The sequence below is a fragment of the Falco cherrug genome, chromosome 6 (assembly GCF_023634085.1).
Source record: "Falco cherrug isolate bFalChe1 chromosome 6, bFalChe1.pri, whole genome shotgun sequence".
In the NCBI taxonomy this organism is placed as follows: Eukaryota; Metazoa; Chordata; class Aves; order Falconiformes; family Falconidae; genus Falco; species Falco cherrug.
The window spans coordinates 67,918,233-68,057,606 of NC_073702.1; the positions used below are offsets into that span (position 1 = coordinate 67,918,233).

The following is a 139,374-nucleotide window of genomic DNA, read 5'->3' on the forward strand; positions in this document are numbered from 1 at the left end:
GAGAAGCTGACACAGCAGGAGCAAATCAGCACATGGGTGTGGTAGAGGTGATCTCTGTCTTCTCAGAGCTGAGCTAGATCCCTCTCCGTGCTTGGGACGACCCCCTGAAGATGCACTTGTGGGGTGTGCTCGGACTGCTGCGGCGGCATTGTGTGTCTGTGGTGGCTGTCACCTGCGGGCTGGGGAGCGGTAAGTGATCCTGAGCACAGGGCAAACAGCCTGCATAGTCCCTGCAGCTTATACCTCTGCAGGGGTCTGTTCTCCTGAGAAATCAGGCCAGATATAGTCCTGTGTTCCAGCTGGTATTTCATCTTTGCAAGTGTAAGGAGGAATTGCAATGATACGGTTTTGTCTAAAATCAAAAGGTGCTTTGTGGTGAGGATGTGAAATCTGAGTTGCTCTTCTGCAAGCCCTATAGAGGAATGAAGCTCACACAAGCATTGTGGGGCTTGTCTGGCTACCTGCCTCTTTCCTGCTCCCTTCCCTCTTTCCTTCTTTGAACCAAATCTGGCAGTAGGGACAGTTACTGAAGGAAACTTTATGATGCTCTTTTGTAGACTTTTATATACTCACCACTAAACTGTATAATTAGCAACAGCAAAAAAATCTTGCATTGAAAGAAGTTATCGTTATCTTTGGAGCATCAACTGCCCTAACAGATCACTGCTTCTTTTGACTTAGAGTGTATTGAAGAGAAAATGTTTTTTACATGCACAGGGTGTGTAGTAAAATGCATTACAGAATGTGAAAGTTTAAAAACATATCCTTACTTAAATGTCAAAGGCAAAGTATCATTACTTAAACAGAAAAAAGTGGAGTTTGTTAAAAAGTTGGAGGGGTCCCCCCAGAAAGCCTCTCCTGGTATGTCAGACATCCTTTAATTGCATAAACCTAGTACTATGAACCCCTTTTTTTGAGTAGGGCAGGAGAAGTCAAAGACCAGGAAAAAGCATTTTTAGTGCGTGACTCCTGAAGAACTCGGGACTCTTCTCTAAACTCTGCAGTGAATGTCTGTTCCCTCTGCTACCTTGTCCTAGAAATGGGGGGTGGGGGATAAGGTGTCTGAGCCTTTGCAGGTGAAAAGGCAACAGACAAATGAAGACCCCTAAATAACCTTTTAAATCTGTAACAAGATGAGTGGGGTTTATTTTTACGTTATGTTTTAGTGGGCTGAGAACCCTGGTTTTCTTCACAAAACAGATGGCAGTTTGGGTTCAGCATGTTTTAGTTTCTGTCCTAAATGGCACATGAATAGCTAGGTGGTATGTATCCATGGGATATTACCATGGAATTTTTCTGTTAATTCATTTAAATCACTGGTTTGGAGCTAATTACAGTTTGTCTACAAGTTGCTTATATTACGTTCAGCTCAAACCAGTTTATTTTTACATTGGCTGTCTTGTCAGATGGAGACTGCTAAATTTTAAATCTTATCTCCACTCATCATAAGCATCTCGGAAGACTGATTGCTTTCTGAATGTTACCTTACCAGTAGAAGCCGTAAAGAGGACTGAACTGGTAACTCTCCTCTGCTGCAGGTGTCTTGTCAGGGTCAGGGCAGGTGGAGCTGGGAGGGCAGTGTTATGGCCAAGCCTGTTCCTAAACTGCTTCTGGACTGTACTCAGCCAGCACAAGTGTTTCGTCCAGTGCAGCCTGACAGCGTGACCGCAGCTACGCTCTGATTGACTGTCAGATGCTGTAACAAACAAGGTACGTGCTGTTTTGCTCAGCAGAGGAGAAATGTAAAAATTGCTGTGTTGGAAGACAAGAATGCAAACAGCAGCCTCTACTGGGGAGAAACCTCCCGTGTTTTAGGTAAATACCATTGATAGTGGGGAGGCCAAAACAACTCAGTTAATTGGAAAGATACTGATTTGGCAAAGAATGTGGAGGTGTACGCAACCTTCAGGCTTGGTGATGAGCCAGAGATGAGCTTAGAGTATGTCTTATGGTGTCCAAAGTAAGTGATGGAGGCAACATCTCTATAGTCTGGGGGGAATAAGTATAGTTATGATCATAAACTTTTTGGGGAAACTACTAAAATGAATAGATTTGTTTTGATAATTGGTAGATTTGTAAGCTGCCCCTGCACAACTTCATCAGGTAGCTGTTCTTATTAAAGCAGCACATAGCTACAACAGTGTACCACAGGCAACAGTGCAACTTCAATCTTACATCTCTCGTCCCAATCCCTGTCTTTCTCTTAGAGACGCTTTCTCCACCTCTCTGAGTTAGATGCAGTAGGTTCTACTGAAGAAAGACAAGGAAAAAATCAATTGTGCAGAGTAACTTAATCATGTCATGGAAAGAATGATTGCTAAGCTGTTTGTGTCTTGAAGCAGTTGATCTGAGTTCTGCTCTTGTCCAGCATCATATTTATCATGCTATACAATGCATTTAGAAGTACTAAAAAGTGCTGACTGCTGGAAGTAATGGAAATTCCCAACAGAGGCAATCTGAATAGAGGAGATGATATATGCAAACAGTATGGGAAATATTTTAATGGCTTCTGGAGTGGGGAAAAGATATTTTTTTTTCTTTTCCAGAGGGAAATGTTTCTGGAGAACTTCCACTGTCATCTGGTCCTTTCCAGCACTAAACTAAAGTTCAGCTTGGAAAATCAAACTCTTATGTGCTTTCTTACACTCTTTGTTTTCCTTACCAGCTCTGCTGACTGAATACTATGTATGTTAACTTTAATGCATTACTATCCAAGCCCAGCTCTGGCTTGTACTGTGAAGAGAAAAAGATAACATCTACTGAGCTGTTATTAAAGGAATTTTTGGCATTTGCAGTATGGCTCTTACAGAGTGAGTGTTGCCATCATGGCCAGGTAAATGGGATGTTTCTCATCAAAGCCTGCCTTGTTACGATTTTGGTACGTTGTGCAGCACAGCAGGGGAGCAGCAGATTATTTTTGGCAGCTAATTCTGTGGCAGTCCTAAGGTATTCAGGATCCCAGCTAGTTACTCTGCCTCTTCCCCAGCAGCCCCTATCCCTTCAGAATGGGGCAGGGAGAGGAAAGATGAAGCTGCTTTTTCTGGGCTTGTCTGTCCCAACCTGGGAAATCTCCGCCTCATGAAGTCAGATAGGTCGGTATTCAGTATTTGCCTGCTGCTCACCTGTTTGAAACTACTGCAAAAGGAAACTGCGCTCAGTGGGGTTTTTTCCCCCTCTCCTTTGGACTTGGAGAACAACTGTATGTTCGTCCCTTTGAGCCAGCCTTTCCTGTAAAAGGAAACTGCTAAAAAAGAGATAACATCTGCTTCTTTCAGCCTACCCTCGTAGCTGGCTTTTTTTGCATTTATTGCTTGTACCGGAAGCTGTCACCTTATGGTGTAGTACCTTCAGCTAGAAAAGTTGCTCCAGCTGGGTCCTTGACACATGCCAGAACAGAGTGAATTCCCTCGGATATTTGCTTATGTGGTATTTCAATGTGTAACTTCTCAAAAAACCAGACTTCTTTCAGTAACAGTTATATGTTGTTGATACACGTTTGGTAGCTGGCCCATTGCAGTTTTCCTTTTTTTTTTTTTTTTTTTTTTTTTTTTCTTCTGGGGCTACCAAATAATCTGCAGATACGCTGTGTCCTCTGGAAAGGTACTGCACACAGCTTGGCACTATTGAAATCATCCCTGCTAAATGTGTGTGTTCTTCCACTAACCCTATTGTCTGAAGTGCCTGCAGTCATCCCTTTTAGCATCATGCTGTCTGAGGACACTTTCCATCCCCCCCATTACTGCCGAGAGTGCCAAACAGAGCTGGACCCGTGGCTGGGGCTTTAGATTCCCTTTCCGAGGAGGAAGGTCACCAGTGTAACTACTGCAGGTGAGACTCAGTCCTATCAGGGCATTTTCACTGCTGAATGCAAACCCTGAGCTTCAGCTGAAGTGGAGAAGATTATCTAGGCATGGTTCAAGAAAGGAGCTATCTATGATAGTCTTGCAATATCAGTAATTATATGAAAACACGAGGGAAAACCAGCAATTTTCCTCTTTCATCTATTGCTGATTTCCAGCAAAGATAGGGCTGAGAGCACTGCAGAAAGAAGAGAAAAATAATAGTTGGCATGTAGGTAAACTGCGGGAGAAAAAAATAAGACCTTGTCCTGCAGGGCCATGAGCTACAACCCTGCAGTGCCCCAGCAAGTGCAGGGCTGAGAGCAGTGGCCGGGCACTTGCTCTGGCACCAGAGTACCGCAGTGTCAGCAGGGACAGCTGGCATCCTGCAAGGTGGATCAGATGAGTATCCAGAGGCGCACCTCTGGAATAAGCACCTTTGCACAGGGCAGCAAACAGCTTTTATATAGAATAAATTCAACGGAGCCTCACAAAATCCTGAGTGAGGTAAGTGTGTGCCAGGGGCTGGATAGTGTGACATTTTCCTCTTGCTTTGAGCTTAAACTATGAATAAAAAATATCTCCCTCAAGCAGATGGCCTCATGTTAGGACTTCAGCCTGTTCCTGTCTGAGCAAGAATCATGTCACTGCTTTCTTTGCCTATTTAATTTTCTATTTTTTTTTAACGGGAAAAAAAACAGGACATGAATACACACGGGCATTTCTGGTGCTTCAGTCATGTATGGTTCAAAGTAGTGCTTTAGTCATGTGGCCTTGCCCGTGACGTCCAGTAACATCACCTGGAGTTTTCTTTGTTTCAGCGAATTCTGGCTGAAGCCTTACAGCTAAAGGGCAATACATTATACTCGGAAACCCACATTGCTATCTTCTTTTGGTTAAGCAGAGACACACACCCCCCACTCCCCACACCCCCCGTATCTATCTGTGTGTATGCGAGGCAGTTTTTCTGATGATTTGTGTGAGATAACTTCAAGTGGGACCTTCTAATTCCATTACCTGTGAAACGACACCTGTGAGCACAGCAAAGCTGTGTGGTGCCTGTCCTGCAGGCAGTGGTCCCAGGGATGCTCAGCAGCTTTCAGTACTACTCTGAACACCCTGCACCTCTGCAGACAGGTCCTGGGTTTCCAAAACTAAAATCAGCAGGTGTGAAAACTGGTGCTTGGAAATAGCAAGGGTGGTGGCAGTAGAAGCAAGGACACCAAGGGAAAATTAGTTGCTACCAGCAGTTGGACTAGCTCTGTGAAGCCTAGGCTTACGGCTGCCACTTGAGCGCCCTCACTGCTGGCAGAGGGAAAGCAGAGGGAAAGCAGAGCATGTCCTGCCCGCATTGTGGTGTCCCGGGGGACAGCCATTGCCTTGAGGAAGGGACAAGATGCGTATTCAAAGAGCAAAGGTGGCTTAACAGTTTGATAAGCCTGTTCTGCTCTTGGTTTGCAGAAGCACTCCAGGTGACACTGGCCCACCAACTTGTTACCTGGAGGTGGTGATGAGCAGCCCTGATGCTGGCACTTCTCTCTGCCACAGCCCCCATCCCAGGCACCGGGAGAACCTCGCATTTCCCATAGTTTCTCATGTCACTTGAACAGCTGGGTTAACAGCTCTCAAGCTTTTGATTCCTGTGTCACTACTGTTATCTGTAGATCATTTGGTAGTGTGGTTGTGAGCGTGTCCAAACTTGTTGGCTACTGGCAAAATTTTGTTATACTTTCTGTGGCTAGTCTGGTTTTCATGGTTCTTCACAGTGGGTATCCAAACCTGGCGGCGGTGACTCAATGCAGGAATAATAAAACACGTTCTTGTTGGCTGTCTGGGCGTAATCTAGGGATTTGGCTTCTGGTGCAGTTACTACTACATATAAATTCAAGACCAAGTATTTTTATAATTGTTAAAGTTACTTATTTCAGGAAATCCTTTCTGTGTAAAAGACTTTAAGAAAACCACCGTGTATCGTGAGATGTTAAAGGAACTGTTAGACATGGGTACACACATGTCAAACACTAGCTCTAATATGAAATGTATAGGTAGGATCTTTTCCCAGACCTTAGAGGAAAAGTAAAATTGCCCCATGACCATTAATAACAACAGCAGCAAAATTATGCATTGAATTAAAAGTAGTTAAACACACAGAGGAGGCAGATGAGTAGATCTGAAAATTTGCAAGGCAAGTACCTTGCTAATTACCTGGAGGAATAAGGCAGTGCCCTGTGGGGTACATTGGTACGTTCACTGTCTTCCCGAGGCTCTGAACAAACCAAGCAATGTCCAGAGAGTGAAGCGCAGGAGCAGTGATTTCCAAGCCCCTGGTCTCCTTGCCGTGTCACTGCTGGTGCAGTTCACCAAGCCTGCTTTCTCAGAAGGGATAGGCACTTTCTGGAAGCTGCACTTAAGACATTTCAATCCTTTTCAGGGAAGCAGAGGCTTGTCCTCCATGCTGACCTGTGACCTGGCTGCTGGGGCCTTGCTGGGAGCCAGTGAATAGCAGACAGGGATGAGATGGAGTAATTAAGATGGGTGAATGGGGAAAATAAAGATGGACCTCTTTCTTCCTTTTATCTCAAACAGAGAAGCTAATTTAGGGAACCTTTCTGACAAAAGCTCACAGTGACCCAAATCCTTCCCCCTTTGACTCATTCGGGACAAAACCAGGCTCAGAAGCCCCTGGAAGAGGTTAGACGGACACTTGAGAGGCGCCGGGTGACGAGCGTGGCTGGGTCCTGGCAGTGCCGGCACGGGCCTGGGAAGCTCTGGTGCGGGCTCTGGGTGATGCCAGGAGCCCTGTGGCCCTCGGGACCTGCCAGCGTCTCTCTGCAGCTGAGGGAAACTAATTGAAAGAGACTCTTGACCTTCTTTATTCTCCCAGCAGCCCTTTCTTCTTGTATGCTGTCGCTTTGCTTTCCATCTTACGCTTTGTGGTGGTAATATTCCAGCAAATGGATGATTTTATTTTGAGTGAGTATAGCATATGCCTGTGTGACTCACAGGGGTGACAAGGTTTCTCTGGTAACTGCTTGTGGCTCTTAGCTGCAAGCTAATAAATACTTGGTGTTACTTAGGGACTCGAGATCTGTGTTGATCAGTGTAGTTTTTTCCATTACCTTCCCTGTTCCTGATGTGTGTCTCTGTCTACCTGTAGCTCCTTGTACCTGTGTATCCATGTAGAAAGAGGCAGGTAGGCTTTTTCCTCTGGAAAATTTCACCTGGAAATCAGTTCTAATCCCTGCTCTGTGGAAAGCACTGTCATGCGGCTGATTTGAGGAACTTCTGTGTTTGTAGAGAAAAATACGTGTCTAAGGCTCAGAAAGAGATCACCCTATTGTTATTTCCAGCCCCAAAAATTTAGCTCTTGCCAAAGTGCTCAGAAAATGTTCATCTTGCAGACAAATTGGGAAGAACCCTAGGCCCAGCTTTGCTACTTTGTCAAGCTGAACAGCAGGAAATGATGAGTGGACAAAATATGGAAAGTTTTACGTCATTACCTGTAGAGATGCTGCTGTCTGGTCTACCAGCTGCAGGTGGGAGCTGAAATTTCAGCTCCTTCCTTGCTGCTTTTTGGGATCTGTAGGAGGGTCTGTGGATCAGTGGAGGTTTCTAGGAATGGGTTTTTACCTTCCTGTTTGCAATGTTGTGGCCTTTATCCAGCTGGAATAGTGGTGAGCTCTGATGCAGAGCGCAGCATCCAGAGGAGGGGTGTTCTGGAGAGGTGGCTGTAGTACTGGCTCAAGGTGAAATATTCTTGGCCTCTCTTGACTGTGGGCAGTGTGGTAGGTTGATCCTGGCTGGATGCCACATGCCCACCAAAGCTGCTCTATCACTCCCCTTCTCAGCTGGTCAAGGGAGAGAAAATAAAACAAAAGGCTCATGGGTCAAGATAAGGACGGGGAGAGATCACTCACTGATGACTCTCATGGGCAACACAGACTTGACTTGGAGAAATAAGTTTATTAGCAATCAAATCAGAGTAGGATAATGAGAAATAAACCCAAATCTTAAAAAAGGAGCTTGCCCCCCACCCCTCCCTTCCTCCTGGGCTTAACATAATTCCTGATTTCTCTACCTCCTCCCCACAAGTGGTGCAGGGGAAGGGGGGCTGTGGTTAGTTCATCACATGTTTCTGCTGCTCCTTCCTCCTCACAGTCTGTCCCTGCTCAGTGTGGGGTCCCTCCCACAGGAGACAGTTCTCCATGAGCTTCTCCAACATGTGTCCTTTCCATGGGCTGCAGTTCTTCATGAACCACTCCAGCGTGGGTCCCTTCCACAGGGTGCTGTCCTTCAGGCACACACTGCTCCAGCGTGGGTCCCTTGCGGAGTCACAGCTCCTGCCAGCAAACCTGCTCCAGCCTGGGCTCCTCTCTCCCCACAGCTCCTGCCAGGGGCCTGCTCCAGCACAGGCTTCCTGCAGGGTCACAGCCTCCTTGGGGCATCCACCTGCTCTGGGGTCCTCCACAGGCTGCAGGTGGGTATCTGCTCCAGCGTTACCCTCCAGGGGCTGCAGGGGAATCCCTACTCCAGTGCCTGGAGCTCCTCCTCTCCCTCCTTCTTCACTGACCTCTGTGCCTGCAGAGTTGTTTCTCTCACACAGTCGCACTCCTCTCTCTGGCTGCAGTTGCTCTTGCACAGTTTTTTTTTCCCCCATCTTAAATACACCATCCCAGAGGCGCTACCACTGTCACTGCTGGGCTTGGCCTTGGCCAGTGGCAGGTCCATCTTGGAGCCAACTGGCATTGGCTCTGTCAGACATGGGGGAAGCTTCTAGCAGCTTCTCACAGAAGCCACCCCAGTAGCTCCCCCGCTACCAAAATGTTGCCATGCAAACCCAATACAGGCAAGGATGAGTTATATAAATCATTATCACACACATGATCGCTCATTTGGAAGCCACACACACTGGAGAAACTTTTGAAACAAAACCAGATGGTGCACAGAACCTACTTGCTGCTTTGATGCTAAAAGCTTGTGGGTTTTAAGCTGCTCGTCAGCTGCCTTATAGCCCTAAACAGGAATCTGACACAGCTGCTCTTACCAAAGCTGCATCTTACAGATACTCGTGTCTTTGGTGCTCTTACCACAGCCTGGATGAAGTCAGAGATGCTGATGGCTCCACTGGGCGGGGAGGGAGGGAGGCTTTCATGGGTTTAATGTTCTCATGACCATAGCAGAGCTTCACGGAGAAGAAAACACAGTCTGTTCTTTGTGCCAAGGTGGGTTAGTCTGGTCTGAGTTCAGTTACAGGTACTTTTCTCTCCTTGTAGGTAGTAATTGCACAGCTTTTCAGGGGAAAGTCTTGGCAATGTTGTTCCCTGGGTTGGGAGCCACCCTAGTTAATGGTCTGCAAACACAGCACAGAGGGGACACGCAGCAATGCATGTTCTCACGGTACAAGTGCAACGTGAAAGGTGCAAAATGAAACCTAGCCAAGGGAAGAGTTCAATGGAACAGCTATAGCACGTGCTGCATGGCAGCCGTGATGCGAAAAGCACTCGAGCACCCAAGGGAACAGTTAAACAGAATATAGGGAAGTGGAGGAAGAAACTGCATGTGGGCAAATGTGTGGTACCTAAATGTCTGCTGACAGGAGTGGTCCTCTTCGAGCTGAGCTGAGCTGGGCTGGGCTGCTAAAAGAAACAGCAGGATGTGTTCTGCTTCGTGTATGCTGTTGCCTGGCATGGGGTTGCCTGAACCACAGACCTGGCCCCAGTGAGGAAAAACATTTTTAGCCCTAAGTGCCTGTGTCTTGTCAGCACTGAGAACAGTGAGGTGACTTGTTCAATAATAACAGTGAGATTCAACCGGTAATGATGTAAAACTTCTGATGTAGTTTGTAGCTTGCTTTAACATCTGTATGCAATTTTCTTAATTGTGTGTCAAATTCTTCTTCAAATTTGTTACTCACTTCAGGATTTCTTTTCTGTTTCATCCAACAATGCAATGCTAAGAACTGCTAGCAAAAAAAAAAAAAAAAAAAAGGGCAACAGCTAAGCTGGTGGAAAGGAGAATAGCAGCCTTCCCCTTCCCACGTGTATTAGCCAAAACACTTGTGTCACTTGGGAAGCTCTGTCTGCCCACAGCAAAGTTCCCATAGTCTAACTGTCCTGTCCAGGGATTTCAGGAGACCAGGTGAAATGCTGCAGGGTGATGGTCTAAATACTCCTCCTAACACATGCTCTCTGTAGCGTATGAGTGTGTATATCGTCACTTCCAAATACGCTGATATGGTTAATGGCCCTGTCTGGTGTTGGCTGAGAATGACTAAGAGCCCAACTAAAATGACTTCAGGGGAACAAGGCTCTAGCTTTTAGTATAGGGGTCGGTTCAGGGCCATCACTTCTTCCCGAGTCATTGGGAAAAGCAGCCCCAAAGCCTTCTCTGGAAATGGAGCATTACTGCAATGGGTGGAAAGGGAGCTGAGCCTATTGCTGCTCCTTGAAACCCCCTCATAGGCTGTGTCTAAACTCCAGGAGCCGCCACTAATCCTATTTTTTCCCAGTTTCTTAGTTTGGAAAGGGCTAGAAAACTTTAGCTTCTTTTTTTCTTTTTTTTTTTTTTTTAAATCACCTGGTGCTGGAACCGTATGTCTTCTCCTGCAGTTCTTTTGCTTTTGCTAACACAGAAACACATCCTAGGGCTCAGGGAACACTGGGGTGGTACTGGCGCCTGCCCCCTTTACCCTCCCATGCTGCAGCTGCCAAGCAGAGGGTCTCCTCTCTGCGCAGCTTTGTGCGAGACAGCTGCTTTTCAGAAACTTTCAGGCTTGAAACTCCACAGAAGTTACGGTTCAGCAGGCTTGACTGTGACTTTTTGTCACAGCTGTCAGTGTAGGTCAAAGAGAGATGAAAGAAACAGGGGCTGGATGGAAAGGAGCTTGCTGTGCTTGGAGCCCCCGCCCTTGTGCCGCCTTGGGGGAGAAAGAGCATTTCTGCTTTCTTTCATAGGCAGCTTCCAAATTACTTCCAAATTTAACTTAAAGTTACTCCAGTAACTTTCAGCCAGTATTTCCCAAAACATCTAGTTAGTCTGATTGCCTCAAATATTTTGGATGCTCCGACTTGAGTTTGGTGTTTCATTTTATTTGGTTTGGTTTGGTTTTGGTGTGTGTGTGGGGGGTTAGCTAATTGCTTTAAAGAACTGGGGGCATGATAATTCAGCACATTTCTAAAAGGGAAAGAAGACAAAAGAACTAGTTTTCTAGAATATTGAAGACCAGAGTGTGGCAGTGCAACCACCTGCCATGTAAATCTGTGTTAATAACCCAGAATGACTGAGAAACTTGACTTGTGTGTAGTACTGTCAGTTACAGATTGACTCAGCAATGGCCAAGATGGATCCATCAATTCTTTTTCAGCTACAAACCATCTCTAGATGTTTACTCTTGAGGAAGTCAAAGGAAAGAAACTGCAGTCCAACTGGATCTGCCCCATGCCTTAGTGTGGGGGTGTGTGTGTGGTGTTCTGCCAGTTAATTATCATCTCCACTGCTGGAAATGAACACGTACTTCTGGTCCAGGCCCAGTGTTCAACTTCCACCAGTGGCCCTGTAAATGCCATATCACCATGACTAGTAGGACTGTGTTGTTTGGCTAGTGTCTGTTTTGGGTAATGCAGCCCTTGAGCCATAGTCTGCCTGACTAAAGGCAAGAGGCTGGTTTAAGAGCCAGAGCTGGATACACTATTCCAGCGTCAAAGTTGAAGGACTCTGGAGGAGGAGAGTAGCAGGTTTCTCAAAAGGATGATAAAGGAGGAGGCAACTTGTCTATAATTAATAACAACAACAAAAAAGGCTTTTGCATTTTCTTACTGGTGCACAAAGGGACTTTTTACTCTAGTGGACAAAGAGCTGGAAGCCGGGGCCAGAGGAAGTGGAAATGAGGCACTACTTGTTAGCAGCAGGTGATTAAAGCAAGCTGTCACAGAGCGGAGCATCTCTTTTTTCTCAAGAGCATTCAGGCCTGATCTGAAGCCCAAGTGGAAAATATGCTTTAAAGTAGCCAAGCAAACCAGGCTCCAGTTAAAGCTGAGTGCTAAAATTCAATACAACAGTAACTGCCCTCAATGCAACAGCCTGTGTCATGCAGCAGGTCAAACTAGATAAACGACTGATACTTTCTGGCCTTGAATTTTGGATTATTTGTAAAATTATTTGGTTGTGAGCATCTAAAGCTAGATGGATACCTAAGCTCAGTACTCATTACTCTCTCTGCCTAGTCCACCTCCTGGCTGGTAACGTGGGAGTAATGATGGCAGTTCATCTGCACTGGTTTAGGAACTGTTTGGCTGATCCAACCCTGAATATCTAGGCTGTGCTGTACTGCAAGTAGCGCCCAGGGCCAAATATTGAATGGCCAGGAAACAAAGATCGACCAGCTGCATGTTAACTGAGCATCAGCAGCCTGAAAAACGTGCCTGGGGCCCGATGGTAACTCCTCTGCAATCATGCAGTGGACAGCACTTGCAAAAAAAATAGATGGGTGCAGAATCACCCGCTCTTGAGAGGACTGGTTGTCCCGGAGGTCAACAGCATTGCAGGCACCAGATGCCGCTGGGCACAGCAGAGTGCTTTGCTGAAAAAGGTCTTTAAATTAATTAATCAGGCCATCACCTAAATGATACTAATAAACAGGAAGAGGACATCCACAGAACGAACTCCGTCCTCTCCACCACAGTTTCTTCCTGTGCAGTTAGCACAGGAAAGGAGATTAAGTATGAACTTTCAAGTTCATGAAATCATTTGCATCTGGGATATTTTTATTCACAGGGAAAAGATGACTGGTGTGGAGGGAAGGAGACAGGTATGGAGCCTTTTATGAATTAAGAATAATTTTGCAATTACAGGCTTGTGTAAACAGCTCCTGGTCCCAACAGACTACAGGAAAAATACGATTCTTTCAAAAAAGGCTAAATTTGTTTTGGCAATTAGGGTTACAGAAAGGCTGTAAATAGCTTGGAAGAATGCGTCCCAAGCACTACAGAACAGGGGAGCAAATGAACATGCTGCTTTTATTATAATTTCAAAGGGCTGCTGTGATTTTGATGTCACTCTGTTGACTAATTCGGAAGCTTCAACCCAGTAATTTCTTCTCCTTGGCATGAACGTCACATGGCAGTTACCTCACGCCTGCGAGGTTAGGCAGGGGGGACTCGGCTTGCTGCAGTGGATTTAGCTGCTCCTGCTCCTTGTGATCGGCCCACCCGGTGCGCAGCTTCCTGCCTTTAACACGGAGGTAATTCATAACTGCCTGGGGGAGCTGCTGAAAGGATAAGGACCACTGACTTCCAGAAGCGATGGAAGGGAGGCATGCATGTCTCAGACTAGTTGGGAAGAATTAGGTGTTGCTGCTCTTCCAGGCACTTTCAACCACTATTAAGCACTGCTGGAGGGGAGGTTTCTCCATTTTACTTGTTTCAAGTGGTTCTTAGGTCTATGCATGTCCAGAGCTGCTCACAGCTCCCTGAGGCGGCTTGTGCCTGCCTGTGTCATCTTGTGGGGTGGTGCAGAATGCAGACGGTGGCATGCCCAAGGTGTCCCCTGCCATTCTCCAAAACACCGGGGTCAAGCAGACCAGGAACACGTGTAACAACCTGGTACGAACTGTGTTCTTCAAAGAATATACTCGTAAGAGGTTTTAAAAGAAAGCCTTGCTCCTTGCCACTGACCCAAGTGGGACATGTGGGAGATCTTAGCCAAGGGGATTTGGTCACCTCCTCCCCTCTCCAGGAAAGTGATGACACCATTTGGCTGTGCGTTGCGAGTGGGGTGGGGACAGGACTGGATGTGATGGGATGTGTCTGGGACACATGTTCATAGCTCACTTTTTTTTTTTTTTTTTAAGGCCATGAATTGGGGCAGGGGGAAGTAAATTAAGTTTTCTGTGACTAGAAGAGTAGATGATAAGAGGAGCAGATGATGGAGTAAGTAGATGGTAATCCTTCACACAGCTGTTTGTACAAATAGAAAAAAACTTTTCTGCCTTGTATTCAGTAGATATTGTCAAATATTGCTATTAATCACCTATATGTAGAGCCCTGTATTGAAACAGAGGCACTGGAGCTAGCATATACGGCCCTCAAATATTTTAATACAGAATGATGAGCTAATGCTACCCAATTCACTAATACACTTAATGTAATTTAGGAATGGAATTTCCAGGTAATGGTAGCTGACAGCACTTTCATTTCTAAAAAAACCCCAACTCTTCAAACGATTTTAAATAAGCCTGTAATTGATACATACAAGATTACAGATTATGGAAGAAGTAATAAAGATGGGATGAGACTTCAATACTCAAAGCTTTTTATCCCAGAGAATAACCCAAATGCTCGGTAACTTTAATAACCAGTGTATTCTCAGAGAGAGCAAGTACCAAAAGCTATAATCTTGTAGTTTAATTTCGATAGCCGAGTAGGGCCTGGGTTGCAATTTCTGCATCATTGCTAGTACGATCCAAGTATGCATTAATAATTTATTTCTCCCTCCCCCCAACAACAGTTTATATACCTAAAATTATCTTTTCTGAATAAAATATCCTAAACCTAAGTGAATATATGTACATATATTCATACATACAGAGAAGTCTGCCCAGTGACTGCATAGTGCTTTTTTATCATGCAATAAAGAAAATCTCAAAGGCTCGCTGTAAATGCCAACGTTATATGTTTTATTTTTAATCAAGTAATTCTTTTAAACCTCACAATATCCATGACTGACAGGAAAAAAAGACATTAGGCATGAAATGAGAATATAAAATACATGATATGTAGAAAGGCAATCAGTGCTTTAGTCCCTCAAGACAGTAAACAGGTGAAATGACCTTCAAAACTTCAATTCACTGTCTTTTTCTTAAAACATAAAATTCAAGTGATTTTTCTTTTATTTCACCTTGTAAACAACATACAAGTCAAAATGGACAATGAGGTAATCTAGACTACAGAAGATAATTTAAAAACACTAGATAAGACACAGTATTAAAGACATATAGAAATCAGTGTTCACTTTGGTCTCTAGTATGGTTATTGTTATTATTACCACAAGCAACGCATACTAGTTTAAGCCAGTCTGGTCAGCCAGTTGTTGCTTAACTTAGTAGTAATCCAAGAGGTAGTCAAAACCATTATCCTTTGTAAAGATGGTTGCTCTTACACTTGATTCAATGACAATGGTAGCAAATACCTTGGTAGTTTTCAACATTCTCACAAAAACACTGCCAAAGCTGCTAATATACAGCTCCGGTTCGTATAAAGAAAGAAACGTGTTCATAGATCAACCTCTTGTTATCAGTCAACAGTTGTAACAGGGGTAACACAACCAACGGATCTTAAAGAAGAGGCTGTTGATATACTAAGCAAAGTAAGGTTGATGCATTTAACAAGGCTCTGCTTGTTTCTAAAACAATACTCAAATCTCGTTAAGACTTCTAGAAAATTAAAATCAGTGCATCTGCACATGTACATATCTTCCCAATTATTTTTATATCTAGCACAGGGGAATACATATATATTTTTTTATGATAAACATTTCTTACAGATAAATTAATTAAATTAAATTTAAGACTCGATGAGATTTCCCATGTTCTTTTATAATTCTTCTTACAAAGAATGTTACAAGATCTATAAACACTTTTTATGGGGCTCTATTCACACAACTAAGTATGACGAAGCAGGAACTCCAGGATAGCACTGGCGTAAAGTAAAACTGGGCTGAAGAAGGTGGCCTGCAAAGGGGAAAGGCAGGATCCGAATGTGGTGTTTAGCACTCCCTGAAAGGTGGCTACAAGCAAAATATTGCAAACGGTATTACAACACCAAATTTACCATCAACTGCAGCAAAAAGTTATTTGGCTCTTCCTCCAAAGAGGAGGAAGACAAGTCTTCCTCATAGCCTAGTTTTTGTAGCATGTACATAAATATCATGACCTCTCCTTGGGGGAGAGTGAAAAATACCTCACCATATCCCTTATGATTAAACGAAATTGAGTATCTGGGGGTGGGGGAATGGGAGAGAGAGATTCTTGCTCTAGGTTCGACATTACCTCTGCTATTGTTAGGAGAAAAATACATCTCTCTCAGCAGATAACTGAACTACCTGTACTCAAACAAGTTTTATTGTGAAGCATTCTGGCAAGGACAGGCTAGTAAATAGGGGAAATCTAGGCTGAGCCAATGCTGCAGAATATTAATTTTGCCCTTAGGCATGAAGGAAGAGACTCAAACTCAGTCTGTGCCTCCTCCTTTAAAGGGTTCTTTTGCTTATCTGGAGCAGCCTGTTGAAGGAGTAGAACTAATTTATTTCTACTGCAGCCCAGTGCAAAGTAGTTACCTGCCGCAGCTTGCACTGCTATGTATTTAGCTTTGGCATGTACGTTTTTGTCTCTTCTGGAGATGTATTTATTTTTGTGAACAGTGCCCGTAATCCTTCAGACAGAAAAAGAAAAACTTTCAAAGAAATGTTTGGAAAAGTCTTCTAATTTCAAATGGATGCTTCATCTTAAACAAGTATTTGCCATAATGTATGCAGTGGTGAACTATCAGTTACATATCTAGTACAGATAAAAAGTATGTACCATAGATCAACAGCCACCTTTAAGGCTAGAGCAGCACAAAGGTGTGTTTATGCAGTAAATATGAGGTAGCCTTTTGCTGTAAACAGAATAATAATTTTATTGTCACCTATGTAAACAAAGTGGGCTTGATGCTTTTGTGTTTTTATTCTTCCCCTCCACCCCCCGTCCCCCATCCCTCCCCTCCTAGAAAAGCTAAGCACCAGTAACTCCGACTGCAAGGCAGTGGGAGCTGTGGTTGCCCAGCATCTCTGAAAACTCAGACCCTGTGAATGTAAAGACACAAATGCTCACATAAGCAACCAGTATAGAATACCACTTTATCATTTCACAGGAACTTATAATACAAAATGCTGCGATCTGATTATCAGAAATTTAGGTCTATGTCAACTCAGAGGTAGTTACTAATATCAGTACATAATACTTATATAGAGATAAAAAGGTCTAAGACTATTTGGTTTGTTCTGAGTAAGCAGGTCTGTAGACTATTCTGTAAAGAAAAAACAACATTACATGGTATATTCCCTGAGCAAAGTTCTTTGTCCTGAGTATGTTATGTAATAGTGATAACATTCTAATATATAAAAATAAAACCTTAAGCTTTCAACAATAAGATAGGGTTTGGTATGTGCTCTTAGCAGTTCAGTCTGATTTTGGTGCGCACAGTGATTTCAAACAGCACCAATAAAAATCTGCATGTTGAAAATATTTCCTGATCTCAGCTCTGAACTTCTTACATATAAACAGGGAATGACCAGTTTTCAAATCCACAATGGCCTATTTCTATAAGGAACTTTGGTTTAAATTTTCAAAGTGACCTAAGTTTTGCATCTTTGCTGTTTAACCTGGTTTTTACACCGGCTAGAAGGTTAAGCAATGCCACTTTGATTTGTCTACATAATTTAAATAAGTTTATTATCCTTACGTAAGGCAAGGAAGTTCTTCTCTATAGATATATCACATTCAATATCGTCAAAGGTAAGCTTTGCATTAGCATACTGAGAACTTCAGTATAAACCATCGAGAATCTCGCAAACACTGGCAAGGAATTCACACAAAATAATTTTCTTGAAATTGTGCCCTTCACAGAGGCGTTTGATTAGTAACTGTTTACTGAAGCAGCAGCAGCAACAGTAAAAGTCTCATCTGGCAGGACAAGTGGGAAGGGGAAGGCCACGTAATGAGCCAGCTGCATACCTGTTGTAACTACCAGCTGCAAAAGAGTTACCACGGGTAGGACTTTGGCTCGCTGTAGCCTTTCATGCAGGCTGTTTCTTTAGTTTGATTATCCGAGCTTAAACCTACCCGACACTTTCAGGCTTTAATAGCCTGTGTTTATTGCCAATGTTAAGGATTATACAGGTTTCTCTAATTAACTTACATCCACAATGGGATTTGTCAAAGTACGTTATCTTACGTATGACTTGGTGATTCAGAAGTTACAAATGGAAAGCGACTTGAAGTTTTGATAGGCTCCAACTCCATTAACCCCGAGCAAGGGCTGCAGCCCAGGGAGTCTCACTCTGAGGCCACCAATCTTTCTGCTCTTTAATGCAGAAGTGTGTGGTCCCAGCGCATTCTGGACCAAGGCTGGTCAGCAACAGTCTCCAGTTCACAAGGAGCAGATGATGCCCAGGGCTTCTGGCAGATTTGCAGGTACCCTCACTTGGGTTTGCCTGCAGCAGACACCTGTCCTTCTTGACTGTACACATGCTGTATCATCAGCAAGGGAGGCTGGCTGAGCACCCCAAGTACCCATCTACCTTTATTCTTAAGAAATTATTTATCCCAGGATCTCATTAGCTTTGCATTTAATTTTCTTTAAAACCACAACAGACAACAACAGCAAAAATCCCTAGGGAGTTCTCTCCATGGTATTTCAACTGAAAACAAGGGGGAAGTCCCTTCAAATTGAGCGGCACTACTTGGGACTGAGAGAAGTTGCTGCTGCTGCTGCTACTACTGCCACCATGGTCCCCTAAATGTTCCCAGAATACAAAGGGTTAAACAGGATGGTATCCTGATACACTCAAAAAGGTCTGTTTGGTAACAACTTATACATTCTCCCCTACACAACAGTCATCTAAATTACAGTTACAACCATATTAATTTAACAAAATGTTTTGAGAAACCAACACAGAAACTACACATTCATTGTCTTTTCTGGAGCTTTAACACTCCTCACCAACAAAGGATGGTGGCAATGAGAGCCATGTTGAGTCATGACACTGCCCTGCACGGGCACGGGGAGGGGAAGGGTTTTGATGCTTTGCGGAGATGAGAATGAAAGAAATTCAAATTGATGGTATTGGGGATGTCTTAGTAAATTTAGTACCATATGGCAGCTTTAAAATATGACAGTATCCTTTGGTTCACAAGAGAAGTAACAGTCTTGATCTCAGTTCTGTGTGTGGTTTATCAGGTTTGGTTTGTTTCTGAGTGAGATTTCTTGGATTTTCTTGTTTGTTTTTTGAACACGTTTAGAAACAGGTTCTAGGAACGAGTCAGGAATGTTTGTGGATACTGTGCCTATTGCTTCACAGTAATGTCTTGTGGGAGCTGGAGAGTGGTCTGATGGAAAAAATATTTTTTTTATAGATATGTACACATACACACACGCACGTGCACACTCATACACACACATACAGAAGTTAAAACGTAATGCACCCTGCTCAAATGTATTTTGCTTGGAGTGATTTGTCTATTAAAGAAAAAAATTCACAGTTCCTCAACAGTAGTTAAAATTCCAGGTCAGCTACTGATAATGAAATTATTTCCCCTGTACTTGCATGAGGTAGACATCCCAAGAGGATAAAGAAAATGGAAAGTTATGACAAATGCTTTAAGTTTTTTTCCTTTTCTGAACAGAAGGCCCCTTTCTGCTTGGTTCTTCGGGTGACACAGACAACTTACTCGATGAAGCTTCCTGCGGCGACCTGCCTGAGCGGTCCGAGATCTCTGACCGGCCCTCCTGAGAGTACGATGGAGATGGGTAGCCGTGCATTCCTCCCCCTTCTCTCTGGAAGGCAGAAGTGGAAGGCTGCGGTTCAGCTTCATGTCTTCCCTGAGAACTAGTGGGCTGCTGCGAGACAGTTTTATGGGGGCAGTTAGCCACCATGTGCATGATGCTCTGACAGTAATGGCACTTCTTTGGCTGCGGAGGTAGACTACATTCTTTAGCATGGTGGTCAAGGCCGCCACAGTTGTAGCATCTAAAAACAAAGAGAGACTGCGAGTTATAAAACACAAACGGTTATAAAACAGTCAGACGGTAAGACTTGCTACATCAGGTAAAGCTCAGCGTCCGTGTGCACGGGGTCTGGGGGTGAAACAAGTCAGTGCTTCCGCACCGACATCCCTCTGCCGCGGGCCGAGGGACAGTTCGGGTTTGCTTTTGAAGCCACTCGGAAGATGCTGCTTTGTCGCACCGGTGCCAAAAAACGCCCCGTACTTGGGACCGGGCACCTCCTCCCGGCGTCCCTGCCCGGCTCCCTCACAGGGCCGCCGGCGGGCGCGGCCAGGCCTCCGGCGCAGAGCCCGTGCGGGCGGCCCCGCTAGGGGGCACCATGGTGCCGGGCATCCGCCGCCGCCCGGTACCGCCGCACCGCGCGGGGCCAGCACTCGTGTCTCTGCGCCTGACGGGGCGACCGCGGGGCGAGGAGAGGGGGCGCGGCGGGCAGCGGCGCCGGCCCTCGCCCTGAGGCGGCTTCGCTCCGCCTGCACCCGTCGCCGGGCCGGGGCGGGGGGAATAAAGAAACGTGCCGAGAGCAGACACCCGGCCTCGGACAGAGCCGTGTCCGAACGGCCGCGCGGCTGCCCGCCCGGGGGACCCTGCGGGGGAGGGGGCGCAGGGGGCACGGGTCTGCGCCCAGCTTCCGCGGTGCTTGTGGTGCAGAGGGTTTGTAATGGCATTCACGGTTTCGATTCAAAATAAACAAAGCCCCGGCAGGCGCCATAAAGCGGGGTTCGTTTGTTTTCTCTTGGAATCGCCGCGCCGCGAGCCGGGGTGCCATCTCCCCTGGGCCACGCTGGCACAGAGTGCCGCCTCCCCCGCGCCACGTCTGCTCCCCAGTCCTCAAAAACGGCTAAAATCCACAAATACCCTTCCATTAAGCTTGTTAGCCAGGGCAGTCCCGAAGAAATGTCCAGCAAATCCTTACTGAATCCTCTCACCTGGTAACACGTGCCGGGAATGCCAGTCCTTGCATTACGTTATTCTAACATGATACGAAGAACTAATTCTCCACCTTTGGCATGGTGATCCTATGCCCATCGTGTTCACCACTGACCTTTCTATTTTGGCTATTTTTCAACGGGTTCTGTTTGTTTCTTTTATAAAAACTTGCACTGAATGCATAGACATTTAATTTATTATAATCTAATGCTCCACTGGAAAGAACTAAACTAATAATTTGTTTTCTTTCCCTTAACCATCAACTAATTCAAAAAACAATTGCACAAATACTTAGGCTTGGTGGAGTCAACTCAAGGATTAAAAAAGACTAACTATAACTAACTAGATGTACAAAACAGCGCAACATGTTCTGGTTTGAGCCCACATCAAAATATTTTAATTTTTCACATTTGTGGAAAGTAACAAGGCACTGTTCCAACTAGTATTTAGTGGTCATTATAAGTCTATACAAAACCAGTAAGTTTAGTTCATGCAAAACTGTATGTATAGCTGGAGTCTCACCTACAGAATTTACCTTCCAAAGAAATATTGTTGATCAAACTCGCATGGTTTTTAAAAAGACTGCAAAATGGCCGTTAACATTTGCAAATCCATTCCAAGAAACAATCCCTCAGCACCTCCTCCTTCATATCTCTTCTTCACTATTAGCAAGATATTAACCATATCTTTATTGTAAGAGACAACTGAAAGAAAAGCTTAAGTTGCTGATGGCATGCTGTCATGCCCTACGAGACTGACCTATAATTTAGAGAAGTGATGAACAGAACTTCATTATCCTTTCAGAAAACATTGTAATTAAATTGTCGCATCTTCCCTAAAGATTAACAAGAAACAAAACCCCAAACCCATTATACTGAACTCTGCACTTCTATGACAACTGCAATAACATATTTTAGGTGAACTGGTTCTATTTTTATGTCACCACTGCACTGAAGTTTTATGCGATTTTTCAATGGAATCTGAAGACTATGCTTACCCTAGTCTGTCTGCATATACTACGGAGTAACCCATAAGAGGCACAGAATATAATGCTTCCCTTGAATCAAGAAGAAAACAACACATACAAGCCCCACTGTCATTTAGTACTGATTTCCCTAGCTTAGGTAGGGAAAGGACATACTAAATATGTTGTAAAATAGAAATATCCTGATATAAGACCAAAACACCAAGCTTTTTTTCCGTCATCATAAAAAAAATATTTGCAAGTTATTAAACGACATCCATCTGACTATTTTTTTCCAAATTACTGCAGATATTTTCAAAATAATGACCCCCACTTAACAGCAGCATCCAGTTTTCTTAACTGAAATTCAGCTGTGTTTCCCTGACAAGTTTTCTAAACACCTTCTGGATAAAACAGTAAGTAAAATATGCAGTTAGGGGAAAAAAAAAAAAAAGATCAGCAAGAACAAAAATGCTTCAGTGTTTTACTTTCTACCCCTCCAATAAATACATCCAAGAATTCACAAATGTGGTATTTAGGTTGTATTAAAGTATGATGTTGATTATTATCCTCTCATCGGTTTCTAGCAGTGTACTTGTTCCTGGGCTAAGTATAGTATAATAGAATATAACATGGGAGTGTGCAGACATTCTGGAAATCGTGCATTTTATCGTAATATAGAGTGCAGAATTTTATAGCTGTGAATGCATTTGCACTTGCTTCTTTCCCTTAATATCACATGTATTTAGAATGGTTAGAAAAGAAAAAGTTTGAAAATAGGTTTAAGGGCCTCGGTAGCAGGGTAGGCGGTAGCCATGGACAAATCAATTTAATCAGTCACTATGGTATGCACTGTGTTAGCCAATTCAGTGAAACATTTCACTTCACCAATTGACCAAGAACCTGCTGCCAGGGCCCCTGCTTCCAGTCGAGAGGCGTCCCTCACCTTTTGCATATATATTTATCAATACATCCTATTTGCAAAATATTGTAATTCCCTGCATTTATTCAAATCACTGCTAAAATGTCACCACGAAAGAAAACTCCATCAATGCATTTCTGATTAAACTATGATTTGGCTTTTCAGGAATGCTTTCTGTTACCAACTCAAGCATCTGGCTAAAGTGTCGCATTAGAATACATATGTGCCAGGCAGGGTGTGCCTGGACTTAAACAGGAGGGTGGTATTTATTCAGTTCTTTTAACTATTTATTCATTCCTTGTCAATCACTCTTAGCAGGAGAACAGATCACACCCCGCTCTGAAATGCCTTCCCTCTCAAGGGATTTACACCAAAAAGGAAATGGACAGCCACCTCAGAGCTCACAAATGATACCACATGGCATCATCCACATGCATTAAGATATGGTATTAACCCTTTTGTCCCAAACGCTTCAACTCTTTTCTCCTCTCTTCTGTACATACTTATGTTACAACATAACGATATGATATGCACACACAAACTTCTACATCCACATCCCTATGTACATATATAGAACAAGATGCAAGCCAGCTCATGCTAAGAAACTTAGCAAATTCTCATTCAAGTATGTTCTCAGGAACTCTAGATTAGTACAACCATAACAAGTATTTCTTCACTTCAGAAACACCATGGAAATAACCTATGTTAGCTTAAACAGAACATAAAAGTTTGAATATAAATTACATCATGAGACGAATAAACCACAAAAAGCCCTTAAAGTGCAATTATAGTGTAAGTAACCCTTACAAAAAAGCACCAGCAAGAAGGATTTGTTAAAACAGGACTGTCTTTCTTACAGTAGGCTCCCATGATTCACTAGGTAGCTTTAGGCTCAAAAAATAATGCAACACAGTAAATAAAGAGGTGGCAATTATCCTAACAGGGAATCCTTTCTTCACTACAGCACTGACAGGATGGTGAATCACTGTGATTTTCTGATATAAAAAGGATGAACACTGTAATAAAGGAACAACCTTGAGGAACTTGTCTAGCATTGTATTTCAATATTCTCAAGAATTGTGATTACACCGAACTATACATATTAAAGGAAACACACGAACAAGGAGAAAGTGTATAGGTTCCAACACAAACTATATTGTATGAGTTGTAATAAGCTGATGACTGAAATTCATAAGTGCTCAATTTCACAACCAAATGCGAATGCAAAATAAAATGCTCTCTAGTTTTCAGCTTTTTTCCTTGTCCCAGCAGTCAACTCCTACTTAGGAAGCATGCCCTAGCCCTATCCCTTTTAAAACAACAATGCCCCAGCTCAGCAGAGAGAAGCTGTAAGGAGGGCAAGCACAACTGCTTGCTTCTTCATGCTGCTTCATAATATGATTTAGATGATAATCCAATATATAGGACAAGTACAGAATCGTTTGTGTAGCTCCACACTAATCTGTTGAGAGAAAAAGCATTAAAATTACCCCAATGACTGACTTTTCCTTGGTGGTGGTGGTGTTTTTAATATCTAATAGTGATAGCAGAAGGAAGAAAGAGAGTATAGTCAGAGGAAGACTAAAATAAATCGCTGGGATATTCCCTACACCAACTCATCTTTTGTTTTTCCTTTTTGAATGCTGTAAGACAACAAAAACCTGCATCTTGGCTAACAGTGTTCCATCTAGCAACCTTAATGCTTTGAAAAATGGCAAAACTCTAACAGTATGAGCATGTTAAGACGTTTTTAGGACACAGTGAATGCCAACCAATCAGTTAAAGCCCAAAGGAAACATTTAAAATTGCACCTAAATGTGCTGTCTGTTTTAGTAATTACTTTCACAACACATCTAAAGAAAGGCCAGTTCTTTCAGACAGAACATGCAGCAGATCCCTTGAACTATCCTATTTTCCTGTAAAGGAAGGTTAAACTATCTATGATCTAACAGAAATATGGATCTTAGACAAAACTGAGATGTTTTACTCTTCAAGGGTTTCAGTGAACTGTCTTGAAAATCAGGCCATGGGGCAATGCAAGAGGACACTTCTTGCTGGTGGATGTAAACGCTCAAAATCTCGGGGAAGCATGTGCTTGCTCAGGCACCACCTGGGATGAGTGAGAAACACTTCCAACACCTCTGCAGGACTAAGACGTGGACTGTCAGGCATCTGGTAATTTCAAACTGTCTTTGAGATAAATATATTTTTAATGGATTACTTAAATAATCCAGTAGCAAAATCCTGGATATCAAATCTGTCACAGCTGCTCTCCAAAGACTGACTGGATGAGAGGTGATTGCTGCTGAATGGGCACCTCTTGCATGTTACTGTATTATATACTCTACATCTGTGTGTATGTATATATAAAAATACATATATGTACTATATATTTACTTAATACAGGTATAATACAAAATAATACAAAAATCGTTCTTGCTCAGAAGCCTAGACTTAAAAGTGAAAAACCACTCTGAGTATTTTTTGAAACAGGGCATTAGCCTTATGCCTTAAAACAGCACTTCATCCTTTCAGAGCTAGAAATGTTGGAACTAAATATGGGGGGGCTGTCACTCCAACTTAAAACCAGGCAAAATGGAATCCCTGGAAAATCCTTGGAAAATAAAAAAGTTTGGCTGGCTGCCAGGGCAACAAGCTGCAAGAGCAGGAGGAGCAGGGGAGGAGCAGGAGGTGGTGGGGACCCCGGGGAGCCCCACGCACAATGAGCAGCAGCCAGCACCTACTAGCAGCCCCATGCTGGTCACCAGCTCCTCTGGCATTTCACTCCTTCCTCCACTGCTTTTACTGGGGGATTCCCTTACAGGCACTGTTTTGGGACATTTCTCCCTCCCCCCAGAACCTTTTAAGCAGCATTAAATCCCAGGAGAAATAAAGACAGCCTGTGTTTTTTAAAAAAACACAGCCTTGTCACAGTGCATGGCTGCACTGCCAAGCCGTGCCCTGCAGCTGCCCTGCTCCCCGCACCCAGTGAGGAATTAAGACAGAGAAATGTGGCTCAGCTTTTTGTTTTTAAAGGATGAAAACTGCGAGCGAGTCAAGGAGACATACACAAGGGGCACTGAACGTACACACTCTGCCATTGCCCTCTGAAATAGCTGGAATGTTTCTGCTCGCATGCACATTGCTGGGTTTCATGCCATTTTGTTTATCAACCTTTAATTCTTAAGCTGTAGCTGAATGCAGGAGAGAATACAGGTAAACTTTGAAAACACTCTAATAAGATATTAGTATTCAAAATACCAAATACTGAAATAATACTGAGAAAGATACTTTAAGATTAAGAGAAATTATCTTGTTAATCTTGTTAAACTAAAGCATTCCGTTGCTGAATGGAGCATTTAGCATCTTCATCAGAACATTTATGGTGCGTCCAGCAAGCTGGGTCACACTAAGGCAGAGAACTTTACTAGCACCCTCATTTAGCAATCCATGAAAAAAAAAAATCAGTTTAATTTTAAAAGTGTAATTATTTTTAGCAAAGTATGTTGGAAAATAGTGTGTTATCAATTTGGAAAGTGGCACATCAGGGCCACATTTAGATTTGTACTTATCCTGTGAGTATTTGCTACCCTGAACCCCTCATTTACACAAAATGCTGTGCAGAAGTGACATGCTGGGAAAGTTAATTGCAGGCTGTTGTTCTTCAGTAAAATTCAGTTTGAAAATTTCCTGTGCTTTACTAGCTTTTTAAGATTAACAGAAATATCATTTTCTAAAATAAAAATAACCTTCTAAAGAAATAAAGATGAAATAAAATAAAAATGCTTATCTATCTGTTTTTCCTACAAATCCAACAACACATAATAACATACCAGAGATCGGAGACTTTCAATTTCGTGAGAAAAACAAGGTTCCTCCATTTTTTTAAGCTTGCCTTCTTTCATCTTAGAGATAGCCCCAGCACACTGACACAAACCCACTGTCTGCAAGGCTTCCAGTAACACAGGGTCGAATATTGATGATGTTTACTTTTGTTACAAATAAATAAATAAAAATGCTCCACCATAAACTCATCAGATCAACTAGTTTTCTGTGGTTAGTTCTAAATCAATCTGTTTTCCCCGGTGTATCACAGAAGTAATATCAATAGGTTACGGTCTTTTGTTGCTTGGGTTTCCCCTCCCCCTCCCCCCCCAAAACAAAGAAGCTGACAAACAACGTGGGCATTTGCCTGATAAATCTTGCCTGTCGAGATACAATTTAGCTCAAGTGTGTGAGGAAATACATTTGTTTAAAACCTACTAATACGATTTTACTGGAAGGTGGATTTTTTTTTTGTAGAACCAAGAACAACAATGAAACAGAAAGGTGGTTTAAAATGCACAAAACAGCTTTTTCTCCACAAAATTGGAAAGGCCTACATGGGCAGCAGCTCTTAAAAAATAACCTCAACAATGTCGTTTCCATTTTTTCTTCCTTTGCATGAAATCTTATCTCTGCTACCCACTCAGCCCTCTTTACAGACACGTAGGAAAATTATTTTTCACATAATTACATAAAAATCCTTATGAAATGCATCCTCACGGAGGAATGCTTTGGATATACTTTCATTTGTTACAACAAAAGGGTTTTTCTTTATATTGAGAGTTAAGAACTCCTGAAATAACAATTTACAAAGCGAGGTCTTTTTTCTAAATAACATGAAAGATGGTTTTGCTCCAGTAGTATCAATATACCATGCAAAGAATGTATATATTTTAATAGCTTTAACCTTCCAGATAAAGCAGATACAAGATCAGTGATGGTTTAAGTAAGTTATGCTTTAAACAATCGTATATCACGCATTTCAAACATGAAATGTTATACCATGATTTCAAATAAGTCTACCGCTGTTAATCTTTCTGCATTATGAAACCACACACACAAATACTCTCAATCACAAATTTCCCTTGTAAGCCTTAACTTCTGTGGGAACAATAAAAGAAAATGGATTTTAAATTAAAATAGTTCTGTATGCAGCTGTTTTAAAAACAAAAGTATTTTCCATAGTTCATGTTGGCGGACAGGCTGCCATACAGGTTTGTTCAGGGTATCACTGCAGCGTGTACCCACATTTGCAGCCTGCTGCTGAAGTTAGCTGGCGTGCAGCACTGGGCAGGCAGGGGGGTGGCCATAACTAAGCAGACCTTGGGTGCCTGTGTTTGAAAGCAGTCCTTGGTGCCCCTGTTTACAGCAGCATAGTTCAGTAACACCAGAAGTCTTCACAGAGGCGGCTTGAGCCTCCTGGCCATGTGGATAGGGATGCACGCTGCATAAAACCAGCTCAACTCTTTCTGGGTCAGTGAGGTGCCGTTCATGAGCTAAGAGGCATGCCTGACCTTATCGGCTTCACAGCAGAGCCGGTACCAGGGTTTCTACATGCACTGATCAGCTAATCCATAGATGAGATAAAAGGGTAGCAGGTAACTGGGAATCAGTTGTTAAAAACTGCCATTTCTGGTTTGTTCCTTATTTTATCACTAACCTTAGCAATAAATATAAGTAGCATCAACTCCTCCTAACAGCAGGAAACTGCAAACAGCTTCCTGGCAGTAGGCTGGAGCACTGAAGCAAAAAGTGGTAGAGGAAGAAGAGGAGGAAGAAGGCTGCTCTGGAAGTTCATAACCTATTCTTCTTCCCCAAATACCAATTTAGAGTTATATGACTTTCGGTATCCCTTACTTCTGAAACTTTGTGCATTTATGCCTAGCAAGAGGAGCACGGGCTTAGATCCTAGTCTTGACGTGGATTCTCCTGTTACATTCACTGAATTGGATGACTTACATAGGCTTCACAAGTGGTTTAAGGATTTCAGGATTTGAGCAGCAACTCACATCTTCATTGCATTCTTCAGAAGTAAAGACAGTTGCTGTCTGACACACTCACTATGAGAAGGCCATGCCAGCTCTATCTCTATATAGGGGTTCCTTCCAGAGCTCTTGGAATTGATAAAGTCCTGTCACATGAAATACAGGCAAGGCTTCCTTTCCCAACTGTGTAACAAAAGGACACTGAACATGGTGGTTGGTTTTCCTTGAAAGAGCACCTATAAGTTCACATGCTCAATACCCACAAGAACAATTAAGCCATCAAGATGCTCTTTAGACACATTTTACGGGTAAGGGAAATCTGTATCACACTGATGCACTGACTGAGAAAGCAAGCAGTCAGTTCCTAATTCACATTTCCAAACTCAAGATGTCTAAAATAAACTAGCTCCATATATTGACATTACTAAATGGCTGTGTTCAGCATTTTCTATGATACATTTTTAAAAGGCTTTCAACATCCTAAAGGAAAAAAGAATATTTTGAAACTTTTCACATAAAAATGCAGAAGCAATAGGAAAGCATGAAAAGAGGATTCAGGTTCAACAGGATAAAGCCTCATGTTCAAGCTTTTAATTCACACTTGAGGCAGGTATTTCTGTTGCCCCACACTGCCCGATCCATGAGAATCAAAAGAGAAATAATGCCATTTTTTACTATTCTGTCCTTTCTCACCACCAGGTTTATCTTTGTTGTGAATTCTCTCTATAACTATATACATAAAAAGAAAAAACACATCTGCACACATAAACCCAACAGTGTTAATTCAACATTTTGTGTTTCCTTTTTCTTAGTTTGCCCTCAGGATGGCAAATTTCACACACAGGTTTGAGTTTAATACTTCTTTCTCTGAATTCTGCTAATTCTGTGTACAATTCAAAATAATGAAACACAACTGAAATAATTTTACTACATGTGGTAAACTAGATCACTTTATCTCCCTTGGCTGTGATTACTTCGATTAATTGATACCACTCCAGTAAAATGATAACAATGAGGTGAAGAAAACTTTTTTAAAACATTGCATCTGCCTAGAAAAAGAGCATCTTAATGGTCTTAACTCTGCTGTCAGTGACATGGGTGTAAATCCAGAGCAATTCTGATGACTTCACTGAGCTTATTCTCTATTAACTTTAGTAGTGTGAAAGAGACAAGAATTTCCCACTGTGTATGAATACTGAAAAGTCACACCGCAGCAGCCAAGGCTGGTTGCAGAGGTCAGGCTGATACAAGCTGGGAGGCAGCGCAGCAATGCAGGCCGAAGCCCCTCAGTTCCACCTGTAAATCTGTGTTTGCTGGTTGATGTAACACTTGAAAGCATAATGCAGCATAAATCACAAAGTTGAAAAAAGAAAACCAAAGAACTATGGCCAAGGTAGAGGAGTGATATGTTTGATTCTTCTGCCCGTTTATGCTCAACCTTTCAAGTTAAGAAAGAATGAATGAACAGTTTCAAAAGTAAGGATGTTTATAGGCCAAGAATCAATTTTCCTGGCAAGACGGATGAACTTTCCATCAGGAGATTTAGATAAAACAGGAACCCTAGACTTAAAATGTTTGAAAGCAAAGAACAATTCAGATAAGGGCACCCCAGTCATGATCAGTGCAAGGGGACGCAGATTACACGTTGGACACTGAACGCACAGGCCAAAGAAAAATGCAATGGATACGCTCACTGGGCACAGCACAACCAGCTATCTGTAGTTTTGATCAGAAGTTCATACCCAGCCACAACTTGGGTTCAATTATGGAAGCCCTGAATTTACAATGCTGAAAGCAGTCACAAACCAGAAGAGTGATTAATGTCCTCACCCTGTCTGTGTCTGAACAATTCATCTATATATACTCTAAACCAAACAACCTTCCGGTTATACAGTAGCATTCACTGTGCTAGGGCAGGAAAACTACATTAAGACTGGAAGTGCACGAAGGCAGAAAAGGCAATGCATTTTTAATGCAAGCCCTGAGGTTGCTAGTGATGAATCAAACCTCTGGTTGGGGAGGAAGAAGACATGTCTCTGCAGCCACTTATGCAAAGTCTGCACAGACCAGCAAGGTACTGAATTTCTGCATGGGGGATGGTTACGAGTTCTCCTGTTTTGGAGGGCAAATCCCAACTTCTGGGAAAATAAAGGATTACTCAGTTATGCTGGTAGCCTGTCTGTTTTCCCCCAGTCCCAGGCTCTGGGAACAGGTTAGAAGACATGGGAAGGTGACTGGGACATACTGCAGTGGCTATGAATGGAACATGTAACGTGTCAAATCCACAGGAATCCATAGGATTTCATTAGCTCTGACCAAAACCCCGTTTCTTCCTGTTTTAGTAATTAATTGGCCGTACTGATACGAGGTTAGAGAGACAACTCTTAATATTCATTGAACAGTTAAGTTATTCCAGTGATAGATCTTCTGCAGGAAACACTGAGAGTATCCTTCTCCTACAAGACTTTACAATATTGCAGCTGAACCAGCTGGGGCAGTGGATTTGAACTCCCAGCTAGATACAGAATTGGATCTATTTATTTTTTCTGTTCTGGATAAATGCCCATTGCTGGGGAGAGGGAGCAGGCAGAGCAAGGGAGCCTGGCTGCTCGGTACCAGGCTGGAGCAGGGCCCCTACCACCCAGTCAGTGTCCTCCATCTGTGTGAACCCTTCCTCACTGCTACTCCTGACGGGTGGCACACATGTCACAACCCTCAGCTGGTGCAGTAACAAATTGTATTGGGCCTCGGCGTTAGGTATCTGTACTACTGCACCACTGTGAAAACCACACAATCATTCTTAAGAGCTGCCCTGTGCTTTGTAGCTGAACTCTCCTCTCTTCGCTGCCCAGAGCCTCCACCACTGCCCGCTCCCTCCAGGCACAGTCTCCACCCCACACCTTGTGGTGTTGCTTCCACCATGTCCTGGTTTTGGCTGGGATAGAGTTAGGTTTTTTCTTCTCAGTAGCTGGTACAATGCTGTGTTTTGGATTTAGTATGAGAATAATGTTGATAACACACTGATGTTTTCAGTTTGTTGCTAAGTGATGTTTATACCAAGCCAAGGACTTTTCAGTTTCTCAGGCCCTGCCAGCAAGAGGGCTGGAGGGGCACGGGAAGCTGGGAGGGGACACAGCCAGGACAGCTGACCTGAACTAACCAAAGGGATATTCCACACCATAGAATGTCATGCTTAGTATGTGAAGTGGGGCGAGCTGGCTGGGGCCTGCCGATCACTACTTGGGGACTGGCTGGGCATCAGTCAGCAGGTGGTGAGAAATCGTATTGTGCATCACTTCTTTCTTTCCTTTGGATTTTATTCCTCTCCCCTTCTCTCTCTCCTTTTTCTTCTTCTTACTATTATAATATTCCAGTTATTAAATTGTTCTTATCTCAGCCCTCGAGTTTTACCTTTTCCCCCAATTCTCCTCCCCATCCCGTGGTGTGTGTGGGGGGGGGGGGGGGGGGGCAGGCAGGAGGAGTGAGTGCGTGATGCTTAGTTGCTGGCTGGGGTTAAACCATGACACAGCACTAGGTCACTTCCTGCAGCTGGTGGTGTCAGCTCCACAGACAGTGAGACGAGAAACCCTTGTCTCTTACCTACAATCTATGAATCCTTCTTCAAAAAGGTGAACAACCACCATCTGGAGGTCACAGCAACCTCCTGACCGAGGGAAGACTTGCATCCAAACATGTCTTTCACAGAGTGAGGTATGTGGTGAACCCTTGGGGACCTTTTATGTAGGTTAACATGTGCTCACTTGTTTGGGCCATGCAGGTGAAGAGGAGGTCTCAGAAGCCAACGTGGTAATTTTGGGGGGCTTAGCTGTAAGCCACAGCACTGAGTTGCTGGCTGTCCAGTAGAAACCTCAAGTCATACAAGATACAGCAAGTAAATCCAGGTTTCAAGGCTTTTGGCAGCACCCAAATATTAAATCTAGGAACCTGATGCCTTTTGTGTGGTTGAGAATAGTAATACTTGAACAATTTTAGCCACAGAAGACAAGGGACCAGACCTTTATAAGATGATACTTCCTAGACTATTCCAAGATAACAAACCAATTGTTTATTAAACCAGCCTCACTTTTGAAAACCTGTAAGGCCAGAAAGCCTTCTTCCGCAGTCAAGATCCCTTTGGCTCTCCTCCTTACAAACCTTCTAATTCTAAACATCCAAAATACCTGGAAATAATCAATTCCAAATAACCACATAATGGATGGAGACTGTGGCCCTCACTCAGGACTCTGAAACTCAAGCACAGCCCAGAAATGTCCATCAGAAAAGTCTCATTATTCCTAGGCTCAGAAGCTGGTGATAGAGAGTGTGGCATTACCTTCTTTTCCTGACACAGGCAGCCTGTGTGACCCTGTTGTGTATAATGAAACGTTTACAGGGACTTAAATGCCTAAGTCCCACTGACTTCAGAGGCCAGAAAGATCCTCATAGCTTTGAGAATCTAAGTCTGTGCCCCTTGGGACTGTACCTGGTAAAGCAAGCAAAAAAACCAACTTATGGTACAACAGAGTACAACTGTATGGTGATCAGGCCACAAATTAATTGGCATTCACTGAACTACAGCAGGGATCAAGAACATCCTGGATGATGCATAAAATACCCGATTTTGAAACTGCCATCTTTGTTATGCCTATTTCACTACTGTCCAACTATTGGGATGAAAAGTCATAGACAAGTTGTGAAAAGTCATTTCATTTATGTCTACATTCCAAACATCGCAGAGAAAATGAGGCCTATCAAGAGCTTAACTGGACTTATCACAAATACAGAAAAACCCTCCACAGGTCTTTTTCATCCCCTGTTGGCAGGAAGCACAAAAATGAGAATCAGGTGCAGAAAACACACACTTTCTACATGGTGCAAAAGTCTGAACCAGAATGTCTTCAACAAACTGCTGTGCTTAGCTTTCATCCCAGTTTCCTGCAAAGCTTTGCTCAGCAAGTGCCACCGCTGCCTGCTGTCTTGGCAGCATCAGTGACAGCTCCTGGGGTGCGTGCCCTTCTGCTTTCACACTCCGCACTGTGAAACTAGCTAGCAACAGTATGCTGTGCCAGACAGAATGCAGGGAATTGCCAGGGATTGTGCCTGAATGCTGCAATCCATCCAGAGCCATAAGCAGTGACCAGGGCTCCAGCTCCACTACTTCGCGTTTCATTCATAGCTTTTCTTTGGTAATGTGAAAATAAGTGGAAGATAATCACTCAGTAAACAGCCCCCTTTTCAAGAAGAATAATTCCAAAGACATATGATCTGCTTTCAAAAACTCCTGAGGATGATCCATGCAGTAACTAAACCTGCTAGCCAATTCTCAACAGCAAAAGTTTTCAGTTAATGCATCAACTTTTTTCAGTTTGTAGTGTTTGTTTAGCTTGGTTCACATCACACCTCCAGTTTCAAGGCAGAATCATAAAACATTGCATTGACGTAACCGTGGGTGTGATAAAACACTGGCAGGAGGTAGGAGGGAATAGATTAAGCAGTGAGATTCCCATCATCCTCAAATGCTCTTACCAGAGGAACCGCAATGTGGAACTGCACCCTGTGTCTGGGACTTACTCCTGGTCACAGCACACACACAGCCTTCATACAAATCTATACTGGATTTCTACCTGGGTTCACAAATATGTCAGAGTGTTTAATTTATCTGATCTACACCTGCAGGAGTGTGTATGTGAAGGATGGATGAAAGAATCACAGGAAAAAAAATGCAGATGTTGAACTTGGTTTGGCTAAATTCCCTTTCAGCTAGAGACAATGAGCTGGAAAAGAACTTAATTGACAAAAAAGTAGCTGAGTTGGCTGCAAAATGTGCTTTGAGTTAAATACACACTAAATACAGCACACAGAGACGCATATTTTCCCTCCTCTAAGTATGTTTTTATACCATTCTTTTACATATTCCCCATAAATCAACCATACCTATTTCAGGTTAACTAATCCCTTTTTTGTGTGAACTCTCTCACTACTCACGCACAGCATAGCTGGGGCATTTCCCGTATTATGCTCATGCAAGTGCTACTTGCAGCTGGACAGTTTCCCTTCTACCTCCTTCACAGGTTCTGCCTAGCTGTGTTATTCTTCATTCTCCTTCCACTGCAATGCTTGGTGCGGAAGCATTGCACCTGCCAGGACTCAGCAAGAATAGCTCTCCAACTATTTTCTTTCTGAGGCTATTGTGAAGACAGGGCTTGACTCAAAAGCTGCTGCTCACAGACAGAGAGCAGTCTGGTAGCTGAAGAGGAAGAAGAGAAGGAACATCAATGGTTTGTGACCAATTAATCATAAGATGACATCTCAGCTCCATTTGCTTTGCCTATGGTATAGTTACCTCAAATGCAGCAGGCAGGGAGCCTTTCAGACAAGCTTCGCAACTTTGACATGCCTGTCGAATGGCACCTTACAATAATCACGGCTATGATTACAGGACTGCTGCATACAGTCAGAAACTAAAGCGTCTTTGTAAAGAGATATGAAAGGGCAGCATAGAGGGGCTGTGAGGGTAGGTCTGAGAGTTGGACAAGAGAGGAAGGAGAGGGATAAACAAGCATAGAGCCATTCATGCCAGGCCTTCTATTAATGGCACATAATGGAGGCCATCGTCAGTGACATTGGCTCACCTGCTGGCAAAGCCTGGAAGGTGCAACAGAACTCTGGGGCTGTTCAACACCGGTGAGGCCAGAGCCAATCTTTCAGCAGTACGCTTGAGAGGAAGCATGCCCCATCACAGTGGTACTGCACAGCTCACCAAGGAGGAAGCTCAGTGTGGAAGGATGCTTGCTCAGGGCCTTCCTATGAGAAACCTCTAACGTCACTGATAACTGTTAGTTAATAACATCTGCTGGTTTTATGGTATGCAATTTTATTTGTTGAACTTCAGGAGGAGTATGAAGTTCTGCACCGTTACTGAACTCATGATTTATAGTCCAAGGCAGCCAAGGTGGCTAGGTTTCCTGTAGTATTTGCCATCCAGTGCAACACTTGTCCTGCTCTGCGGAAAGCCCTGAACACCTCTGCAGCAGCAATAGATGTATTCTCTTTCTGGAAATTAGGTTAGGTGTTTACCACAGAGACAGCTGCTCAAATGTTTGTCTTAAAGATCATAAACCAGCTTCACAATTGAATTATCAACTTTGATACTCATTCAATAACAACTGAATTTTTATTCAAGAACAGGACAACGTATAGGACAGTTGGGTTCCCTTGAAGCATCTCAAAGCCGAGACAAAGAGCACTGTTTCTGCAAAATGTTGTGATAATTCCAATACTTTATTACACTCAATGGCATAGAAATTAACAAGCCAACATACCTTTGATGTACCACTGGTTCTCTACAGCTAAAATTTTTTAAAGGTCATTATCTGCCATGGTTAACTATGCTATTAGCTAAGTATTTTGGTGGCTCTGAAAGCAGAAGGCTTTACAACAGAATACATTTCAGTGTATCAGTATCCCTTTTAGCTTAAAAGTGGATTGGAGTTTTCAGGTTACCATACCAGAAGTGCTGGTGGTAACATTTCTTAGCCTCTAATAATTTCTGCTGTTATCTGAATCCAGCCGCTAATTAAAATGTCCCTAGAATATTTTGAGTAAACAGTATTTGACTGTAATTCCAATTTGAAGACAGGAAATATTTTTTTAAAATTATTTAGCCAAAAAATCTGCACTTTCCAAATAGTACTTAGGAATTATCTAAATGCTAATACTCTGTTATCTTTCAAAGAGCATCAATACCAAATACGGTTACCACACATATTAAGAGACCCTCGCCACGTGCGTTTAGAATGGTGCTCCCTCTGGTCCAGCTCCAAAGTTAAAGCATCTGAAGTGTAAATTGTGTGTGACACAGCCAAGGAAACCCACTTTACTTTAACCTTGTTAATGGTGAGCCAGATGGAACCGCTGAGGCCACCCATTGTTCGGGTTTGCATTTTTGTGTAATGCCATGGTGTAGGTCCATAGGGCCTCATGAATTCACCTCCTCTGAATATATACTGTGCTGTTAAAGGCACTGAAAGGATCAAGCTCTGCTCTGAGAGCAGCTGGCTTTGTATTTTTTTAATGGTTGTTAGCAGTAGCAGCAGGTCCATTCTACTCCCCCATTCTCCCCCTGCCCTTCTTAAAATCCTGATCTGTTGGTTCTTGAGTGAAACCAAACCCTGACTCTGTCCTATATAGCACATCATATGTTACCTCAAGTTCATTACCCCAAATATTCATGAAAAAGTCTCTGATTCTCCCTCTCTTGCAGCCTCAGACTTTGCCCCAGCGGTTCATAATCACATGAATTATCATCACCGACTTACCAACAGTCAGGTTGTAATTTCTCTCCTACCAAACCCAGGTAACCCGTGCCTGCATAATTTTTGTTACTGATCATCATCTTCTGAAAGTTTGGTCAAATTTCCCTGTCTTGACCTCTTTTGTGCCTTTAAGATAAAAATGGAAGCAAGAGAGTTTTGAGTAAAGATGGCCCACAGCAGACTCCTCAGTCTGAGAAATAAGGAGAAGCTTGTGAACTGTTACATGCCAAGACCCATCCGTACAGTGCTTGTGATGTACAAGATAACATCTCACACTGCCTACACCATGATGCAGCAACGTCAGAAATTTGCTGATGAAAAGCTGCAACACATGACATAACAGAGGTAGCGAAAACCCCACAAGACTACAGCTGGCTGCCTAGCAGGTTTCCGGCTGTGGTGCGAGATATCGTAAGGTTGGGAGAGAGGGGTACAGTTCTCCCTGTTTACTCCAGCTGTGGTGCATGTTGTTCTTAACAGGACGAGGGAAGTGCAAAGTCATCCCTCCAGCCCTTCCCCCCCAGTGGGTCTGCCATCAGAAAACCAGACTGCACCTCATGAAAAGGAGACAACTGAACTGCACCACTGAGCACCAAACAATGTGTCTGCCTGTTTGTGAGAGGACTTTTGACACACTGGCTCCTGAAGATCATACAGTTAGCATAACCTGTGAATGATATTACAGGGATGCTGCAAACAATTACCTGTTGTACAAAAACTACACAGAGGCTTCTGCAACACTGGGGATGACCAGGCTATTAAAAGGGATCAGAAACGACAATCAATACTTTAAAGCAAATTCCCTAACCTGTTCAAAGTGACTTGCTTTTGCACTACAGTGGCAGAGTAAGAAAGAAAATCCCACCACAGATCCCCAGACCAGTACCTAATTTGGTGTAGACACTACTCATTGAAACATATTATATCCCTGCTGTTCCCAGCTGGCCTATGTGCCTTTGGGAAAAGGAACCAGGAAGCACCTGAACCTCAGCAGCACTGAGCCTGCTCTAGTGTGGAGTAGGGAATCAAGGACTTGAGAAGTTTCTCTTGTCTTTCCCCGTTCTGCTGTAAGATGTTATTGGGAAGAACAGCTTCCCCCCTCTTACGTGCTCCTCAAAACCAGAAAAACGCCAGCCAGCCTCCTTCCTGGGGTTCCTATAAACTGACATAAAAGTTCTGGGTCAACCATGGCTGGCTGCCAAAGGGTAAGGTCAATGAACTGGGGAACCACAGGAAAGATACACTGGCAGGAAAGGCAGGACATGATAACCTCCACTTTATCCCCACAGCAAGAAGGTCAGTTTAAATTCTGTTCCTTGGCCCTTAAACAGTTACATAAATAGTAGGGTGCAACTTAGGAAAGTTATTTTTAATTTTAGTATTTCTTTAATATGGTTGTCCTTAAAAAACCCCAAACTTATCCTTCATTATGGTTGCCTAGATGCTACGAGGTGGCTCAGCGCAAGGCACAGCAGTTTTATACTATGTTGTCAAAAACATTTCTAATTCCAAGTCATAAATCACAGGGGAGCGTGGGAGGTTCAAAAGCAATTGAAGCTCTTGGGCTCAGTAAACTATTCTTTACCCATTTCAGAGTTCATGTGGTTTTGCCTTGCACACTGTAACAGATCCTTTTTGAAGGCCTGATTACCTTTAGTACATTTCCATGGTCTAAGAAAATAATATAGTTAACAAAACACAAATAACTAGGTAAGGTACAATAATAAAGGTAAGGCACGATTTGCAACTGGTAAGCTAACATTCACTTCACCCACTTTTTCTAATTTTTCCAAGTCTTCTCTAGTAGTAGGATGCAAGGCTGTCATACATATTTTGAGATTGAGCTGGTTTGATTGCCATTGCCTGCAGTTTTTAATGTCCCTCTTTCATGAGCACTCTTTAGCCTTAAGTCCATATCCCAAAGCAAAAGCTGTTAATAACCCTGAACTGATGTGACACTCTGTATTTTAGCACCCTAGGACAGAGATTATATGCCCTCCTTGACTCCAGCATGTTAAGCTTCCTTGAAGCTTTGTTTCTTTTAGAGGCAGCTGCCTGCCTTTCCATGCCTTATCCTGCCTCTTTCCACCAGAGTTAAAATCACGTATGTTTCAGTTAGAAAAAATAGCTGCAAAATTATTTTTCCTATGAACTCTTGTAGAATGCATTAGTTCAGCTGGTAACTTTCCTCTGATGATGATGATGATAAAACCTTAAGCTGTCTTATAGAAAGGGGAGTCATCGATAAATCAGGACTTGTTGCCAATATCACACCCTATGTACAGAAGGAACTCCGAATAACATTAATATCGCTGTAGAGCTTTATCATAAATTAAAAAAACTGGTTGTGTTTTGGGTTTTTTGTTGTTGTTGTATGGTTTTGGGTTTGTATGTTTATTTGGGGGTTTTGCTTGTTTGGTTTTTTTTTAAACTCTTTTAACTTTCCTGGTAACTGAGGGTAATTGAAAGATTTGCAATAAAACTAGTTTGCTATTTCAACATCGCAAAATAGCATTTCATAACATACTTTATCATTATCAATGAATGTTTTGAAAACTCATTGATTCCTAGCAAAAACTAGTAAAATATGCCTGTCTCAAAGTATCAGGGAATATATGTTTTCCTTTTTTGGAAGCCTGGAAAACACAACATTGAATGGATTATATACTGAATTTCACAAGGTTACTGACACTTATGTGTACTTTTCAGCATTACAGTACCACTAGCTTTAAGTGCTGATTTTATATAATCCTTTCTTTCCATTCAGTGAGAAAACTTCCTTTGAAGAACTGTCGTTAAGAAACCTGAAACATTAACTTCTTGTGTATTATACACAAACACTGTAATTGATGCATGTAGTAAAATCAGATGGAAAGAGTACGATTTCTGCTACTGCGTGTGAAATTTATTTTTTCCTTGTCACTAAGGAAGCAGGTTATAATTTTAGTACATTTAAGTTCCAAAGTAAAACTCCAAAACTGTAACACGCTTAATATAACAGATACAAAATAGCAGAACACTGCCATAAGAAATGCTAGTTTTAGTACCTATCTCTTGCCTTCACATCATTCACAGCAGTTCAAACTAATGGAACAGAAGCAGAAAAAAATTAAACAGATTGCTTAGAGGAAGCTGGTGGGGAAGGAAGAGCTGTGATTACACCACATGCTGCACTCTTCCACGCCTACTGCTTGCATTTTGCAAGTTTTGAGGAGCAGCTGCTGAAAGGCAGGGAGGGAACTGAAAAATGACCACTGCATACATGCTGCCATGCCATACTAAAACATCAAACCAGAAGTTAACAGTGAATTAAGCCTGACCGCTGCAGCTTTTGAAGGTTGCTCTTCAGCCCTACAGGGAAATTGGGCACAGAACTGAAGAATGCTGCCTACCTTCCCCATCACCAACTTCCTGGTACTGTAGAGTTTAACAGACAAGTTAAAGGTGTGGTGGCACCAAAGCATCTAAAAATAGGTAGCATTTGCTTTTCTCATCCTGTTTTCTTTCCCTGGCCAGGAAAAACACAAGCTGCAGCCCTGCTAAAAACACATACCATCATTCTTGTGGGGAACTGGTTTACAGTGGGATGTGCAGTGGGATCTGGTACTTCAGATCTGTGTGGCAGTCTCACAGGCAGAACCTGGAGAGAAAAGGTCTTGCCTGGGACACTCCCCAAGCCCTCCATATGGCCTTCCCAGTGCCTCTTTACACCTCTGGCCTTTTGGAGGCCAAACCCTACTCCCTCCTGGGTTTTGTGCTCCTGAAGCTTTCCTCCAGAGAACCCAGCTAGTCTTAAATCATCACCTGCCACCGATGAGGGCAGACCTCACATCACTCCCGCTACAGGGGCCAAAAGCCACCACCACGTTGTGGGGGGAACATCTCTGCCACACCAAGCAGAAAGCACAACAAATTTCATGCCAAGCTGCCCTGCAGGGTTTTGTACTCCAGATAAACCCACTGAACGTGGAGCTGTTACCAAGAGGCATGCCCTGTTCCACCACCCCACTATCAGTTTGCTCCTCAGTACTTTTTTTTCCCCGGGATTAGTTTCTCTCAGTTACGCTCCCTGAACTGACTCTCTGTGGAATTAGATCAGCACCACCAACCCTGCAGGGAGAGGACCACAACGCTGGCTGGGGGTGCAGGGGGGGCACAGCAGCCAGCTGGCCCCAGCAATGTGAAACTGCATCCTGGCAGAGAGCTGGCTTACAGAGCCAGAGGTGCATCCATGTCTTTTAAAGTTGCAGTTCCCCCACACGAAAAATAAAGGAATGGGGATTCAATCTGTTAATGCTGTCCTGCCTGGGAGATTTCAGTTTCTTCAGCTTATACGGCACAGTGCAGAAAAATCAACAACTAAAAAACCTCATATGCTTTATACTTAAAACTAGAATTGCTTTCTGGAATGTACAGTATTTTCAACTTAATCGTGCCTAACAGGGAAAAACACCCTAAAAGGCATCATAAAAAAAAAAATAAAATCAGTTGGATTGTGAAGCACAGCTGTCCAAGTCTTTGGCTGAAGAGTTTTGTGGTATTTGTTGAGGAGAATTTTGGCAAGCCTGGACCAGATAAAATTGAACACTAGCTATGTGTCCCCAGAGGAATTGTCCCAAGACCCAGTTATGTATTAATGGACATGATGTATTAATGGACATTAATGGCATGAGATACAGAACCAGCCACTGTAAGTTTATGCTCTTGGTATTCTGTATTATGATTTATAAGCACATACAAAATAAAAAAAAAACCCATACCTCAGGATGTTCAATGCCTATATCAACAATAACCTAAATGTACACGTTTACTGCACCATTACTGATGCAAGAAATTTTAAGTTAACCCCAAATCTGAAGGAATCTGGCCTGGGGTTGGGACAAGGCCACCTCTGTACCTTCATCTTTCTTCCAGAGAGGCTCTTTTCCTCTGTAGAAAGAAACTGCAGCACATGCAGAATTCAGTTATTGGCATGCTCTGCCAAACAGGTCTCTAGGGCTGCATCTATTACAGCATCCTCTGGAGAACTCTCCTGGCCACGTTGCTTGACTGACTCAGCAGTCTCAGCCGGTGTGTGCGTTTGGCAGTGTCACAAGTGCCGTCTGTCAGAAATACCAGGAGGGGAATTTTACAAGTGCCTGTCTCTTCGCAGTGAGCACTGTGCAGCCCATCCTGTCCCTGGAGGGGCCACTCTCGAACACCAGAGCAGTAGAACCCCTACCTTCAGGCCACACACTTGGCCTCCTACCTCTAATAGTTCACGCTCAGCCAGGAACACCAGTCCTCCCACGCCCCAGGGCTACACAGCATACCCTCACGCAGCCGGGCACTTGGCACCAAGCCATTCCCCCACCAGACTTCAGCACAACCACAGCTGCAGCACACACATCTTCATTCGCGCCGGCTTCCACAGATAACACGCACCCTGTGCACACACATGCAAGAGTGCCTGGGGCCCCTGGGCATCTACAACAGGATGAGCATCCAGGCAGTCCCTGCAGAGAGCTGTATCCCAGCCAGGCATAGCCCTGGCCAGCCACGTACCCTGGACCACAAGTGCAAAGCACAGCTACAACCTGTGCTGTTCTGTCTTCTGGTCAGGCTTGCAGCTGACATGTTTGGCACTCCACTTCCTCTGAATCATGTGAAATATGCATGTTAAAGAAGCTTCTCTAAATATTTCTCACCTTTTCCAGGGGGATAATAGGGGCAAAAGGAATGTGAGTACTACAGCCTGCCTGATTCGGGGCAGACAGAAGTATGCTGAAGACCTGTCTACAGGCACTGGATCTCATCAGTCCAGCCCTGTCTCCGTCTGCTGTGGAGAGGTGAGCACTGCCCACCCACCACTTCTCTTAAATCCAGTGTTCCAGTGTGCCCCAGTTCCACAAACTACTTACCTAGTTCACATCCAGCAATCCCTTTTACCACACATCCTCCCCATCTCCAGTTCTTCACACACCCACCTTCAGTTCTGTCCCCATTCTACTCCTAATCATCACATTTAGCTTTTACATGCATGCTGCTGATATGCGTGAACCACCTGAGGTCACAGCTGGCTACTTCAAGGAAATACGGATTTTTAAACTGACAAACTTGAACTACTGTTTAATAAAGCAGTGCCTTTTTTTTAAAAATAGATTTGTTTCAAGTCTTTACATATAAAATTGTTCCTGTGGAATCTTTTATTTTTTCTTTAACTAAATGAGAATTTGCTTTAAGAAAACAATTCCAAGTTAAATGAAAATGGATTTCTATGCCACACACACACTGTAGTCCTCTGCAGTGTAACAAACTATGAAAGCTTAAGCAAATTTACCACCTGCTACTATAGAAAGGGAATATGGTGGTATCCCATTCCCAATGCAGCATCTCATTATAACGGCCAGATGTTTCCGTTACAGTGATTAGCGTGCATACAGTGTCATGATTAATTTCCAGTGCTAATACCACCTTACAATTCATATACTTTTTCCACTTCCTTTTTCTCAACCATAACCTGCAATTCAAGAATTCTGCAGGTTTTTGAACACTCAAATGAGCTTCTTATGTGGGCAAGACCACAGATGCAAAAAGGGCATGTTGCGATATTGTTACTTCTGTTGTTACCTGGCCTAATGAGAGCAAGCTAACACAGCTAAATTGGTACAGCTTCATTTTGGCTAATACCTCACACTGCAAAAGGGGAATAATGTAGAACAATGCACTCCAGGATACAGGAGCAGAGACAACTGGGAGAAAGGAGCACGTGCTTGTGGCCACGCTGTCTACACAGGTATAGACTGGGGACTGTTGGCTGGTTAGAGGAGGATGTCCTACTAATGCAATACATGCAGCATCTTTTAGAAGCAGCCAGTCACACAGTGTCTTAGCTACCAGCAACTGTATTAAACTAAACTGGGTTACAAAGCCAAAATTTACCACGTTCCACAGCATCACTGTGTTACATGACCACCTGTATCAACCTCACCTGGTGGAAGTTTGAAATAGAAAGGGAGTATCACTGTCAGCATAAGAAGCACTAATTAATTCCCCTCAGTTCTACCATGCAATTACAAAAACAGCGGGGCTTGTTTTTTGTTTTTTTTTTTTTTAAATGACAAAGTCATCAACATGTACCATCTTGCTCTGAACTGATCTCTTATTAAGTCATCTTCCTTTTGATACTCACCTTCTTCAATGCAGCTAAGGCAACCTTTCATAAATCTATTGTGTATACATTTATGCATATACAACACATGTATACAACAGATTTAATAAATTCTTTTGGCTCTTCACAATTAAAGTCAACCTTCTATAAAATGCATCTTAACACTAGTGTAAAGACTATTATTATTCTGCCAAATTCAAAAGCTTTCAAATTTGACTCATTTATATTTTCTGCAATAATTAAGTGAGACATGAGGATCATTAAGAAAGATGAGCTATAACAGCTTAAATATATGAAGATATACTTCTAAAGATTTTATGGATAGCCATCACCTGAAGCTTCTCTCAGACACTCATTTCACCTGGTGGTTGGGAACAAATATAGCCAACTACTTACAAAGAAAACCAACATGCTTCTTTGCTGGCTTCTCATTCAAATTAGCAGCTAGAAACAGATGAACACAAAACCCAATAGCCCTTTCAACAAGAAAGGCCACCAATAATCCAGATTTCTGAAACCCTCTGAACTCGACTGCATTACTACAAAAGGAGTTTTCTGATGAGTTCTTACTTTGAAAAGGAGGGGGGCAGTGCAGGCTAAACCCTAGAAAGCAAAGCAAAAGAAATCATCTCTTTATGGCAGTTCGTGGCAAGGAAGTGACTCAGCTGAGGCACATTACAGAGCCTATCTGGAGACGCTGATGCCAAGAGCACAGAGGGCTGCAGTCAGAAATCTGGCACAGCTGCACTGCCAGAAATGTCAACCTTCGCAAGCACGTAAGCCTGAAAATACTACTTGCAGTAATTCTAATCAGTCTTGTCTAGCTCTGCAGAAATTTTCTGTAGTGGAAAGAATATGCTAGGGAACTGAGGATATATCTTCTACCTATTTCTCACATAGATCAAGCAAAAACAAAGGCTTTCATCATAAAAAGTCAAATATAATTTCTAAGTAATTCAGGAATTGTATTATAACTCTGAGTTTTTGATTACCTCTTCTTGCAAACTCAGCAAGCAGTCTACTCTGACCTACAAGCTACTGCACACCAAACTTGGAGGCAATTCTTTGTACATTTAGAACTGATGTAACAGTAACTAAGAGATGAAAAACTGCCAGCACCCTACTCTCCACAACAGCAGGTTTTGATCTGTAGATACACTACTTCTAAAGGGTGGGCAAGAGACAGTTAAAAGCAGGCTTGTGGACAGGATGTTTGAATCATCAAACATCATGAAACAAGAAAATACACATATCCAACAAAAAACCTGGGGAGCAGGTCTTCCAGATTAAAAAAAAAATGGGATTGGGTATCACTGCTCTCTAATAAATCAGATAGCCAAGAATCACAATTACTATTGTAATTAAAAACAGCACTGACTTTAAGTATTTTATGGACTAAGAAGGAAACCAGTTCTGTACTGGAGAGTCTACCATCTAAACAGACAGAACAGAGAAAAGGTATAGAATGGGCTTAGACAAACAAGAAAGTTATCTTAAGTCATGTCAGGCACATTATCTTTGTAGTTGCTTAACTTCTTTCCTTTGTTAATTAACAAGTCCCCTTCCTTTACAATGATTCATGTGTTCTCACAAGTGGGTCACCAAAGCCATTCTGTAAAACAGAATTACCTCTCCATCCATCAATCCTACTAATTTCTTTAACCACAGAGAGGGCTGACAAACACAAATCACAAAATGGCTGATCACAAGTTACCCCATTTTATTCCAAGAATTCCAATGGGGAATAGATCTCCAAGGTACAACAGCCTTCAGGGTTGGTCCTGCCCCTTCAAGACTGCGCCTGTTTCCTCTACGCCTGTGGTACTCCCAGGGATGCAGGGCACACCTGATCATGGCAGTACCACTGGGGATGCAGGGCACAGCCGGCCACAGCAGCACTTGCCACTTCTCCAGCTACTCCAGTGAAATGCCAGGAAGGAAACAAAACAGTGGCTGGTTCCATGGGAATGGTCCATGGGCTGCTGCCGTCCACAACAGCTCCTCCTGCTTTCCCTTCTTTTCCTTCCATGAAGGAGGAAGAAATGACGGCGATAATTTTGCTCAGTTTCCCCTCAGGTGCAAGTCAGGGCTAAGAGCTGCAAAAAGGTTTTAGCCTTAAGAGGAATAGTTTGGAAAACTGTAAGCTTGCAAAGGGGTTTAAATCTCATATCCTTCAGTACCAAAGGAACAGTAATAATTTGTGGAGGTTAGACTGGGGCACTCGAATTTAGCTGTATTTTATAGTACTTTAATTAGCAGCCATTCCTATAGGGTAAGTACCATAATCCATACAGTTAGTCTGAGTCTGAGCTGTGAGATATCCATAACTTCTTCTTTCCTGCTAGGTGGGTTTGCACCATGAAACACTACTCTGGCTTTTGCATGTGATACTGAAACCACTTTTATTTGCACTTTCAAGAAGCAAGACAAAAATGTGATTCCTTACACAAATCCTTGAACTTGCAAACTTTCACATGTGGAAAGGTGTCTTTTTCTAGATAATATCATCTTTGAAATCGATTGTGCAGATGAAAGATGAAGTCCTTATTCTTCTAAAAACATACACTAATGAATTTCTAACTATGACAGACAAGAACAAACAGATAGTGCTGTGTTTTCTTGTAAACCAATTTATAATCTATGAAAGAATGTTCCTTGGTGACAAGTTTGCATTGGAAAGGAGTTCACATTTGAAAAGCTGTAACAAAAAAAAAAAAAAAAAGAGATATGCTTAAAAATGTTTTTAAGCATCACAGTCAGGAAATTTTACTATGGGAATAATTTTTCCCATTTACTGCAAGCACCTGTATTCTCCAGTGACAGCAAGGGGTCTTCAGCTGACCACAAGCAAGATTTGGGTTCCACAACACTTACTATTGCTGTTTGCAAGAAATAAAGCTAATTAAATGCATACAGACTGTATGATCAGATCCTGAATTATCCTAAAAAGTGTTGCATGAAAGCATTCAGTATACAAAATACATAGTGTGTTTATACTGAACAGGCACTACGTTTCTGCAATAAAAAAATTCTTCAGTGTTAATGTCCTCAAATAATATAAATTGCTTGCATCAACAAACACAGTACAATTAGCTTGTTACCCTTAAACTGAGTTTAAAATAAGCAAATTGTTTGATGACTTTGATGTTTTCCACCCAAAATGTGCTGGCTAATTTTTCCATTCCAGTTCCCATTCCAATCTTTTAACTGCCTTAATCTCCTGCCCTCAGATGTTGACCTCCTAAGAACAAAGGTCATAGGTTAGCACAGACAGACCTCAAAAGATCTGGACTATCAATTCATGCCTGAAAGATTTCTCTTCCACAAAAGAACCACTAAAAAAGCAAATTCCAAAATCCAGCTCCACAGGCTGCATAAAATATAAACTTGTTGATATGTTGCATTTATTCTAAAAATTCTAAAAAGATGGGATCCAAACAGTATGAACTCTTTTCTGTAGGATACAAAAATAAATAAAACCAATGGCATTGACATGGAATAGTGACTGAGGTTCAGAGATAAAAAAGGAAAGCTCTAGAAAGGAGAGAATTAAGAATCAGCATATCTTTAACCACAGATATGTATGTTTTAAATGTTTCGAATCTCTACATTTGAAAGTAGCATTTTTCCACACCAAGTATTTTTAAATACCATTTGTTTTCTTGTAAGGGTGAAAATATGAGATTAGCTAACTCAGAAAATGAAACAGCATCAGTTTATACAATAACTTTGCTGATTATTAGTAAGACTACTAGCTCATTTTCTTGCCATAATCACCCATACAACAGATTCTTTGCTGCTTGGTCAATGAGCATACAGTTCTCATTAAAAAAAAAAAAAAAAAAAAAAAAAAAGCCAGATGTTTCTTTTCTACACATAAACGAAATTTATAGATTGTAAAGGAGAAAGATAACTTCATGAGGGTCCAGTGAATTAGAAATACAGAGATAACAAGATCAAGCCATTTGATAAAACTATTTCTGAGCTCCAAGTAAAATTTGTACTTTACACAATGGACGTAAAGACAAAAATGCTAAAAGTGAAGTGAGTACTGATACTCCCACATGTAATAACATAAAACCCCACTGAACTATTTAACAAAAAGTAAATTAAAACACTCTGTGGATTCTTTTTTGAATTAGGAAACTTAAGTGCTTAGCACATTTTAAGTAATCATTAAAAGGAGATGTAGGCACATACTCCTACCAATTATTATGTCAGCAGCTAGCCATGATTCTCCAAAAATATATCAAAGCACAAAAAATATGGAAAAATGAGTCTGATTAACAGGAAATTAAAGCTTTTTCATTTACTTACTAGAAAGAAGTGATTTACAACAATTAACTCAGGAAAAAGAATGTAAATAAAATTAAACCTTTAAAAAGTTAAATAAATAGGCTTACATCTGAGCTATAAACAATTTCTAAGCCTATGGCCAGCCACTGATGTTTCCCTCTCATTGATGGAAGAAGTAACTCTGTGTGATTTTATAGAACAACTCGTCTCATTATGCAGACTCACACACACACACACTCTATTGTTTTGTTTTACATTATTAGTTCAGCACAACAAAAAGGCAGAGCTACTAATCTTAAACGCTAGCAAATCTGAAGCTGACTTTGAAACACTGAACTATTTCAGTTTTTTATATTGGTCCAAAGATAACCATTTTGGTTATGAGGAAATTAAAGCATTCTGGTTAATTTTGATGCAAAGGCTGTTGCAACATTAATTGCAGACAATGAAATAAAAGCAGTCTGTAGTTTGCTATTGTTTTCAGAGCTGTCTGAAGTAAATTAAATGCTTAGCATTTAAACTGTCCAACAACTAAAAGAGTAAAACTCCAAGTGACTTCTAGACTAAAGAAAGCCATTCAGCACAAGACCAGAGTAATTTAAATCAATTTTCATACTTTCAGCCATTTGTTGTAAAAGGTCCAGTACCAGGAGACTCAACACCAATAAGATTATAAATGAATGGAGATCAAAGAAAAGAAATTGTTTAGCTCACTCCCATATGTCATAGTGACCCTTCACAACTCTTTCCTCCTTAACCATTCCACGGGTCTGTTACTGAGCAAACCCAGCTCCCTCTGCTTCATCAATAACGCTGGCTTCGGCTCACTATTCCTTCAGCTCGGCCAATGGCCACCTTTGTTCTCTCTTGCACATGTACATGCAGTTTCTTCCATGAAACAGTCTCTTCATCCTCAGCCTACAGTGTCACAGTACAGTTTCAGAGAAAAACCAGTACAAATCCTCAAGCCCAGCTGCTAGTCAGAAGAGCATTCAGGCTAATTTCTACCCATTACATACAAATTCACCATTCAAAAAAGAAGGAAACTATTAACAGCCCGTGGACCAACATGCAAGTTCTCCTACACAGCCTTTTCTCATTTGCTGCACAAAATATAAGACAGGTAGTGTACTACTTCTTTAGCCTGCTCAATTCAATGCTTGGACTCATCATTAAATCCAGCTAAAACTTGAACACAATACAGAAGTACTGACTTCAGGGCTCTCACTAAGATCTCTTCATGCATTACAAATATTACTTTGCAATGGCTCTATGAAATTGTGTGGTTTGATCAGTCTCAACAAAACGCACAGGATTCTGGAACACAAGAAAAAAAGCCAAAATATTTTTCCAGAGGAGCCTTATTCTAGGCGCCCAATTGAAATATCACAGCCCAGAGAGCACTTACTATTTTATAGCACCCAATACATTTAGGGCAAAGCTCAAACCAAACAACTGTTAACAGCTAGGAGTATTTGGTGGTTCTGCAAAACAAAATCCAGATGTGTCATGTTTGTCACCCAGTAAATGAGAAACATGCAATAAGGAGACATTTGCAAAAAGTCCCATTTCAGATCAATCCTCCCAGATCTGATGGAATCACTTCAGCCTTCGCTGGGCTGCAAAGCAGGAGCTTGCATCACACCTACACTTCAACTCCCTTGTTCATTAGCTCTTTACTTGCAACAATTTTTCAAAATAGGGGAGACTTTGATTCAATCTCTGTGCCTGGCTGCCTGCGCTCCCTAAAGAGTACCTGAACTACCAGCTTTGAGATGATAATTTGGAAACTGGGAAAATTCTGTGTTTCTCATATTGACACCATTTTCAGTTGTCTGCCCTCTGCTCCCCAAGCCCTTCTCTTCCCTCTCCTTCCTCATCTCCCGTGTTTGTGTTTTCATACTCCTGCTCCATCCTAATCTCTCCCCCTGTCCTTGAAATATCTTCCTGTCACCCTGCCTGAGGGATCATAGACACCACAGGAACATTTCTGTTTGAGCTCCACTGTCTTGTCTCTGAACAGCTTCACATTACCAGAAGAATCAACTGCAAAGTCCCACTCAGTTCTGCTACTTCTGGATGGAGGGTGCTGCACCGCTGTGAAAGAGTGACTTAAAACAGGGGGGGGGGGGCAGGGGTGTTTGGTTTTGGGGTGTGTGTATAGGGGTGTGTGTGTTTTGTTTCTTTTCCAAAAGTAAACCTACTTCTCCTGGTGTAAATATAGCCTTAAACCCATGATTTCTTTCAGGACGTAGCCTATGTCCTGAAAGGAGGGTGTAGTGAGGTGGGTATCAGTCTCTTCTCCCAAGTAACAAGTGATGGGAGAAGAGGAAATGGCTTCAAGTTGTTCATAAGGTGGTTTAGATTGGATATTAAGAAAAATTTCTTCCCCAAAAGGGTGGTCAAGCATTGGAACAGGCTGTCTGGGGTGATTGAGTCACCATCCCTGGAAGTATTTAAAAGACATGCAGATGTGGTGCTTAGGGACAGGGTTTAGTGGTGGACTTGGCAATGCAAGGTCAACAGTTGGACTTGATGAACTTAAAGGTCTTTTCCAATCCAAACAATCCTATGATTCAACCTCTTATTACCTGCTTGAGAAGTGCTCTAGCACATTGTAGGTGCACTTGGGGGGTGGGGGAGGTGCACAGTGGAAGTAGCAGTAGTGTGCCTGTAGCATCACTACAGAGATGACTACCTCCATGACACATTCCTCTTACATAATGAGCTGCTGAGCTTCTTGACAAAATAAGTTATTGAAGTAAATTCACATTTTTAAGTGATTCATGTTTAAGTAGGTTTGATATTTAAGTGTCAAGGACAGAAACATGAGGCCACAGCTAATAAAAGAAACAGCTGTAATGATCTGGAATTATATTACTGCACAGACTTCATTAAACTGAAGTTAAAGCGCATCAGAACTTTTATTACTTCTCAAGAGCTTCAGATTCATCAACAGCAGTAAATCAAAGGCAACATTTTGGGAATATCTGATTCAGCGGCCATGCTATAATTCAGTTTTCTCTAACTTTCAAGTTCTTGGTATCTTTTTCAACAGGCCAAGATCTATGGCAAATTTTTCCATCATCTGGAATCACCATTATAATCTGTCCTTAGTGTTATGTATTTACTGTGTGCTTTGACTGAGTTTGCTAGGTGATGCTGGAGTGCAACACATCAAGGAACACAAGGAAATACAACCGTTTTCCTAAAATAAGAGGGACTGAGGTTTAATTATTTACACTGAGTATTTCCATAAAATACAGCACAGACTGTGCATCTTTCAGAAAGACAGTTCATCCTGTGAACAGTTCTGTGAGCAGTTCATTGATAGCTATAGCACGTAACATGAGCAGAAAGCAGCACAGTCTATAGTCAGGGTCAACATCAACTCAAAAATTAATTTCCACCATTGGGGAAGTTTTTCAAATAGTGACCCTTTCCCTCGTACTTTAAAAGCAGAGGCTTAATTATTTACTGAGTTGGGCCCTGAAAATGTATGCATTTTTATGTTTATTCTTGTCTACTTGAAAGTAGTATATTAGTATAGTAGTAAGAAATTAAACAAGTGAGAAATTTGAATTAAGAAAGATGCCAGTTACATTGATTTTTAGAAACAGAAATGACGTTTTGAATTATTACTGAAGTACTTGTAGCATACACTACTGAAGTTATGCATAATCTCTGTTAACTTGAGTGAAGTTCTCAGTTCTTTCTTACTTCTCAATTCCTTCAGATATGAGGAATCATTACTACAGGTAAGACTCCAGTGTGATCATAAGGCATATCAGTACACCGTAGCAAAGGCATCAATGGTACTTTACTGTAAATGAGAGCTCATCCCTTGATGAAAGAGGGTAAAATACTCAGAAAACACAAGACCTGAGAAGACATCCAATTAAAGAAAAACACTCTGCATTCTGAAAAGAGCATATGTATTTAAGAAATCCATGTGCTGTGCAGGGATAGTTTTACTCTACATAAGGCTGCATAAAACCACCACCTTCCTACTCACTTCATCTGTTCCTTGTACATTTTCAGAATTTTATCTACTTACTTTAGCATCAAATTTGGATTTTTTATTATAAACACTATGGAAAATTTGGGGCCTCTCTCTTCTCAACTGTACATGCACACAAACAGATACCAAAGACAACTTTATTCAGGCTCTACTCTGTTCTTAATACAAGCTTGAATTAAGTAAATTAAGCTTGAATATCACTTAGTGGTACCACTGCCACCAGGTTCCCAGCTCTTGCTTTAGCACAGAAATTTGCCTTCACTTGAAGCATATAAAAAGTCCTATCAGAAGGCACATCTGATGGAAAGAAAGCACATATTTTTGTGTGTTTTGTGGATTTGTACACCTAAGTGCAAAGACCAATTCCCACCCACAACCGAGTGAGCAGGCTGAATCACCATATGGTCATGCAAGTTCACCAGCATGTGGGACCTGAAAAGAGCCCTTACTTTCAAGTTGCCCTGTGATGAATTTGGTAGTTCAATTGTTTGAAACCAGAAAACAGCCTTTCAGATGAACGAGGAATTGCCTGTATTACCATCCCAAAATAACTCTACCTGACCTTTGTCTCAGAAGCAGTGCAACTAGTAATGGATCAAAGCAAGCTTTGTAGCCTCTATCTAACTATGGCCACTTGGCTTTGTAAATTAAACAATGTTTGTTCTCTACATTTAAAATCTAGTATGGGATTTCCTCCATGTCTTCTGAAAGACAAAACCTTTTTTTCTAATATTATACATATTGTTATGCACAACTGTAACCATTTCTACACCTAGCCCCAATGTTCAAGTACTGATCTTTCAGCTCTGCATCCTGGCTCTTGACTGTTTTGAGCTACGGAAATAGGCAGGAAGAGAGATCCATTATCTTTTGAGGAAGGCAACACCCGATGCTGTGTGCTGGATCTGGGGGTAGAAGCTAGGCTAGCCATGGCTGCTCTCTTCTCAGAGGCAAGGCTTTCCTTCTTGTGTTCTCACTCTGAAGCACTTACTCTACCGTATCTCTACACCTGGCATTTCCAGAAGACTGAAGTTTAGCCACACCCTAGGCTGGAGATGAAATCATGCCAAACAGTCTAAGGTCCATAGCCACTGGGCACTATACGCAGCCAGCAGCAGATTTTTTTGTATTTCCTTGCTTAACCTTCCTTTCATCTTTTGGTGAAGAAAATACTCAGTCTTGGAGATCTGATTCTATTCTCATCAGGCTGGACGGACCAAGTCCTGGAAGCACACTGTGTGTTTGGTACGCAGGAAGACTGTGGCTGCTGAGCTCCCTTAAACACAGATGAGATGATGTAGATTTTAATAAGGGACATCTAATGAATACATGCAGTGACACTTTTCATAGGCTTGTAACAGACTTGGATGGGTCTGCACAAACACGAAGAGAAATTAACGCCCTGCCCTTGAGATCCATCTTCAAGCTAGCTTTCAAGGCTCCGAACCACAGCACCAAGTGGCAGCTATTTTTAAAAGTTGCCTATTCTTTAAACCTATTAATTTTTATCCCACTCTTGGAAAAACCTGAGCTGTTGCTAAGCCTTCCCAGAAATTGTCAGCCTGAAAAAAAAGAGCAAGCATGGAAAACTTTGTCTCTAATGATTGCGGTCCAGCAAAAATGTAACCTCCTTAAAGTACTGGAGTAGTACAAAGCACTCAGGCTTTTTGGGTTTTGCTGCTGCCTTTTTTTTTTTTTTTTTTTTTAGTCTGTCAGCATTCTGCCGTTTCTGTTACCAGCAGTTCATACTAGTTTAGTGGCTTATTATGGGACAGTCAGCAAATACCAGTAATAAGATCCTGTAAGGAAGCACATCTCAAACTGGTGTTTAGCCCCCTTTCTAGCCTATTGTCTAAGTGTGCAAATTATTAACTGTATAAAACTCTGCACAAATAATCTCAAATGCTGCTTGAGAATCCAAGAGGAAGTTGTGTCCAGCAACTCAGATACTAGTTGCCTTTTGCAGATTAGGCACTGATACTGAAGAAATGTCTAAACCACTAACTGCCAGAGATGGACAGCTATGCTTCCCTATTTCTTACAGTCTCTCCTTGAATACATGCTCCTGTTGGAAAGAGGATAGCAGGCCAGAGGGACCTCATTTCACAATGAGCTCCAAAAGCACAAGTGGTCTTTGTGGTCTGTATGCCTAAGAGGGGTCTCAGACATCACTGGAAAGAGGAACTAAACATCCAAAAGAAGCAGGGAAAAAGCAAACAACCAAGAAAATACCCTATGCTTGAAAAATGGGAAAAGCAGGAATGAAAAATGGAAAGAAACTATTCTTATAATCTAAAACCTGGTGAAAGAGAGTAAGGGAGGAGAAGGTGTCCACACTTTTAATTTCTGAAAGACCACCCGTGAGTAAGGTCCTTTTGTAAGGCAGTATTTTTAAGAAATCTGTATAAAAGCCACGCAACTACTGCATTATTTCTGTGTCACCTTACTCTTTAGAAAACAGTAGAACTCTGAAAGCGATCTACCTTGGAGAGCAGCAGGAAAATTCAACCTTTTGACAATGACATGCTGACACCATTTCAGGCCAAAGGCTACAACTCCCTGAACTTTTCTCATCTCTTTCTCTGGTTGGCCACATACTGTTGCATTGTCTGCTCCCTGTTTCGCCCCAGTGCTGTTCAGGATCTGCCCAAAGCAGGTCCCTGGGGCTGGCTGAGGGCAGGGACTGGACATGCCTCCTGCATCATAGCTGTATGCGGTGACCGGCAGCCTGGCCTTGCCTCCCAGCTCTCAGGCAAAGGGACTCTGATGACCTTTCTCCATCTCTGCCTGAGCCCCATCCATTAAGCACAGCTTTTATGAGCTTCTCCCATTTTGGTACTAGTAGTTCAGGGCTCTCCTGAGTGGCTTGTGCCACTCTCATTATTCATGTCTCCTTCAGAAAAGTCTGCTTGGCTCAAGCTGTAGGAGGCTTTTCTATGAAAATTAAATTTTACGCTTGAGCCCTGATTCAGTCAGTAGAGATGGAATTTATATAACCTCAAGTTTGAAGTGACTCTGTACCATGTAACTTTGCTGTCCTAAACTAGCTTTCCTAGCCCTTTAACTTCAATCCAAATGTCCCTCACAGCACTCCACCATACTGTCATCTTCGCCAAACTGTACCACAGCAGTTTAGTGGCTGTTATGTGCAGATCATGAGCTTTTAAAGATTACTTTTAAGATTTTCTTACTATGGTCCAGCTTCAGATCATCCACAGAATGTCTTCAGGTATTAAATCCAATTTCTGTCTGACTTGGACACAAATTAATTTTAAGTGACAGTTCATCAGGGACGTATTATATAATTTAATTACAGCCCCCCTTCCCTACGTGACTATTTCCACCCAATCAGTGGTTTAGAAATATGTTTTTCTTCATTTGAAAATTATGCTTTTGGTCATGTCCGAGAGTTACTGGCAAACACCATTTATTACATCTTAACACAAAAACACTTCTTCGCCAGTTGTCTCTCCTCTTAGATGTTTAAGTTGGAAAAATGTTTTTGAAGTGTTACATCAGTGCTGCAGTGCATGTCACTATTTAGCCAGCTGAGCTAGAAGTACACAGCTATTTCACTAGCCATATTCCTAGAACACAATTCAGCATCACTGTTTATCCAGTGGAATGCTTCATTAAGCTCCCCCATTTCCAGCAGCTTCCAACTCCCTCCCCTCAGAGTTTACTTGCAGGGCTGCACTATAAATCAAGTCAGTGAAATGTTTCATGTCAAACCCAAAATCTCACAACATACTGCTTATTTATTACATGTTCATATTCAAACCACTTACTGATACAGGTCATCCATGCTAGAAAGCTTCCCTGCCACAAGTGTGATGTTAGTGGAGGGCAGCATAGAACTGAAATGCCAAAATTTAGAACCGGGAGATAGAGCTATACCCTTAATTATTTGTTCCTTGTCCCTTCTTCCTTGCTTTATTTTATTGCTTCCATTTTGGTGTAAATACTTAATAAAAAAAAAAGAAAAAAAAGCTGTCATCCTATCCCCCTCCCCCAGCCAAAAACACTCCATGTGGAGCAAGTGCCAAGCTGAGCAGATGCAGCACTACAGACATTCTGCCGAAAAGGTATCAAACAGTGAGCTCCTACTAGGAATATTTACAGGTACTGGATAATACCTCTAGGTCCCAAAGGTAACTCTAGCTTCTAGTCCTGTGAGCATCATGCATCTTCTTTGTTAACATTGTGCCAAAGGTTTGTGGGTGAAATTTATTTAAATATACACTGCACTAAAGGGTATTTTACCAGCTATATAAATTTATAAAAATAAATAAAAAGTTACAACTGATAAAATGGTCTGTTACCCAGTTTCATTTTAGGTCACATACCAGTGCTGGGAGTGTTTGTTAAAAAAACCAAACAAAACGCCCAAACAAAAACCACCCACCCAATTTTTTTCCTTCCTCCCTTTTCCTCCTCCAGACTTTATTTTGAAGATGGTGGGCTAGGTTTTGATTTCATTTATTCTACTCTAAATCAAGATTTCACAGACTTGTCTGCAAGATACTAAACAGGTGATTAAGATGTGAATTCAGAGTACTTTATCTTTTCTGGATCTCCCTGTGGTCACTCCTAGAGAGCAGCACAGCAAGTTTTTGTGTCAGCTCACTGCCAAAGTTAAGCAAAACACACTGTGTTTGGCATGTGTTAAGAGTTCCTGCAAAGAGATCCACAACCCGCTGCAGTGTAATACATTACCTAAGTCAGAGATGAATTTGTAGAGACCAGCCCCTCCCCACTGTACATCTCTGACATAAAACACCACTTCTGAACCTAGCACTTGTCAGATGCAAATTCCAGCTGAGCCCTGTTTAGAAACCTCCCCCCTAGCCTAGATTACACTAGACCCTGTGAAAAAATTCTGAATGTAAGACACACGGATATTGCAATAGCTTAAAGTAAGGTCCGTGAACCTAAAGCCTGCAGGCTGCTTATAGTGACAGCTTCACTTCACATGGACCACAAAAGACTTTCCTCATACTGGCATGCGGAAGCATGCTTGCTGAGAAAGATGCCGAAGTGGCCAGTATCACTGTCAGCAATTACAAAGCCTTCCCACCTATGCTGTAAAAATAATGTGGCCCACAGTAATGCTGAAGGGGAAATATCATAGTACAGTCCTCACAGCAACAACAGTCTGCAGAGTACAGAGACTCCAGGTCTATTGTGGAAGCCCCACAAAAACTACCAACAAGCATCAATATTAGCAACCTCATTGTCTTGACTTCTTTTCTTCCCTCTCTGCACATGTTGCTGCTTTGTCCTTTCTCCCCCCCTTGCTATCTCTAACTCCTTCTCTCTGTCTTCCCTTCTGCCCTAATACACCATTATTATAGCTATGTGATCCATTCAAAAAGGATCAAAAAGGATCCATATAAAAAGATGCACCGAGGCTGGGCCCTCACACTGTTAAACTGATGAGCACAAGAAGTTGGAATTAGCTTTTTCATAAGTGGAGGCAGTTCTCACAGTACAACACCAATCTTCAAGAACTTTTCCATTACATATCAGAGATGCACCTTCTTTACTGGCCAGATGTTCAATCAAAACTAATTTTCTTTCAAGCAAAGATACTACTCCTCACCAAGTGATGTCAGTGCCACTTCAAACATTTCAAATTTTAGACTTTTTTGGTATCTAATGACTTAAGTGTAAGAATTTTGAAACAGAAGTGGGTAGATGGTTTTGCCCACGTTTTCATATTCAAACCAATTTAATATTTCTTTTCCTTCTTTAAAGGCAAGTGAACATTAAGGAGTACAGTGCTTCATAGATCATCTCTCTGCACTGTTTTTCAGGGTGTATCTGTTTGGTTTTTTATGTGCTTTAGCTATGAAAAAACATTACGGAAAGTAGGATTCATCTCATCTAACTTTAAAGACTTGTAAAAGTAGTATCTACAGCATGGGAGCTAGGCTCCCTTCGTAGTCCCTGAAAAGAAAAAGCCACAAGGCAAGATTCATCCACAGTATTTTAGATGCTTCCCTAGGATGAGATGAATTCAGAACTCTGAAAGCATTGGCTCCACTGTGCAGTACAGATACCTGCATTCGTTCAGACCCCTGTCCCCTTCAATACGTAGTTTTTGCTGTCTACTTACAACCTGTCCACTTAAAAGTCAAGGTTTTTGAAGCAAGGACTGTCTTTTCCTCATATACACATGCAACAAACAGGACAACAGTATCATGACTGCATGACTGTGGCCTTTATATGCTGCCATTGTATGAAACATCAGTAACAGAAGCAATGCTAATACCTTAAACAAATTAGTACTTACAGTCCATGGAAAACCAATGGTTTAAATAAGAACTATACTGGAAGCCTAGCTTGAGCAAAAAAAAAAAAAATAACAACTTCACAGCCATTGCATGCAGCATAACTTTGAAAGGCCAGATATGGTGAACAATCAAAAAGACAGCTTTGTCCAGCTTACAAAGTCTCTCCTTGTTGTGGTTATGGACTGTGATCTGTTACAGCAGCAATAAATTTTATTCATGGCTTTCAGCTTTTACAAAGAAGGTGAAAGAGACACAACTATCTTCTTGTCTCCAGTCCTTAATTAAGAAAAAAAAAAAAAAAAAAAAGAAAGAAGAAAAAAAAAAAGAAAGAAGAAAAAAAAAAAGCAGCCTTTTACAGAGGTGGGGACAAACTGAGTTCATCTCTAGCCTGCAAAGGCTTCTGATCCCCCATTTCTCAAGGCAGGGCTCTACTGCCTTTCCAGGTGACCCCCTCTTTCCCAAGCTACTCTTTGCTTCAGAATTTGCAATGGAAGAGAGCCTTCTCACAGTCATGCCATATATCAAATATCGCAGGCAAAACTTGGCTGTTTGGATGTTCTTACTAGGATCCTTCACAAACTATATATACCCCTTGATCTCAGCCATTACAGCTATGGGCTGGGCAATACCATGAGGAAAAAAGGGAGATTCACCTAAATACAAGCTTTGGGGCAAGAAGGCTTCCTCTGGGAACTAGATGCAGGTGGCTTTATAGTGAAGATGATTACGGAACTTCTTCAAGCCATCAGAGGCGGAAAGTAAAGTAAAACAGTGCAAGTCAGACTGCTGCACTTGTGTATAAAGAAGTGCAGCTCTCAAGACTAACCTGAAATTTGTAACATATTATTACATTTCTTCAGACCACCAGGCATTGAAAGCTTCAAAACCACTTGATACTCTTGCTCACTAAATAAAAGAAATAATTAATCAAATTATGTACACCTCAACCCTGATTGCACCACCTACCCTTTCTTCTGTACAAAACTACCGATGTGCTGCACCCAAGTCTCTTCAGCATGCAGAATTCTCACCTAAATATGACATTATTTCACCTGTATTCAGACAGACCTTTCTTATCAATCTAACGGCAATATTTTCAAAATAGTATTACATTCTTTTGCAGGCCTCCTCTAATTCAATAAAACCTTCTCAAGTAAAACCAATCAAGTGGGTGATTTATGTAGTTGTATATGTACATCTTACTAAGTTTAATCAGTGACTAGGCTACATGTAAAAGCCAAATTTACACAGAAGGGTTTCCTTTCACAAATGAGTAAATGCTGAAAACATATTTTCCAAGATAAACTTGCAAAGAACAAAAAAGGGGGGAGGGGGAATAGCAAAGTAAGGTAATTACCTATCTCCCTTTGGTTTTCTTTTTTGTACTGTCTTCCCTTTGGGTCGTCTTTCACTCCCTAAACAGGGGCTCCCACCAGGGCCTGTTACCCGTATTGATTCAAGGCCTTTGGAAGATTTCTTAAAAGTAAATTCCACTGGTTCTCCTTCTTTTAGGCTTCTAAATCCTTCCATGTAAAGCTTGCTCTGTAAACAGGAAAAATACTCTTGGTTACCATTGCCTTAAAAACAATATTTACATTCATAATCAACAGAACAAATTATCCTGTCTACTATCCTACAATACACACAAGTTGAACAACAGTTTCCTCTAGGTAGCTACAGCAGATGCTACTACAAATTATATTCCTTGACACACTGAAAACACTAAATAAGTAACAAGAACCTATTTTCAGTATCAGCAAAACTGAAATAATGTTTTCCTTTTCTGTGATGAATGCTATAGACCTAAGCAGCAGAGAAAACGCTGTATTCTTAAAACCACTAACAGGCATTTTTAACAAAATGGAAGAAGAATGAATGTTCACTTCAGAGATAATTCATTTATGATCAAAATTATCATAACCTGTATTCCTTATATCTGGGACATGGCTCTGCTGCTCTGAAAATGGATCAAAGATACCATGAGCACAAAAGGCAGGAGGAAGGCACTCTGAACAGTCCACTGAAACAGGCAATTTAAATATCCCTAGTGAGCTGCTAAAATTTCTGGTCACTACCCCCAAAATCTTATCTAGTTCGCATGATTCAGGTATGGGTTTGTATTTTCATTCACAGAAAAGGAAACTATTACCATCAGGGCAAGTGAAATAAATACTAATAAATCTGTTGATATTACACTGTAACAGCAAATCTTGGACAAGCTGAGCTCAACAGGAGCTCACCATGGATTTTGATGCAATGAAAATTTTCATCTCAATTCCTAATAAATTATATATAATAGTAAAGTCTACATCCCAGGACAAATCTGATGAATCAAACTCTTAAAATGATCAAGTTAGGCGAGACAAGGGTGGGGGGGAATAAAATGATAGGCACTGGTTGCACTAAATGTTTATTTAGAAATTACACATTACATCAATGAGATCAGTTGGACTCAGAGAATATTAAAAAAATCCATCAATTTCCAAACACTTGTAGTTTCTGCAAGACAGTTATGAAACATGTTTTCTTCCTTTGCTCATGAAACTCTTCATAGCAGAGAGAAAAATCTATCCCGACTGACTCTTAGTCAGCTCTGCAGCACTCACTTGGCTGAACCATGGAGTCAAGAAGGGAGTCTTCACTGCAGGGGGCATCCCACTCAGCCACGTCAAAAAGAGCCGACTGACACAACGAAATCACACCTACTACTCAACAAGTATAATTAGGGAATGCATTCAAATCATACAGCAATCCCTGACGTGGGCTGCCTGTAGTCATGTTATAGGAATGGGAGGTCTGCATCACCAAGACACTAGTTTAGCAGAGCACAAAACGGACACCTATAGAATTCATAGTTCACACACCAAGAGGGACCTGGTCTCTTCACAAAGATGCACAGAGAACAGGACAGGAGGCAACAGGGCTGAGCTGCTTTAGGAGAAACTCCATCCAGACATGAGGAGAAGATGCTTACTAAAAGAAGAATTAAACAGAGAAGCCTAGAGAAGTAGTCCAGTTCCCTCTGAAGACTCGGCTTAACTAACAAGGCACTGAATAACACAATCCAAGGCCCTACTTTCAGCAAAAGGCTGGAGCAGACGATCTCAAGAGGTCCCTTCCAATCTAGACTTTTCTGTGATTTATGCATCTCAATCCAGAGCTAAATCACACCCAGTGAGACTAGAAAACAGGATTCCGGTGCCTGGTTCTGCAGAAGTTACCTCAGGAGACCTGTGTCACTTAACTTCTCCCTGTCTTTCTAAAGAAGGACACCACTGCAAAGTCCATTTCCCACAGCACTAATAAAATTAGTTAAAAATTACAAGGTAATCAGAAATATTTATTTTAATGAAACCATGTGAAAGTACATGCACCTTTGCTTCCAAAAATCCCCAAGTGTTGGACCCAGCTGAGTTCTCAGAGTCTACCCAGCAGCAACCATTCATAGCAGAAGATACTGCCAATGCCAGTCTGGCTGAGGGACTCAGTTGTTTATAATTTTTCCAGCAGCCAAAAGTAAGCAACACCACAGCTCCACTGGCTGGGACAAAGGCTGTTTTTGCTTATCCAGTTATGCAGCTCTAGTAAACATGGCTTTTCCACCAAATGTAACAGCGTGAAGCATTAAGACAAATAGTTGACTTTCTGGGTGAGAGGTTGAGCACTATTTAAATGAGAGAAGAAATACAAAATATCTGTTCCCTGAACCATAAGCTTGGCTGTATTTTGAAATGAAAATATAAAGTATGGAAAAATAAATACGCAAATCTTCTCATTAATACAACTGGAAGCCAGTAATTCTATATAAACCAATGAAACAGAACACCCAGGAAGGCAATATTATTTAAAGCAAGCCCTCCACCTTGAAAAGTCTGTATAGCAATAAGGGGATTGTTGTCACCATGAAGAAACATCCAAGTTCAGAATATGCCAAAAGAAGACATCACCACTCATCAACTGAAACAACAGATTCTGCCTGTGGAGTGAATCCATCCCTGGGTCCATCCACACCCCTTCAGTCTTCAGCAGCCACCGGGGAGACCCTTGTTAAAAGGAAAGAATGTGTTTTGTCCCAAACTAAAACATACTGTTAAATGTTCCAAAACTAGACAATCATGACAACACAGATGGGTACTGATCACAAGGGGAACCTCAAGCAGGTAAACATAAGCCTGTATTTCTCAGTAATGCTGAACATGGCATGGATGCTTTTGTCTTTTTGTTTAATTACAACTTAATGAACATATAAGTTAAGTCTCAGCAAGACTTACACATTTTTCCTTTCTGAGTTGCACTGTTATAAAACAAATGCCAAAAGGTTGACATCTGATATGCACATAACATTATGTCTTCTACTTTACTTCAAAAGAAGTACTTCTTTAAACTGCAATCTAAACCAGGGCTTTGTTAGTACTCTAAAATGTTTGTATTCTTCTTATTTCATTTTTGCAACAGAACTTTTATTTCCAAAGAAAGCACTATATTTACAACAGAGATTTAACAATATATTTAAAAGCCAAAGTAATGGAACAATTATACTTTCATAAATCCTATGTTATACAACTGTACATTCTTTTGATGTTTGTTTTTTTCGAAGCACTTTTAACAACAGAAAATGTTGAAAAAAAACCACTCCGACTTACTTGCACAGTACTCTCCTTGAATACACCTCAACAGCTTTTCAATGTTATAGATGGATTTGGTGCTGTCTGACTTACTGTGTAAGTGTTTATTATACTACTATGCTGTCAGCCAGCTCACGGTGAGATTCTCTCAGGGTGTAATAACAATTCAAAGCCATTGTGAAAAAATGTCATTTGGAAACTAGAAAAACAAATCGAAAACCTGAATCCCTCTTAACTTGTCTGAAGGGTTGGACAAAAAATGCCTATAAAGTTGATATTTTAATGTTGAAAGACCTAGCTCACTATTTTCCTCATATTACTTAAACAAATAAAACCCACACAATTAAAAGCAGCCAGAGTTTCAAATCAGTGAACCATTTCTAGAGCTCTGAATGGGGTGTATGGGCACACCGCCAGTGAACAAAGGGAAAAACTTAAAAGCAACATGCTTTTCCTCCTTTCTCTTTCAGCTGTCACAGACTTTGCTGTTATTTTTACCAGCAGTCAATACAGTGATTTCAGACTAGAGCTTTTTTCTTTTTTAGCTTGACAGGGCCATTTCTGTGGGTTTTTTTATAGGTATCCTATTATTTCTTGGTATTTTAGCCTATGATTTAAAGTCTCACACACCTCTGTCACAAGTAACAGCTTGGTCCAAAATGCTGGCAATTTCATAAGAGTTTTAGCAACAATAAAAAATAGTAAGAGTGGAAAAATCCATGATCACAAGTTCTTGGAAAGCATTTCCTTCTACAAAACAAAAATCAAAACATAACAAATATAAATTATTAGCAAGATGTTTCCAAATAAAAATACCATTTCCTGGGCAGTGTCAGGGATTGCTTACAACTCTCACCAGGCTCTACAAAAGAAAGGAAGTTTGGAATTAAGGCTCATTACAGGGGCCTGATCGCCTCTAATACGTGTGCATTACTTTTATTGACAGTGTGGGGAAGGAAGGGAGAACAGGGCCCTCCCCAAGCACCTCCTCACAACAATTCTGCCATTTCTTATCAGGGCTGTGAACAACTGCCGTCGCAGGCATTAATTTATTGGGGGGGGGGGAGTGGGGGGGGTGGTGTGGATTTACTCTGTGGCATTCTGCTTAGATCATTTATTTTCTGTATCTCTCATTTCTGCCCCTTTTTATCTAGTGATTGATTGACTGCTCAGTACAATGACCAGATGCCAGCAGTATGCCAGGTTTCCCAAAGTAAGAAAGAGTTTTCCCTCCAAAATTATCTACAATTAAATCCAGACATGAAGGAAAGCATATCCTGAAGCCCAACTGCACTGAAGATCTTAAGAAAGTCTCTCCACAGCAACCCCATGTAGTTCCGTCAAGAGCCAGCAACCTTGAGTAAAGCTGGAGTACAGAGTAAGAGCACACAGAAGCAAAACAATTTACACTGGATCTATACTAGTGCTCTTATCTGCATTAGGTCAAAACGAGAATTTAACTGTTGCACACTGCAAATGTTAGGGGAAGTGCTGCAAAATACTATCAGTTGCCTGATTCAAGTCCTGCTGCAAGGACTTTTGCTATCCACCAAACGTTCATTTTAGGAGGTTTGTGAAGATCATGTATTTCTTGCAAAGCAGAATGCCAAAACAAACAAAATATCCACCACACTGAACAACAGCCCCTCCAAGAGCAACGCGTAGTTCTGCTGCGCTAACACAGAATTCAAAGGCTGGGCACCCACAAGCCAACTAGTCTGTTCCTCCTGCTGACCTCAAGGGCTTTTTCCTGCTCCCATGGGCTTATCTTGCACCAAATCTGGCACCTCTCTGTCCTCCCCATAAACCAATTTAACTCACTAATCTGACAGGAAATAAACTCAGTTTACGGGGGGTGGGGTGCAGGGCGTGGATAATAGGAAGAGGAAACAGAGATAGATTTTTGTTTTTCTGGTGATCAACATCTGTTCACAGAAAGGTTCAACAAGTTCCTGGGCACACACAGTGGAAATGGTAACTTTTGAGATGAGAATATTTTCCTGAATATTTTATGTAAAAAGAAAAATCTACAGTATTGCAAATATTTTTTAAGCTCACCATAATACAAATCAACTCTACTTTAAAAATAAAGCTATAAATGACTTTATGTCTCAAAGATTTGCACTTCAGCTCTTGGGCAATGATGAGCCACATTGCCTACTGTAAAGTTACTTGCAATAGCTCACCATATCTAATAAAAATATACATGTAGTGTAAGACCCAGTATGTAGGCACTCGTACACTGCAACTTTACATCCTTATTTACTTAGAATTTGTCTTGAATTTCCACCTCAACCATACTCATGTGCATAACGTTGTTTCTATTCATCATCCTGTTGCTGTCCCCATACTGTTGCTCTTCTGAGAAGCGTGCAAAGATATCCATTCAGCTTTTGAACAAAAGGCACTAATTCAAAACCAGCTTCCCTATACAACAAAAGGATGTCTTCTTTCTCAATTTACTTACAGATTTAAAGAAACTTTTACTAACTGCTTTAACTCTCAAGAACTTTAAATAAATTCTAAGTCAGCTTAATACTTTCTGTTCTTGTTCCACCACAACTTCCAAGAAGTGATTTCCTTTGATCATCTACTCCTCCTTCTTTCCCCATTACCTTTACTCTACCAGTCCCCCTCCCAGGAGAAGGTTCTCTGCTAGAAGGATTAAGTAACTTCCCAAAATTCTTCTTTTCCTTTACTTGGGACTGAAGTTGAACCTTTTCCCCATTTAAGCCTCCAGTACTTCAGCTCACTTACTTTCACTAACTAGTTCTCCTAATTTAACAAATGTTCACTTTTTATCATCCCATTAAACTTAAATCACATGAACCTAGTTCATGCTTTGTCTTCATTTTTTAAACAAACAGGTTTTCTTTAAGGTCAGCAACTCCTTCCAAGTCCAAAATAACACAACTTCTATTCTGAATTACTCTTTTGCTAAGAAAACTATTGACTGTCACGTACAGAAATAATCACATCATTACAATATCATTTGCACTTTAATCTAGATCTGGTCCACTACATAGCCTACAATGTTACTATTCCTATAGTATTACCTTCTCATAATATTGCTATTCCAGTGTCTGTATATAAATCCTAAGCTAGAGGTCTACAACACATCTTTCACAGTTCCTTCCCAAAGTGATTCTGACCAAACAGATTCTACTGTATCCATGCTACTGTTTGTTTCTTTGTATGGTGCCACTTCATGACACTTACTAATTTTCTGCATAACTTTCAGTGTTTGTGCTCAGGCCACGAATGCTATTTGGCCATGTTTCTGCTGCCTCTGTATCTAGTTACACATTCAGCACCAGCTGTTCTAGTTTTGTATACTAATGAAAAGAACCTGGATAATAAACATCTCGTTTGGTTTTCTTCCTTGACCTCACCCTCTTTTCTCACTATAGTATGTATTTTTGCTGGTGTAGCACCTACACAACTAGTCTTCTACTAATAGCTTTCACCCTTTCTGTGCTCCTTAGCGTAGACCACTTGTGTTATTGCACGTGCAATTCTCATTTACCCAGTTTTCCTCCTTCTGTGCTTTAATACCAAGCGTGAAAATCAAGCCAGCCACTTCTCCCATTTCTTCATTAAGTATTTTCTCATCTGTCATGCCAGGAACAAGGTAAAAATTTTAGGATTCAGTTCAGTCAATTCAAAGGGACAGTTCCTCTTGCTCCACCTCAGTCTCACACTGACCCAGAAGAAAACAGTTCACCTCTTCTTGGTAATGTCATGTTTTTCTGCTATGTTTCTGCTTCTTGAAACAGTTCTATGCAGAGCCGAAAAACTCACCAGCACACCACAAAAGACAACACATGAGTGTGCAGCCATGGCAGGTAAGGCTGTCCTGTGCAGCACCTTGACAACTCAGCACTTACACAGCCTCAGTGATCTCCTGAAACCACACTATTAATTCCAGACAGTTTTATAATAGCCTCTGAAATCCACCCATTGAAAAGCACTTTCTCCTCTTTACAGTCTCTCAATAGTCGGACACCTCCAAGCTTCCTTCTGAGAAGTGCTCCCTCGCTGCCAGCTGACCACACTGCCTTTGGGAGCCCCACAGATCCCCCAGGATGGAGGGCCTTCCCTTCCTCCGCTTGCCACTGAGCTGTTCCACCCTCAGGCAAGTGCAGTCACCTCACAAGACTGAAACCACCTCATTTTCTGTTCCAAATACTCATCTGCAGAAACCTGAAGCCTCTCTCTAGAAAAATCAGGAACAAACTAACACGACCTTTTATGCAACCAATCAACAGGGCAGATTATCCTCTTTCTATTTTCACTGGGACCAGGCACTTTTTTCTCCATTTTTTCTTCTTTCATAAGACAAGGGTCTGATGTCCAGATGAACAGGCTCTTCAAGGCACCCTGATACTCTGTTCATTTTAGCGAAGCATCAAGTCCAAAACTTCCTGGCAGGGGTGAAAACTAACACAACTGTGGGCATCATGGTCCCTCTTCCCCAACAACATGCTGTACACTGAAAAATTCATGACAACAGTGAGCTACGTATTTTTGTAGTGTTCACCTAGGCAGAGTATTTTTCAAGCCTCCTTTCTGTTAAAAAACCCAGACCTTCAAGGCAAATGTCTAACCAGGCCACTCTTGAAGCTCATCTTCAACTACCTGAAGAAAGGAGGTGCCACACAGAGTCCTAGACCTTTTTTTCCCCGCACTTCCCACAAAAAAAGAACAAATAAGAAAAACATGTGGGCTACCAGAAAACCAATGAATGCCAACAAGTCTGGTTTTCTCAGTTTTTCCACAAGGGATATAAATACACTGAAACCTCCATGATGGATGTGACTGAGCTGTCTCCTGCCTGTCATTGCTCCTACAAGTTTAACGGTAAGGATAGAACACAGTATGGCTACAGTTCTAACAGATTTCAATGTAAATCATCCCATAAACACAGGTGAAAGTGCAAAAGCACAGGAAGGCGTAATGTACAACCCACACAGTTTGCTGCGTTTTTCAAATACCGAAAACGTAATCCAGTAGAAAGTACAGGCTCAATGGTAGAGTTATTACACCTAAAAATAAACCACAACTTCCTCCAGATTTACTACACCTTTCTGGAGTCGTTAACCACATTATCAGAAACAACTGCAGCACCTCTATTTTCCATGCCTGCCCTACGATGTCTATAAGCTTACTTTCTGTGCTTCTCTGCACACCCTCCTGCTGCATGGTAATGACAATCCCCTATGCCAGGTGATGTTTTAGCTACGTAACGGTTTCCTATCCACCTCCCTTATCACCTCTTACCATCTCAAGAGACTGCATATAACCAAAAAGAAATTAGGCCCAGATTGTGCTCTGCTAATTTAAGTGTAGAATCAGAGAATCATAGAATCTTTAGGTTGAAAAAGACCTTTAAGATGTAGCAGAACCTCTCTCTGCACATGCACCTTTCCCTTCCCCTGCATGAAAGTGGCCTGAAAGAGAGTCATCTTTTCTTACTGCAGATGTTTAACATCATCTACAGGAGGCTGTCCATAACCTTTAAATTGGGTACCAGTAGCGAAAAACAGTACCAGGAAAATATTGAGAAAGTGGTACATCCACCTTTTTGCATCCCAACTTTACATGAGAAAAACTGAGCAGTTCACATCTCGCCAGTAAACGAAAGAATGGCTAACGCTTTGGGCAACTCAGAAGCCACAGGCTGACACTGAAAAAAGGTGTTTCATACAAATGATTCAGCAAGTCAGCTGTACAGAGGGAGTCCTGAACCTGTTAAGGAAGTTCAGCTCACCCTATTCTCATGGCAAAATACATCCCAGTTATAGTGACCTGTCTCTTTCTTCCTGAAGTGTAGTGTGACAAGTAGCGACTAACAACTCTGCAGCCCAACAGGGAAACAGCGGGCTGGGGAGAGGGTAGGTGGGTTGCATTGGTAGATACAGGCTAATACATACTCAGGACAGAAAGGATCATCTTACTTGTGAGCAGTAAGTTGAGGTAGGACTGTGGGGTGGGAAAAATGGAGGTATGAGGGAGGATGGTGGTTGGACTGTGCTGGAACTCAACAATTTGACTTTCTCAAGGGGCAGGGGACAGGGTGGTGGAAGGGCTGGGCCATGCTGAAAGGCCAGAAGTCCTTCGAAAGCAATGGGCTGGGACAATGGCCTGGCTGACAATCCAAGCTAAAACTGATCTGTGGAAAAGAAGTGGCTGACAGTTAGAGTGGCTGTAGGTTCTCAAAGTTGCAGAAGAGCCAACTCCCCTTTCTTCCCAGGCTGCAAAGGCAGAGGAGTGGCTCAAGCCCTGGAATCAGAACAATGGTTTACAGCCCAGTCCTGACTTGGACTGTGCTAGCAGTCCACCACTACCACTACCTCCCTTTCCTTCTCCTTCTCTCCTGGTTGGACACAGCTACCTATAGGCTAGAGCCTGAAGAACTGACCTCATACCACCACAGAAACAGAGGCCACCAGCACAGTGCCACAACTGGAACCTCACAGGTCCCCACCTCAGGTGAGGTGCTTTCCAAAAACTACCATCAGTTGCACTAGTACAAGGCCCCTCCATGCTTCAATGACTTCTAATTCATTGACATCTAATTCAAGCAGAAGGAAGCAGTCTGCTTGAAATCCGCTAAGCTGGGGAGCAAGGGAGTAAGTGATGACGGATGGTATTTCAGTCAACTGGGAATAACTATGCCCTAAACAATCCCAAGATAAAACCCCATTATCTCGTAAACAGGAACCTTTCTTGAACTATTCTCAAGCTTTTGGGCAAATTTTTTACTTTTATGGTACAGGTGTCCTTGATTCCCACCAAGGACTCATGTTGCACTGTGCAAGGTCCTGCACAAATGACACAAGGCACGGTTTCTCAACAGGCAAGGCACCAATGCTGCTAAATCATTTGGAGCTCAGAACCTACATTTACTATTTATTTTTTAATTCAATTTATTGAAATGCCAACATGCAAGTTAAACACAGAAATAAAATAGAATATTTGTTTACTAAAAACAAAGTCACCATGCACACAAAAATAAGACAAGAACATCTGACAAAACTGGTGGGGTTCAAATGTCATTGCTCATAAAGCAAAGAAGATAAATAGGCCTAAATTTTTATTGGGGCTGGTTTATTTTTAAGTTTTTGTTATTTTTACATTATATATACTGTAAAACCAAAACACTACTTCTTTACTATAAAAGCAAAAATTAGAAACATTTATACTGTATTAACAATTCCTGAATTATGATTCAAGTTCTCTAGTATTTCTATGCTTCATTAATCTTCCTTAGCTACTCTTGTACAGCAGATTATGCATTTACTAATTTTTCAATTTTTTAAATCTAATGTTAGATAATCTAATATCTCATCAGTTATACCAACTTAAAATTGTAGTCAGCTGTATCTTAATTAGACACAATTTTACCAGAATTACAAATATTGATTAGATACTCCGATATTTGAATGAATTAACACTTCTGTCTTGAAGGAAGAATGAGCACAAAGTTATACTTAAAACATTTGTCACTTTTTTTTTTTGGAGGGAGGGAGTGGCAGATCATTTAAATGACAGTTAAGGTACTAGAGACCAGTGAAACTAGTAATAAATCTTTAACACGGTTTGGACATAACAGGAAATGAATGGGTGACTTAAAATTAAATTATTTTTTTAGAAATACTCAGCAGTAGAAGACAGCAGTGTTCATGATTCAAAAAGTAACCTGAACTTGGCAGCACCTTTAAATTATTATTTGGGAGAGTATTTAATTTGTAACTTTACTATGAACTAGTTCTCAAAATAGCCGCATTTTAAAAGCTGACAGAAATGGTTGGTCCGGAGCCACTTCTGTTACCAAAGCATAAAGCTATATTCTGTTACAAAGGACACACCCAATCTTTCAGTGAAACACGTCTGAATTTACAGTGATACAAATGAGAGAACAGCATTTAAGGCAAAACCCTTCTAAAGTAAATGGAAGGCAGATTTTTATGGAAGTAACAAAACATTTTAACTATAAAGCAAACTACTCAAATTTATTAGCACAGGTATTGGGGCAGCAGTCAGAAATACCTGGATAACTATAGTAATAAGATACTATTTTAACAGTATAGTTATGATTGCATTTATTGAAGAAGTAATTGTGAAACTGGCGTATCATGCACACAACTGCATTAATCAAACGACAGTAACATTGGCTTCTGCTCGGATTACACAATGCAAGGCTACTTAAATATCATTTAAGACTCTGATATTGAATCTGTCATTTTTATGCCCTAATTTTAGCATGCTCTGCCAAAGAATGTCAATGTTTTCTGAGGCCTCCTGAAAGAGGGTCAGACCAGCAGCAGCAGGAAGACACAAAGGGGTTCCTTAAGGACAAGTCCTTCTTCTTAGAATCTGCTGACACAGCTCCCATCAGCACTCATGGGGGAGAGCAGACCCAAAAATAACAGCCTGTTAACTCTGAATTTGTTTGCTTTTGTGGGTTGGTTACACCTCAGACATGCCAGACACATCTCATTATGAAACGTAAGCAGGTGACTAGTTCTGATGCAGTTATATAAGGCAAACATTCCAAGGAGAAATCCTTCCCAGTACACATTGATGGTTTAGCTGCATCACCCAGTAATACCCCTTCAACATCACGATTTAAGCTGTAGACTCTGCCCTGTCCTTTCAATACTAAAAGCACACTGTTTCACAGGGCACCAGCAGCACGCATGGCATGCCCAGGTTCTCAATGCCTGTCGCTGACAAAGGGAGCACAAACAATGAGTATCTTCTCTTCCAAATACCTTTCCAGGTCAAGGTAGAGTAATACCAGCAATGCTGGCTTTGCAGTAGTTACATTTTCTTAACTTCTGAGAAGTTTATTTCTATTGTGCCCACGCGCAGTAAGATAAAACCAGTCCTCTAAAAAATTTTATTCCTCTCAGTTCTGGCCAAAGGCTTTTCCTCCTCACAACATTACACTCCATATGGGAGAAAAACCAGAACTGTATAAAAATGGAAGTCTTTTCACTAAAACATACTTATGTTTCCACTCAGACTTTTTCCTGCATTAATGCAATGGTTTGATCTCACGGACTGCCGAACATCAGTGAAAGCTGCCAACCCTCCCCACACCAACAGCTCTGTACCCCCAAAAACCTGAAAGCCATAATAAACAAAATACAGCCTGAAATCTCTCCTTTAGAGGCCCAATAAAAAGTTGCCTGCTCCCTAAGCTGTTTGCTTTTAATACCAGAAGTAAACAAACTCCAGGCTCTGTTTTTATTGGACTGTTTGAAAGAGAAAGCTCCAAAGGCTAAAACCAGAGGTAAATCGTATACTATGATTCAAGAAACACAGCTGAGTTGTGGGAAACAATACATTCTGTGTATTAGTTCTTTATTTAGACTCCTTTCAGTGACATATCTTATGACCATATCCACACCAACATCTATTTTCTAGCTACTCTGTAAGATGCAGCCATTTGTAGCTGAAAGCTCAACACATTATGTTGTGTGTGTATGTGTGGATGTTAGTAGGTGATCATAAAATCAAGTAAGTACAAATTGAAGAGAGAGGAATAAAAAGGGGTTAGACTCACAGCTGTATGTGCAACTTCAGCTTCAGTACTTCCCAAGTTGTCTTCCTCCTTGACTACACAAACTCGGTTTTCCCTTATCACAGTTTATATACATGTGTATGTGTACATGCACGCATGTGCAAACGCACATGTAATTTAAAGCCAACTTCATAACCTAGCTTGATCAAATAGATAAACAGAGGCCAAATTAAACACTAGGCCACACAAGGTGCCCATTACAAAATACAATAAAAGGTTAGCTAGAAAGCTCTCACTAGCAGAAAAAAATTACTTGCCAGTAACTGCAAATGCCTCTTGTACATATTGTGCTATGGGGAAACAGCTATGTTACAGTATTTAACCACAAAGGCTTTTTTTAATCTGGGCAGTACCTACACTGTATACATGTCTGCAGTTCTTGCACCAGCAGCTCCCACAGAGGTATCCCATCAGGAGAGGAAGCGAGCAGAGGCACAAGAGAAGGCAGGCAACAGCAATTGCTCAAGCTCTGGTGATTACCAGTAGATTCACCTGAGCATGGGTCAACATCCATTTGTGCAGTCTTTGACTCTCAGTTATAGCTGCAAATAGCTGTGGAGATGCAGTGAAGTAAACTTACAGAAAAAAACCCTGAAAAGCTATGTATGTGTGGGAATGACTCAGCTTTTGGTAAATGTGGTTTTGTAAGATGGTAGATGAGATTGTTACTGAAGTAATTTGAAAACATTAAGTGTAGGAACACTGTGAATCCTCAGGAAAGATTTCTTTCTACTGTCCTCCGAAATCCCTAATACCACACCACTTCCTTAAAATACAGTAGTAGCAAGCAGACTGTCATCAACACAAGCAGCAGTTCCACCTGAAAGGCCATTAATGTTCCACCTTATTTAGAACCCTGACAGTACTGTAACAGACTTAGAGAAGATGTAAGTACCAGTGGTGAGAACACAGAGTACACACTGTGCTTAGACAGCTTGAGACCATGCTCACATTTTAAGCCAAGTCAGATTTTGCTCACTCAAGACAAAAATTATCTCCACCTTCAGATGGAGACTCACTGCTACAAATAAGAAAAGGGCCAAGCAGGATCTACTGGTTGCCAGGAGTCATCCATGCTCCATACAGTGATAGGGAGGAAATACAGATTTGGATTGCACATCCCCCGGCTCCTGCTGAGAGAGAGGAGGTCTGAGAGCCCTGGGGTTGTACAGGGGGTGCACAAACATGAGCTGGGGAGCAAACCTGCCTGCTCAGCCAGATGGGAACATGAACAATGGAGAGCCTCGTTTTTCTCTTATAAAACACATGCAGGATTAAAAGCATAAATAGATGAGTAGATAAGAATTTCATTGACCAAAGGACAATGAAGGTATTGATACCTAAATGAGGCTAAGACCTCCTCCGGAAAAGAAGTTCCAGCAATTTTGGATAATGCAATAAATATGTCTCTAATTAGACAGGCACAGTCTAAGCAAATTTTCAGTGGTAGAGCTCTTGCATTTCTGTTCAATACGCTGACAAATTTAACCTGATAAATACGTCTGCTTGCTTGGTATTCTAAATGTTAAAAAAAAATACACTACTAATGGCTGCATCCACAAAGAAATAATGCACTAATTCCAGAAGCTGATCACCACCTTACACAGCAGGGAGAAGACCACCAAGCTTTTGCACCACCTTTTCAGTATCAGAGAACACAATGATTATCCAAGTGTGGATATGAGGCTGCATAAAGTACTGCATGAAGACTTAGCAGGCTGTGCAGCAACACACCCAGCAGGCACCATGCCATCATCACAGCTGGTCAGGAGACTGGACACCATGAGCTTGAGGTGTACTCAGAGTGTGCTTCCACACCCCAGGGAAAAACTCACACAGGGCAGTTAAGACACACAAACAATCGCCTCTTCCAAGGTAAGTGACACAGTGTACAGGACCATGTAGGCTCAGCAATCATTTGCTCATAAGCAAAATGTGTGCATGGACATAGACATGGGGGGGGGGCATGGGGGGACACGCAACAGAAAACTTAGGACTTTTCTGTATCTGTTCGGGTGAACAGCTGTGAATCATTCTGAGACAATCCTACAAAATCTCACTTTTCTTAAACATATAACCCTTCAATTCAATGGATCTTAAGGACAAATTAGTAAAATAGCTTTCTTCTTTATAGCCACACAGTACTTCTGCACCTCCCAGACCACTCAGACATGACCACTATGTCATGCGAATAGTTATTTTAAGAATGTAAGGAAAGCATAAGATTATGTTCATGATTAGTCACCTGTCAAGTTTCTGAAGTTCATATACCATGAGGGATTTCTTATGGCTGGCTTTGTTCTGTGGACACAGGAGTATTCTTCAGAGTAATCAGGTGCATAAACATCTGTTATGTAGACAGGCAAGATATTTTTGAGATAAGAAATTCCAAAGAAAATGTTAACAAGAAAATAGAAGTCAGGACTACACAAAAGTAGAATCAGTTTGTTTGGGTTCTTTAAGTTAACACAAATCAGCTTGACTAATCACCCTTGGTGTTTCCAGAGAATTAAGCCCCTGAGGCTAACAAAAAGCATGAAAAACTTAAAAAGAGAGGGAGGGGACAGCTTCTGGCAGAGTCAGGACACTTAATGCATAGAAGAGACACCATAAAAACAGGTAGAGCTGGGAGACATATGATTCTCCACAGACCCAAGACCTCAGGCTTCCCTCCTGTAAGCAACTAAACCCAGGAACAGCTGAAGAACCAAGAAATAGCCTTTTATCAGTAAAATACTCATATTTTCAGTTCACCTGTTGATTTAGAAGAGAATTAAAGACATATAAATCACCAAACGGATATGCCAGCACAGCATAAGGCCCGCTTTTTTCTCAAATTGCATAACCTAAAAGTGAACAATAAGCTTTCTTAGAGAGTAAAAATGGGGACTGACAGCTGCCAATGCAGCTTTTAAAACTAACAGTCCCTCTGCCGTGTCTTCCAAATGGTGGAGAAGGAAAATGGGCATCTAAAACCTTTTCCTTCTCAAAGAAAACATTTACTGTGAATGTACTCATAGACACCTAAGCCACATGTGTCTCTCCTGGGAAATAATACACTTATCCAACCCATTTTTCATTGCCTCGTATTATACAGAATGAAGGCCTGTCACATATATAATCAAAAAGTAATTTGTTGTCTAGTGAAAGGGACACAGAACCAGCTTCATATGATCAGTCAAGTAAGCTCATGGCCAGGGCAGCAACAGACAGCTCTCCAGCAGCGCTCCACGTAAGAACAGCCCAGCTAAGCAGTAAGCAACAACTTGGACAAACGCTAGGATCCAGGGTAAAGTAACATAGATATTCTGCTTGGAAATCAAAAACACACACTGAAGAGTTAGAAAGGCCCTTCTCAATGGAAAGGGCAGGGTCACTGTTCAGGAACTATTAAAATGGACTGGGCCAAAGGGACTCCACCACAGCCATCTAGAGAAACCGGGCATTACTTAGCCCAGAAAATCACATAGCAAGCTTCATTCACATGCTCTCTGGTTTATGGATTTTAAGATCCTTTTCTCTATGTTGTTTTTTGTCCTATAAAAATTATACTTCTGTTTGAAGGTCATTTCTTGTCACTGAATACCACATCACTGCTCTAAAGGGAATAAAATGGCAGCTTATAAACCCAGTTGCACTTGCTGGGATTGACACCGAGCAGGAGTATGGCAGGATCCTTTTTGTAAGACACAGGATGACTCTGGGCCAAGAGGCAGCTCAGTCATGGCTTCAGCCTGGCGAGGCTGGCCAGGGCTAGCAAGGCAGCCTGCCTCAGTGCTTACAACACATGATGCTTCCCTGTTTTGGGAGCAAGATTTTTCTAGGAGGGCAGGGGTTTGAGTGCTGTTAAAAGTTTCTGTCTATACAGAGCCCAGAGCCTGCCTGCTGGAGGTCTGGGTTGCTTGCACTGCACTCTAGTTTATTTCAGCACAGTGTCCCCCTCCTTGCACTGATCCGTTTGTTTCTTTTTCTGCCTTCTGCCTTCTCTGCCAATCACCCCCGTCCCCGGAGAATAAGACATAAAGGCAGAAACATTGGTGTTGTCTATACAGAGATTCAGACAAGGCTTCATCTCAATTACAGTTGCTGATGTTTGAACAACAGTAGGTGTCCAAGCCCTTGACTCCACAGGGATAGCTAATTTTTTCACTAGTCACAATGCCCTCTGCTTCAAACCAGGGTAAAACTCAGCCAAGGCAACAGGAGCTTCACTTACCAAGTCTTAAGAGTTTAAACTATCACTACTATATAGATGGCCATCAATGGTGTTTTTCTGAAACCTGAAAAACTCTCACCCACCATGATGCATTATTAATGACCCGTTATATATAAGAATATTTGTTACATTTGTTTTGTGTTCCTTTTTCTACATCAGATAGTAACACTGCATCATTTCTGATACAGCCTGCCCCCAAGCCTTTAAAACCTTCTGACTCAATCATACGCTATCTAAACATCAGGAATATTTTTAGCTTCCTTAACATGCTTCAACTTCAGGGCTTAGTTTCTAATAAGGAAATGGCAGTATGCCTAATAATGTGCTTAGATTTGTAACATATACTAACTGTGTTTTATACTGTAACAACCTGTACTCACAACTGCACGTAATATTGTGGGTTTGCCCCTGTTGTTTTCTGCTCCATTCCACTTAATATGAAAAGCTATCCAGGCAAGTTTTTTTGGTCAAATACAACATTTTGGTTCTTAAAACCAAACCAACCAAAAACCCATTACAAGTGAACTGTCTGTACAATAAAAATACTTGTCTCTTTAAACAGCTGCTTGAATCTACAAGATCTTACTATATTCCTAAGAATATGTGTGGACAAAGACAGGGGTATGGGTATCTCTACGTAGATATATACAGAGTATCCCATTTTCAGAAACCAAGTATTTCTGGAATGACAACAAAACTGTAATGTTAGAATTACTCATATAAACTCATTAACATTATTTTTTAAAATTTAATGATGACCTTTTCAGGAAAAGGGAGCAGCTCCCTTCTGCTATTCCCAGCTGCAGCTGTGGATTCCTTCCCTCTACCCTGTGTACCAGGTTTGGCATTCACCTGAGTCACCACTACTTTGGGTAGCAATGCCAGCACAAAATTAATTCTACCAAAAAAAAAAAAAAAAAAAAGGTGTGTGTGTGTTTGGTGTTGGTGTTTGTTTTGGTTTTAAAACAGGTTTACCTTGCTGAACTGACTCATGCTGAAGCCTGGTCAAGCACAGAAAGAGAAAAGCAGGTAAGATTGCTCCTTCAAATGCAGCTAACCTGAAAGGACTAAACTGTGATGTCAAATCAGACCCTAAGGGTACCAGTCACCTAAACCTTAAAAAGATAAATGAAGTTCAGTAAATAATAGTAATTTCAAAAATTTTTCTTTAAAGTAGTCACACACTATGGTCAGAACTCTGAGGGACAGATAAACTCTTGATGGAAAATGTGAAATTTCTGACAAAACCTATCAATAACTACAAAGACCAGTACAGACCTCTACACAAAAAAATAAAAGCTTTCAACGTGAAGAAACCACTTCACTAGGAAGTAAATCCGTTTGTATGAACATAATATACCTAATCTATACAATTTATATCTGATAAACTCCTTAGCTGATGAGCCAATCAAGATACTATTTTTTTCAACCCCTTTCTCATATCACCTTCATACATCCATTGCCTCCAAAATCATGGATTAGTAAATGCTAACATATTGAATTAAGAGATAGCAACTACTGTTGGATTAAGTCTGGCTAAATAGCTGAGCTTCTTCGTAGCTGGGAACTAACATAAAGCAGCAATGAAAAACTCTTCTGAAAAAAGATTAAGCTTGCAGAGAAGTGAACCACAGGGCTTTAAAAATCATTGCCATGACACTCCCCCCAAAAAAACAATTAAGTGACATGAAAAGATATTTTTACTTCAGTATCAGAACTCGACCTACAGAACAGCTAATCAAATAGAACAGTGCTGGGCGCATATGTTGATCCCTCCCATTCTGCAAAAGGTGTATTATCAATAGCTCACACAGTATTTGGAAAATACATGCAAGGAAATGAAAACTACCATCCTGGGCGGCTAAAGTTAAGCACATTCTTCATTTGCTGTATTATGAAGAAAATTTTCAGCCTCCTGCAAGAATCAGTAACCCTGACAATCAGATATGAACTCACATTTTAGACTTTAACTGTGGGCTCATCTTCACTACTGTTAAATCAATTGTACTTAACTCAATTACAATGAGGTAATTACATTAACATGAGTCAGTGCATCCACACATGGCATTTGCACGTGTGCTTAGTGAATTGCTGTTACCTCCCACATGGCACAAGTACTTCCCTCAATTTAACCAGTAGGCAGCTCAGGACACTTTCACCTGTGGTACAAGCCAACCTGAAACCACACTGCTGCCAAATGCCCCTATCCCACCTGCACAGGGTAGACCTATTGCAAAGCTGTCCTTAACCAGGTACAAACTAACTCCTGTGTGAGTTTACCTACCCACTGTAGGGCCTCTCATCTTTTAAAATGTACTATGTCCTAACCCTTTTGAAAAGGGAACAAAAATACGAGTCTCTGTGATCTGTTATTACTAAACAAAAAGGTGAGGGGAAAAATAAATAGTAATAAAAAAAAGTCAACAAAACTGTGTGAGCAACAGAAAATGTTACTGTGGCCACAGACGCTGTGATGGCTGGCAGCCACATATGCACCCATTTTGAAGTCTCTCCTGCCTCTCCATCCCTCTGTGTCTCAGGCTACATCCATGTTGCTAAGTAAACAGCTTGGGCATCAGTCCCTGGCTCTGAAGCAAGGTGGCACAGCATAAATAACATCCATCTGGCCAAATTCTTTCTTTCCCCATCTCTGCCCCATTCCCAAAAGATAGGGTAGCTGGGCTCAGAAGGGTGACCAGACCCTACTGCCAGATGTGCCAGATGCAGAAGCAGTTGCTGTGGGGAGAAAAAAAACGTTTGGAAACAACATGCCACCTCTCACACAGCATGCAAGATCACACTCCACTGCCTCAGCCTGCTCCTGACTCTGGTTTATTTTTCACTAGGTGCAGTCTTAAAGCCCACAGAGTGAGTAATACTGGTTTGGTTAATAAGGGAGAGACTTTTTGCTACTCATCAGGCAGGTGTTTGCAGCAATTATGTTTAGCTGGCCCATGCCATAATTTAAGCAAGAACCCGTACCCTGGTATCTCTAAGTACAGCTCAGCAGCAGTCCTCTCTCATTTCTGGCTCCTAACAAAAATCTCTGGACATCTTTTAAATATAATCAACAAGCAGTTGCCAAGAAACTGAATCTATAGTCAGACATGTAAAAAGCAGACCCACAGGTACAGAAAAAAAGCAAACTAATGCAACACACTTACTTCTCTTACAATACCTGTTTAAAGTCACTGAACACAGTATTCAGGAGATTCTATAATCAGATACTGTACCTATTTCACAAAACTTGTGAATGCCTCCCCTTGTCGTACGTGGAGATTCATGACTGATAAACATGGAAATGTAATACCAGCTACACAATACATTCCCTAGTGTTCAGGTGTATGACATGGTTAACAAATAGTAGTGCTAAAATCCTACCAAAGTAAAGGTGAAAATCAAACTGAAGATGGATATGACTTGGGAGATGTATGGACAAGAAGAATGTAGGTTTCTTACATTTGTCTATAAGAATGCTTTCTATAATGCTTTTAAATAGCTTCATTATCTACTCAATTAACCAGGTATAAGCATACTTTATCACAAAAGTACAAGTATTATCTGCTTATATTCTGTAACACTGTTGTACACAACACTGAACCTAGACTACTAATGCAAAGAAATATGTTAAATATGTTAATATAAGGTTTTAAAATACCATTATAACAAAACTTAGTTAAGGTTAACTTCTGAATGAAAATTTTTGTTTATGCACAGATCAGAGACATCATTTCTTAGGAATAAATAAAAAGGCATTAATTTGTAAGCACTGATTAATATTTAAATTGTATCACATGGTTTTCAGGGGGTTATCTTAGGGAAGCTTGTTTGAAATGCAGAAAACTGGAAAGGAAATAATCATTCTGTTTGGTGGTTGCTTGCCTTTTTAGACAGAGAGTGCTTTTAATTATTCTTATTTTTTCTGAATTGTAATACCAAATCACAATAGAAAAATAGATCTTAACGAAATCTATTTAGAGATTTTTTACAAATAGCCGTGCTATCTTTCAATATTATATGTTGAACAGTCTGTACAAAACCTCAAGCCCTGGCTTAAGACTAGTGCATTATTTTACACATAAAACAGTAGACCTTCACTTTCCTTTTGCTGCCTTTGAAGTCTTTTTCCTGACTCTTGTTTTAATCCAAACGTAGTATTCTCCAATCATACAAGTGTCCTGTGTGGCTACAAGTTCACACAGTGGGGTCACAGAGACAACAGCCAGCAAACTCGGGAAAAGGAAAACAAAATGGAGGAGGGGCACCCACAGAAGATGAAGGAAAGCCAGCAGAAATGCCTACAGTGTACACTGCATTTTGCTCAGCTCTCCCGAAGTACTGTTTCCGTGTCATTACTTGAGAATTTAAAAAAAGGTGTTAAACTCCTCCTTGGTCAACCTCCCCAAATTTCCAGGGGCAATTCTGAAATTATTTATTTACTATAGCTTATGTCCTATTTGTAAAGAAATCAAGACTTTACAGTGAAATTCAGGCTGACCCACAAATGCTTATCTGATGGGAGAGAAAATAAATTTATGGTTTCCTCTTTGTGAAATTAGAGATTTATATATTTTTGCTTAGAAAAGGTAGATACTGTTTCACTTTGTAAAATAAAGAAAATCCTGTGCTCTGCAAATACCTTTAAATGGAAATTAAATTTGCATTTTATAGTTGTAAATTTTTCAAACATTACTTTCACAGCTATATTTAAAAATATTTTCTCACATTCAGCTTATGCTTTCTTAAATTCTCCATGTTTGTGACATAACCTCCCCCAACCACTGAAAAAACAGGTAAATTGCTTACTATTAATGTCACTGTGATTATAACTACCTGAAATTTGGAAATCAATCATGACCTACAAATAAAGCTAAATGGTATTTTGTTCACTTTGCTCAGCCTTTGCTAGAATAATGTGCCAAATAATTCAATTTGTTACAAAATACCCAATATTGATATCCTCCTTATTCTATCTGTGTGCCAGAAACAGCCATACCTACTTTGGTTGGTCTTTTATTAAGGCAACTGTGCACAGTCACGATCCACATGGACCATGTATGTAATATCAGAGCATAAGGTGCACAAATTGATGGTTGATTAATTTGGCACTTTGTCTTGCAAACAATAATCTATCAACTGAAAAATGTAATGATTTGCTCAGTTACATGTTACAGTTGAACAGAATGTTTTCAGTAGCATTTGGCATTTTTTCTAAAATAAAATACCTAGATGTGTTTACAAGAAAAGCAGCTACAAATATAAACCATATATAATTTTATATATGAAAGACAACTTTATTGTGAGGGTCCTGATCAAATGCTATTAAACACAGAGCTTTGCTACTTGATAGGCTCCATTCATCAGTGGCCAACTATCTGTACAAGAGAAGTATTTCCCAAAGTTTGAGGACACACTTTATTCCTCAACTAAAAACAACCACACAGAGCAGTTTCTCCCGAACCACACTGACACTGCCCAGTGTAGACTATCAGCAGTGCCCCGAAGAGCTGCCAGATCTCTTACACTCTTACCCTGCCCATCCTAGCTGTTCAAACCACTCACTCCTGACAGAAATTAGATATAGAATATATGTATATAAATAAAAGCTCCTTCAATTTATGTATATCTGTATTACCTCCTCACCAAACAGCCCTCAGGGAGAGAGGTGGACTCTAATGTACGGTACCAACATACTCTATCTGTAGTACAGTGCACCTTAGCCAGCCACACCACAGCTTGTGTCAATAAACAATTTCAAGATAATCACTCTTGCTTTTTACTAACTACAACATCCTTCTGACTTTATGTTAAATTAGCAGCAACCAGACCTCAACATTTTAATGTACCTACTAAATCTGCCCAGGTTATGCATATGCAGCACACAGCATAATGTCATTGACTGTGCACAGGCAGAATTCAGTCATACTTGCTCTCTGACAAATTGAGAGCCCATCCTGCAACTTGCTGCGCAAGGGGGTCCTGCACAGAGCTCAGTCCACGACCTCAATCATCACCAGCCAAGTCCAATGAAGCCCAGGTGACTTCTTAACTCTGTAGGTATAGCTCAGGTAACCAGTGCTTTGCAACACTTGACCTAATACCATGAATGACAAACATCCATGTGCATAAGAAGTATTTCTTTAAAAAGACGTTTCAGTGGTTTAATTTGGTGAAAGTATTTTTCAAGTGTCCTCAAGAGATAAAAAAACCTACCGCTACAGACTGCTTTGAAGAACAGCTTGGGCACCAGGAGAGAAGCTGTTTATGGCTTATTTGATGTGGCAGTGGTTGGCCCTGACCTTACTTACAGTAACCACTGAGTTCAGCTAATATACCTTACATAGCGTCCACAATGAAAGTTTAAATTATGGTGACTCTTCAAGGGAACTTAACTTGATCCTCCTGTAATATTAAGTAAAAGAAAGATGTGCCTAGCAGACAAGACGGCTCAATTATACCTGCTAGCTACACACCAGCAGGACAGCCACAAATTAAATGTTGCCAATGGCAATGGGAAACTGGCTCTCAAATATTTTATTTTTTTTTAAGTTACATAGACACACCCACCATTTGCAGGACTGGACTGTTAACATCTCTTTCTAAGGAAATGATATGCCAGATCAAGCACAGCACTAATACAAGGTGCAGTCACAATGAGCAAGCGCCAACAAAGACAGAGGTTCTGTGAGAAGCAGTTGTGCTAAGTCTCGCTCTGCTATTTTGTCCTACCTAGCAAGTTAAATCCAAACAGAAGTTCAGGGAACAAGACCTCCCATTTTCTTTTGGCTCAATTCCTTGAAAATTACAGTCTACCACTGTCCTGACACCAGAGTGGTCATATACTGCATCTCCTCAGGCTGCACACTTCCCACTGCTTTCCTCAAGTTAGCTCCAATTTCACATAGCAAACCCGAAGTTCTGTGAGCTTGCTGATACAAATGAAATTCAAACACACAAAACAAATTACTATTTTTCAGCTCAAAGAGCAAAGGATTGTAATTGCTTCTGCAGCTACAAGGCAGTGGAATTGACGTGGGAGTCCAGGTGGGAACATGAGGCCAGGGTGGATGAAGGGGTGGGTGGAATTACCTCTTCAAGCAAAAATCTACAGTTAGGTGGCTTAAAGCAATAATGAAACTGCAGGGTTATAATAAGTTAGGATTTTATCCAGGAAAAAATCCAAACCAAACCAAAGCCTAGCATAGTATCACATCTTCAGCAAACAATTTTTTCTTTAAGATTAATAGAGATGCTTGCTTCATTTACAAACAACCATGCAGTACAATTCCAGGGCTCACAAAAACAGCAATGAAAAGTTTGATGTGTATAAACCAAAACATCATTAAAGCACTGGCATATGGAATAACAATTACTGGGCTTTCAGAGATTTGTGACTTTTGAAAAGCATTTCTACCCCACTTAGGATTTTAAAAGCAACATTTAACACTAACCTTAAAAACAAATAATTTTACAAAGAAAGGTTAAAATAAGTTGCCAAACCCAAAGCAAACATTATCTAAATATTCCAATTATCTGACATGTACAGTAAAAAATCTGTACATTTTATAGAACAACCCTATTTAATTGAAAATCCGCAGCCAGAGAGCACACATTAATTAAAATTATAGAAAACCTAGGACAAAGTTATCTGTACTTGAAACGTGAAATACTTCTGGCTTGACAAACACTTTCAAAAAGCATGTGTCACCTATCTGAAGCTAACAATGCAAGTAAAGCAGTCTTTAACCCCTGCACTATTTTGAAACAACAAAAACCTTAGGATTCTGTCAGTACACATTCCCTTCTTAACATATGCATCTAAAAAAATAGTTTGCAAATAAAATTTGTATCAGGAAAAAAACATGAGATTCTAGCAAGCTGGATGCTGATGGGTGAGGAAGGAGCAACTGACGCAAACGTATCAGAATCAATGGCACTACAACAAACATCCTATAGGAGTGTCTGTTGCACAGGGGTGCATCGTTACACACCATTCACAGCCTCGAAGTGCATTTTATATTTTCAAATGTAAAAAATACTGGTTTTAATTATACTGTTATAAACTACAGTGAGAGAACTTGTAAAACAGTTTTACACAACTCACCCACATAGATGGAAAAATCAACATACTAAGACCTGAGCTGTGAAAGACTAATTGATTTTACTTCCTTTGCAGCAAGGTTGTTGTTGTGGAAGAAATATCGATATATTTTTCATATATAGGATATAAAGTATATATATGCACGTACTTTTCCTTTTATAGAAAAAACCTAACAGACTATCAATCCTTTCCTCAAAGTATTTTAAGTAGTTAAACTATAGTTCTTACACAAGATTAAAAAAAATATATATAAATCCCATCGAGCCCATACCGAACTTTGTCCAAGGCCGGCTTGAAGCAGAGGACCATTCTAAAGGGGTGAATAGTTACAAAAAAATTTGACATATTTAAGGTCCTAATCTTGAAACCTTTATTTACATGAATATTTCTTACTTTAAAGAACAAGTTTGCACGATCGGGATCCTACAATCGTTAATCTTCTTGAATGACTTTTTAGCATGAAGGACTATGTTCTCCTTCAAAACAAACAAAAGTAGGAAATTCTGCTGAATATTTTACAAAGGCCTTGTGTTGCCACGTTACAACCCTCCAAAGTTAAAGAGAAATTCTAAGCCACAAGGTAAAATGCTGCCGAAAGGCTCTAACAAGTTTAAGAAAAATTACTGGTTGTTGGGGAACATGTATTCACTTTAAAATTTCAAATATTTCTGTAAACAAGACTACTTCAACACAGCATGTTACTCAGTAGCATGTTTTGCTTGAACATTAAGAGGGGAAGTCCGGCTACTAACGGAGAGGTCCAAGACACCACCAAGTGCCTAACCGTCTGTCTGACCACATCTCATCCCCCACCCTGTACTTTTTCCTGAGCATCAGCGAAGCAAACAAACACCGCAATTCGCTCAAGTTTCACACACTGCTGAATGGGAGGCTGCTCCACTGTTCAAAGTCCTTGTGAGTGTGAAGGGGGTGTGGAAGACATCACCACCCCAAGCTGGGCAATCCCCCTGCCACCACGCAGACAGGCCGGGCAGGGGCAGGCCGGGCAGGGGCAGGCCGGGCAGGGGCAGGCCGGGCAGGGGCAGGCCGGGCAGGGGCAGGCCGGGCAGGGGCAGGCCGGGCAGGGGCAGGCCGGGCAGGGGCAGGCCGGGCAGGGGCAGGCCGGGCAGGGGCAGGCCGGGCAGGGGCAGGCCGGGCAGGGGCAGGCCGGGCAGGGGCAGGCCGGGCAGGGGCAGGCCGGGCAGGGGCAGGCCGGGCAGGGGCAGGCCGGGCAGGGGCAGGCCGGGCAGGGGCAGGCCGGGCAGGGGCAGGCCGGGCAGGGGCAGGCCGGGCAGGGGCAGGCCGGGCAGGGGCAGGCCGGGCAGGGGCAGGCCGGGCAGGGGCAGGCCGGGCAGGGGCAGGCCGGGCAGGGGCAGGCCGGGCAGGGGCAGGCCGGGCAGGGGCAGGCCGGGCAGGGGCAGGCCGGGCAGGGGCTGGCCGGGCAGGGGCAGGCCGGGCAGGGGCAGGCCGGGCAGGGGCAGGCCGGGCAGGGGCAGGCCGGGCAGGGGCAGGCCGGGCAGGGGCAGGCCGGGCAGGGGCAGGCCGGGCAGGGGCAGGCCGGGCAGGGGCAGGCCGGGCAGGGGCAGGCCGGGCGCCACCTCTGCCCAGAGCTCCCAAGGTGACCGACCACCCCGCGGGCGAGGCGGCGGTGAGGCGGCAGAGCCTCCCCGCAGCTTCACGTCTCCAACCCCGTTAAGCCGCAAGGCGCGGGCCGAGCCCGGTGCGTCGAGCGGCCGCGCAGTGCCTCCCGCCCGGCCCACGTGTGGCAGCCACCGCACCCGCAGCCCGCCCGCGCCGCGCTGCCTCCAGCGGGGCGGAGGAAGGGGCAGGACCCCGCGGGCGCAGAACAAAGGGTGGCACTGGCCGCCCTCCCGGGGTGGGGCCTGCGGGCCGCAGAGCCGCTACTGGCGACGGGAGCCCGTGCCCGCGCCGGGGGGCGGCGGGGCCGCAGTGGGGCGAGCCCGCCGGGTCGGGTCGGGTCGGGCCGCCCGCCCAGCCGCCATCTTGATGGGCAGCCCCGCGCCTGCTGCGGGCCCGGTGCGGCGACGGCGGGCCCGGCCCGGCCTCCTGCGCGGCGTGCCGGGATAGGAACAAAGCGTTGGGTGCGCGCTTTAACCTCGGCTCTGTTTAGAAGTGTTTACGTCTTCCATAGCCCCCCGTATAAACAGATGCCACCATGGCGCCAAGTGCCTGTATAGGTAGCAGCATTTGCCAGTTCTTTAAATCGCGTTTGCTGTACATTCACTTGGTAAATCGGCCCTCCAGCCACCCCCAGGGCAGCACGCCTGCAGACGGCAAGTACATGGCGTTGCGTGGCTGGGAAAACGGGGCGCAGCTACCCCTGACCTCGGACGCACCGCCCCCCCCCCCCCCCCCAAGAAGTCAGACCCTCCTGTAGCTATTTTTGATCTATTATTTCGATTCTCCAAGATACTAACCAGCGTTCCCGGTTCTGCGCCGCATGCTAAATTAGCTTTTCTTTTAAAAAAAACCCCACAATTTAAACCGCATTAAGAGAGTAATAAAAAGAAAACGTTTGAATCTTTCACATCAATCACTTCCTTGGGCCACAGTTAACTTACCAGGGGAGGACCGCGTTATAAATGGCCCGAGGAAGCGATAGGCAATGAATAGCCCTGACCCTGGCTTCCCCGGTTTGATCGGAGGGCCTGCAACCTGAGCCGCCAGGGTGCAAATTCCTCCCGGTCGGGACGCGGGGGGAGGCGGCCATTAAGGAGGCCCCGGCCCGGCCGCGGGGCCGGGTGGACGCGGGGCCGGGCCGGGGCCGCAGAAAGAGCCCCCCGAAACGGCAGTACACCTCACTTCCAAACACCTGATGATGGCCCACCTGAATGCTTTAGCAAAGCATTAAAAACAGTGACGGGTTTTGCGCTGCTACGCTGAAAAGAGAAAATCCCACAGCCATCCCGCCTGTTTTGCCACCGGCGCGAAAACGAGCAGAAGTGAATCGTCCATCTTGACATCAGCCACTCAATCTATGTTTTATAAACTTATGAGAACAGGATTTTAGGTGGTTTGTTCACTGTAGGGGGTCATTTTTTGCTGTTATGTTCACAGTGACAATCTTGGGTAAAAGCAGGCCTAAGAACAACGGCAACAACAATTTTTTCGCAACGATTCTGTTCACTTAGGTTTTAAATGAAGAGCGGTGCCACCAACAGCGTTACCCTGCAGCGCCTTCCTTACCCAAGCAGTTCCAGACAACTTTTACATGAGAAGCAACCTGCCCAACTTGAATATTACCAACTGAACATACAATAAATACAACATCTAAACAAGAAAATATCATCGCTTGTTCTTTGCAAGACCAGAGCTTTTCCTCCATCCGCACCAACTGTAACACCGCAGTCAATAGCCGGGCAAGCGGAAAAATTAAGACCCAGAATCTTTACTTTTGCCCCTTCTAGATACTAATTATATGGATTTGCAATGCACTGATCCAGAAAGGGACTGACAAATGTAAAAAACGCTGTTACAATCAGCATTGGTCTCTGCCATTCCTTTATGCCACAGAATCCGAACTGACCTGCACTGTTAAACATATTTCCTGAAACAGGCATGAACACTGTAGAAGATTAAAATGAAGCTTGTATGCAAATATTTAAGAGATCTTTCATTAATTCATAGTAAATATTTTATTGTGGTTTTCTGCATACTGTCTAAATCAGTGTTGCTAATTTCATTTGTTAATGTCCGAAGGGTAGGTTTTTAGCAGCAATATTTTAATAGCAACATTGTTGCCAGAAAGCTCCTTATACAATTAGTCAAATTTGTGGAAACCAGACATTTCAAAATCTGAACATCTGCTTTTGACATTAAAATATTTTTCCCAGTAAAGGTGTCAAAATTATTTTATAATAATGCAATCAGTATTTTTCAACAAAGGAATTTTTAAAGGAAGCAAGGATTACTGTCTGTCATATATTTTAGTATGCACCCTTATTGTTTGATAATTTACTTCCATACAGAGTTAATAAAAGGAAATAATTTTGCTTTTTTTGGTCATCATCTTTAAAAATTTAGCAATGAGATGTGTGACCAGAAGAACAATGTGCTAGCAAGACATACAAATTCAGATTAACTTTATTAAACTGCTGGAATTAAACAACAAAGACCCCCATACTAAACTTTCTACATGTTAACTTCAGTGGAGAAAGCCACAGATCAGTACACATTTTTATTCTCTTACATATTATCAGTAAATAATTGTCTGCCAAGTTAGTCCTTTTTTAGACTTGAAATGCCAGGAATTTCAAACTTGTCCACAAAACGGCAAAGCATCATTTAAACTAATGAAGACCCTGGTGAAAATGAACAAAGGAAGCCAATGCAGTACTTTCTGCCCCCGAAAAAGAGGAGTCACATTTCTCTTGATGTACATGGTACAGCTGAATGTGCTGCACGAAATTTAGATGAACATTCATATATGATAAGTTCATACAAATAATACCATGATATAATTAGTTTTGGGGGGCATTTAAAAGTATGGGAAGCACTCGCAAACATAGTAAAAACAAGTACACTGAATGACAGTTTATACACACAAAACCCCCTCATATTTCATTGATCAAACTTTTCTGTTTGAAGTATCTAAGCTCCAAATGAAACTATCAGAAAAAACATGTGCACACCTATTGAAAGAAACTTCTTGCTAACCATTTCACTGACTTCACCTGGCTCAACATTTCATCTCTTAGCAACATTTGGTCCCTGAAGCATAACTAAAATATACACCGTGCTTTCAAGATGCATGTCAAATGGAAGGAGAAAACAAACACTGAGCTACCGTTTACTAGTTTTTTTAACAAATAGATTAATAATCTTAAACTCTGACACACTACAACAAAAATCAACCATTTTATGACAATTACCTCAATACTTCTCAAGAGAATATACTATAGTATATGTGCATTTCATGATACCTATTGTGGTCAGTGCTGGTTTAGCTCCCTTGTAATAAATATTATTATTATTATACTATTAATAAATATAAATTACATATGGATAAAAGGAAGACAAATTATAACTATACAAACATAGTATTACTCTCTATATAATTTTTAAAAATGACTGATTTCCATATGAAAAAACTGTATTACTATGTAGGAGATCACAGAAATACTAAACATCGATTATACTATCAAATAACGAACAGTACAAATAGTTAATCTTTGGGAAAATGACAGTGCTTCAGCTGTAGCCATTTTAACACTACAATTCTAGTCCATTTACAGTTGTCACCAGTTAAATGATCATCCAAGGAAGAAGTACTATCTGTGTAAAGATGACTTAACTATAAACCCACATAAGCATGGAATTGGCTACCACTTTCCAATAAACTATCAATAATTGTCAGTAAAAGAGAAACGACTATATCATAAAAATAAAATAACTGCCATTTAAAAAAATATGTAATTGCTTCATGAAAATAAATTAATGAAGATTGATGTAAAAATTCTTGGGGGAAACTGAATCTACCAGTTACATTATTAAACATAATGTGATTTAGTTGCTCAAAGCAGACTGCAGATTAATTTTGAAAACTATCTGCTGTCATGCAAAAATGTTAATGTAGTCATTGAAAGCAAAGACATAGCATAGAATGAAAAATGCATTTTTTACAAAAGCCTTTGCTAATTTCTACTGAAGACAATGTAGCCATAGGAACCTTCTCAACTAGAGTGTTTTGAATTTAAATAATTTTAAACATTTTCAAAACAGATAAATCAGATTTTGGAATGCTTAGTAATTTTTTTTTCTTAATTCTTGAGGAAGAGAAAGCATCACTAACAGGAAAATCTGATAGCCTACTTAGCATAGAATAGACTATGGTCCAGTAGAACTAAACACTCCTTAGTTAAAGATGTGTTACTTACTGCTGCATTGAGCGTTTGCAAAAGCATGAATTAACACTAGCAAAATCCTATTCCAATTTAGTCTGAACAAGGATTTGATCTTCAGATATACTATATTTCTGCCTGAAAAACTTGAATATGATTTTCATTTTGTCAATGCATCTTTAAAATCTTTTGCTTTCTTATTATCTACAGTTCAATCCCACAGTCCTCTCTTTGTGACTAGTCCTTTAAAGTCAATGGTAACATGCAAAATTATCTGTGAAGAAACTGTTCATTTCTTATGTTGTTTATTCATGCATCTGCTTGACATCCAGATCAATCACTTACAATTAAAGTCTGTCTTTAACAATTATCACCAATTCCCGAAGCCAATTAAAAACGCTTTTAGAAATCATTTTACTTTTACCTTTGTTTCTAGGTTGCAATAGTTTCTAAACCAGAATCACACACAATGAACAGGATGCCCTGCTGAACGTCCTGTTAGTTAAAGTCAGTGTGCCTGCTACAGCCACACAGACCCCTAACACAAGAAACCACACATTTCTTACAGGGTTAACTTCTACTCTACATTTCCCATCCATTAAACAGATTTTGCAAAATATACTACGTGATAACATTACACAGATGTTATTTTGATTCATATAAAACAGCTATTACAAACCTAACATGCTTTCTTTAATTAACACACACACACACAAAAAACCCCAAAACCTAACAACAAAGCCGACAAACAAAGCAGGTTTGGCACAGCCAAATGGGAATTTAATCACTGTAGCAGAGAGCAGTTAAGCAATGTGGTGAAATGGAAACTTTTTTACTAACTACATTTACAAATACTTGAGGACTGTATTATGCCTCCAAATCTGTAGACTGTCCATTCCTTCCTGCCTGGAACTGAGGGGTCAGCTGCTTCCCCCTCCCCACCAGTCAGCACTCTCCCTTGTATCTGGGTAGGATCTCTACATCCCAAATGTAGGGGCCTGGGAAAAAGGCAGATCCGTGAAGGTCTCTGCCAGGAGGATTCCCATCCTTCCCCTTGTGAACACAGAAACACAGTACCGCAGTTACAAAGTTCCAACGCCTACCACATCCATTACCCTGGCCAGAAATCAAAAGCCCTGTACAGGTGGCCCCAACTGTCTGCAGGTTACTCAATAGCTGTTCAAGACCCCAAAGCTTCAAGGCTTTCACTTAGAGGATGAACTTCATTCCCCTTCAACAGAACCTGCCTGCACCCATAGCGAGGGGCTTTTTTCGCATTGGGAGCATTTCGTGTACTACTTCTACCGCTCTTTCCTCCTGTGAGGGAATGATTTGGGACTGAGCGATGTTTCAAGAAGATGAAAAAACCCAGATTAGCAGCCCAAGGACTTTGCATCAAAGCAGACTGGCAGATTAGTGGGTCAGGAAAATTTAGGCAAGACATTAAATATCATACATTCATAGTACAAATATGCTACATATTGTTAAAAGTATATACAAGTTACATAAATGTCAAGTTCATGCATACAATTTATTTCAAGTTGTATCATTTTAAATTAACTTTTAATTATGCAGCACTGACCCAAACCCTAGTTTACTACCCTACAATTTTAGGCACTGTACAGGGAACAAATCAGATCACAATATGGCCCTCAAGTTTTTGCACACAAAAAGCATGCTTACAAAACCAAAAGGATGTAAACTGCATAGTTCCAGTAAGAGCACTGATATAAGAGACTTAAAATCCATTCCTAATGCTGTCCAGTTTATTGAACAAGTTTCACAGGTCAATGGGACCACTTCACGTGAGAAGACTGAACAGAATTTAGCTCATCAGGTCTGTAATAGCCACAAGAAAAGAAGGGATGTCATGGTTTCGTTACATTAAGGATGAGGTTTTGTTTACTGTTGAAATGATTCTCAAATTTCCATTCACCTGATGTGCTATTGTTTTTAATATCTGTAGGAGAGCATAGCAAACAGGTTTGTGAATAATTCTTTGATCTTATTCCACTTTACTGTCAACAAGGGCTAAATCTCAAGATGTGCAATCTACGTGTCTTAGGCCAGGTACTTAAACAGGCTAAGATAGCAATATATATCTGTTAATCACAGGGAGTAGCTGGGGTTCTAATCCAAAGCCTACAGAAGTCAGCTTGGGTCTATTGGGTACATTCCATATTAAAGCTTCTATGTATTTCTATTTCTAATAGAACAAGTCTAAGAATATTCAGAAATTTCTACACGTGGTCAGCAGAGGCTTTTTAAAATCCTGTATTTCCAGTAAGATTGTGTTATTACAAATAGCCCATAAAACCAACCAAGATTTTGATTACTAGCTTGCAAAACACAGTTGTAAAGTGAAATACAACATTTTTCACATTACAGCACACATGCACTATGAAGAGATTTTAAAGACACCTGTAATTTGAAAAAATACAAGTTCACGTTTATTCTAGTCTACTTAAAGTACACAAGGGCTATCACTTTTACTCTCAATTTCAGCCCAGGGATTATTGTGGTACATGTATTTATATAACCATAAACAAAGAAAGTTATAACACAAATGTTAAAGTAGCCTCAAGTGGCACTATAATAAAAGCAATCTGAAAAAATCCCAGAACACCTCAGCGCTGCATTCCTATAAATTACCATGACTAATTAGAAGAGGGCCTCTCTGGGAACAGATTATCTTTGATGGGAAAGCCACTACCAGCTATGTTCACGATAAGTACATACTTTGAATGTAATAACAACAGTAGTGTTTTCTAACAAAGCATAGTAAGATCTTGTAGTAGTCATGGAATATTACTTTGATTTTGTACACAGATTCATACACTCCAAATATTGATTATATTCATTGAGCATTTGCTCTGATTTTACCTGTTAAACAATTTTAACAGGTGAAAGTACTAACCTATGATGCTAACAAAACCAAAACAAACATTTCAGCCACCATCCTTCCAAAAAATGTAATTCTAGCACTACATTAGAACTTCAGAGTAGAAAGTATCTGTGTGATTTTCTTGGCTCCTGCACTGATAATAAAGTAAGAATATTTCACATACTCTCAGACAAAAAACTTTTAAAATGCATTGATGTATTTAATTTTCAAAGTTATACATATGGAATAATTAAGGAGCTATATACTTTTCACAGTATCAACTACTTTCACTAAACTCTCACCTATCTGCTAAAAAGATACATCCAAATTATTATGAACATGCCCTGTAAATATACTTACTTTTGTTTTGTAGTAGTAAAAAGCACACATTATTGTTATGAATCAAAAATCCCTCCTAATTAATTTTTTTTGGTTTATCAATAGTGAGTTTTAAAACTGCAATTCAATATATTTCAATGCCACAGCTTAACTGTAATCAGTAAAGCAAGAAAGAGAGAAATGTGTAAGATCAAACTGAAGTGTGACCCCAAAAAGATTCCTGAAACATTTCACTCCCAAGGAGAGCTCAGAAGCTTGTACTCATTCCAGTACCCACAAGTGCCCTTTTCCTTGAAAAGTCACCAACGCTTTCGTTGTCTCTCCATCCCCAACTGAAGGTAACACCAGTATTCTGCTATTTTGCACCAGAGGAGACTACAGTTTCATTCACATTTCTGCAACAGCAGCTTCCAGCTCTCTTTCCTCCTATACCTTCACCTCACCCTGGCAGCTTCTCCTTTTGCATCCTTGGCCGCTCTTCCATGGTGCCAACTCTGTCCACCCTTATTTGTGTGGATCACAGGGCTTCTCCAATATGAGAAGTGATAAAAATAAGTTATGAAAACCACAATTTCCACAGCTGGGTTTGCCACGCATCTTCACAAGCACTTGTGCTAGCCCAACAGGGAGAGTGCTATTAAAGCTCTTGAAGCTAACTTAAACAGCAGCACTGCTGCCAAATGTAAAAGTAAAATCATGGCTGTAGAACTCCCACTGAGAAGGGTGGCTGCAGGAGGTTCAACCTCCACCTGTTCACCACACTGCTACTGCAAAGCCAACTCAGCTGCTTGCAGAGCAGCTGCTGACCTGCTGCATGTTACAGCTTTGCATGTTAGGAAAAAAATCAAAATCAGTGCCAGTTTTCCTTAAAACAGCAGACTGTAAAACTTGTGGCAGTTTCCACAGCTGCTCTGCAAGCAGCTGAGCCATCTCTGGAGTGGGGATCTGGAATTCCTTCTGGCCATCTCCCAAGGAATTAACCCCCCCATTTTAATTCAGGACCAGCTGGAATAATCTGAAGAAAAGCCTGGGCACCATTTCTTCAACTAAATATGCTCAAGCAATCAGAAACAGTTCCCCACCTCCCATGCAGAGGTGTTTACTGATACTTTGCTGATGTAAAAGCAATTTAAGGATTCACTGCTTTCACCAGTGATACCCAGCAAGCAAAACTTGTCCAGACCTGACCTAGGTAACTGTCCCTTAGAGCTAAGTATCACATAGTATCTTTCTATCAGTTATGGTAACTTTCAGCTGATTTAACACAAGGGGAGGAAAAAAAGCACCCTTAAATACAAAGAATGAAAAATGTAAACAGTATGTCCTTATTTCTTTGTATTCATTTAAGAAACATCACGAATGGTCTTTACCCTCTGGTTTCTAGGTTCCTAGGATCTTACTTAAATTATACCTTTATGGTAACTTTTATATACCTTTGTAGAAACTGATGACCCTAATTTTACTCCTGTCAATAATTAGTGCAGAAAGATGACAGGCCTGTACTGAGATGGGTTACATAAGGAAGAGGAATTAAAAAATATTTACGTGGCAGTATACTTTGTAAAGAGTCTAAAGCAAAACTCTACAATCTAGATATACTTACTACCCTCAGTAATGTAGTTGCAAACCAGGACAAGCAACCATAACAACATTTTTCCCAATTTAACAATTCATTTCCTTTTAGCTTCTGCTTTGATATCTTATGTTTGTGCCCCAGACAAAATACCCTCTTCCTTCCAGTATCCCAACCCCTGTGCACAACTTCCTCAGTCTTGCAGAAAAGGAGGCTAGTATGCTCTGGAAAGGGTGTACTTACTGCTCTGCCAAAGAGAGGAATCACTCTCAAGACAAAATAGTCCACTGCAGGCCTCTGTCTTTGAGCCACTTATGATTTTTACTTATCAAAATTTAACAGCTGAACAACTTCATCAAATTCTGATCCGATTCAACACCATCTACATTTAATTGGACTTCCCATTCATTTAAATGCTACCTACATCTATCAATAAAAATGCACTGTAACGTTGGGTTTAGATGTAAATAGATGAAATCTATTCCACAGATGGTAACTCCATCATTTAAATACTAAATTACAGGTTTCTTCAGACAACCATCTTAAACCATTAAGCCCTCAGTGAAGTATTTTCCCATCTGCCTATGTGTCCACAAGTAGGACCTGAAATGTAGGACTGGGCCTAATTAGTAGCCAAAATAAATTAAAAATAATTAGAAAAAAAATAATCCCAAACAAGGCTGTACCACTCCATACCACAAATCTGTGGTCCCTATAATTTAAAGACAATTTCCTCTGTATGCTCCAACACAACTGGTAAATGCCAAAGCTTGGCTCTGGATCTCCAACAGTTACGCTTAACAGATTCTACAAGCATTGAGGCTGCTGAGCAGACTTTGACACCCACATCTTTAGTGTAGGTCTGATCTCTGCCAGATCTCCGATACACATGCTCACTGCAAACACACATTTACTCCCCATTCACTTCCTTCCTCAGCTTCCCTCTCTAAATCCTGCTAGCCACTTTTGTTTTGATTCGGACTGGACTTGCCTGGTCCCCAGCAGAAGTCAAAGATGACAAGTTTGTAATAGTGTACTCTGTATGGAGACTTTTGGTACTTCAAATGGGCATTGCTATACCATATTTAACAATGAGGAGCAACGTAATATTGATCCCACTTGCTTGCGCAGAACTTCCAGTTATCCTGAGCAATTAAGTAGCTTTTTACAGGCTCCTAATAATGCAGAATTGGAAAAGATGTGCTAGATGAATGAATGTATCCTTGCAAAAGGACAGGATCACATGTGTCACAATCTAAGAAAGTCAGCATTCAGTGTATCATGCCATGCCCAACTTTATGCTAGAAGTAGTTCAACTGTGGCTAAAATACTAGGAATTTAAAGAATAGGCATCTGATTCATCATCAATAAGGATGCTGGGTCAAATTAAAGGGAAAAGACTTTTCAGATGCTGCTTACGTATACAGTTTTCCATTTATTCTTCTGTTTACAATCATAACTGAACAGTCTCAGTAATTTTCCCTCCTCCTTTCATTATAGGTACTTGCAACAATAAAAGCAAAATTTGTAATATACAAACAATAGTGCAGTACAAAAGGACTCAGTGAAAGAAAAAAGGCTTTCTTCCATTTTTATCAAATCTTGTAATAACAGTAACTTGCAGCAACAGTAAGAAACTTCAGATGAAAGAGAAAAATTTCAAACCAACCATGTTCCTTTTAATGAGAAAACAAAATACACCAACTCCTGTGTGCTGCTCCTCCCTTCCTTCCTCTCCCCATCTCATAAAAGCAGATCCCAAAAAAGGATCATGTTTAAGGTCCCAGTTCAGAAATCCTGTATCAATCCCTTAATGCAGTAAGAATTCTGTACTTCAGAGCCAGGTCCAAACAAATGTCTTCTGAACTGAACAATCCATCTCATCCTGAAACATTCTGAAAATTACTCAGAACATAAAATTGTAACCCTTGATATTCACAAACAAGTATTTAATTGCATCTGTTTACATCCAGCACCCTACTCTTCATTATCGCCTTTAACATCTGTGCTTCACACAAAGGAAAACATACACGTTTCTACCTTAGTCCATAGAAAATGTGTATAAGAAAATCCACAGCATTTTTGCCTTACTCCCCAAAAGCTGTATGTATCTATGGTGCATGTACAATTTTGAATATGCAGAAACATTTAACATCATCCGTTTCTCTGATTTTGTGAAAGCTTGAGCTCTTCTTGGGTTCTTAGCAATGAAGACCTTTTTCCATGTGCACCACAAGAGGTTTCACTCCTTCACCTCTCCAGTCTGTTTTACCCTTTGATAAATAGATCTTTCTCTATAATTTAACAAGAGCTGTTTACACGTAACTATGTGCAGAATTCACATCATAAATGAGAAACAAGCTATATTATTCATTCCATTCTAACCTATTAAAAGTGCAAATGACAATACTGAACCAAATTCACTAAGGTGCATGTTCCTTGGATTTAACAGTTACAAAGGATTAACATTGCTACTCTTCATATTTTGTAGAAGAAACACAGTGGACTAGGCATTGCTACACTGGGCCTGGCTTGTCTCTGAAAAATTAAATAGTTTTTCGGACTTTTTTTTTTTTACATGACACGGAATGACTCAAACACAGCACTGAAAGATATAAACTGTATCAGAATAAAGCCAAAAAAGGACAAGAGTGTAGATGTTTCTAAGTGTATCCTACTTACATTGTACACACATGCACAGACGCACATATATAATGGCTGACATGTTTCTACCTTAAATAATGCATCTAGTTCTAGGTACCTCATAACCAGAAGGGTAACAACAACCTGGAAGTAGTTCAGAGATCAATCCAAATGATTAGTGCTGAAGGAAGGACTTAATTAAAAACTCAATACTGCAGTGGTTTCATGATCAGAACTTTGATTGGGTGAGGGGGAACAGAAATCCAAACAAACTCATCGTCCTCTAAAAATATATCAATATATACAATCAGTGAAGCACTGACTTTAGAAAAACATGTCTATAATTGCACACAACCAAGGGGGAACTCCACAAAGAAAGCAAGATTATTTATTGCAAGCTCAAAAGTCTAACTTATAACGAACGAGCTTAAACTATTACAGGAATTTTGATTTGATATCCAGTAAGTTTTTGCTCGTAGCAAGACCTTCTAAACTGGGCATAGCCTCACCAAGAAAAGGTAAGATAAGGAAGTAAAAATACTGTTGCAGGGTTCAAGCTAGCTTTGGGAGGCCTTGAACTAAATAAGATAGAAGATTCTTTCCTCTGCTGATTCTATAAAATTAGTCACTACAAACACTGCAGAATGAGTGAACGCATGCAACACTGTGCCCACACTTAAATAAATGATGAAGTGTTTCCAAAGCAGTTTTGAACAGCAATATTTTGTTTCAACAGATTAATAAAATAACATCTTTGCCTTGCAAAGGCCTTTTCACATGACTAGATTTTTCAAACTAATGAAACTAATAGGAATAGGGTCCAATCACTGTTCAGGCAACAGACTCTTGTGCAAGCAGCACTGTTAAATAACATTACTGATTTAAAGACATTTTTATGCTCTGGGTGCTACTGTTACTACTGATCAGCTAGCCAGCTAGCACAAAGCAGCCTATATAGCAATATAAATGATCTAAAATGTACTCTGAAATGAAGTAGATACTGCTTTGCCCCATTACATTAAACATAAAAACTCTGCTTTTGACTGATGGAAAGAAAATTCACATCACCATGAAGTTTATGTATAATCCTAGATTTCATCAGAAAGAAAAAGGTAAGAAACATATTTTCTTTGTTGTAAGAGCAATCCATTGCAGAACACTAACAACTTCACTCAGTAAGACATAGATAGCTCTAAATAATACTCAAAATGACTGAGATGCACAGTTTATGTGCAATGAAACAATCTATTTTTCACTGCATTTTACACTGTGATATGCCTTAAAAACCTAAGGATATTGATAAATTGTAGATTATTAAAGTGTAAACAAACCTGCCTAATATTTCCTTTTTGTCCGCTCCTTTAAAGAGACAAAACTGAATAGCAACTTCCAAATTGACCACATACTTTTTTATTTTCTATGACTACTCTCCATTATGCAACAGCACACCTTGTCTAGTATTACTGAAATGTATCACGTTATCATGCAGTTTAACACTTCTCTATTTCCACAGGTCTAAGAATATCCTTGTTTCCAAATGCGTTTCTTTATTAACTACACTGCTCTGCCTCAAACGTTTCTATTTTTCAAGAAGCAAAAACAATGACATATATTAACATACAATTAGATTAATAAAAAGGTTTTTTATCTAGCAAGTAAATGTATAGAACTGTAATGAGCAATTTCACAATTTAGAAAGGTACAAAGAAGGGAAGAAAGGGGGTAAAACAGGAGGAATACTACTTCTTTGGTAAGTATTTAATTCACTCGGTTCTAAAAAGAAAAAGCAGCAAAGGAGAGGGGCACCTCATATGCCAGTACAAAGCAGGAAATGTTAAGAATTTCTTAAGTTCACTGTTGGGTTCTACACTTTGTACATAATTCCAAATGCAAGCAGCTGATATTGATGTGCAGGCCTTTGGGCGTAGGGTACATGTAAGACCGCATGATCAGAAATCCACACCCCCCCACCACAGGGAGTAAGGCAACATGCCACAGCAGCAGCATTCTTTCTAAGTTTCAGTCACCTTTTTATTAATCTAATGAAAGGCGTATTCTTTAAAAAAGCCTGATCAAAGTTACCACAAAAGAAGACCGGGCCCTCAAATGGAACATTAAAAGGGAATCACTATAATCATGGAACACCTCCCCTGCCCCGTCATTGCAAACGTCATAGAAAATGGACAACGACATAAAAAGTTAAGATGCCTTTTTCCCTTCCTAACATGGCCTAGCCAAACCCCAAATGGTCTCTTTACCTCTCACTGCTCTTCTGTCCTCTGATCACCGAGTAGATTGGGTGAAATTCAAAATAGTGTTGTTGCAACTGGACACTAGCAGAAGGACCAGGGAAGGTCTACACATGCTGCTGCTTCACAAACCATGCTACAGACCTTGGGAAAAGTTCCCTTAACTTTATCACTTTGTATGTTATCTGCCATCTGCAACTCCTTTGCATCAAGTCATTCACGCCAGCTTCCACGTTCATTCACGCTGCTGTGCTTAAAAACCAGAATCAAGGGCCCCATGCTACTTCTCTCCCCAACAGCCTTGCAGAGATGCTGCCTTTTTAAGTCTGACTCTTCAATCGTTACTTTTTTTTTTCCTAGGAAGGGGTATTTAAAAATCAACTAACCAAACCACATGTACGCTTCCGTGTATCACCACAGGGACACTCTCAAGTCTGAATTACTGCAAAATAACACTATAATTATGCCTTAATTTCACTAACTAATCTCAGATGAGCTTTTAAAAAGTAATTCAAGGTTTACAAGAAAAGCATTTAAAACTGTATTCAAGTGTTATCTGAAGGAAAAACCAACATTTATTTATCCTTTTCCAAGCCTAATTCTAAATGAGTTTCCAAGGAAAGACATATCTGCTCCTGATCAAATCAAATTTGGTGACAAATCATAAACCTTGTTAAAAAGAAAAGTGTGGCACTTGAAAATAAATAAAAAGCACAGAAGTTTCTAACCAAACAGGAGGATACGAAGAAATAACATTATCCCTTTGCACAAATCTCTGTCCACAGAGACTAAGCACAATCTAACAACCTTATTCAAATTGCATGCTGCCAATAAAACCAGTACCTAAGACAACTTTTTTCATTATAGCTGTACCTAAATACCTAGGAAAAATAGGTTACTTCTCTTCACACGAAACTGGAGTGCCACCGAGCTCAAATAATGTGGCAGGCTGAGATGGAAGACAAAAATGGGTCTTACTTGGTGTACAAAGACATCAACTGGAGACTCCAAGGGGCTTCCCTCTCGGTTGCTCATGGAGATGAACCCGAATCCCATTCTCACATTGAACCATTTGCAATGGCCGGTTCCGTGCAAAACCTGGGATTCCTCTTCTTCCTGCTCCGGCAACTTCCCGGGCTCGTCTCCACCTTTACTCGCCCCTGCTGAGGAAGAGGGAAAGGCGGGGTGGGGGTGGGGGGTGGGGGGGGGGAGTAGAAAAAGAAGGAAGGGGGGACAAGATGCAAAGCAAAGAGTTAAATTCTGGTAACATCCTTTTGCCACTATAAAAGGAGTTACTGCGGAAGAAACGGGGGAAAGAAAGCCGAACAAAACAAAATCAAAAGGCAAACGGCGAAAAGCGGTTATTTTTTCCTAAATGCGAAAATAAACAACCTTCAACCAAAATACGTAAAAAAATAAAATCACCGGAGGTTACAGAGAGGAAAGACTGCGTGCGGAGGCTCTCCCTCTCTCTTTGCCCAGGGCAGCCCACGTTTCTGTACATACGTGTATTTTTCCATTTAACTCCATCTTTCAGCCACATTACAGCACAGAACGCGATACTTTACTTGAGTATTGCTGGTTTAAGACTGATCCCATTTCTCAAGAGAAATTCTCAGCCCAATTAGTCTCTCCTCGCAAGGCGCAGGACCGGGGGGCGAGGGGGGAGGCCGGCCGAGGAGGGGTGGAGGAGAGAGAACGAGCAAAATTGGGTAGATTGCACAACTGGTTATTGCACATGCAGCGCCGAAACCACTATTTTCCAACGTGTATCCATCCCTCCTTGGAATAAACTTTCGATTAAAGTTGGGACAGGTGTACGGCCGTTTTCTCATCCCACCACTGCAACTGTGCTTAATCAAACAGGAACAATTCAAACAATAGCCCCCTGAAAGCTTTTCAAGTTGTGAATCGGTGTGGGCGGTACGGAACAGTTTCTGAGCCGGGTAACAATGGGTTTGGAGAAAGCCCCCTTGCGCGAGCTGCTAAAAAAGGGTAATGCATAGTCGGGTTAAAAGGGGGAGGGGGGGAGGGGGGGGGGGGGAAGAGGGAGAGAGCGAGCGAGCGAAAATCATAGTAAAACAATAGAAAAAGAAAATTAACCTTCGGCCATGTTGCCCCACGGGCCCTCTGCTCCAAACTCGTGAGATGAAAACTTTCCCTGTGGATCGAAGTGGTCTTCTGCATTAATCTAACATCCTGATTTTGAACGATCGCAAATTTAGCTCGCATGGTCTAATGTGCTTTCCCTCTTTTGATTTTTCCCCTTCTCTCTCGCTCCGTTTCTGGCCCCCTGCGCACACGTGACTTGGTCAATTACATGCTTTCTTGCTACTAATTTCACATCGGATCCTTAAGGGGTTGGCAGGAGGCAGGAGTAGCCAATCGCCATTTCAACCACGCTGACACACCAAAATAATTTATGAATGAACAAGAAATTTCCAACGCGTCTTTTTTTCGATAGCTAATCTGCACGCGCCTTTACGGGAAGCCGAGATGACGTATTATTCTGGGGTGTCTGCACTCCCGGGCATGCACAGGCGCGCAGGGAGGTCCGTGCGGTCCGGGGTGCAGCCCCGAGAGCCACACACGCATGCGAGGGGGTTCTGAGGGTACCCGTGCACGCGCCGGGTGGGGTACGCGCACGCGAGGCACACGCATGTGTATTGCCATGCACTGTGTTGGGAGGCGTCTGTGTTACCGTCTGCGAAAAACACGGGCGTACGTATCACCGGCTCCCCGCGTCCACCTGAGGAAAAGCCGCGCAGAGCCCCCGCAGCACGGCGGGGTCCCGGGCGGGGGGGGGGTGGGGGGTGGAATCTGCCTCTCCCTGCGTGTGTGTGCGCGTGTCCTGGGTGCGCGGTGTGCATGCGTGCGCGGTACATGCGTGTGCCGCACGCTACAACCATTTCGCATTCAAATTAAAAGCGCGCCGGAAACGCGGTATCACCTTAATGTGGCCCAGAATGTGCGGGGGTTTAGCGTTTCAAAACATTTCTGGAGGGGGATGGGGCGAGGAATTGTACTTCACAGGTTTCTCCGCCATCTCTTTCCGGGGGAGGGGATGTGATTAATGACTTCCTAAATAAGAGCCCAGTTTTCAAGCCCAGTATTGGAGTGAACCTCAATCAGCAGCGATTGTTCCCCAGGAGGGAGAGGTGGAGGGAGGAGGGCTGACAGAGAAAGGGGATTTGCTAGAGAGGGGGAAGGCGGAAAAAAAAAAAAAAAAAAAAAAAGCCGAAGGAAGAAGACAAAGAGTGAAGGAATAACGCTGACCGGGGACTGCTGTTCTAAGTCTTCGCTGCCAGCGGGGGGGATCCAACTCGGAACAAGCGCCGTGCACTGTGTAACGGGCCCGGTGACGGCCCGAGCGAGCCCTGCACAGCGGCGCTCACTCCGGCTCCCGCAGGTACACGGCTGCCAGCCGCTCCCGAGCCCTTGCTATCGCCGTACTTACGGCCAAACGCTTATTTAAAAATTATTTTTAGGAAGTTAGGTGAGATTCCGTTTTATTTTCCATCTCTCCTGTCTCCTGCGGTGAAAAGGTACAGACGAAGGTATGAAAACATCACGTTTTGCCTCTTCTGTCCTCACCACCGCCTACTCACGCAGAACATCGCTCTACATCCAGTATTGTATAACCTTTAAACGTTGCCTATACCTTGTTAAAACCTGGGCTCAATTACCTTCTTACTAACAACCCCCGCCCTGGCATCCTCTCTGATCCCAAGGACACATACAAAGGTATGAAAACATCACATTTTGCCTCTTCCATCACCACCACCTACTCACATAGAACCTCGCTTTACACCCGGTATTGTATAACCTTTAAACGTTGCCTATACCTTGTTAAAACCTGGGCTCAATTACTTTCTTATTAACCCTCCATCCTCCCCTCCCCCAGCATCCTCTCTTATCCCAAGGACACACACAAACAAAAGCCAAAGCCACAAACCGATCCGTGCAGAACCTGAATACAAGGGGTTTATGCATTTGCAAAGCACTTGCTGTTGCTTGGGAAGTGGCGTCGATCAGTCTGCCCAATTAAGGGGGACGCCTTTGCCCCCATGGGCCTGTTTACTCCTTTTGTTGCCTTTCAGGAAAGCGTAAATTCCCCTGCTAGCGCCTCACTTCTGTGTGAAATACCAAGGTGCTCGGTTTGATCGTTTGCTAGAAAGAAGCGAGGGTGGGCAAAAGTGTACTCATACAAGCAGCCTGGCAAGTGGAGCAGAAGCTTTAAATCCTGAAATTCCTTTGCAGTCTTCAACCGTAAATTTCCTATAGGTTATTTCAACAGTGGAGGTCGACTTCCTACACTGACCTGCCTTACTCGTTCGTGCAACATACCACTTCTTTTTGCTCGTAACCTCCCTTCCCCCTTTGCAATACCGATTATTTTACAATATTAAATCAGTAGTAATTTTATATGCTTGGATCTTATGACCGGGACGATATCTAATATATAATAAATGTACGAGATTTTAACACACGTAAACTCTAGTATGAACAAGAAATGAAGGTTACCGGAAGAAAAAAAAAAAAAAAAGCTTAAACCACTTACTTGAAGTGCCCAAGACTACATTTCTTGTAGAAAGGCACGTTTATAAAATACTCTCTCTGCCCCTCCCTTCGAAAAGACAGAAAGTATCTGTTTAACACCGTTTTAAAAGTCTTTATTTTTTCAGCTTGATTTATTTTACCGACGTTTGGTATAAAAATTCCTTAGAAGCTAGAATATTGGTTAAACAGACACAAACGAGTTGACCGAGTTCCTTAATGGACAAAAAGTCTTGTTAGCGAATTGAAATTAAAATTAAATTAAGTTTTTTTAAATGAAGTTAAAAGAAAATTCAGCATAATACGTTCTTCCATGAATAAATGAAAGGCTACAAAACCACCTCAATAAAGTAAAGATATTTGTCGCAAAGTATTTCTTACATTGCAAAATAAATGCAGATTTTGTAAAATGGAGCGGGGGGGATTTGCAAAGGGTCTTTACTGAGATTTTCAGGCCTCCAGTATTAGTGGAATTAAGGTTGGGGTCACTGGACTGGTCACTGGTGTCAGATGTTATCGACTCATTCATTTCCTGCAAGGGACATCAGCCTTTCAAGTTTTGTGGAAGGTAGAGAGCTGCTGCCAGCTGGGAACTCTCCGGGAAAAAAAAAAAAAAAAAAAAAAAAAAAAGAAAAATAAAGAAAGAAAAAAAAAAAGAACCCAACCCACTAATACCCTTCCAAAATTCATTCGCAAAGAATCGGGGGGAGGGGAAAAGCCAAGAGGATAAAGGGGGAAAAAGCCCTACAGAACAAGCCAGTTTTGTGGAAAAATTAGTTTTATGGTAATACAGTTCTCATATTAAAAAGTGTATTTCTAGCCTTACATTTCGCTAGATTGATGCTAATTTTGGTAAAGCCATTAGGAAGACGATGCTGCAGCTTCCTAATGCACAGCAAGAGCTCACTTGAAACTGTAACCAAAACCAGTGGTGTTGGATTTCCAATTTGTCAACTTCCTAAAACTTTTACAGTCCTAACTCTAGTTTCTTCTATGCCCCAAAACAAAGAAGGACCCCACCTCCAAAAAACAAAACAAAGAAAAAAAAAACCCCAAAAACCCGACCAACCACCAAACAAACGCCCGACCCGCGTGCATTTGAAACAAAACGCGTTTTACACTTGAAAGCAGAGCTCGGGGTGCTGCCGCGACTTCCCATTTCAAAGCACAGCCAACATTTCTCGCCGACGGGCAGGCAGGAAAAGCAGGAAAGGCGCCGGCGAGCCCCTGCCCCCTCTTCTTCACTTGCCGGGGCCGCTCGCTCTGCGCCGCGGCCGCCGCCCCACGCACGACAGCGCCAGCCCACGCGCGCCGCTCCCGCCGCCGTGCCCGGGTAAGGCGCCCGTCGTGCTTCCTACGCGGTTTCTATCGAAACCGGCTCTTCCCAGCGCGGAGGGAGGGGGCTTCCCGGCCGCTTCCTCAGGCCAAGGGTCTCTGCCGGTGCTAAGCTCTTCCCGCCAAAACCCTCTCACCTAGGGTTTGGGCGCCAAAACCGCCTTCCCTTTCCGCCGCCGCGAAGCGCTTGGCCGAGGGAGGGGGCTGCCACCGGCCCGCGGGCTCTCGCTTTGGGCAGCGGCCGTGTCGCTCTGGGATGGCGGGGGCGGAGGGGGGCGGGGGTGGCGGCGGCGCTTCCAATCGCTCGTCGCCCGCCGGGGCGCCGAGGAGGGCGACACACGGGCGCCCGCCGGGCGTGAGGGCTCGGCCCAGCGGCCGCGTTCCCTGCCTGCCCGCGGGCGCGGCGGTTGGGACGGCGGGTCTGTCCCCGCAGCCCTGCCCCGGCGCCACGCTTTGCCCTCGGGCTTTTGTTTAACACTTCCAGAAAATGCGGTTTCTTTCCACCGGGTGAGGTGGCGACATGCCTTCCCGCGCGTTTCGGAGAGCAGGCCGGCCGTGCCCGGCCACCGCCCAGCTCTCCCCCTTCCCCTGCTCCGGTCTTGCTGCCCGCGGTGTTATTCCCGCAGGACTGTTATTTAAAAACAACTTTTTAACAAAACACAGCTCCGACCTAGCTGCGCGCTTCCCATGGCTGTGGACGATGAAGGACGGAGTTTGCTCGACGTGCGTCCGCGGGGCACGAAGCTACCCAGTTTATAACGGAGCCTTCGCACCGCTCCCGTACGAACGACGGCTCCTTTCGGGAATCGCCGCTCGAGCGCGGCAGGCGCCTCCCCCCGCCCGCCGGCTGCCCCCCGGAGCACGGCTTTGGGAGCCCCCAACGGCTGCCCCGGCGCTCCTCAGCCGCTGCACCTGAGGTGGGCGCCAGCCGCGGACACCCCCGCGGGCGCGCACGCTCCCCGCAGCCTAGCCCGCCTCCGCCTTCCTCAGGGAGCCGGGGCGGCCCTGGCCGAAGGCTCACGCCGCAGCCTGCAGGCACCGCTGTTCTAATTAGCGGCTGGAGCGCAGTTTCAAACACGCGCTTTACTGACATTCTCTGTTGAAATGAAACGCGGCGGCTGTCGGTGCCGCACCGCCGTGCTGCGCGGTGCGCCCTGCCCGCCGCGGATCGCCAGCCGGCAGCACCGGCGGGTTGCGAGGGGGATTCAGAAAGTGCAGGAAATTGCTCCGATCCCACGCGTGATCCGTGGGCAGGACGCGGGAGGCACCCACTCGGAAAGCTCTGCTGCAGGATGTGGTCTCACGTACATTAACAGTCTCTCAGCTGTGGATTTGCAACTGATAGCGACCGCTTCCCCGGCGGATTTAAGGAGGCTCTAGCCGGTCGTCGTGGGAGCCCGTCTGACAGGGCTAAAACCCGTCCGGGAAGACCGGCACTTGCAGAGGGACCGGACGCACGCCGCTGCCCGCCCGGCGTACCCGCGCCGGCGGCCAGCGGCCCGGTCCCGTCGCTTCACCTGCCGCGGTGCCAGCGCAGGACGATGAGCGCGCGCTTCCGCGCCTCGGGCTCCAGCCCGTCTCCTCACCCGGCGCGGCCGCACCCGCCTCGGTGTGCGCGTCCCGGCGGGGCGCCCCTCCTCCCCGCCGGGCAACCGCCCGGGTGCTCTCGCCCGCCGCCTGGCAGCCTGCGCCGGCTCGGCAGTGACACGGGGCGCTCCCGCGGCCCCAGCACGCAGGTAAACCGAGCCCCTGCCAGCGCCAGCCCCGGGCTACCCACCGCCGCAAGGGGCGCACCCCGCTGTGCGGGAGCCGGGCCGGGGTGGCTGCCCGGCGTGCCCGGGGCGAGCGCCCGGCGCGTAGCGCAGCGAGAGCGGCCTCCGCCCCCACCCCGTCGGTCACGCAGCGCCGCGGGGGAGCCCCGCACCCCTGCCCGCCGCCCCGCGCATGCGTCGCCGCGGGCGGGCACCCGGGAGGGGCCGCCGCGGGAGCGGGACGGGCGAGCACCGCCGCCGGCTGCGCTGCGCTAGAGGCACGGCGTGGCGGTGAGCCCGGCCGGCGCTGTAACCTGACAGCGGCATGGAAGTAACTCGAGGAGTTAAATTCTAGTGAGTGGCCAGGGTCTGTGTGCGGTGGCGGTGGCCCGGCCGCCCTCTCACAGACCTGTGGGCTCCTACAACTTAAAACATGTATCTGACCCTAGGCTGCTGTAAAACTTTCCTTACATAATTGTTTATTTGTCTTACAGAAGCACAACACTCAAACAGCATCAAACAAGAACTCTGAAGCTTGTGCACAAAATTAATGATTCTCCTCCCTCCCTCCCCAGGAATTAAGTTCATCCGAGTCAGTGGGACACAAGTGCTGCAGTACCTCAGTTTTAGAGATACAAAGTCAGCCATGTAAGACGCTATTAGAGAAGACTGACCTGAGCCTGAGGAGACCTTCTTGAATGACCTCATCGTCTTCTGAGGAACCTAAAATCAGAGAGCTGGAGTCAGTACTGTGTACACTGTACCTGAGTACCATATTTAATTACCTCTTCTCCAGTTTAATGGCTCATTAGAAGGCCATAAAATGCCAGGGCATTGACTTTGTGAAGTGACCTGTAAACTTATTAACTGTTTGAGACTTACCTAGCTCATCAGAACCGCAATGAGATAAACAAGGCACAAGATAAAATCAGCTGCTGTTTAATTTTTTTCTTTCCCAAGCCTCCATAAAGGAGCTACACAGGTGATGACAACAGAGGGAAAAGACACAGATTTGCAGGATATTGGAAGGTGTTTGTTTCCTTTATCAATATTTAATTGCAATAGGTAACCTAAGAACTAGTCAGTTGTCTTTACTACGCTTAAATTGTACAAATTAAACAGTCAGTCATACTTTGTATATGCTTTAAGAAAACAATAATTCTTTGGGACTCTTTCATCGTCAAAATTGTAACTCGATGCCAATTTATGATCATCAATAGAAAAATGCTTCCAATTATGCCAGTTACATAACCACAGAGCATAATATGTAATAGTATTAAAATCTAGGTCTCTATCTGAATAAAATCAGTCATAAAAATACAGATGTGTAACTTGATTGAAACTACGTGAAAGGTGTACTTTTGATCTAGTTGAGCAAGGCCTGGCTAATTTTCCATAATGCCAATAAAAATATCATGCAGAAAATTAGTACCACAAATGGCAGGAAGCATGAAGGAAAAGACCTTGCTTTGGGAGTAAGCTTGTTACTTAGGCTGTCTAGTTTGTTTATTAAAGATGAACAGATAGGAGCATGCATGAACTCACCTTCTACAAGCCTGTCCACTGTCTTTTGAATAATCTACTTTAACAAAAACCCATCCAAAACAAACAAGGAATTTCAGTATCGTCCTGTTTAGACATAAGCCCCATTCTTTTCTCCTTTAGAGAAATCTGAGATTTGTCTTTTTCCAGTTTAAAAGCACATCCTCAGTTATCCTGATCTTACTCAAAAATGGGATATTCCACTAGGAGTGAGCAAAGCCAGAAGAATGACCCAAGACAAATGAAAATCAAATTTCTCTAACTTCTTTTCCCTTACAGTCAGTTATCCTGAGCCATTTCCAACACCAGGGATTGGAAAAGGGGATGATGGTACAATCTTTTCCAGTGCAACAGCACTGGCAAGCCGATTCAGTTCCTCTTCTTTTGTAGTAACTAAGTTTTCCACTGGAACTGTGTAGACTTCACCCTTGTATTAAACTTAGCTCTGCTTTTACACCTTCAGGCACTGAAGCCCAATCTCTAGTGTCTGCTGCTTTGTTCTGCCAACCTGTGGCTATGTGGCTTTTGTGTCTTAAGGATTTACTTGCATTATTTATGCAACATAATGAAATATGCAAGCATAGAGTAAAGGATCTGTTTTCTTCGCTTTGGCACGTAGTCTGCTTCAGTTTATGAAGGGATTAAAAATAAATATTTGGGGGAGTGGTGTTGAGACTCAAAGGGGAAAAGTAAAGCTCTTAAAAATTGTAGCAGGAAACAGCACAAGTTCAAGTTACTCTTGTTTCCAGTACTGCCATTTCATAACATTTGTAAGCATCATGTATTTTAGTGTGTCACATAAATGTATCAGGTTATTACGCAGAAAAAAGGAGATGTGATTTTTTTATAAAGCAGTTCCGATAAAAATTCCCAATACAATACACAAAACTTGGCACAAGGGATGTTAACTGTACAAAAGCCTGGGCATTCCAATTCCGTGAAATTAACTGGCATGTATTTTACTGCATCCTACTGAAAGCCATTAAGAAATCGGTCCCTGACTTAAATGGAACCAAGTTTGGGCTCCGAAATAGCTCATGGTGAACTCTCCTATGCCTCCTTATGCTATACAGAACAGAAAAATATTTTGGCATTTTAGTTCTGACACTATCTTGGCATTTAAGTGACCTTTTTAACTGCAAATAACCAAATAAATGCTGTTGAGGAATTATGTACTAGACAGCAAGATGTTTTTAGAGAGAAAGTTACTTGCTTTGAAAGCAATCCTTGTTTTAACTATGCATTCACAGCACGTGGAAGGATACTGTAACAGTAGACAAAAAATAATGCAACAGAACACCATATGGAATTATTGCAGGATAGGAAATACAATGAAAAGAGTAGTATCAGTTAAAAACACACCAACAGACATCCAACAAAGGTAAACCCACCTTTCCTTACAGGTAGCACATTCTACAATTTAACTTAACAGCTTATTTAGTTTGTTTTTTGACAACTTACTGGTCGGTGGAAAATACTAGTAAGTTTATACCTATTTAAAAATAAACGTATTATCTTTGATAAGCATTGTTTTGAATTCATTAGCTTAAGCAAGTTTGCTGCCAAAAGATTCAAAAACATTTGCTTGGATGAAAGTAAAGCATACATACATAGTTACCCGATTTCAATGTTATATGCTTTCCTCCAAAAATAAGTTGAAAAGAAAAACTCTGATGTTAAACCTGTTTCTTACACAATCAGTGGTAGTCAAATGACTGATTTCTTCCACAGAATAAAGCCAGCAGTATTTTTTTAAATGCTCGACACTGTAAGTACAACCAGAGTGCAGAAGAACTAGAAAACAAAACCCACCAATAGTTTATTTTTTAACAAACAAATATGACAGTGATGCAAAGGAATAGGGGAAAACCTTTCCAACATTAAAGGAGCTCCTTTAGTAAACTCATCAAGAGTAAAGACTAAAATGGATGAATACTGCAAAGTATATACGAAGTGTTAAGACTTTATATATAGAACCCAAGCATAGAAAGAGCACTAAACATCAGCTTTTAAAATATATATATACACACACACACACACACACACTCATCAGATATATTAACTTAGGAAACACATTTAGTAACTAACGAACTTTGCTATCTTTTGAACCAGTCAGTAAAAATTAACTAACACTTTATTCTTGTTCACAGTTCTTGACTGCTGGTAGAAGCACTATGCACACAGTATTTTGATTTCAAACATCACAAAAAAGTGTTGTCTTATACTCTGAATTAACTTGTTTTAACAAGTATGTACATGGATTCCTTAATGTACAATTCTAAATAATGAATTTCCTCCTGAGCCGTTTTCGTTGTTTTAACTCTTTTCCTTTCTGTTTTATTCAGTAAAATATAGTTACTTTGCAATGAACAAATAACAATATTTCCTGAAAATGTACACTCAGATGTCAATGTCCTTATTAAATTACTGGGGAGGGGGGGAATATTTGAAAGCTCTCACAATTTTATTCTTAGTCTAGCCATAATCTTTTTTGCTTTTCTTCCATACTTTTCTTCTTACACTATTACAGTATTTTTCTAGCAAGTGAAGATAAAAGCAAGCATGTGTGAGATGCCAAAACATTAAAAAAATGCTGATTCACAAAAATTAATTAAACAACTAGCAGATTAAAATTTAGTCTTTCTTTACAAATGTCACCCAGTCTTGTCATTGGTCTGAAGGAGGGTAATTACATTTGGAAGTAAATAAAGTAGCTTTGCCACAGTCCAGGTATGCTTTTCTCAGATATAAAAAGAGGCTAAGCATACCTTAGTTTTTAAGAAATGAAGTAAACATTTTTGAAGATCAAGCATCCAGTTATGCACCTTTTAACTACTCGTAAGAATGTCATTTGACTACAGTGAGAACAGGAACAGAGAAAGGTAAAATGTGCTTCCACTATTGTCACAAATCTGATTCTTTTGGGCTATGAAAAGGAGTAATAAAACCCACTGTATCGTAATTGGAGCCAACGAAAGCCGAGCCAACGAAAGCCTCCCAAGTAATAGGATCAAAGTTTCTCAAAATTAAATTATATTATTATATTAGTATTGACAATTATTTTAGGATTAAAAACTATTCAGTATTCAGGTTAAAATTTTAATAATATATACTAAAATTTTAATATGTACTAAAGGAACACGCTGAACAAGATTATTTTTGCTTTACAGATTCAAAAGAGGTATACACAATTCTCACATTTGGTGTATTTGGTATAATCTGCGATTTCATACAGTCTGCATTTGAATGTAGATATATCAAGCAACTATGACAACTAATAAAAAGCAATGTAAAGTATGTTTCAAACAATATTTTGTAAGATTCAAACGTAAGGTTTTTTTAAATACACCATTTAAAAATAAAACACACCACCCTCTACTACTACTGGTTTTCTACTTCCTTCATTTTTAAAGAATTTCGTTCCCAGTTTACTGTCAGCGTGGGTATATTTAAATTGACATATATTGATTTACTTTACAGCAAATGAAACCATGAGAAAATTACCTTGCGATCTTATTACATCTGTTTACAATCAGATTTTTCTTTGTATTTTTAAAATTGATCAGTATCAGCACTTTGTAAGGCAAAAACCTTTAAAAGCCACAATTCTCAGATCAACATTTTTTTCAGAGCTTGATGACTGGTTTATTTTGTACTTACTTAGTTCTATGAGAAACTGGAGGGTGGGGGGAGAAACACTTTATTTCCCCACTTGAAAACTATTTGCAAACAAAACACCACCAAATTAAGCCCCAAAAAGAAACATGTTAAAACTCAAATTAAAGAAAAAAACATTATGGCAACAAGGTGAGTTCAATGTTTAAGTTTTTAGTTTAAAGAAAAATGCATTTTTTTCATTCTCCCTGATTACACTAAATTGAACATGTATTGTTCACATTCAATGGAGAGATGTTACATTTTCAATCCAGAACTGTACATGCTTTTTCCTCTTGCAAAACTATTATCAAACCAAAATTAAATCTGTTCTATAAACAAATGGTATAACTTATAACTTTTAAGTTATAAAAATACTCTAACCAATTAAGACTTTAACATCACCCCCTCAAAAGTGATAGCACTATAAGAAGTTTGGTTTTTTAAAATATATTCTATAGATTTTTATTTGTTTTTATAACAAATTTAGTATGGTTTGTTCAGACCTCCTTTCTGAGAAGTTTTACTTTAATACTTGTTTTCATGGAATTTATATATCTTTCACATATCCCTTCCTTTGCACAGAATTTTTGTTTTATTTGTACATGCCGTTTACCTACATAACACAGAATCTTCTTTCTTGGTTTTTGTTGTTGGGTTTTTTTTAATCACTGAATTATTACTTGAGAGTGTTGATAAAGATGGAATTTTTAAAAATCACGTGTATTTCATAACATGCTCACCAAATACTGCTACGGATATAGTGGATTAAAACAACTTAACCAAAGGTTATAAAAATAAAACAACACATGACTGTCTGCATTTTAAACACCAATATTCACTTTCTTAGATGTATGGATAGTGCAGGGTGTGTGACATTTTTCTCATTTTAACTGGAGTGGACAGCAGTCCTGTATGTCATACCTTCTAACAGTGTGAGTCACTGTTTAACACAACTGAACAAATAAAGTAATGCAATGGTCATTTTTAATGAACTTTTGTGCAGACACATCATGAATTCAAATCAGAAAAAAGCCCACAGGAACATCAGTGATATACAACTAAAATTCCACAGTCTCTAAAATCAAAGATGAAAATCTTGAAAATCAGTGCACACATCAATATTTGAAGTAGGTACAGGGGACACAGCATCTGAAAGAAAAGCAAAATCCTACTATGCATTAGAAAAGTACTAGTGACTACAAATTTTAACAGTGTAATTTGTGGGTATTATCCTTAGGTGTTGCAATACTGCATGTGATCCAAATATACACCAAATATTACGTATAGTAAGTATATTTATTACATACCTTTAGAATATTTATGAAAACATGTTTAGTGCAAATGTGATATTAACATAAAAATTGAAACAATCCCTTCAAATTGTTAAGAACCCTGAATCTTAATTACCGAGACAATAACTACAATGCATATAATAAAATCATAATTGCATACATGTACTAATTACACAGTCCGTTTTTAGGTTACTGCAGAGCGACACAGAGAATGCTGCAGACTGGAAGCAGGATTTTTGGGAAGGGGAGGGCTTTGCTACAAATAACAAGTATGCGCACGAATGCCAAAATGCATGGACCTGCAATTTAACTTTATAAAGTCACAGTATGTATCATCAGGAGAAAAAAAAGGTCTATTCTAAGACCACTGAAAAAGCAGAAAAATGGCTATACACTCTTCCCTTATTTCTCAATTACAAATACTGAATTTGATTGTAGATTGTAATTATTAAATGTTAAATTAAGAAATGTATTTAAATGTTTAAATTTAGATTTATTTTTATCAGTAGTATAAATAATTCCATATTACAGCCACATTCAAGAAAGTAACTGTGTAAAACTACCTCTATTTCTCTGTTAAAATTGACTAGTTAAATATTACACTCCTCGCTTTTCTGTATAATTAAGCTTTTGTTCAACCATGAAAAAACTAGAAACTGATTGCTTGAAAATGAGCTGCATGACCTTTGTCCCTGTTTCTCACCTCTGACCTTTAATTTGAAGACACTGCATATCAGTTCATTCTATTTTTAGAAGTAGAATATGAAAATGCCTGTATATTTTTAAAATTATTATTCTCCTGTATAAACCACATCAGGTTGTTTTTGTCTTTTTTTAGCCTCTACACATCAAACCAGAGTAGCGTATTTGCTTTTCATTGTGCAACTGCATTTGAAACGCCCAGTGTGCAATTACAGAAAATGAACACTTGTCTCTGTGGTGGAAAGAAGGCTTTTTCTTTTTTTAAACATACTAGAGATGCTGAAGCACGTTAAAGTGAACTTAGGGAAAAAAACCTTCTAGATTGCATGCCTTCCGAGATTTAACCGTCTTTTATTAAAGAGAGGAAGACAGAAAAAAGCTCATGTCTGTGTTTGTATTGCTGCTAATAGATACTTGTTTTTTCTTGAACCTTCCCCATACCAAGAGTGGTTTATTTTGTTCTCCCCAATGACATGCTGTTTTGATACTAGCTTTCAGCACGCCCTTTCATAAACTGAACCTGTGGTTAAAAATAGCAAATAGCAAGTTCCTGCCCACTTGCTGGTTTCAGCTGCACTTCCATTTTACATAGGTAACACTATGCTTCGCAAGTTGTTTACAAAAAACCTTTATTGCTGGAAGGGCTCTTTCTCTGAAGAAGAAAGCGCTGTAGTATTTCTGTCACTGATTTTGCGACCAGCATTCAGTACCAGAGGGATACGGTGCGTTACATAAAAGCTTTTGGCGAGAGCATTTCCCTACCGTGACCCCTTGCGAACGGTGCAAAAACACGCGAGACGAACAAAGGCGCAAGCACCACCCGCAGCCGTGCCCGCGACACCCGACCCGTCCCGGGGCCGCGGCCGCCCCGACACGGCTGGCGGGATTCAGCACCCCGGCCAGCGGCGGGGAGGAGGGGCTGCCGCCCGCCCCCAGCGCCCCCGGCCGCGCAGCGCAGCGCAGCGCAGCGCCGCCCCGCCCCGGCGGCCCTCGCCCCGCCTGGCCCGGCGGGCCACCGGCCTGCCCGACAGCGCAGCGCGCCCGGGCTCCTTCCTGAGGGCAGGACGGTTCCTTTGGAAACTGCCTCCCGCCACGGCGCCCGGCTCCGAGCGGCGCTGGGCGCCTCGCCTGTCCGCGCAGCGGCCGCGCCGTCTTAGCAGCGGTGTCAGCTGTCGCTCAAAGAAAACGCTGCCACGGAGTTACAAAAAGGAAAAAGAGGAGGGACAAGTACTTTAACCACTCGGGCTTTAAAAATGACCTCTGTGCTTGGGGGTGCAAGCTGGAACACTGCTCGTGACTGCATCCTAGCACTGGCTCAGGCAGCAGCCGTTCAGGCCTAGGAGGGAGAGGGTTTGGGGCTTCCTACTTCATTTATTACCATCTTTCTTCTCCTGAAATTTGTAATACATGCCAGCTAATACACTTCAAGATTTAAACAAAAAAACCAAAAAAAGTTTTATCGAAACCGAGATGGCAGCATGCACCCTTTACAGAATGTGTTTTTAAAACAGAGCAGACAACAGCTGGTTTTGTCATACCCCCATGGGCTGCTTTTACTACAGCTGCATTTTTGTAAGTACTACACGGGACAAACATCAGCCACCATCACAACTTTTATCACTACATTCGTTTCACTACAGCAAAGGAAACTTGGCATCCTGGTGTATTAATAATTAAGATCATAATTTAATTCAATATTGACTCTTGCTACTCTACACCAAGGGGAAAAAAGCCCATCATCGTTCTTTAAAGAACTACAGCTCAGTTGCACAACTTATAAATGGTTTGTCAAACAAACCTGTCAGTGCTGCCTCCTCTAAAGCTTTAACGCTTTTCAGTGTTTTAAGAATAAATGACTTGTAGTTTTGTAAAGCAAAGCATACAGGTATCAGCCTAAGCGTAAACATACCCTACTGCATTTTAGTACAATACTATATCCCGATACCACTAAAACTACACAACTGTATTTAAATGAACTACAACCAAATTTAACTACAATTGTTTTTTTAGTATCTGATGACTTGTTCATGACAGGAAATTTCTCCATACTTGCAATTACAAGTAGTGTTTCCAGGCAAGATGTGAAATTCCAACACAGGCTATTAGATGGGGCGGGGGGCACGGGGGACACGGCACTAGAGCAGCCCTGTGTATGGCCTATTTAAGAAGAACAGAAGGATCAGTTATGTAAGGAAAAAGCATGAAGCCTGTAAACAAACGGGTAGAGCGTGCTACTATTTCGTCCCATCACTGTAAGGACATCATACATAATTTACTCACAACCATTAACAAGGTAACAATTGGCAAGAGAGAAACAAGTAAATTAATCAAATCTCTTCAGGTAGTATGTTTATCAGATGAAAACGGGCAACTCCCTCACGTTAAAGCGAAAAGATTTAAAATCAACCTAGAGTTTTCAGGTTTATTTAGGAATTTTGCATTTTATAATAGCCTGGGCAAAACATTTACGTGCACTGCTGCCGCGTGGTTATTTTTAGGTTAATGTACTCATCTGCTGGCCGTTTGGCTGACCCTCACTGTGCGACTGCCCCAGCCCAACGGCCGCAGCCCGGTACCGGGGTTGCGTGGTCCAGCCCCGGCCCGCCCGCCGGCAGCCCGCCCCGCCCCCGCCCCAACCGACTGCGCCGCCTCTCCCCCGGGCGTGAAACCAGACAAGGAGAAACAAGGCGTTGTGGAGGCACTTCTTGCAGTTTTATTTCTTCTCCTTCGCGCTGCGTCCCGTCGGCACCGGCAACTCCGCCTCAGAGCCGGCCGTGAGGCTACATGTGACCGTTACCTGGGAAGCCCGCCCGCGGCACCGCCGGCGGGGACGCGGCCCCGCCGCCTCCACACCGCCCCGGCTCGGCTCTCTCCCCGCAGCCCCGTGGGGCGGCCGCCGCAGAGGGAGGGCAGCGGCCGGCTGCGACCCCTCGCTCCCTGCGGCGCGGCAGGGAACCATTCAAAATGGCGGCCCCGCCACCACTCACGTTTAAACCCCCCGCACCGCGCACACGGCGCTACGTGTGACACCCGGCAGCGGCGCCCGCCCCGGCCCCTCGCCCCCGCCCGCCCCGGCGGTAGTTACCACAGGGCGGCCAAACCCCGCGCCCTCCGGGGCGCGCCGCCGCGGCCCCATCCGCCGCTCCCCGGCCGCCTCACGGCGGACGCGCCGCCCGGCGGGTCCCGCGCCGCCGTCCGTCCACTCTTCTCCCCGGCCTCCCCTTCCGCCCCGGCCGCCGGGCCCCGGCCGCCCCGCGCCGCTCCCCGCCCGCCCCCCCCTCCACCGGCCGCGGCGGCTCGCCGGGCGGTCACCGCCATCCGGCGGCGGGGCGCGGGCCGCCCCCTGGCGTCGGGCTGCCGCACCATCCCCGCGGCCGCTGCCCGGCCGTTAACTCGGCCCCGGCCGCCGCCGCGGCGGCGCTGGCGTCTCTCGGCGGGGCGCTGCGCCCCGCGCCCCGCTCGGCGGCGGGGGCAGGCTCGGTCCCCCCACCCTTCCCCTACTACGACCGCTGTCGTCGTTCGCGTTTGACGTGCGGAGCGGCCCGGCACCCCCTTCCCCCCGGCCTGGAGGGGGAGCCGCGGCTCGGCTACCGGCAGCCAGCCGGCAGTGGCGGCTCCGGCTCCGCTCGAGGGCAGCGGCAGGCGGCGGCGAAGGGAAAAAAGGTGCGAACCCGGAAGTACACCCGCCACGCCGCCCGCAGGGAAGCACCAGCGCCCCAGCACAACAATGCGGGGCCACTTCGCCTCCGCCCGGCGCAACTTTTCCTCCGGGATCGGGAAAACCCGCCGGCCGCCCCCTCCCTGCAGCCGCCCGCGGCCGGCGGGAGGCGGACCCGCGCACGCCCCGGCAGGTGCGGCGCCGGCGGGAGGGCGAGACCCGGCGGCGGCCGCGCCGCGAAGGAGAGGTGAAGGGAGCTCGCTTACCTCCCGCACGCCATGGTGGCCGGGCTAAGCGGGGCTGCGCCTGCGGCTGCCGCGGTGGGGAGGCGAGCGCGGGGGCTGGGGGCACGCACCCACCGACGGGCACCCCTGGGGGCTTTGCCTTCTCCCGAGCCGCGCGGAGGAGGAGGAGAGAGCGAGGCGCTGCGGCAGGAGGGAACCGGTGCTCACGCCGGGAAGGCGGCGGTAGCCGGCGAGGAGGGGCGGCGGTGGCGGGCAGACGCGGCCCCAACGCTGGCTCACGCCGCAGCCGCCGCGCACCTGCCCGCCGCCCTCCCCGCGGGCGGGCGGGCGGGCCGGCGGGCGCCCGGCGGCTGCGCGCGGGGGCGCTCGAGGGCAGCGCGAGCCGGCGGGCGGGGCGGGGCGAGGCGGGGCCGCCCGCGCCCAACGGGAGCCGCCCGCCGCGCCCCGGCGCCCGCGCGCAGCCCTGCCCGCGCCGCCCTCCCGCGCCGTCCGCCTCCTCCCGCCCCGCCCCCCCCCCCCCGCCCCCTTCGCGCGTGGCAGCACCGCGTGGGCCCGGGTCAGCTCACCGCCCCTCGGCCTGCGCTCGGAGGGGTCGAGGGTTCCCCGCCCCCGGGAGCCCGCCCGGGGGCCCAGCCCGCCGCCGGCCGCCTCCTTCCCCCGCGCGGGGAGGCACCTCCCCGTCCCACGGTTGCGCGTGGCGGCGGGCGCTCGGCTTCCGTGATTGCACCGGCTCCGCTGCCCCGGCACCGGACGCCCCCGGGGCAGCGCGTGCAGGCCGCTCGCGCTGCCGCCCACCCCCAGGTCTGCCCCCGCGTGGAGGGCCGTGCACGGCTCGGCACCGCCCTGACCCGCTGCGGCCGTGACCGCTGGGCCCCCCGGTGTGCCGTCCCCGGCCCAGAGCGGGCGGGCGCTCTGCACAGCTGGCTTGTCCAGAGCTCGTCGGTTCCCAGTTGTCCTGCGCCACGACTGGGTTCCTTTCCCGGCATGTGGGCCGTTACTGATCCCAAAGTTTCATTTTCCCAGCTCGTTGTGACTTACCCACAGAGTACCCCGATGGTAGCTCACCTACTGTCGTGAACGCTCTTCACCCAAGGGTATATAGTACATTGTTCTAGAAGGAGCAGGGTTAACGGAGCTTGGCTACCTGTGGGTCAGTGTTTCACACCCCTTCTCTGCCCAGGCCCTGGACGTGGGCTCCAGCAGTCCCCACTCCCACATGCGCTAGCAACACGGAGGTGGTTCCCGGCGGTGTGTAGGCGGGCAGGCTCACCAGGCGCTTGTGCTGAGGATTAGCCGACTGGTGAAGTTACCTTTCCTCTGCTGGGGACACTCATAAGTGTCTTCTATCTGCTGATTTCATGACACTTACTATTTTCAGGTCTTTTATGTTGAATTTGGCTGAAATTGTAAAAAGGGTTCAAAAGTTATTTGGGAGCAAAGAGGTGACTAATGAATGCAATTGCATTTTGGTAAGAGACCAAGCAAGATCACGATGCGAGGCGTGGAGAGGATGCCTTTTTGAAGTGCTCATTTCCTGCTCTGCAGAGAGCCCAGCTCACATAGGTTTGTATCATTAGGCAGTAGTATGTCTGCCATGATCGCGCCTTCCCATTCTTGGATTTCCTTTGTGGGTTCAATTTTTGAGGCTCCAGTAAGACTTTCAAGAACTTCTCAGCACTTTGAGTACAATTAAGGGCCCAGTCAGTGCTAAAATACTTGCGTAGCTATTTATCTTCTTTTTCACAAAGAAAACTTTACACAGTTTTGCTATGTGATCTTAGCCTGTGATTAAAGAAGCTATGGTGCTTCTTGAGCCTTCAAATACTGCACCTTACTTAGCCAAGAAAGGTTTTGTGGTGGACAGACAAATATTTTTTAAGGGTCAGGAGCAAATCTTGTGCAGGGAGTCACTAAATGATGCCATTCCACTTGAGACTTATTTAGGCGCAGTCCTAGCAAGTTCATTCATTTTTTCCAGATGACATTTAAGTAGCCACGTTTTGCTAGTACTCCTAATATTTGACTCTATTACCTAAAGTTCTAATGTGCAGTCTCTTTATAATATATATATAAATATAAAAAAATAGCCCAATATATAGCTATATAACACAGCTGTAGCTATATTTTGCTAATAGTTTGAGAATGCATGATCTCTGCAAAACAAACAAAACCAAACTATGGTCAGAACTTGATTTCTCACTTAGTTTTTTTATTTATAGATCTGGAAGAGTTCCTTCCTGGTCCCTGATATTTGTGTTGAGATATTTTTGCAGAAAAAGTAACTTACCTATCTTTTGATTTGTACCCTCGGCATTTGACATAATCTAATTCTATAGCGAGTTTGTATAAAACAAGTTATATACAGAACATAAACAAAATTTAACTCTTTCAATAAATAAATGAACTGCAAACACCTTGAAAGGCTTTGAAAATGCTGCACAATCTTTTCTATTACTTTCCATTTCTCAGCTGTTTTTTCACTGGGCTTGTTCATACAGTTTCCCCTGAGAACTCTATGAAAAATCCTATGCAGATTAAACAGTTCTAGGCATTTTCATGAGGTACGAGATATTTTCCTAAGGTGACCTGTTAAAGTGACCCACCATCCCTGGTGAAAAAGAAAAAGCATTGAAGATATTTTGCAAAAAAACCCCCACCAGTGTTTGAAAAAGCACTTTTATTTTCTTATGCTATATGTTCCACCCAAACCAAAACATTTAGTCTATTTGTGTTGTGCTGCTATCAAAAATAATTTCTGTAATAGTTCATGAAAATATGCCATAAAATAATTAAATATAATATTTTTCTAGTGAGTTCTACTAAAGCATTTTCACTATAGTAAAGAAAAAAAAAAGAAAAACATTCAGTAAGTAGCGCTGGTTTCCATTCTGTAATGGTGTCTCCAACTGTGGGAAATATTCACTGAATGTTTGAAAAGAAAGTGCTGAGACGTTGATCGTGGAGGAGTTTCTGAGGTTCCAGGAAACATCCTCTCCAGCACATTCCTGGGTTTCAAACCAGCCCAAAGCCAGAGCTTTTAGACCAAGAGCGGTTGCTTCTATTCCACCCCCGCTGCAGAGTACATTTACTCATTTTATCCTGCAGAGAGAGTCTTCCGCTCCCACAGCTTTGTGCTGCTTCAGGTTTCCCATCCTTCCACATTTATCGTCTGGGTGTTCTATTTCAATCATGCTGTTTTCTTTCCTGACGGTATCATCTCCCAGTTGCCAGCCCCTTTATTAGTCTTGCCGTATGCCAGCCTAATCAGGGTCTGAGTAGGCACTTCTGGAGATTGTGTATAGGTTTATCTGCAATATTTCTACAAACTTATTTTTTGTAAGTGTGTTTGTGTCAGCTATTATTAAAATTGTATTAAAATCTCCAATTATAAGATAGTTTTCCAGTTGCTTGTATCTTCAGCAAGCTAGCTCTTTAGTATGAAATTTTGCATGCCTCCTGTTATAGGCTGTTTACATATTTTCCCAGTCATTTCCAGGAAAAAGAATGAAGAATACGTATTTGGTGCATGTTAAGGTATTATTTTCTTCAAATAGATCTACCAGTCCCAATATTTAGAGCAGGCACTTCAAATCTGGTTTTAAGGCAAGAAAATGCCTTTTGTTGTTTGTGTGGGTACTCTGTTCAGATCTGGCTGGGCTATAACTCCATGCCAAACGGCAGTTTGCACACACTGAGAGACTTTCTTAACAGGTAAAATTTACAAAGCCTTGGGTCCAACGAAAATCCAAGTTACTTCCAACGCTGAACGCCAAGCAGCCTATGTGCATCGGGTCTTCTGCAGCAAATGGGTAGTTCATATACACACTCCCCTGCCTTGTCCGGGCTACAGAATCTCAGGGAAAACTTTCCATGGATGGTTTCAGCTGCTCCTTTTCCCGATCAGGTTCTTTTTGGGGAACTAAGAACGAGCAATTTCCCTCTCTTGTCCTTTTAGTGACCCTACTGCTAACATGCTGGAAGCATGAAGGAAGAAGCTATCCGAGTCAAGTGGAAAATAAGACAAATGCAAGACCAGGATGACAAAAAAAAAAAAAAATAGATTAAGATTCTCCTGAGATCAGGACTGTTCAAGGGCAAAAGGCCGTGTCTAGAAACTGGGGAGCCGAGGCAGAGATTCACTGCCCAAGAGCATTTCACCTCATATCAGGGTGTTTATTTGCCAGCATAGCGAAATCCACAAAATGTGAAGTATGAGTTAATGAAGACCAGGGTTACTGTTGGCTGGAAGAGCTGTCATGTGTATCTGTGGGAAGTAGCAGCATCTCTCCTGTTAGTTGTGAGGGGCAGGGGCCGGGAGTATGCGTGGGGGAGACTGAGACAAAACCATGAGGGAAGCATGGGAAGTTCGTGGGCGAATAGGATGCACTAAAAGAAGGAAGAGAAAAAGGGTCTCAGAATGGAGAAGGGAAAAAACCAATTTAGGTGCTTGTCTGCAAAATGGAGATTACAAGAGTATTGAAATAGATTTGATAAGGAACTGTGGTAGACAAAGGCAGAACAGAAACGGGAAAAATTTGAGTGGAAACAGTATCCACGGCTGCTATGTGGGGGTCCTGCGTGCATCCCTGCTTCCAGGCGTGTGGCTGCCTGGGCTCAGGGACAGCTTTAGAGATACTATGGCTGGTAGCCTTGAAAGAAAATGCTACAAGAAACCTCAGTGAGGGTCTGCTGCTCCTTTGACCTGGAGCACTTCTTAAGCTTAAGCTCCATTGCAGCTGTGCTGCAGGCGCGGCCATGCCTGTTGATCTGGACCCTGATGGATGACAGGTTTGACCTTGGACCTGCCTCATCCCCATGGGCTCGTCTGGCCACCTGGACTCTTGTCCTTGGTTGCCACCAACAGACCTGCTCTGTGCCCTTGTCAGTGAGGGCCCTGCCCCACAGGCCCTGTGTCACATGTGTCTCCCGGATCCCCTTCCCCAGCAGGGCAGCCTCCCCTCGCTGCCCCCAGCACTGTGCACTCACTGTGGACCTTTTCCTACAGCTGCAGGTTCCACCAGTGGTCTGAGGAGCAGTAACGCAGTAGGATTGCAGTAAGATTTCTCCTTCAGCTTTGCAAGGTGTGTACCAGGTATATACCCTAACGGTCTCAAGCCTAGTGATAAATCATATGGCTACCATACTCCATTTGACCTCCTTGTCATTTATTTTTTAAAAACACATCAACTCTACTGTAAAACTCAAACAAAGGAAAAATACTGCAGTTGCAAAGCTAAGTGTTCCTTGCATGCTGGCAGCCAAACTGATATAAAATGTGCTATAGAAGGACCCTGGTGAGGCTCTTGTTTTCTGTTTCCTGTTTTCTTTCCCCCAGAACTGCTCATGCCTGATGAAGGCCCAAGCCGTGCTCTGTTTCTTAGCTGGCAATGGCTGTATACAGTTACAGAGCTTTCTCTTTTCTCCTTTTAGGCATTAGTCTGCTTCTTTGCCATTTGGGATTGTTCTAATTTTTTAATGACCCAATGAAAATGTTAGTAACAGAGAAGTTTCTCGTTTTTCTCCTGTCTTCCTCCTGTTTTATTTGCTTTTGCCAGTGGGGCCAAAGAAAGGAAGTGATTTTTAAAAGTTAGTTTGGAAAAGCTGTGCCAAAATATGCTGTTCTGCTTTATTTTGTGGCCTTGTGAAAAACATACCACATTTTATGAAGCTTTAAATTTTAATATAAGATTCTCAAGAACATTCCATTTGCCAGCTTAGACAAATATCTCAGCACATGAACATTCAATATGGTAATCAGAGAGAAGTATTTTATCACAAATGCCTTTTTAGATGTTTAGTTGCAGCCAAGTCAATTGTATTTCAGTCAAACCTTTATTACAGGCACACTAAGAGCACTCTGCCAAGCCTCAATTGTTGACTTCTCCACACCTTTGCTAAACCAATATTTACCACCTTTACAAGACTACATTTAATTCCAAACCAGTAGCTATTTTGCCTTCTTCAAATGCTTGATAATTTCTGTCCTTGTTTAGTGGCTCAGATACACTAATTTGAAAGGTGAGGTTATGCTTGTTGTTTAAGCTGGTGCAGAAACTGAGTTGTGTGCATCAGAAACTTGCCACGGCATCAGCTGGTGATGGGTTGATCAGGAAGGCCAAACTGAAGAGGAAGCTGTGAACCCCCTCAGTCAGTGCAAGTCCTGCTTTCTGCTTTCTAGGCTGAGGCCACACATGCAATTCCAGAAAAAGTGTCGTTGGCTTGGGTTTTCCTATTTAACGTGAATGAGCATGCCACATGTGAGTCACACAGGTATTGGTTTTACATCAAGGAAAAAGATGACTACTTTGCTCCTGCCATAACAGAGTTATATTGGACTAAATCCATCTGTTACCCCCATCATGTTTTGTTTCATGGATGGAGGATCCTGTGCCAGGATCCTCGCTGCTGATTTGCCCTTTCAGGGATATGAAGACTCCTTGGCCACATCTGAATTAACAAAATGAACAGGGCCAGGGCAAATGCCAAAGCACTGGTTGTGCATGGTCCATAAAGTGGGTTTGTGTCAATCAGGCCTTGTCAAAACAATTGGTGCCAGGCTGTGGCTGGGGAACTGGCATGGGCCAAAGCCAAGCCCTAATATGCAGATTGCTTTTGGTCTGTTTGAAGACATAACTGGTTTAAACCCTTGGCTGTAAGATGTGCCAGGATAATTAGCCACAGAGTCAGAAAATGAGCACTGTACTGTTTTATTTACTGATATAGACATGGCCTTTAGGTCTTGACCCCATCATGAGGTAGGTTGGTGGGAGGAAAGGAAGGGAGGTCTTTACTATGAGGACCCCTTTTGTAAAAGCCAGCTCCAAAAAGAACCTAATAATTGAGTGCTTGCTGGTCTCCATTGCTTCTATATTTTACATTACACTGTCACTGAAGAAAAAGAAGATAGTAGGGAAGGAGTAAGAGCTCAGGTCTCCTTGTGTGCAGCTGACTACCCAAAGCAGTAGTTTGCAGCCAGGTTTTTAAATGTTTATTCTACTTCTGATCCCAGGATTCTGACTTCTGTTCAGTCCAGTTCAAACAGAAAGATTTGAGCATGCCTCTCTACAGAATAATTATCAGAGTGGTGCTTATGGCACTTTTTAAAAAGGAAAAATAATATGTAGCTTTTCATCTAATGCTCATCGAAAGCAACAGCAACACCAGAGTCTGGTGCAGGATGAAGGGTTTATGGTAAACCTGAGTTAGTGCACAAGATCTTCAGACTTAATTATTTCAAAAGGACCACAGTCATGTTCAAATACTTTTTTAGGAATTCAGTGACATATACTTGGTTAACCATTAACATTTTAATGCTTTTTAAATCTGTATGTATAGTCTTTAGGAATAAAAACCATAAGAACATTTTAGCTTAACGTTAGGAATAAATTTTATTTTGTTATGACCAAGACAGGCCTGTGGGTTTTATTGATTTACACTGTATGCAGGTTTCATCAGCTGAAACTGTCTAGCTCCTTATAGCAGCTTGATTTAAGGAGTTTGAACTATTTTCCTCAGGGAACTGCAGGCTCAAAAGATTGAATTGTTAGCTGGTAGGAAAAAAATACAGAACATTTTTCAAAGTATACAGTGGTGAAGAAAGGAAATGATTACTTGGAGTTGGGGCGTAGAGTGAGAAAGTGCCTGCTTCGTGCATCTGTGGGTGGTAAGCCACAGTTGGTTTATACATTTACTTTGTTTCTTCATGTACCATTACTCCATTCACAAGAACTAATTACAATCACTTAGGTCAGTGTTTCTCTATTGAATATTCAAAGAACAGGTAGAGAAGTTAACAGGATTTAGATTTAGAAGGAGCTTCTCTGCATCTCCACCAGACTAGAATAATAAGCAACTAGAATAATAATTTCTAAGTTTTAATTTTCAGCATCACTTTTATTGTTAATCATGATTTTAAAGAGTGAAACCTTAATTGATAAGCAAGGTTTAAAGTGCTCAAAAATATTGTCTCAAAAGATTTTGCTTTACTCCTGGTTTACTTCTGCCCCTTCAGTTTGAGTCAATTAGAATTCACTTGTAGATTAATTGCAGAAGTAAACCACATTGCTGAAGGGTGATCTGATTGAAAGATACGCTGATTCAAATGGAGACTGCTTTCATGCAGGAGAGTGTCCCTTCAGATTTCCCATACTCTTTTAAATAAAAAAATAAAAAAAGGCAGTGGAAATAAAGCATGGTGTTTTAACAGATTTTGAGTTATTTTCTGACTTTCTTTAAAAGCCAGTATAGTTTAAGTCCCATTGAACTTGCAATCAGAACAAATTTGGAAAACAGGCAGAGACCAAGTTAAAATGTGAATGGGGAAGGAAGCATGGAGTGGAGATCGTAGCAAATCCTACTGACTTAATGTTTTAGATATGCAAAGAAAGTGACAGAGAGAAAAAACACAGAATGAAAAGAGAAAAAGAGGTGTCCTTGGCCAAAGTAAAAGCTGAGCTAGGAAGTGGAGGATCAGCTTGCTGTAGGAACAGAAAGATCTCGGGACTTTTTCCAGCACATTCTGGAGTATAAGTAAAAAAGGCATGTCTGAGGCTCAAAATAAAGCAAACAAATCATTTAGCTACAGAAATGTGATGGAGGCAAAGATTCTCCATACAGTCAGGGAGAAACTACTGATGATGAAAAGGAGGGCAGGGAAACTGGAGCGTCAAATATCTGACAATCACTGAAGGACCAAGCAGAGTGAGTACTGGCAGTATTCGGCTGGTTAATGAAGCCACTGAAGAGAAGGCTCCATGCCAGAGCTGGGTGGACATGGGGGAGGAAGGGAGACAGGGCTGACACTCAGCAGCTGGAAAGCTGGGTAATGAACTGTGAATGTATAAGAAACATCCAGGTGTCTGGCATTTTTCTCTCTCAGGAACAGAGCACTGGCATCATCTGATCGATAGTCTGAAGTTATTAGGCTTAGCAATATAGGCTACTGAAGTGCAGAGCTAAATCCATTGCTAGAAAAAACTCCACTGCAGGCGATGGAAGTATCAAAGAAATTATTCTGGACCACCAGTACTGCAATTTATATAGACTGGTGAGTGTTTAAGTAGCCAAGCGTGTAACTTCTAGTTTTAAACCTTGTCCTTTTCCCCAAGCAGTTTATCTGTACTTCAGCAACACATCCTTCATCTAAGGAGTTGAAAGCTGCTCTTTTTGTGTGTTTCTTTAAGTACCATGCCTCAGTTTTCATGTGATAAAGTATCCCTTCCTATACATAGCTCTATTTTAATTTATCAAAACACATATTCCTGAGTGTCCTGTTCCTGTCTTATTACCAAGAGATGAAAATGGAAATGACACAAATCAGTGGAGAGACTTTTCCGCCCTTACACATATGATTGATTATTCATGCTGGGAAATTTTACCCAATAAGTAAGTGTGGAAGAATCTAATTGTGAATTATTTTGATGAAAGCACATTCATATATAATTTTCAGGTTATTTATTAGCAGTGGCTGCTTGTGATCCTAATTAAAGTAATAGTTGCAGGTGACCCAAAAGTAACGGAAGAATGACCATTTCCTGTGGCCCAGTTTCATGAATGCATTATCTTCCTTCAAACCTAGATTTCTGCATTGGGAACAATAACATACTGACACTGTCTAATGAAATCAGCCTCAATTGCCCTGACCTTTGGTTTACTCAACCTTTTGCTTCCATCGTTAATTATATGTGCTTCAGAGTTAGTGTAGAGGAGATGATTTGATCATTATTAAAAACCTGTCAAGCTTGCTTTCTTCTGAAGAAAGCGGGAAAGCTAACAAAAAAGCCTGGAAAGAAGTAAAGAGATAAAGCATTTGTGAGCAAGATGAAAACTGAACTCTCTTCACCATGGAACAGTGAAGAGATACAAAGCAAGGGATGGATAAGACATTCTTGGAAAAAGCAGAAGATATTTACTGATATACATAGGTTTTGTACTTGCTTTGGTTTTTTTTTCCTTGCATAATCAAGTATAACACCAATAAAGTATTATGACAATCATCTGGAAGATAATGACACTCCTCTGAAAGATAATCAGGTGTACAGTAGTTGCAGCATAGGAAGTAGCTGGATTGCTGCAAGACATCGACATATTTTGGTCCTGACCTAGAGGATCTGTTTTTGCAAATACGAGTACAGTTTGGAAAAGGTATAGTCTCGATGACAAGATACCTGTCTCAGAGGTAGGTTTTTGTTCTTTTCCCAGGTCTGGTCTCTTTTCATAGGGGCAGCTTCTCCTGCATAAAAATTTGAGCCATTCACTAAACTGGAAGGGCCATGTAAAAAGAGTATTCTGCCTCAAGGTGATTCTGGCATAAATGGTGCCTTCCCTCACTGGGAACTGGCCTGGGGAATAGGCATGGCTGGTGTACATGTTTTTTTCAGCTAGATAATTTTTACAGAGAGGTGAGTTTTTCAGTTAGGTAAGTCCCATGGTTATGGTTCACTGTGCAAGTGAATGAGAGTAAGTTGGGTAGGAAGAGGGGAAAAACAGCCCCACCTGTCATGTCTGATTTAGTCCCTGACTTGCTGTGTTCATGCGGCAGGAACAGAGCTATTGAAGGCTGCTGTGGACATAGCAGGCTCTGAGCTGTGATAATGGCATGATGAGACAAAGACTTGGGTGAGAGAGTGTCGCAGATGTTCATTCTGTCATGATGCAGCTGCTACTCAGTTTCCCTTTCAGGTAAAACAGTGTAGCTCAGTAGCTTAAATGGAAGAGGTCTTTAGGATACCTTAAAACTGTTCTTCACTGCTCAATCAACAAAACAGTTCCCAAACAGGATCACAGAATGGCTGAGTTTGGAAGGGACCTCTGGAGATCACCTAATTCCGCTCCTCCACTCAGAGTCACCTACAGCAGGGTGCTCAGAGCCATGGCCAGTCAGGTTATAATATCTCCAAGAACAGAAACTCTGCAACCTCACCAGGCAACCTGTGCCAGCATTCAACCACCCCCCCAGTAAAAACGTTTTTATGCTTAAATGTAATTTGCTATATTTCAGTCTGTGCTCATTGCTTCTTGTCCTGTCACTAGATACCACTGAGAAGAGCCTTCTCCAAGCTACACAACCCCAGCTCTCAGCCTCTCCCTGTATGATAGACGCTGCAAACCCTTAATCATCTTAGTGACCCTTCGCTGGACCTCGTCAACTTATTATATAGATATACAGGACTATAACATCACAGTGAACAGTCACAGTTGACAAGTACTTTTTAGAAGCATATGCCTTTCCCAGATGACAATCACCTGGTCTAACTGCATACTTCAAGTATGTGACATTGTTCAGCAACTTTCAGCGCCCTTCTTACCCTTTCAAACATACTGATAACCTTCACTGCTTCAGAACCTGCCATATAGAGAAGTTAACTGGGGTATAGCCTTTTCCAGCTTGTCTTGAAACACTAATTGTTTCTAGGAAAACCTAAAAAACACTGCAAATACCCCTTCCAAGATCTTGGTCTCTACCAAATTCCTTTGAACCTTCAGGATTTTATCAAAGATTAATTTTTATTTTTGAAAGGAGAATTACTAAGAGAAAAGCCTTTATTTCCTGGCATCAGTTAGCTCCCCTATGCAATGAAAGACCTTTTAAGGCAGATTTATAGCTTGCAACAATCATGTTTGAAGAACAGGTCATTCTCGAAGTGTATTCCAGGATTGATGGGAATTTTAAACTTGAGATGCATTCTACATAAGGGGACAGACTTAAATTAAAACCAACAAAAATGTCCACCCCTTTTCTCCTTAAAAGTTATGCTAGCTTTGATAGGGGTTTTCACACGGCGAGACCTGGGTTGCTCTATTTTTCTATGAGACAAACACCAGAAAGAGCCTGCACAAAGACTGAAAAGCATTTTAGAGAAATGAGAAGCTTCATAAAGATGAATTTCATATATGAAAGTGTTACAAGAGCTTTTTCTTTGCTCTTAGTGCAAAACTGGGAGGAATGGTTGATTGATAGATCAGATAGTTACATTGCCGTTCAGAGAGACCTGAAATGGGCTGAAGGCACATCCTCTAGGTTCCACAAAGAGATGCAACCTGTCCTGCACCTGGGAAGGAGCAACTCCATGCACCAGCACATGCTGGGGCCTGACTAGCTAGAAAGCAGCTTGGCAGTAAATGAGATGGTGATCCTGGTGGACATGAAGTTGAACTTGAGTCAATGTGTGGCAAAGAGGGCAACAATATCCTGGGCTATATTACAAAGAGCATCTGGAGTGATGGATCCAGTTCTGGGCTTCGCAGTACGAAAGAGACATGCTGGAGTGAGTCCAGAAATGGACTGCATAGACAATTAAGGGATTGGAGCATCTGTCAGATGAAGAGAGGCTGAGAGAGCTGAGGCTGTTCAGCCTGGAGAAAAGAAGGCTCAAGGAGACCTGATCAATGAGCGTAAATACCTGATGGGGAGAAGAAGACAGAGCCAGGCTCTTCTCAGTGGTGCTCGGTGCAAGGACAAGAGGTACAAGCAGAAATACTGGAAATTACATTTAAATATACTTTGAAGATGATCCAATGCTGGCACAGGTTGCCCAGAGAGGTTGTGGAGTCTCCATCCTTAGAGATTATAAAACTTTGACTGGACCCAGCCCTGAACACCCTGCTGCAAGTGACCTTGTTTTGAGCAGAGGAGTTGAACTAGGTGATCTCCAGAAGTGCCTTCCCACCTCGGCGACTCTGTGATTCTGTGATCTATGAAATGAGGCAAGCCATGTACAAGATATCACAGTAGTTATGGTAAAAAATGCTAAGCTAAGTGAAATACAGGATATTGAAAGAATTTTTTTAACTCTGAAAAGATTCACAGATTAACAACATTAAAGAGAAAGGAAAGGAAAATCTTAGCAAATGGAGGGAAAGAAGGAAATGTATCAAGGTGGAAACACCTATACAGGCAACGTAGTTAGAAACGAGACTGTTCTGTAATAAACATGGGGTGCAATAAACACTAAATAAAGGGGTCCTGCAGAGGATGGACAACAGAAGAATGTATGTTACAAAACCAAAAATATATAATCATCAACGCAAGGTAAGGTTTTAATAATAACAAAACAGTAATGAAAGTATTTAACTCAAATGGTGCCTATCTTCCATAGGTTTGCATGAAATTTCACAGAAACAAAATCCAAGCACAAAAACATACCTGGGAGGGAAAAGGCTTGATGCAGAAACAGAGCATTTTGCTAAAGGACTCTCTATTACAGACTGGTTTTAGTCATGATAATAATATATAAGCAAAAAGTTAATTGCAACCTAGAAAATGGAACTAAGCACAAACATAACCAGAACCAGCATAAATTGTATAAATCATTCAACACTGATAATGAAACATAAACCCAAACTCTGCCTTGAAGACAGATACCTGCAGCTCAGCTGGAGCTATGTCTAGCTGCATGGGGTCATCCGGGTGGAACAGCTTGCAAGGTCAGTGCTCAGGTAGGGCTGTGTCAAAATTAAGAAAACTGAGAAAAACTTAAGTTCTTCTTGACTTAGGTGAAGAACACATCTGGCCAAGTCACTTGGGTAACTCCATGCTGTCCAAGTAGAGTTTGTGATGATGGAATATAATACAGAGTTAGTGCAATTAAAGTGCATTATACAAATTGGAGCTGGCCACTTAAGTAAGAAATTGTCTGCTGAATTCAAACCGTGGCTTTAAACTGGTCTCCCAAACGTTTTTGAGAGCAGAGGCAAACAGCTTGGCTATCTAGTTCTCGTCTTTCAATTAAAAAAGCAAAGGAAATTTGGAAAGTTCTCTGTTTTCTGCACCGTGCAGCCCATAGAGCTTTTAAAAAATTGTCATGGAATGGGAAACTGTCTCCTTCCTCAAATCTACTCACATAAAACAGTGATATACCATATATTGTGGCATGTAGATCTAATTTTGTCACCAGGAAATATATTAATCAGTTAAGTTCTACTGGAGCAGAGAAAACTGCACCTCAGGACTAACAGACTCCCTATCTTTCTCTGCCTCTTGGGCAGTTGGCTTGTGGTTGCCAAGCCAAGGTTTGTATTGCAACCTCATAACTGGAAATTGTGTCCCCCCCATCCTAACTTCTGAGCTGTGCCCTAAAATTGCCAAGAAAAGATCTAATTGTTTCAGTGTTAGTGCAAATGAGTCAGTTCCTGTGTTCAGACCCATCTTCTGGCACTGTTTAGTTTACTACTGTATGTGTGTACCCATGTTTCTCATCCTAGTATCTGAATAGCTCATAGCCGTTAATGAATTTTATTTCTTATGACAGCTATGAAAGAAAAAGAAGCATTCTTCTAATTTTACAGATAGGAGAAATAGACTAAAAACCTGTATGTTGTTATTGCTGATGGCTATATGCCTGAGTTGGAAAGTGAAATACTATCACTTTATTTTTAGCTTAGTGGCTGCCTATTTATTAGATTATTTTTTCTTATAAAGTAAAACCTTAAAAAGTTAAGCAAATTAAATTTGATTATACAAATTTAGAGATTGATTAGGTTGTTAGCAAAGCTGAAAGAACTGAACATTTAAAGATTTACCATAGATCACTGAGATCAGAATAAATAAAATATCAGAGAGAACATCTGAGCACATCATGTGTAGAATTTTATGTTTAAGGAAGTGTTCAGTTTTGCATTAAGCCAAAGGGAATCACAGATCTGACCTGATAACATAAGCACAAGTTTCTGCAGCTTTCATCACTTTCCATTAAAAAAAACGTGTACATATATGTTTACACATTTTGTTATAACTTCTACACCACTGATTTACTAACTCATCATATACTAGTTCTTTGGGTTCTCTATGGGGATATTGTAACATCAGATTATGATCTGATTTGAGGTAAAGCCCCCAAAAGTATGATATAAATTTTAAAAGACTGTAAGATTTCCTGTGCACTAAACACATACCAAACGCAAGATGTCTTAAGTGAACAGGAGTGAACACCACTGTAATTATACAAATATCCTACATCAAGAAAACTGGGGTGAATATTTGACCAGTTTTGAAGAAAAATGTCAATTTTAAGAAAGGAAAACTATTCCAAAGTTACAGATTAAGTGTAACAGAAGAGATACTTCTACTCACTAAAAACAAGTAAATCTACTACCCCAAGTTCATCAGAATTAAGTGTTCACTTGGAGTGTTTTATGAGAGTAGTTCAAGAGTCCTTGAATGACTGAAGAATTTTTTTGATGGCTTAAGAAGTTCTTTTTAATGTATTGGTTACTGTTCTAAGGCGATAATCAGATAAGATTAGTGTTCTCCTAATTGTATGCACTATACTATGTAGCAGTGCTACTTGTCCCTTAGCATCCTTCTAGTGAGTTATTTTTGGTACTTTAAAAAATATTAGCCTCACTCCAGAAATACAGAAATTAAGACATAGAAGAATAAACTGTACAGCATCACTCAGTGAATCAGGGACAATATTAAATGTAGAACCAAATGGAATTTGGGGAATCCATTCTGCCTGTCAAAAATTCTCTCTCCCATGGGAATAAAATTCCCTCGCTTTCCCTTTTTATAGCATCAGAATAAAAACATCCCTTAATGAAAGACTTCAGAGAAAATAATTTTTCACAAAGTTTGTTAACCACAAGTCTCACTGCCTTTCTAAAAAAATAATTGCCAATCTGAGGAAGAGTCAAGAAAGCCTGGAGAACTGTCCCCCTCAGCATGCCATTTGCCCAGTATAGGTGACAAATACTGGGATTCACATCAGCTTTATGACATGCTGTGTATGCTGCTTAACTGCTAACAGTGGAACCATCAGAAGAAAATGAAATGGAACCCAGACCACAACGAGGAGCCTTCTGTAAGTCCTTAATAGATATAGATACAGAACACTTCCTACCCTTCATTATAGCCCTTCCCAGGTCTGCATATCTAACTCTGCTTATAAATTCCTCTGCCATTCAACCACAAACTGACACTTAATAAGGAGAGACAAGTCTCATACAGCTCTGCAGAGCCATCCTATTGTGCTGTGCCAGACCTGGGAACATCTAAATAACAGATATGCTAACACAGCTGGAAGTCTGAAGAAAAAAGGATTCCATTTTTTCTTTTCTTTTGTTTAACTAACCAGTCAGCAACCGTGAGGGGGAAATAGCAAAAATAAGGAAAGGAGGAGATAAAGGCTTTTCCCGTTCATTATCTCTATGGTCAGAAAAAAAGTGTCTGTTAAAAGAGATTTTCATCCTCCTGCACTGATTCATCCCTCAGGTTCTGTTCATGATAGCTCAACTGTAGCCATGCAAGTCTTCTACAACTTTTGTTATTCAAGGAGACCTAGAGCTTAAAAAGTGAGTGCAGCAGAGAGAATAGGTGAATTAGACAATGTGGGGTGAATTCCTTTTTCTTGCTTGCTTTTTTCCTATCTAAGTGACAAGTCTGTCTGTGTAAGAGTTCATGCAAAATAGAGGAAAAAAAAAAACCCTGGTATTTTCAGTAAAGAGTTTACAATGCAAAGTAAGAATAAAGATTATTAAGAAAGTATCAGGAGACAATGAGATTAACAGTGATCACAGCACACCAGTAATCTAACTGTTGTCATATTTTCTGCAGGCATTATGGAATAAGACTAAGGGAGCTATCTGAAAAAGGGTAATGAAATGGCCTTGCAGTAGAGAGCTACTACTAAGTGCAAGGAACATCATGGGAAGAATCACAAAGGTTTTGTTTTGGTCTGTGATTTTTTTTGTTGTTGGTGGTTTTTTTTCTAAATTAGTTTAAGAAACAGGCAATGTAGAGCCAGGAACTGACACCTTACAAATTACTTCATCACCACAAATTGAATTCAGTGGGGAGCTGTATGTGGAATGGCAGTCAGAGATGTGACAGTACTGCCCCCTCCCAGAGCCAGCAGTCCTGTCACCTGCTCTCTCCTGCATGAATGCTCTTGCTGAATCCCTGTTGACAGAGAAGAAAGTAGAGCAAATCGAACTCTTTGAAATAAAGCTGCTCTTTCATTCGCCCCTCCTCCCCCACCCCAAGGCACTCCTGACATCCTCCAAATTTTGTGTAAAGCTAATTGTCCCTTCTCTCCAGAGACTCCATCAAACAATGCTGCTGTTGTCTCAGCCTCCCAATATGTCTACCCCAGGATTCAGCAAGGCGAGACAAGAGCCTTTCTTCAATATACTTTGAAGAAACTAAATAATCCTTTATCCATTTCTTACTTAATTTTGTGTTAAATGAAGTTGGATACTCTTTCTGCTGACTTTCACTGATGCCAAATAAGTCTGCTCTTTGAAAAACCGGCAGGCCATCACGCAAGCTCTGTGCAAACTGTGTAACGGCTGCTGATCAATTAACTTTTGTCCAAAAAACTCTGTCTAACCAGGAAGGGTCTAGTAGCAGACCAACTCTCCTGTCCTCTTGGAACCTCAAAGAAACCCACAACAGACCATGAAGTAAATGAAACTTGGGACAACCACTTGCTATATGTATGAAAGACACCAAAGTAGTTAAAGACAAACTTTCTTGAAGTACCATTGTTCCGCTGACTTCTGAACCAATTCATCTATAACATGTGACCTACATTACAGATTATGTCCTGACCTTTGAAGTATCATGACAGCTGTGCTCCTCTTGGACAATTCAAAGCTCTGGTTGAAGTAATGAAGGGTTGGAGACAAAGCTTTCTCTGTCAAAGAGGTAGATAGAGAGAGCAAACTTCTCCAGAAAAGGATGATCCAGAGTAGGAAATGTCACCAACCCATCTCTTTTAGAGACATCTTTCCATCATTTGTGGCACTGATCAATACTACAATTATTTTTTCTTCAAAGGGAGTATTAAAGAATTTTTTGTTCTGCTGTTGCATGATAACTTTCACCTATCAATAAAATACTACAGGAATCAGGTTTTGCAATGACCAAATTATTAATTTCAACAGAAAAGAAACTGCTGAGCAGTAATATGTTTCATAACTGTGAAATTGCTCTCTTGCCCCTTCTACCATGTCAGATTTTTGCATACTCTTGAAGTCGGTCATCAGCTCTCCTTTATAAAAAAGAAACAGAAACCTCTTCCTCAAAAATATTTTGAAATTACAAGAGAAGGCTGGAGGTTCGGTGAAATTTACTAATAACTCTTTTTTCTCTTCTTTTTCCATTTGGTGTGGAAGGTCACTTTCAAATTTACATCAGCAAGACTCCTAAGTTTTCTGCTTACATCTTTCCCTGCATTACACCAGAGTCTATGCTTGTGCAGTTGGCCACTGAAACTTTCATTAATGGACCTGGCTGAAAAGTAAGACCAAAAAGTCAGCCAGAAAAGAAAAAAAAAATTGTTTAACCAGTATTATTATCTCTGCACTGAAGCCTGTCAATTATCTGGACTTATGTGGGAAAGTGTTGAAAAACATGTAACGAATACCAAGGATGAGTTTTCTTCCTCAGCTGCACTGTGTCTCACCTGAGTCCTCCCCCCTGCAACTCATATATCTACAAGATGCTACCTGGAAGGCTTTTTATTTCGGTCTTTGAGGTACAAAAAGGATACGAAAAATTATTCACAGACAGCTCTTCCCTGACCACATATTTGAGAAGATTCAGTTGTGCCGTGGAACTCACCACCTGCACTGGTACACACAAACACTTAGGGATGGCTACTGGTTTATGCACCATGGAACACAAAGTCAGAGAAAACAACATGTGCTCAAAGAGATGCAGGGGAATTGAAAGCTTAATGCTTTTAGAATGCCAAGGCAATATGCTTGGAGGTCTACACGTTTCCAAGATGCAGTGCTCATCTTGCTGTCCTCTTATAACTCCATGCTAGTTGGCCTCTCAGGCAATGTTAACAGTTCCACTGCTTGCCCCCGCATCTCTGAATTAGCTAGCATTTCCACCTCACTGATGATAAATTGCAGTGCCCTCAGCTCCTGTGGGCACATAATTTGGTACATATATATTCTGCTAATATGATTACTTAAGATATTAATGTACAAATGAGCTCAAGAATGAAATAAACTGCAGGACTCCTTTCCAGCATTTCTAGGAACTCGTTTAGTGCCATATTTGGAACCCAAAATTTCATAGGACTACATTTAAGATGCTCTTTTTCCCTTTAACCAGGAGATGACCTTTTATGTCAAGGTATCTTCCACTAATACATGTTGTAACCACTCTATGCATACATCCCAGGCTATTCTGTTGTGGGCTGAGGATTCAGTAATGGCACAGATTTGTTCAAAAGGAAGTTGAAGCAATAAAACCTGGCTGACTGAGAGCTGATGTAGACCTTTAACTAAGTCTAAGGTTGTGCTGACAGCAGTATTACTTTAAACTTATATCCTACAGAAGGGAAAATACTTAACAAGTACAGATCCTCACAAGCTCATTGGCCAAGCTGTCAGTGGTTAAGAAGTAAAAAAACCCTCCTTTGCCTTGTATAGTTTTAGTGTAGTGTTTTTCTTGTCAGAGTCATAAATGCTCTGCCAGGGTTTGAAGGTAGGAAGGAGATATATGAAAAAAAACCTACAAAACAAGGTGTGGTGAACAGGTGGAAAGCAACAGGGCAAACTTCTCAGCTCAAAGATCTATCAGGTTGTTAAACAAATAAAGTTTATGTGACTTCAGGTGCCCACAACTTACTACACTGATGCCCATTCTTCTGTAACTCACTAAGGGTCTAATTTAGGGTCCTGAGCTACATAAAGTCAAGCTTTTCCATCTTGTAACTGAAGTGAATCACGAGCTTAGTCAGACTGACTTCATTAATTCCTGAGATGTGGTTGTAAGTAGACACTTTGTTAGAATATCTTTTCCCCCTGTGAAACACTGATCTCCAAAGTCAAAACTCACCTTACACAGCTGCTGAAGCTATTTTTGTATATCCAAAGTTAATCCAGCTCTGAGCTACAGTAATGATGATATATCCCTTTAACAACAGGCATGGAAGCTTTACTCTGTTCTTTTAAAACTGTCCCTAGCATGTATTCAACGGCACATCTTGGATATCTGGCAGGCCAATATCTGATGAGGTGCTACCACTCTTCCTCAGTTATTAGCCTCTAAAGAAGGCAAAGATCTAAACATTTTTGATTAATCATGTTTAAGGATCAAACGTCTGAGTCATAGGAAAAATATGTAAACAGTGTTTGCGTTATAATTTTTAATTGCATTACTTAACACACATTAAAACAGACCGACAGTTTATGAAACAGCCAGTAGAAAGTAATTATATAATGGACAATGCAAATT

General features: G+C 42.1%; 1 protein-coding gene and 1 long non-coding RNA gene across 5 annotated transcripts; one reads left to right on the top strand and one right to left on the bottom strand.

Moving 5' to 3' along the window:
- Positions 1–14,490: 14,490 nt before the first annotated feature.
- LIN28B (lin-28 homolog B) lies at positions 14,491–119,581 on the bottom strand. Of its 4 annotated transcripts, none has more exons than XM_055714648.1 (5): positions 119,202–119,581; positions 108,759–108,807; positions 101,420–101,601; positions 59,716–59,900; positions 14,491–19,622 (listed from the first exon to the last, which is right to left on the bottom strand). In XM_055714648.1, exons 2-5 carry the CDS (start codon positions 108,790–108,792, stop codon positions 19,253–19,255), a joined length of 771 nt encoding a protein of 256 aa, XP_055570623.1. In that variant the 5' UTR covers positions 108,793–108,807; positions 119,202–119,581; the 3' UTR covers positions 14,491–19,252. The 4 variants fall into 4 exon arrangements, with proteins under 4 accessions (XP_055570623.1, XP_055570622.1, XP_055570624.1 ...); XM_055714647.1 differs by having other exon boundaries at positions 101,420–101,604; XM_055714649.1 differs by lacking the exons at positions 108,759–108,807; positions 119,202–119,581 and adding an exon at positions 102,545–102,914 and having other exon boundaries at positions 101,420–101,604.
- LOC129736387 (uncharacterized) lies at positions 105,284–109,404 on the top strand. Its single transcript, XR_008732899.1, has 2 exons — positions 105,284–106,331; positions 108,660–109,404. It is a non-coding gene; the product is annotated as an uncharacterized LOC129736387 (long non-coding RNA).
- Positions 119,582–139,374: the final 19,793 nt, after the last annotated feature.

Coding starts and splice junctions, on each gene's coding strand:
- LIN28B (XM_055714647.1), bottom strand. CDS start 108,792: ATGAGGTCATTCAAGAAGGTCTCCTCAGGCTCAG. Junction 101,605..108,758: donor GAAGGTCTCCTCAGGCTCAG/GTCAGTCTTCTC, acceptor CCTCTTCCTCAG/CAGGGGCGAGTAAAGGTGGA. Junction 19,623..59,715: donor AGAAAACCAAAGGGAGATAG/GTAATTACCTTA, acceptor CTTTGTTTTTAG/ATGCTACAACTGTGGCGGCC.